Source organism: Salmo salar, chromosome 14, assembly GCF_965601325.2.
Source record: "Salmo salar chromosome 14, fSalSal1, whole genome shotgun sequence".
NCBI lineage: Eukaryota > Metazoa > Chordata > Actinopteri > Salmoniformes > Salmonidae > Salmo > Salmo salar.
In genome coordinates, this window is record NC_138304.1 from 37,441,271 (window position 1) to 37,585,449 (window position 144,179).

General features: G+C 42.5%; 8 protein-coding genes across 10 annotated transcripts; 3 read left to right on the forward strand and 5 right to left on the reverse strand.

Annotated features, from left to right (window-relative positions):
* Nucleotides 1-7,327: 7,327 nt before the first annotated feature.
* LOC123723977 (zona pellucida sperm-binding protein 3) lies at nt 7,328-9,958 on the reverse strand. The gene is made up of 11 exons (XM_045693769.2): nt 9,853-9,958; nt 9,542-9,726; nt 9,362-9,465; nt 8,996-9,087; nt 8,656-8,836; nt 8,307-8,412; nt 8,142-8,230; nt 7,970-8,061; nt 7,739-7,846; nt 7,584-7,625; nt 7,328-7,483 (listed from the first exon to the last, which is right to left on the reverse strand). Exons 1-10 carry the CDS (start codon nt 9,914-9,916, stop codon nt 7,609-7,611), a joined length of 1,038 nt encoding a protein of 345 aa, XP_045549725.1. The 5' UTR covers nt 9,917-9,958; the 3' UTR covers nt 7,328-7,483; nt 7,584-7,608.
* Nucleotides 9,959-19,110: 9,152 nt separating this feature from the next.
* Nucleotides 19,111-21,742, reverse strand: LOC106569433 (zona pellucida sperm-binding protein 3). Its single transcript, XM_014140786.2, has 11 exons — nt 21,637-21,742; nt 21,326-21,510; nt 21,146-21,249; nt 20,780-20,871; nt 20,440-20,620; nt 20,091-20,196; nt 19,926-20,014; nt 19,754-19,845; nt 19,524-19,631; nt 19,369-19,410; nt 19,111-19,270 (listed from the first exon to the last, which is right to left on the reverse strand). The coding sequence occupies exons 1-10, from the start codon at nt 21,698-21,700 to the stop codon at nt 19,394-19,396; spliced, it is 1,038 nt and encodes a 345-aa protein (XP_013996261.1). The 5' UTR covers nt 21,701-21,742; the 3' UTR covers nt 19,111-19,270; nt 19,369-19,393.
* Nucleotides 21,743-21,938: 196 nt separating this feature from the next.
* Nucleotides 21,939-26,995, forward strand: LOC106569431 (ubiquitin-like protein NEDD8). The gene is made up of 4 exons (XM_014140784.3): nt 21,939-22,128; nt 26,272-26,319; nt 26,456-26,538; nt 26,644-26,995. The coding sequence occupies exons 1-4, from the start codon at nt 22,111-22,113 to the stop codon at nt 26,759-26,761; spliced, it is 267 nt and encodes an 88-aa protein (XP_013996259.1). The 5' UTR covers nt 21,939-22,110; the 3' UTR covers nt 26,762-26,995.
* Nucleotides 26,996-27,108: 113 nt separating this feature from the next.
* Nucleotides 27,109-40,830, reverse strand: LOC106569429 (AP-1 complex subunit gamma-1). The gene is made up of 22 exons (XM_014140781.3): nt 40,589-40,830; nt 39,701-39,908; nt 37,905-38,029; nt 37,486-37,627; nt 37,185-37,281; nt 36,868-36,944; nt 36,591-36,686; nt 36,405-36,485; nt 36,213-36,311; nt 36,011-36,066; nt 34,209-34,322; nt 33,939-34,079; nt 33,576-33,630; nt 31,407-31,529; nt 31,189-31,278; nt 30,952-31,079; nt 30,674-30,778; nt 29,842-29,986; nt 29,541-29,685; nt 29,156-29,310; nt 28,852-28,950; nt 27,109-28,764 (listed from the first exon to the last, which is right to left on the reverse strand). The coding sequence occupies exons 2-22, from the start codon at nt 39,899-39,901 to the stop codon at nt 28,666-28,668; spliced, it is 2,373 nt and encodes a 790-aa protein (XP_013996256.1). The 5' UTR covers nt 39,902-39,908; nt 40,589-40,830; the 3' UTR covers nt 27,109-28,665.
* Nucleotides 40,831-42,553: 1,723 nt separating this feature from the next.
* LOC106569428 (large neutral amino acids transporter small subunit 2) lies at nt 42,554-56,405 on the reverse strand. Of its 2 annotated transcripts, none has more exons than XM_014140779.3 (12): nt 56,284-56,405; nt 55,126-55,335; nt 51,543-51,747; nt 50,918-51,069; nt 50,561-50,686; nt 46,649-46,802; nt 46,074-46,197; nt 45,755-45,858; nt 45,228-45,324; nt 44,923-45,072; nt 44,432-44,609; nt 42,554-43,009 (listed from the first exon to the last, which is right to left on the reverse strand). In XM_014140779.3, the coding sequence occupies exons 2-12, from the start codon at nt 55,262-55,264 to the stop codon at nt 42,918-42,920; spliced, it is 1,521 nt and encodes a 506-aa protein (XP_013996254.1). In that variant the 5' UTR covers nt 55,265-55,335; nt 56,284-56,405; the 3' UTR covers nt 42,554-42,917. The 2 variants fall into 2 exon arrangements, with proteins under 2 accessions (XP_013996254.1, XP_013996253.1); XM_014140778.3 differs by having other exon boundaries at nt 55,126-55,340.
* Nucleotides 56,406-58,861: 2,456 nt separating this feature from the next.
* LOC106569427 (protein arginine N-methyltransferase 5) lies at nt 58,862-63,990 on the reverse strand. Of its 2 annotated transcripts, none has more exons than XM_014140776.3 (16): nt 63,779-63,990; nt 63,037-63,155; nt 62,775-62,860; nt 62,376-62,510; nt 62,099-62,211; nt 61,944-61,993; nt 61,678-61,841; nt 61,401-61,562; nt 61,236-61,313; nt 61,052-61,110; nt 60,811-60,933; nt 60,384-60,559; nt 59,983-60,186; nt 59,754-59,864; nt 59,607-59,671; nt 58,862-59,500 (listed from the first exon to the last, which is right to left on the reverse strand). In XM_014140776.3, the coding sequence occupies exons 1-16, from the start codon at nt 63,877-63,879 to the stop codon at nt 59,348-59,350; spliced, it is 1,899 nt and encodes a 632-aa protein (XP_013996251.1). In that variant the 5' UTR covers nt 63,880-63,990; the 3' UTR covers nt 58,862-59,347. The 2 variants fall into 2 exon arrangements, with proteins under 2 accessions (XP_013996251.1, XP_013996252.1); XM_014140777.3 differs by having other exon boundaries at nt 59,195-59,500; nt 59,750-59,864.
* Nucleotides 63,991-73,485: 9,495 nt separating this feature from the next.
* On the forward strand, nt 73,486-77,050 carry LOC106569425 (proteasome subunit beta type-5). The gene has a single exon (XM_045693668.2). It carries the CDS (start codon nt 73,752-73,754, stop codon nt 74,913-74,915), a length of 1,164 nt encoding a protein of 387 aa, XP_045549624.1. The 5' UTR covers nt 73,486-73,751; the 3' UTR covers nt 74,916-77,050.
* Nucleotides 77,051-77,994: 944 nt separating this feature from the next.
* LOC106569426 (proteasome subunit beta type-5-like) lies at nt 77,995-84,588 on the forward strand. The gene is made up of 3 exons (XM_014140774.3): nt 77,995-78,279; nt 78,901-79,207; nt 83,935-84,588. Exons 1-3 carry the CDS (start codon nt 78,055-78,057, stop codon nt 84,219-84,221), a joined length of 819 nt encoding a protein of 272 aa, XP_013996249.1. The 5' UTR covers nt 77,995-78,054; the 3' UTR covers nt 84,222-84,588.
* Nucleotides 84,589-144,179: the final 59,591 nt, after the last annotated feature.

A 144,179-nucleotide genomic window follows, 5' to 3' on the forward strand; every position in this document is an offset into this window, starting at 1 on the left:
GTAGGGAGGCTAGCACTGGAGTAATATGATCAAATTTTTTGGTTCTAGTCAGGATTCTAGCAGCCGTATTTAGCACTAACTGAAGTTTATTTAGTGCTTTATCCGGGTAGCCGGAAAGTAGAGCATTGCAGTAGTCCAACCTAGAAGTAACAAAGGCATGGATACATTTTTCTGCGTCATTTTTGGACAGAAAGTTTCAGATTTTTGCAATGTTACGTAGATGGAAAAAAGCTGTCCTTGAAACAGTCTTGATATGTTCTTCAAAAGAGAGATCAGGGTCCAGAGTAACACCGAGGTCCTTCACAGTTTTATTTGAGACGACTGTACAACCATCCAGATTAATTGTCAGATTCAACAGAAGATCTCTTTGTTTCTTGGGACCTAGAACAAGCATCTCTGTTTTGTCCGAGTTTAAGAGTAGAAAGTTTGCAGTCATCCACTTCCTTATGTCTGAGACACAGGCTTCTAGCGAGGGCAATTTTGGGGCTTCACCATGTTTCATTGAAATGTACAGCTGTGTGTCATCCGCATAGCAGTGAAATTTAACATTATGTTTTCGAATGACATCCCCACGAGGTAAAATATATAGTGAAAACAATAGTGGTCCTAAAACGGAACCTTGAGGAACACCGAAATTTACAGTTGATTTGTCAGAGGACAAACCATTCACAGAGACAAACTGATATCTTTCCGACAGATAAGACCTAAACCAGGCCAGAACTTGTCCTTGTAGACCAATTTGGGTTTCCAATCTCTCCAAAAGAATGTGGTGATCGATGGTATCAAAAGCAGCACTAAGATCTAGGAGCACGAGCACAGACGCAGAACCTCGGTCTGACGTCATTAAAAGGTCATTTACCACCTTCACAAGTGCAGTCTCAGTGCTATGATGGGGTCTAAAACCAGACTGAAGCGTTTCGTGTACATTGTTTGTCTTCAGGAAGGCAGTGAGTTGCTGCGCAACAGCTTTTTCAAATATTTTTGAGAGGAATGGAAGATTCGATATAGGCCGATAGTTTTTTATAATTTCTGGGTCAAGATTTGGCTTTTTCAAGAGAGGCTTTATTACTGCCACTTTTAGTGAGTTTGGTACACATCCGGTGGATAGAGAGCCGTTTATTATGTTCAACATAGGAGGGCCAAGCACAGAAAGCAGCTCTTTCAGTAGTTTAATTAGAATAGGGTCCAGTATGCAGCTTGAAGGTTTAGAGGCCATGATTATTTTCATCATTGTGTCAAGAGATATAGTACTAAAGCACTTTAGTGTCTCCCTTGATCCTAGGTCCTGGCAGGGTTGTGCAGACTCAGGACAACGGAGCTTTGGAGGAATACACTGATTTAAAGAGGAGTCCGTAATTTGCTTTCTAATGATCATGATCTTTTCCTCAAAGAAGTTCATGAATTCATCACTGCTGAAGTGAGAGCCATCCTCTCTTGGGGAATGCTGCTTTTAGGTTAACTTTGCGACAGTATCAAAAAGAAATTTCGGATTGTTCTTATTTTCCTCAATTAAGTTGGAAAATAGGATGATCGAGCAGCAGTGAGGGTTCTTCGATACTGCACGGTACTGTCTTTCCAAGCTAGTCGGAAGACTTCCAGTTTGGTGTGGCGCCATTTCCATTCCAATTTTCTGTAAGCTTGCTTCAGAGCTCGTGTATTTCCTGTATACCAGGGAGCTAGTTTCTTATGACAAATGTTTTTAGTTTTTAGGGGTGCAAATGCATCTAGGGTATTGCGCAAGGTTAAATTGAGTTCCTCGGTTAGGTGGTTAACTGATTTTTGTCCTCTGACGTCCTTGGGTATGCAGAGGTAGTCTGGAAGGGCATCAAGGAATCTTTGGGTTGTCTGAGAATTTATAGCACGACAATTACGTCACTCTAGTTAGGAGACACTGGACAAGATGTCACTTCATCTTCAAGTACAGGCATCTGGACATGTGTGACCACCTGTCTCACAGCAGCAGGGTGCTTTGACCTGGTCAACATTTGGGCTTTCATTTCAGACTAATACTTATCTAGACGTTCTTGTATCTCAGCTGCTGTCCACCTATCAGCTTTTTTTAACTTTAAATCTGCAGAAAGAGAAGGATCTGGGCAGTGTTTCACAAACATCATCATTACCTCTCGGCTGGAGTCCTCGGTGCTCCGACCCTGCCTCCTCAAACACTCGTCGGCCACATCTAATGCCTTATTCAACCGGATCCAGTCCTCCATGGCAATTTCTCCTAGTACTGGCAAAGTGTTATAAAGATCGGCAAGAGGCATGGATGAATATGTCAACTCACTGAAATGTTGTTTCAGTATATCTATTATCACTTTGGGTTCTCGTGAGGTTTCAGAGATGTATTGCTGCGGAGTGTTATCTTTATGACGTCTCTAGCTCTCCCCATAAGCTTGGACATGATCTCCTGCGACTGTTCTATGACCGGCACACCCCTCTTTCTCAGGTAAACGTCCATGAGTTCCTCCCATTCATGTACTGAGTACTTGTCAGACCCATCCCCTCTGAAACATAGAGGCTCTCTCACGTCCGACTGCATGACCAAGTTCATACCGAATAAATTAAGGGAGGGTGTGTCAGCGAAGGTCTGGCCTGCACTGGAGCTCTGAGCATGTGCGCCGCTATCCTCCTTCCTCTCACCTTCCTTCCTAATTTGAGCTGATATAGACTGTCCTATCTGATGGGCGAGTTGTGTGATAAGATTTCCCAAGTCAGGACTGGCCACCTCTGAACTATCTGAGTGAGTGTCACTAGACATAATTACAGGAGCTGAGGGTGTGTCGTTAGGCACCCGAGTAGAGCAAAACTTTGGTGAATCTACATCTATAGTTCTAGCTGGGGTCTGAGGCAACTCCCTGGAAAACCTCCCTCTCCCAAGAACCAGTTCAAGCTCATCACCGAAGACACGTTCTCCTTTTCCAACAATATAAGTCATATTCACTATCAATATACACAAATAAAATGAAATATGTATGAACAATTTCAAATGAATCAGTTAATCTAAGAGATATACCTAACAAAACATTAGCTTTTTTCCCCCTTGCGTGTATAAGAGATTTCACTTCCAACCTATTTATAGCATAGCAACTCCCGGCGACCAAGCTGGTGTTGATCAACGACGATTCACAATGATCCACGCTGATCTGGGTCACGGCACCAATGTAACCGGTTCTGCACCGGTACCTTTCTGCATTGTGTTCTGGTAAGGTGTAGGTGGAAGATAAGGCTTTGGACACAATTCAGCCGGTTGTCTCTCTTTCAATGACTGCATGGAATGGATACAAATACAAGGCAAAAGTTACTGCTGCAGTCTGGACTCCATACAAGTATATTTGCCTCTCCTCCTCACGCTCTGAGCAAACTGAGGAGTAAGAGCATGGCTCCCGTTGATGACATCACAGCATTAACACAATTTAGAAAAGAAATACAATAAAATAATTCACTCTTGAAAGTAATGTAATACATCTTAAAATAACCTTAAAATAATAAATTAAAATAAATATGAGGGATTTTCGGTGAAATACATAAAGTATATTTTACTCCTGTTACACAGGCAATCAATCACTGATCTGGAAATCATTAGTATGAACTCATTCCAATCTTGCAATGAATTATCAGATACTTATGCTGCATTTGTAACCAAGTGGGAGATGTGAATTTACCAGTTGTGAAGTCGTAACTAGTTGGATGCATTCCCGTGCTTTGAACTCGTTGAGAAATGCCGATTGGCTAATGGCGAACAAGCTTCATAAACAATAAACTAAAAGTACAGCTATCATGCTTGTAAACAAACTATAGTGTTCAAAAACCATATTAATAGATTGCTTTTTATAAGTAATGTTTTGTTGTTGCATTTACCTGAAGAAAATGCAATTATCGAGGTAATTTTCATAGTAGATGACATCAGAGGTCAGCATGTGGGAGCTCAGGATGATAGACAAGTTTCCCACTAGTAATTACCAGTTGGAGGCCCGTTCAAGTGGAATCTTCCCAGTCATATATGGTGAATTACCACTTGGTTAGTGAACACAGCATTAGGTTGCGATCCCTTGCTCAGACAGTACATGCATCAACCAATGAGTGTGTCAGGAACCAGATTGCTATAACATATGTGGTTAGCTGATACTTATCCAGGCGTTGTAAGATCTGGCATGCCTCAGCAAAGCCTGGTCAGAGGAACACACCCTTAATCTTGTGCCAATAAAACTGATTGTGGTTTCTATGGCTGCGTTTACACAAGCATCCCAATTCTGATCTTTTGCCCAAAATCTGATCTGATTGAGCAAAAGGCCAATGAGTGGGAAAAGACCAGAATTGGGCTGCCTGTTTACACAAATTCACAAACAATTCTGAAGGTAGAACATCATCCAGCAGGTCTAACTATAAAGTTCCACTGCATTTATTTAGAAATGCCTACTGCTTGCAAAATCATTTTTTTCTGCTATAAAATGTTTTATTTGCAGGACAAGGATTGTCCAGACTTTCAAGAATGCCTGAATTGCTTTGGCTTGCTTTTATGGTTGACTGGATGGATGCAAGTTTCACCGTTCAATTTTTTCAGATCTAGAGGAGTGCAATTATAATATGGCATGAGACAATTATTGCATTCTGTCCATGCTGGCTTTCGAGGGCTACCTGAGACATGAAACAGATAGGTGGCAGTGCATACAGGCTGTCTCAAATGTATTAATTCGCATTTTTAGCAATTTTTTTGAAAACGCACCGTAGCAGGAAATTCAATTGTCGAGACTATTTGTTTATGTCAACTTTCTAAATGTAATTTTTTTAAACAAAAAAAATCACTGGAAAAGTAATGGAATAGCTAGTGATCTCATGGAAGGAAGAAAGCAATACTGCATTTCCAGAGTATTTGAACAGGTACAGAAAGAGACTTAAGCTTGTTTGGAATTGGAACTTTCCCATTTCTTACTCATCGCTTAGAAGTGTTGTAAATTCAACATCAAATCAACTGGGATATAGGGTACTATGGGGCGAGACGCACCCTGGAGTAAGACGTGCCCTCCCCCCTGTAACTCACAACAACAACAAAAATCAACAGTTCCTCTGGCTGCCGCTATTCTTGATCAACTACAAATGTCCTCTGTTTCAACATTTTTGAAGTCATTCCATCAAAACAATTGAGTTTAATTATTTATAATTTAGAAAAACTTGCAGATATATTCCAATGAAGTTAGATACATACATGTAAGGAAGCCTTAAGATAAATCATCCATTTGTTTAAAGAGAAGCATTTTGATTGTTTTTTTAGTAAAGTAGTAATACGTTAGCTTAGTATGTTGAGGGCAGGAATCCGCCTGCCACACCAATGCGGCAAGATATCTCTTTATGGTTGATCATTTGTTTCTAGCTGTAATTTAGGCACTGGCTAGCCAAGTTAGCTAGCTAGCAACCTCACCAGCAGAAAGTCTGAGGTGAAATAAATGCTAGCCAGCTAGTTAGCCATATTATGCTATCATAGCCAGCTAATCCCCCAGTTAGCAGGAATAGGGGTTAGGGTCAGAATAGGGTTTACGGTTAGGCTAGGTTCAGTTCTCCACCGTTCCTAAGATAATTCTGGTTTATTTTTAGATGAGTTAACAAGAAAATATCTGATTGTGAGGCTATGGCGAAGAGGCGCTTCGTTGTGCCCTGAATGCTATTGAACATAGGCAGGGCATTAAGGCAGCTGCCCGGGCTTTTAATGTGCCACCCAAAACCCTGAGGTGCCACTGAGACAAGCAGGTCAAATCCCAGGCCACGGCCATTTGGGTGGGTAACCAGTCTTTCATTGGTTCTTTAGAATGAGACCTGGTGTGTCATACCCCAAAAATGGAAAGAGCCCTGGGATGTCCGAAAACTTACTTTTGACCTGGCGGAGAGGATGGGAATCCAAAACACATTGAATAAGGAAAGGCAGTTGGCAGGCATAGACTGGTTTTAACAGTTTTATGTAGCGGCACCCAGGATTAGCCATCCGTATATCCCACAAGCAACCAGTCTGGCTCAAGCTGAAGGCTTCACACCCACCATGACCTCTACCCCTGCCACAACTTCCACCCCACAGGTCTCCAGTGACCTTCCTCCAAATGTTGGTAAGAAAGGGAAACGTCAGCACACATTTTAGGAAATATAGTAGCAGTGTATTTTATTTAACTAGGCAAGTCAGTAGAGAACAAATTCTTATTTACAATGACCACCTACCCCGGCCAGACCCTAACAACGCTGGGCCAAATTGTGCGCCACCCTACGGGACTCCCAATCACGGCCGGTTGAACCAGGGTCTAGTGACGCCTCTCGCACTGAAATGCAGTGCCTTAGACCGCTGCGCCACTCGGGAGCCCATTATAATTGAACCAATAGTCATGAGTTCCTGTTCAAAAGTACCAGGTCTACAAACAGTGGCCATATTGGAGTCGCCCCCCAGGCCAAGGAAAATGCCAAGTCAGCTACAGTCGACATCGTCACCCCACAAGAGGTTCCTGGAGGACAAGGCAAAAAAAAAAAAAAAAAAAAAAAAAAGGCAGAACGAAACCCGTGACGCTTGTTCTGTTACCGGATACAGTGCAAATACTGGGCTCATGAGCTATGCTGAAATTTAACTGGGGTGGGATTCATTTGTGACCTGTCAGAGGGGAAATGCCAGTGTTATGAAATGTTTAATCAGTTATATTCCAATGAATGTGCCAAAAATATTAAACTGATGGAAACAGTTTAATCTTGAACTGCTGGGATTTTAAATCTTGCCTTAGTCTAGTTAAACTGAACATAAGCGTTAGAAAGGTACGCATTTTTGCAGGTGATGTATGAAAGGCACTGAAACCAAGGCATAATCTTTGGGGTAAATTCCCCTGATGGGCACTTGCTTAAAAAAATAAAATAATTACATTTGAACTAAAATGTAAACTGCTGCCATTTTCCTGGATTGTTACCTAAGCATGGCCATCAGCCACCTACAATCTCTAAACTTGGCTTGTGTCAATTTGATCTTGGGGTGGGCTACTGCTGAAAAAGTATAGCCAACAATAACCAGGTTCACTTATGACAATCTTTCAAATAGCTTTACCATTGCATGAACACCTGCTGTGACTATCATTAGCAAACTAATTATGCCAAGAGAAGAAAGTGTTACAGTTCAAGAGTAAAAAGGACACTGGGTAGTCCAGAACACAAAGTCGCAAAACACTGAGCACTCACATTGTGATCATCTTCTTACAACCAGATGGTCACCTCTTGGCTATTTTGTGTAGATACCGGCTCCGCACTACTGGATTTAGGGTACAGCTCATCAGGATCATAGCATTTTGACAACCATTAGAGACAAAAACCATTGTAAAGTACTCATTTTATTGAAACATGCTAAAGTCAAAGGACTTCAAATCCATACTGGGTTGTAGTTTCCACCACTTCTCTAAATGTACTGTGATGCACACCCTTCAGGCCACCAACAATTAGATGGCTGTGGAGACAGAAAAGACAGCCATCCCTGTAACAGGTTGAAGAATTGTTAGTAACATGCATCTCATTGCCGTTGGGGGATGTTACAGTAAAATTACCGCCAATAACCAGCACACACACACACACACCTGACAAGCAAAGTGTTCCAGACCATTACACCAACCAGTCAACTGAACACAGAACACAATGACAGATGAGTAGGTTACAGGTTCAAGTTCATTTGGCATCAAATCTGATACATTTCTAAATGTAAACTATAGTCTTCAATGCCAAAATCACCAACCTTGTTTTACAGTAGGATATTTTACAAATTCACTGGGGATCCGGGTTTCAGAGTATTCCACTATTGTGAGCGGTCCAAGAACAGAGTTTTGAACCAGGCCCTGGGGTCCTGAGAAAAAAAAAAATGAATTACTTCAAGCTGCATTCCCATCAGAAACTCAAGAGTGATCAGCTCAAATGAATATGGAACTAAACAGTTCATTCAGGCTTGAAATGAAGTGCCTCAAAATACCTGAATCCACACCCCTCTTCAACCGAGGCTTGCAACTCGAGTCACAGCACTTGCAGAGGTCACTTTGAGACGGGTCATCCAGCAGCTCCCATCTATGAATAAAAAAAGTTGGCTGTTGCATTGGCACTAACGTCATTATGGTCCAATGTTAAAGAATGTGACCAATACTTACTCTCCAGTCTCTTTAATGTAGTGGCAGGCCTTCTTTTCTATATCAAAAACCTCAGGGTCCCATGCAACAAGCTTACAATGAATATACACCTGGGGTGAAAGAGAACAGTCAAGAGCTACAGTATGAAAACAACCCAGTCATACCGAGAACTTGTGGTCCACTCACTTCCTCGCCTAGGGCAAACTTGAAGGACTGCAGGTAAAGCAGAATAGCAGACGAGTGGTACCTAGGCAGGAACCTGGAGTTCCCCGTCTTCCCATCAGCAAGGCAACTGAAAATGCATTGTGCAATGAGCAGACAAACAGAACTTCCATCCAGCAAATAATCTAACTTTAAAATGTATTCCATACTTTAATGGGATGAATCCCCCCAGTGCACATTTTGGCTTTCGCCCTAGCACTACACTGCAGATTCAAATAATCAAAGCTTGATGACGAGTTGGTCATTTGAGTAGGCTGTGTAGTGCTAGGCAGTCAAAAACCAAAACATGGCCATAGCCAGGTCTGGTACATACCCCTTGTTGGTGATGATGGGGTACACCAGGCTCGCAGACTGCAGTTCTGGTGTTGTGGCCGCCACACACTCCTCCAAGAGCAGCAGCAAGGGCTGATGGTCCTTCTGATCCACTGCTGCCCAGATGGGGATGAAAGAGCCCAGGGGAAACAGGCTGGTCTTAGCCAGACCAGTAAGGTCTTCTACATGCAACAGAGAGGGGAAGGGGCGCAATGCTCATACGTACTGTACAGCCACAGGTTTCAACTAGCTTTGGGCAGTGTCCTCTGCTAGGAATTTCTTTACCAGGTAAGTTGACTGAACATATTCTTACAATAATTGATGTTGTATGAGTCACTCACCATTGAGGAGTGCCATGTGGAAAACCAATCCTCCATGACCCTCAGCACTACCATAGGCAGGGATAAGGAATGGGGGAATCCACCCCTCAGGTCTACAAACAAGGGGGAATGTTTGGTTTAATAATGAAGGTGGCGAAGGCTTAGGAAGATTTGATTCCAACACCATAGCTACAGTACACTACACCCAATAGAGCCCTAAAACGCAACTCAGTTCCACTGCATTTTGTTAGTCATTCCCCTCTAGTCAGGGACTGATTTAGACCTGGGACACCAGGTGTGTGCAATTAATGATAAAGTAGAACCGAAAGACAGCAGGCGCCAGACCTCTTAGGGTAAGAGTTGAGTACCCCTGGCATAGATGGTTACCTTATGTAAACACACTTAATATGGTGACTAATAGCAGCAGGTTTGGGCTTTCGGTCAGGTCTGTAAGTCAGGTTGGTTGAATAGATGTGTTTTTTGCCAGTCACCTAGGGAACAGAAGGAGAAGCATTAGTCGTCACAGGATTCAAAATGGCATACATTGGGTCAAGAGTCAGACATTACCCGTTTCTTGATGGCACAGCCATTGAGGTTGTAGTGGAATGTCGCCATCCCTTCTCCCGTGGGTAGAACAGAAAATGTGGACGGAACACAGTGTCCAAGGAAAAGACGGGCAGCATTTTCAACCAGCTCTGGACTGACCTTCCATGTCACTTTAATGGAGTGTTTCTCACAATCCACATTAAAATCTAAAAATATTAATTTGATAATGTCATCATTCACATCTCAAGGGTCAGCATGCGATAAGTAGCCTATTCAAGTTAACATGGTCTCAGCGCTGCGTAATCATATTATGCGTTCATTATTAGACGTACCTTCATTGGCAGCGCTTGCTGCTACAACAGCCAAAACAATTGCACATTGCCAAAGGAGAGACATGACTGAATGATCTAGGAGTGCCTACAAACTACAAATATTTATGGACCAATTGATCCTAATCATCTTAATTCTGAACACCTGTGAGAGGTCAAGGAGCGATAATTATAGACCTAAAAACTTACCAACGTCATCAGTTTTGGTATTTCCTGGTCTGAAAACATCCTTGAATTTTTATGGGTTTTAAAAGTAAAAATTGTAATAGTCACATCTTTTCCCCATAAAGTAGTCTGCAAAGCGGAACCTATGTCTCACAAAACACGATGGACGGACGGAATAGTGACTTACACAGGAAATAAAGTTGAATCAAAAAGATTGAACAATCTGGTTTGCTCAATTTGACAGTACCACACTAAGTGTGGATTAGGTATTTTTTTACATCGATTTAAAGCGTATTTTATGCGACAGTCAAAATGCTGATCAAGGTTAAGGTAAGACCAGCTATTTAATTGGTGGCCAAGTCCGCTAGTTTACATAATCAAATCAAATCAAATGTATTTATATAGCCCTTCGTACATCAGCTGATATCTCAAAGTGCTGTACAGAAACCCAGCCTAAAACCCCAAACAGCAAGCAATGCATGTGAAAGAGGCACGGTGGCTAGGAAAAACTCCCTAGGAAAAACTCCCTAGAAAGGCCAAAAAACCTAGGAAGAAACCTAGAGAGGAACCAGGCTATGAGGGGTGGCCAGTCCTCTTCTGGCTGTGCCGGGTGGATATTATAACAGAACATGGTCAAGATGTTAAAATGTTCATAAATGACCAGCATGGTCAAATAATAATAATCATAGTAGTTGTCGAGGGTGCAACAAGCACGTCCGGTGAACAGGTCAGGGTTCCATAGCCGCAGGCAGAACAGTTGAAACTGGAGCAGCAGCACGGCCAGGTGGACTGGGGACAGCAAGGAGTCATCATGCCAGGTAGTCCTGAGGCATGGTCCTAGGGCTCAGGTCCTCCGAGAGAAAGAAAGAAAGAAAGAAAGAAAGAGAGAAAGAGAGAATTAGAGAGAGCATATTTAAATTCACACAGGACACCGGATAAGACAAGAGAAATACTCCAGATGTAACAGACTGACCCTAGCCCCCCGACACATAAACTACTGCAGCATAAATACTGGAGGCTGAGACAGGAGGGATCAGAAGACACTGTGGCCCCATCCGATGATACCCCCGGACAGGGCCAAACAGGCAGGATATAACCCCACCCACTTTGCCAAAGCACAGCCCCCACACCACTAGAGGGATGTCTCCAACCACCAACTTACTGTCCTAAGACAAGGCCGAGTATAGCCCACAAAGATCTCCGCCACGGCACAACCCAAGGGGGGAGGGGGGGGGGGGGGGGGCACCAACCCAGACAGGAAGACCACGTCAGTGACTCAACCCACTCAAGTGACGTACCCCTCCCATGGACGGCATGGAAGAACACCAGTAAGGCAGTGACTCAGCCCCTGTAATAGGGTTAGAGGCAGAGAATTCCAGTGGAGAGAGGGGAACCGGCAAGGCAGAGACAGCAAGGGCGGTTCGTTGCTCCAGCCTTTCCGTTCACCTTCACACCCCTGGGCCAGACTATACTTAATCATAGGACCTACTGAAGAGATGTGTCTTCAGTAAAGACTTAAAGGTTGAGACTGAGTCTACGTCTCTCACATGGGTAGGCAGACCATTCCATAAAAATGGAGCTCTATAGGAGAAAGCCCTACCTCCAGCCGTTTGCTTAGAAATTCTAGGGACAATTAGGAGGCCTGCGTCTTGTGACCGTAGCGTACGTGTGGGTATGTACGGCAGGACCAAATCGGAAAGATAGGTAGGAGCAAGCCCATGTAATGCTTTGTAGGTTAGCAGTAAAACCTTGAAATCAGCCCTTGCCTTAACAGGAAGCCAGTGTAGAGAGGCTAGCACTGGAGTAATATGATAAATTTTTTTGGTTCTAGTCAGGATTCTAGCAGCCGTATTTAGCACTAACTGAAGTTTCTTTAGTGCTTTATCCGGGTAGCCGGAAAGTAGAGCATTGCAGTAGTCCAGCCTAGAAGTAACAAAAGCATGGATACATTTTTCTGCATCATTTTTGGACAGAAAGTTTCTGATTTTTGCAATGTTACGTAGATGGAAAAAAGCTGTCCTTGAAACAGTCTTGATATGTTCTTCAAAAGAGAGATCAGGGTCCAGAGTAACGCCGAGGTCCTTCACAGTTTTATTTGAGACGACTGTACAACCATCCAGATTGATTGTCAGATTCAACAGAAGATCTCTTTGTTTCTTGGGACCTAGAACAAGCATCTCTGTTTTGTCCGAGTTTAAAAGTAGAAAGTCTGCAGCCATCCACTTCTTTATGTCTGAAACACAGGCTTCTAGCGAGGGCAATTTTGGGGCTTCACCATGTTTCATTGAAATGTACAGCTGTGTGTCGTCCGCATAGCAGTGAAATGTAACATTATGTTTTCGAATGACATCCCCAAGAGGTAAAATATATAGTGAAAACAATAGTGGTGCTAAAACGGAACCTTGAGGAACACCGACATTTACAATTGATTTGTCAGAGGACAAACCATTCACAGAGACAAACTGATATCTTTCCGACAGATAAGATCTAAACCAGGCCAGAACTTGTCCATGTAGACCAATTTGGGTTTCCAATCTCTCCAAAAGAATGTGGTGATCGATGGTATCAAAAGCAGCACTAAGATCTAGGAGCACGAGGACAGATGCAGAGCCTCGGTCTGACGTCATTAAAAGGTAATTTACCACCTTCACAAGTGCAGTCTCAGTGCTATGATGGGGTCTAAAACCAGACTGAAGCGTTTCGTATACATTGTTTGTCTTCAGGAAGGCAGTGAGTTGCTGCGCAACAGCTTTCTCAAATTTTTTTGAGAGGAATGGAAGATTCGATATAGGCCGATAGTTTTTTATAATTTCTGGGTCAAGATTCGGCTTTTTCAAGAGAGGCTTTATTACTGCCACTTTTAGTGAGCTTGGTACACATCCGGTGGATAGAGAGCCGTTTATTATGTTCAACATAGGAGGGCCAAGCACAGAAAGCAGCTCTTTCAGTAGTTTAGTTGCAATAGGGTCCAGTATGCAGCTTGAAGGTTTAGAGGCCATGATTATTTCCATCATTGTGTCAAGAGATATAGTACTAAAGCACTTTAGTGTCTCCCTTGATCCTAGGTCCTGGCAGGGTTGTGCAGACTCAGGACAACGGAGCTTTGGAGGAATACTCAGATTTAAGGAGGAGTCTGTAATTTGCTTTCTAATGATCATGATCTTTTCCTCAAAGAAGTTCATGAATTCATCACTGCTGAAGTGAGAGCCATCCTCTCTTGGGGAATGCTGCTTTTTAGTTAACTTTGCGACAGTATCAAAAAGAAATTTCGGATTGTTCTTATTTTCCTCAATTAAGTTGGAAAAATAGGATGATCGAGCAGCAGTGAGGGCTCTTCGATACTGCACGGTACTGTCTTTCCAAGCTAGTCGGAAGACTTCCAGTTTGGTGTGGCGCCATTTCCGTTCCAATTTTCTGTAAGCTTGCTTCAGAGCTCGTGTATTTTCTGTATACCAGGGAGCTAGTTTCTTATGACAAAGTGTTTTTAGGGGTGCAACTGCATCTAGGGTATTGCGCAAGGTTAAATTGAGTTCCTCGGTTAGGTGGTTAACTGTTTTTTGTCCTCTGACGTCCTTGGGTAGGCAGAGGGAGTCTGGAAGGGCATCAAGGAATCTTTGGGTTGTCTGAGAATTTATAGCACGACAATTACCTCACTCTGGTTAGGAGACACTGGACAAGATGTCACTTCATCTTCAAGTACAGGCATCTGGACATGTGTGACCACCTGTCTCACAGCAGCAGGGTGCTTTGACCTGGTCAACATTTGGGCTTTCATTTCAGACTAATACTTATCTAGACGTTCTTGTATCTCAGCTGCTGTCCACCTATCAGCTTTTTTGAACTTTAAATCTGCAGAAAGAGAAGGATCTGGGCAGTGTTTCACAAACATCATCATTACCTCTCGGCTGGAGTCCTCGGTGCTCCGACCCTGCCTCCTCAAACACTCGTCGGCCACATCTAATGCCTTGTTCAACCGGATCCAGTCCTCCATGGCAATTTTCTCCTAGTACTGGCAAAGTGTTATAAAGATCGGCAAGAGGCATGGATGAATATGTCAACTCACTGAAATGTGGTTTCAGTATATCTATTATCACTTTGGGGTTCTCGTGAGGTTTCAGAGATGTATTGCTGCGGAGTGTTATCTTTATGACGTCTCTAGCTCTCCCCATAAGCTTGGACATGATCTCCTGCGACTGTTCTATGACCGGCACACCCCTCTTTCTCAGGTAAACGTCCATGAGTTCCTCCCATTCATGTACTGAGTACTTGTCAGACCCATCCCCTCTGAAACATAGAGGCTCTCTCACGTCTGACTGCATGACCAAGTTCATACCGAATAAATTAAGGGAGGGTGTGTCAGCGAATGTCTGGCCTGCACTGGAGCTCTGAGCATGTGCGCCGCTATCCTCCTTCCTCTCACCTTCCTTCCTAATTTGAGCTGATATAGACTGTCCTATCTGATGGGCGAGTTGTGTGATAAGATTTCCCAAGTCAGGACTGGCCACCTCTGAACTATCTGAGTGAGTGTCACTAGACATAATTACAGGAGCTGAGGGTGTGTCGTTAGGCACCCGAGTAGAGCAAAACTTTGGTGAATCTACATCTATAGTTCTAGCTGGGGTCTGAGGCAACTCCCTGGAAAACCTCCCTCTCCCAAGAACCAGTTCAAGCTCATCACCGAAGACACGTTCTCCTTTTCCAACAATATAAGTCATATTCACTATCAATATACACAAATAAAATGAAATATGTATGAACAATTTCAAATGAATCAGTTAATCTAAGAGATATACCTAACAAAACATTAGCTTTTTTCCCCCTTGCGTGTATAAGAGATTTCACTTCCAACCTATTTATAGCATAGCAACTCCCGGCGACCAAGCTGGTGTTGATCAACGACGATTCACAATGATCCACGCTGATCTGGGTCACGGCACCAATGTAACCGGTTCTGCACCGGTACCTTTCTGCATTGTGTTCTGGTAAGGTGTAGGTGGAAGATAAGGCTTTGGACACAATTCAGCCGGTTGTCTCTCTTTCAATGACTGCATGGAATGGATACAAATACAAGGCAAAAGTTACTGCTGCAGTCTGGACTCCATACAAGTATATTTGCCTCTCCTCCTCACGCTCTGAGCAAACTGAGGAGTAAGAGCATGGCTCCCGTTGATGACATCACAGCATTAACACAATTTAGAAAAGAAATACAATAAAATAATTCACTCTTGAAAGTAATGTAATACATCTTAAAATAACCTTAAAATAATAAATTAAAATAAATATGAGGGATTTTCGGTGAAATACATAAAGTATATTTTACTCCTGTTACACAGGCAATCAATCACTGATCTGGAAATCATTAGTATGAACTCATTCCAATCTTGCAATGAATTATCAGATACTTATGCTGCATTTGTAACCAAGTGGGAGATGTGAATTTACCAGTTGTGAAGTCGTAACTAGTTGGATGCATTCCCGTGCTTTGAACTCGTTGAGAAATGCCGATTGGCTAATGGCGAACAAGCTGCATAAACAATAAACTAAAAGTACAGCTATCATGCTTGTAAACAAACTATAGTGTTCAAAAACCATATTAATAGATTGCTTTTTATAAGTAATGTTTTGTTGTTGCATTTACCTGAAGAAAATGCAATTATCGAGGTAATTTTCATAGTAGATGACATCAGAGGTCAGCATGTGGGAGCTCAGGATGATAGACAAGTTTCCCACTAGTAATTACCAGTTGGAGGCCCGTTCAAGTGGAATCTTCCCAGTCATATATGGTGAATTACCACTTGGTTAGTGAACACAGCATTAGGTTGCGATCCCTTGCTCAGACAGTACATGCATCAACCAATGAGTGTGTCAGGAACCAGATTGCTATAACATATGTGGTTAGCTGATACTTATCCAGGCGTTGTAAGATCTGGCATGCCTCAGCAAAGCCTGGTCAGAGGAACACACCCTTAATCTTGTGCCAATAAAACTGATTGTGGTTTCTATGGCTGCGTTTACACAAGCATCCCAATTCTGATCTTTTGCCCAAAATCTGATCTGATTGAGCAAAAGGCCAATGAGTGGGAAAAGACCAGAATTGGGCTGCCTGTTTACACAAATTCACAAATAATTCTGAAGGTAGAACATCATCCAGCAGGTCTAACTATAAAGTTCCACTGCATTTATTTAGAAATGCCTACTGCTTGCAAAATCATTTTTTTCTGCTATAAAATGTTTTATTTGCAGGACAAGGATTGTCCAGACTTTCAAGAATGCCTGAATTGCTTTGGCTTGCTTTTATGGTTGACTGGATGGATGCAAGTTTCACCGTTCAATTTTTTCAGATCTAGAGGAGTGCAATTATAATATGGCATGAGACAATTATTGCATTCTGTCCATGCTGGCTTTCGAGGGCTACCTGAGACATGAAACAGATAGGTGGCAGTGCATACAGGCTGTCTCAAATGTATTAATTCGCATTTTTAGCAATTTTTTTGGAAAACGCACCGTAGCAGGAAATTCAATTGTCGAGACTATTTGTTTATGTCAACTTTCTAAATGTAATTTTTTTAAACAAAAAAAATCACTGGAAAAGTAATGGAATAGCTAGTGATCTCATGGAAGGAAGAAAGCAATACTGCATTTCCAGAGTATTTGAACAGGTACAGAAAGAGACTTAAGCTTGTTTGGAATTGGAACTTTCCCATTTCTTACTCATCGCTTAGAAGTGTTGTAAATTCAACATCAAATCAACTGGGATATAGGGTACTATGGGGCGAGACGCACCCTGGGGTAAGACGTGCCCTCCCCCCTGTAACTCACAACAACAACAACAAAAATCAACAGTTCCTCTGGCTGCCGCTATTCTTGATCAACTACAAATGTCCTCTGTTTCAACATTTTTGAAGTCATTCCATCAAAACAATTGAGTTTAATTATTTATAATTTAGAAAAAGTTGCAGATATATTCCAATGAAGTTAGATACATACATGTAAGGAAGCCTTAAGATAAATCATCCATTTGTTTAAAGAGAAGCATTTTGATTGTTTTTTTAGTAAAGTAGTAATACGTTAGCTTAGTATGTTGAGGGCAGGAATCCGCCTGCCACACCAATGCGGCAAGATATCTCTTTATGGTTGATCATTTGTTTCTAGCTGTAATTTAGGCACTGGCTAGCCAAGTTAGCTAGCTAGCAACCTCACCAGCAGAAAGTCTGAGGTGAAATAAATGCTAGCCAGCTAGTTAGCATAATATGTCTATCATAGCCAGCTAATCCCCCAGTTAGCAGGAATAGGGGTTAGGGTCAGAAGGGTACGGTTGGCAGGTCGTTCTCCACCGTTCCTAAGATAATTCTGGTTTATTTTTAGATGAGTTAACAAGAAAATATCTGATTGTGAGGCTATGGCGAAGAGGCGCTTCGTTGTGCCCTGAATGCTATTGAACATAGGCAGGGCATTAAGGCAGCTGCCCGGGCTTTTAATGTGCCACCCAAAACCCTGAGGTGCCACTGAGACAAGCAGGTCAAATCCCAGGCCACGGCCATTTGGGTGGGTAACCAGTCTTTCATTGGTTCTTTAGAATGAGACCTGGTGTGTCATACCCCAAAAATGGAAAGAGCCCTGGGATGTCCGAAAACTTACTTTTGACCTGGCGGAGAGGATGGGAATCCAAAACACATTGAATAAGGAAAGGCAGTTGGCAGGCATAGACTGGTTTTAACAGTTTTATGTAGCGGCACCCAGGATTAGCCATCCGTATATCCCACAAGCAACCAGTCTGGCTCAAGCTGAAGGCTTCACACCCACCATGACCTCTACCCCTGCCACAACTTCCACCCCACAGGTCTCCAGTGACCTTCCTCCAAATGTTGGTAAGAAAGGGAAACGTCAGCACACATTTTAGGAAATATAGTAGCAGTGTATTTTATTTAACTAGGCAAGTCAGTAGAGAACAAATTCTTATTTACAATGACCACCTACCCCGGCCAAACCCTAACAACGCTGGGCCAAATTGTGCGCCACCCTACGGGACTCCCAATCACGGCCGGTTGAACCAGGGTCTAGTGACGCCTCTCGCACTGAAATGCAGTGCCTTAGACCGCTGCGCCACTCGGGAGCCCATTATAATTGAACCAATAGTCATGAGTTCCTGTTCAAAAGTACCAGGTCTACAAACAGTGGCCATATTGGAGTCGCCCCCCAGGCCAAGGAAAATGCCAAGTCAGCTACAGTCGACATCGTCACCCCACAAGAGGTTCCTGGAGGACAAGGCAAAAAAAAAAAAAAAAAAAAGCAAAGGCAGAACGAAACCCGTGACGCTTGTTCTGTTACCGGATACAGTGCAAATACTGGGCTCATGAGCTATGCTGAAATTTAACTGGGGTGGGATTCATTTGTGACCTGTCAGAGGGGAAATGCCAGTGTTATGAAATGTTTAATCAGTTATATTCCAATGAATGTGCCAAAAATATTAAACTGATGGAAACAGTTTAATCTTGAACTGCTGGGATTTTAAATCTTGCCTTAGTCTAGTTAAACTGAACATAAGCGTTAGAAAGGTACGCATTTTTGCAGGTGATGTATGAAAGGCACTGAAACCAAGGCATAATCTTTGGGGTAAATTCCCCTGATGGGCACTTGCTTAAAAAAATAAAATAATTACATTTGAACTAAAATGTAAACTGCTGCCATTTTCCTGGATTGTTACCTAAGCATGGCCATCAGCCACCTACAAGCTCTAAACTTGGCTTGTGTCAATTTGATCTTGGGGTGGGCTACTGCTGAAAAAGTATAGCCAACAATAACCAGGTTCACTTATGACAATCTTTCAAATAGCTTTACCATTGCATGAACACCTGCTGTGACTATCATTAGCAAACTAATTATGCCAAGAGAAGAAAGTGTTACAGTTCAAGAGTAAAAAGGACACTGGGTAGTCCAGAACAAAGTCGCAAAACACTGAGCACTCACATTGTGATCATCTTCTTACAACCAGATGGTCACCTCTTGGCTATTTTGTGTAGATACCGGCTCCGCACTACTGGATTTAGGGTACAGCTCATCAGGATCATAGCATTTTGACAACCATTAGAGACAAAAACCATTGTAAAGTACTCATTTTATTGAAACATGCTAAAGTCAAAGGACTTCAAATCCATACTGGGTTGTAGTTTCCACCACTTCTCTAAATGTACTGTGATGCACACCCTTCAGGCCACCAACAATTAGATGGCTGTGGAGACAGAAAAGACAGCCATCCCTGTAACAGGTTGAAGAATTGTTAGTAACATGCATCTCATTGCCGTTGGGGGATGTTACAGTAAAATGACCGCCAATAACCAGCACACACACACACACCTGACAAGCAAAGTGTTCCAGACCATTACACCAACCAGTCAACTGAACACAGAACACAATGACAGATGAGTAGGTTACAGGTTCAAGTTCATTTGGCATCAAATCTGATACATTTCTAAATGTAAACTATAGTCTTCAATGCCAAAATCACCAACCTTGTTTTACAGTAGGATATTTTACAAATTCACTGGGGATCCGGGTTTCAGAGTATTCCACTATTGTGAGCGGTCCAAGAACAGAGTTTTGAACCAGGCCCTGGGGTCCTGAGAAAAAAAAAATGAATTACTTCAAGCTGCATTCCCATCAGAAACTCAAGAGTGATCAGCTCAAATGAATATGGAACTAAACAGTTCATTCAGGCTTGAAATGAAGTGCCTCAAAATACCTGAATCCACACCCCTCTTCAACCGAGGCTTGCAACTCGAGTCACAGCACTTGCAGAGGTCACTTTGAGACGGGTCATCCAGCAGCTCCCATCTATGAATAAAAAAAGTTGGCTGTTGCATTGGCACTAACGTCATTATGGTCCAATGTTAAAGAATGTGACCAATACTTACTCTCCAGTCTCTTTAATGTAGTGGCAGGCCTTCTTTTCTATATCAAAAACCTCAGGGTCCCATGCAACAAGCTTACAATGAATATACACCTGGGGTGAAAGAGAACAGTCAAGAGCTACAGTATGAAAACAACCCAGTCATACCGAGAACTTGTGGTCCACTCACTTCCTCGCCTAGGGCAAACTTGAAGGACTGCAGGTAAAGCAGAATAGCAGACGAGTGGTACCTAGGCAGGAACCTGGAGTTCCCCGTCTTCCCATCAGCAAGGCAACTGAAAATGCATTGTGCAATGAGCAGACAAACAGAACTTCCATCCAGCAAATAATCTAACTTTAAAATGTATTCCATACTTTAATGGGATGAATCCCCCCAGTGCACATTTTGGCTTTCGCCCTAGCACTACACTGCAGATTCAAATAATCAAAGCTTGATGACGAGTTGGTCATTTGAGTAGGCTGTGTAGTGCTAGGCAGTCAAAAACCAAAACATGGCCATAGCCAGGTCTGGTACATACCCCTTGTTGGTGATGATGGGGTACACCAGGCTCGCAGACTGCAGTTCTGGTGTTGTGGCCGCCACACACTCCTCCAAGAGCAGCAGCAAGGGCTGATGGTCCTTCTGATCCACTGCTGCCCAGATGGGGATGAAAGAGCCCAGGGGAAACAGGCTGGTCTTAGCCAGACCAGTAAGGTCTTCTACATGCAACAGAGAGGGGAAGGGGCGCAATGCTCATACGTACTGTACAGCCACAGGTTTCAACTAGCTTTGGGCAGTGTCCTCTGCTAGGAATTTCTTTACCAGGTAAGTTGACTGAACATATTCTTACAATAATTGATGTTGTATGAGTCACTCACCATTGAGGAGTGCCATGTGGAAAACCAATCCTCCATGACCCTCAGCACTACCATAGGCAGGGATAAGGAATGGGGGAATCCACCCCTCAGGTCTACAAACAAGGGGGAATGTTTGGTTTAATAATGAAGGTGGCGAAGGCTTAGGAAGATTTGATTCCAACACCATAGCTACAGTACACTACACCCAATAGAGCCCTAAAACGCAACTCAGTTCCACTGCATTTTGTTAGTCATTCCCCTCTAGTCAGGGACTGATTTAGACCTGGGACACCAGGTGTGTGCAATTAATGATAAAGTAGAACCGAAAGACAGCAGGCGCCAGACCTCTTAGGGTAAGAGTTGAGTACCCCTGGCATAGATGGTTACCTTATGTAAACACACTTAATATGGTGACTAATAGCAGCAGGTTTGGGCTTTCGGTCAGGTCTGTAAGTCAGGTTGGTTGAATAGATGTGTTTTTTGCCAGTCACCTAGGGAACAGAAGGAGAAGCATTAGTCGTCACAGGATTCAAAATGGCATACATTGGGTCAAGAGTCAGACATTACCCGTTTCTTGATGGCACAGCCATTGAGGTTGTAGTGGAATGTCGCCATCCCTTCTCCCGTGGGTAGAACAGAAAATGTGGACGGAACACAGTGTCCAAGGAAAAGACGGGCAGCATTTTCAACCAGCTCTGGACTGACCTTCCATGTCACTTTAATGGAGTGTTTCTCACAATCCACATTAAAATCTAAAAATATCAATTTGATAATGTCATCATTCACATCTCAAGGGTCAGCATGCGATAAGTAGCCTATTCAAGTTAACATGGTCTCAGCGCTGCGTAATCATATTATGCGTTCATTATTAGACGTACCTTCATTGGCAGCGCTTGCTGCTACAACAGCCAAAACAATTGCACATTGCCAAAGGAGAGACATGACTGAATGATCTAGGAGTGCCTACAAACTACAAATATTTATGGACCAATTGATCCTAATCATCTTAATTCTGAACACCTGTGAGAGGTCAAGGAGCGATAATTATAGACCTAAAAACTTACCAACGTCATCAGTTTTGGTATTTCCTGGTCTGAAAACATCCTTGAATTTTTATGGGTTTTAAAAGTAAAAATTGTAATAGTCACATCTTTTCCCCATAAAGTAGTCTGCAAAGCGGAACCTATGTCTCACAAAACACGATGGACGGACGGAATAGTGACTTACACAGGAAATAAAGTTGAATCAAAAAGATTGAACAATCTGGTTTGCTCAATTTGACAGTACCACACTAAGTGTGGATTAGGTATTTTTTTACATCGATTTAAAGCGTATTTTATGCGACAGTCAAAATGCTGATCAAGGTTAAGGTAAGACCAGCCATTTAATTGGTGGCCAAGCCCGCTAGTTTACATACTGAATTATCATCTCATCACCGATCTAGCTATCTGCCGTAGCTAAATATATGAATAGATCTGAAAAGCGCTATATAGTGGGCATCGCAGCAGGCCATTGGCATTGAAACAGTCATCCCTGTATCCAATGCAGAGTTCGCTAACGTTAACTATACTGAACCAAAATATAAACGCCACAAGCAACGGTTAAAGATTTTTCTGAGTTTCATTTCATATAAGGAAATCAGTCAATTTAATTAAATTCATTAGGCTCCAACCTATGGATTTCACAGGACTGGGCAGGGGCGCAGCCATGGGTGGGACTGGGAGGGCAGGGGCGCAGCCACATGGGAGCCAGGCCAAGCCAATCAGAATGAGTTTTTCCCCACAAAAGGGCTTTATTACAGACAGAAATACTCCTCAGTTTCATCAGCTGTCAGGGTCCCTCAGGTGAAGAAGCCAGATGTGGACGTCCTGGGCTGGCGTGGTTACACGTGGTTGTGAGGCCGGTTGGACGTACTGCCAATTTCTCTAAAATGACGTTGTTTGTTTGTTTGTTTGAGTATATTTTATTTTTACAGGGACAGTGCACATTAATCAACGTTTCAGTAAAAGTGCCGGTTTTAGCCAGCCGGCTAATTTTCAACCGCAGTCCCTGGGCAGGTTATTAAAAACAATTACAATATAGACAATCATTGAACAGTGAGCACACACAGAGTAACATAGGACAAGCAAGACATAGCATACAGACAGAGCAACATAGGACAAGGAAGATGTAGCATACAGACAGAGCAACATAGAACAAAAAGCAACAAGACAAAATCCATAAAAACAACAAAGTGTTTCCACACCTCACAAGCTACAGACAACATGGAAAGCGGCAATACACAGCTAGGGATTATGTTCACAAGTCTGATTGACCTTTAGCCATGTCTTCATGCATTTTGTGAAAGTGTGATATGTGGTGCAGTTATGTGTGTCTGATGGCAGTGTATTCCAGACATGGGAAGCTCTCACAGAGAAAGCAGATTTACTAAAGGTGCTTTTCCTTAAGGGAACTATACAGTCACCTCTCATGGCAGACCTTGTGGATCTGCTGCCATATGTTTGGGTTTTCTGTTTTACAAAAATACTGAGTGGAGGGGGAGCTAGGCCATTTAGGATCTTGAATACAAGACATGCGTCGGTGTATTGCACAAGATTTTCCCAACTCAGGAGCTCATGCTTTCTGAGGATGTAACAGTGATGATGGCTATTGGGCTTTCCATCGAGCACTTTGAGAGCCTGGAGGCGGCTTATGGTAGAGAAATTAAGTCAATTCTCTGGCAAAAAAAGTTTTGGTGGACTTTCCTGCAGTCAGCATGGCAATTGCATGCTCCCTCAAAACTTGACACATCTGTGGCATTGTGTTGTGATAAAACGGCACATTTTAGAGCAGCCTTTTATTGTCCCTAGCACAAGGTGTCAAAGTGGATTGTTTGGATTGTTTTGGCAAAGGGTAAATGCTAACTAACAGGGATTTAAACAAATTCGTGCAAAAAAAGAGAGAAAAGCTTTTTGTTTAGAGAGAAACATTTGTTTTTTTAGTAAAGTAGTAAATGCTAGGTTAGTATGTTGAGGGCAGGATGCCCCGCCTATGCGGCAAGATATCTCTCCTCTTTATGGTTGATCATTTGTTTCTAGCTGTAATTTAGGCACCGGCTAGCCCAGTTCGCAACCTCACTAGCAGAAAGTCTGAGGTGAAATAAATGCTAGCCAGCTAGATAGCATAATATGTCTATTAGCATAGCTAGCTAATTCCCAGTTAGCAGGGTCAGAGTTAGAATAGGGTTCAGGTTTGGGGCCAGGGTTAGGATTAGAATAGGGGTTAGGGTTATTGTCAATTGGCGATGCCTATAATAAATGTCAGCAAGCAATCAAGTTAACCACTGCCATCTGTGTGTTTTGCTATGTTAACAACCTCCAGCTGCAAGTGTAACTGGTTCTGCACCGGTCCCTTTCTGCGTTGTGTTCTGGTAAGGTGTAGGTGGAAGATAAGGCTCTGGACACAATTCAGCCGGTTCTCTCTCTTTTAATGACAGCACGGAATGGATACAAATACAAGGCAAAAGTAAGTTACTGCTGCAGTCTGGACTCCATACAAGTATATTTGCCTCTCCTCATCACACTCTGAGCAAACTGAGGAGTAAGAGCATGGCTCCTGCTGATGACATCACAGCATTAACACAATTTAGAAAAGAAATACAATAAAATAGTTCACTCTTGAAAGTAATGTAATACATCTTAAAATAACCTTAAAATAATACATTAAAATAAATATGAGGGATTTTCGGTGAAATGCATAAAGTATATTTTACACCTGTTACATTCACCCCTCCTGAATTTTACCAAAATCCTGAATGCATATCAAACAAGGTATGGAACACAAGGGACACCAAACTCTACTGAGTCACTACTGGCACAAGTGAACACCAAGATCTCATCTTTGGTCTCTGCTATACAAGCTATCTGCAGGCAGATTCAGAGGAATCTAAGGTTGATCAGGCCTGAGAACCTCCTGGACAAATACGATGCCAAGTACATCATACAACACTCGTCCTCACATCACATTATCCCTTGACACCATTCTACACATCACTTAGATGGCTTTACATATCCATGAATATTCCTCAGAACAACAGAAGAAATAAAGAAAACCTTTTTTTAAAACAGAGTTAGAAGAGACTGGGACTTCTTTCCTAGTGTGATGGCTCAGCCCTCCATAGTGAATGGTCTCTGAGCCATTGTCTCAATAAGTCGACTTACAGATTTCACTACCCTGCCAGTGCGTGTTCTGACCACATCTTGCGAATCACGTGAACCCGGTCTTTGTAAGTCTTGGTCACTAGCTAAATCAGCTGGTGCAATTGAGTCAGGAATACCTGAAGGTTCTGTGTCAGGGACTACAGCTACCCTGTCATAGTCAGGAATGCTAATAGCTGTCTCATTATCGAGAGATAGCTGAGCTTGACGGTCTTGAGTTGGATTGTCCCTGCAGCTGTACGCTGACTGTTCTTGCTCCATCTCATCTCTGACTGTCTCCTGTCTCTCGGAAGATTCCTGACTTGCAGGGTCATATACTCCACTGAGTATCCATGAACTGGTCATATCTCCAGAGCTTTCCTCTTCATCAAAGCCTTAAAGGTCCATTGACTGACGCTCATAAATTCATTAGGCCCCAATCTATGGATTTCACAGGACTGGGCAGGGGCGCAGCCATGGGTGGGACTGGGAGGGCAAGTGCTCAGCCACAGGGGAGCCAGGCCAAGCCAATCAGAATGAGTTTTTCCCCACAAAAGGGCTTTATTACAGACATAAATACTCCTCAGTTTCATCAGCTGTCAGGGTCCCTCAGGTGAAGAAGCCAGATGTGGACATCCTGGGCTGGCGTGGTCACACATGGTCTGCGGTTGTGATGCCAGTTGGACGTACTGCCAAATTCTCTAAAATAACATTGGAGGCGGCTTATGGTAGAGAAATTAACATTAAATTATCTGCCAACAGCTTTGGTGGACTTTCCTGCAGTCAGCATGACAATTGCACGCTCCCTAAAAACTTGACACATCTGTGGCATTGTGTTGTGTGACAAAACATTTTAGAGCAGCCTTTTATAGTCCTTAAGTGGATGGATTGTTTTGGCAAAGGAGAAATGCTCACTAGTAGGGATTTAAACAAATTCATGCAAAAGAATGAGAGAAATAAGCTTTTTGTGCTTATGAAAAATGTCTGCCATCTTTTATATCAGCTCATGAAACATTAGACCAACACTTTCCATGTTGCATTTATATTTTTGTTCAGTATAACTAATTTACTTTAGGTAGCTAACTAACTATAGGCTAGCTGGGTGTTACTGCCTAACTAAATTCAATTGTATGGCCTATGTCCTACATTTGAGCTTCTTTGCTCACCCAGTCTACATCTTAATCCAGACAGGATACAAGGCCTCACTTAGTACAATAAACAGGTGCTGTAGAACCATAGCCATTACCCACTAATTTAGGCCAAACCTTATAAGATGTTGCTGTTAAATGCAATATGGTATTTTATGCTCTAAAATGATCAGTTATTTTACTGTTACAGACTCTCACTGGCAAAGAAATAGAGATCGACATTGAGCCCACAGACAAGGTATGAAACATCTACATTAATCTCATGGATTTGCTTTCTATGTGTAATATTTTGATTACTCATGTCAGCATACATTGCTGGGGAGTGACACCCTAGTAAAGACATTTAGCTTATATGCTCTCTTGTATACATGAAGGTGGAGAGAATTAAAGAAAGAGTGGAGGAGAAAGAGGGTATTCCACCTCAACAACAAAGACTCATCTACAGTGGAAAACAGATGTTAGTGATCAACCCTTCCATCACAATCTTGTCATGAAACATCAGCTCCATTTAATCAAGTGGTGGTATTACATGTTGGATGTTTTATCTGCTCCCATCCCTCAGGAACGATGAGAAGACTGCTGCAGACTACAAGATCCAGGGAGGCTCAGTTCTGCATCTGGTCCTGGCGCTAAGAGGAGGGCTAGTCTGCCACTGTAACAGAATACAACTCATCGTCTAGTGGGCAGTGGGGCCGGCCTTGTGCCAACCCACAAGTTTCTGTCATTGTCACTCACACCATGTTGCAGCACAGAGCAGCGAATTGCCACAATGGTGTGGCACTAAAATTCTTAGGCTTCCTGGGCCTCAGCAAACAAAGGACTTTCTGCTATAATTCTTCTGTGTAGATTGTTTTTGTAACCACCTCTTGCTGTAAGTTTAAGTATTTTGCTTGTGATTAAAAAGGTAAAGTTGACTGTTTTTGTTTTGAAGTACGTGGCTGTATGGCTGCTATTGTAGGAGTGTGTGACTTAGCAGTGCATTGTAAAACTACTTTCCATATAAGCAGTGATAGGAATTCTAAACTCATTGAGGTTTGATAACCTTTAATTAGAAATGACACAACATGGGAGTCGAAGGCAATGCACACAACGGAATTCTCTTTCCGTCTCCATTTCTCCCTCTGGTTCCTTTTAGAGTAGTGGTCTAAAGGGTGGATGTTTTGCTTATTTGCACTGAATCCCATTGAAGCGTACCATTAATATCCACAAACCAATTTATCACTGCAAGTTACTTAACAATTGCGTGGGCAGCCGGTAATAAGGCCCAGAACTTTGGAATATTGGAAAGTTACCAAATTAATTTTCTATTACTTTTGTAACCTTGTGGAGGCACTTCTCAAATATGCATCAGCACATGTATATCAATTATTTGGTATTGCAACAAGATTTGCAATCTCATACAAACCAAGACTATCTAGTGTTTTAAGAACATATGTCACCCATTGTGTATTTTTTTGCTGAAAGAGGTTGAGTAGTGTATACAGGGCAGGGGTCAGGGCCAGTCTTTCCCCTACATTTACTTTCCCTGGGCATAAAAAAAATAACTCCGTAAGCTAAAGCTATGGCAGGGGAAACACTGGTTAGGACTGCCTGACTGGCACTGATGCTTCAAAGATACAGCGATATGGGGGAGTTATATTATTCACAGATAAAACAGCAACTCTCACCTCAAAATAAAGTCAATATACACCATAATACCTCAGCTCCAAAAGGAGGTTCTGAGTGACAGGCACAAGGGAAGAGAGAAGCAGCCAAGCAGATGGTAAAGAGAGGTAGGGAGAAGAGCACACCAACGGAAGGCATGTACATCTAGATAAGGCGTAGTGTTAGGGGATGCTGATCATGTGGCTCAGATAGACTACAGAGAATTGTAACACTGAGCCACACCAGTAAGTAGGTCAGTGGTCCTGGAGTGAAAGAAAAGTTGTCAAGCTTTTAACTAGTTTACAAGGTTGCATGAGCCAAAACTTCAAGCTACTCTTAAAATGTATCCCGACGGACCCCTTTCATGTGGACAGTCATGATTACAGTTCTCAGGATTTATTCACCTTCTGATTGGACGAGTCCCACTGGCTCAGGCAGACAGCTGCATATTACTGTTGTTGATTGATGTGACACAGATGACCTGCAACTCCGGAAATACACAGCGAAGCTAGTACCATGTTCAGTAGTGTCATTAATACCGCTAGTTAACCTATGGGAAATGTAATACCAGTAGTCCGAACAGGAGCTGAAAAGGTAGAATGGTGACAATGGCTTTTAGGGTGACGGAGTCTCTTGAGAGTTTATCTACATGAATCCTTGTCAAACTGTAGTGGGACAATTTCCACAGTTCACGAGGGTCAGCCATTTAGAAAAATAACAGAATTAAGAGTAATTTAAAAAAACATCAGCTTGGATTGACAGAGCATCAGGTTGTAGTGTGGAATAGTTGATTGACAGAGAGGATCCCCTCTATATGATTTACAAACTGCTGTTAGGTAGAATGGGTCCCCACTCCTGGGCCTGGTCAGCTGTCGATCCTTCCACGTACATTGTCTGATGTCTGTGTCAGTGTTGATGGACAGGTTGATTGCAGCGGTCATTACCAGGCGGTGCTTGGGAAGGAGTCGATCTGCACCGTGTCCTGGCAGACAGAGCTCTGGCTGGTGTAGCACACACGCACCCTAATCTTCAGACTCACCTGGGGGGGGAAAGGAAGTACATTTTTAGTCCATTGTGGGTGTGCGCATGCGTGTGGTGACCATGAACTGACTGAATGAAGACCCACCTTGTTTGGGTTGTTGAGGAGCACAGTCTGGGTCACCTGACCTAAGCCATGCGCAGGGATGACGTCACCACTCGGAGCCTTCATCTGTAACTGGACGCTCTGAGGTGGATGGGAGTGCGAGACAAAGGTCATGAACAGCCTGTAACTAGGACCCAGAGTTTTAAAAAGGTCACAAACAGCCTATAAGTAGGGCCCAGAGTTCTTCCTGGTCAGTTACATGGTCTAGAGGACCCTACTTATGACGTAAAAGCTTGGAATAACAAATACAAAGGTACTCCGACACAAAAGAGATGGGGAAGCAGACCTTGGGTACTGCTGCTTGCAGGGTGAGGCCAGTGATGTCCCCGTCAGTGGAGTTGGTGGCCGTGAGGGTAACAGTCATTCCTGTGTCTGTCTGTCTGTCAGTCTGTAGTTTCAGAGTCACACCGTTCTTCTCATACACTGTAACACTAGGTGGTGCTATGGAAACAAAGAAAAAAAAAAATTCTGTCATTGGGAATCTTGGAATTCAACACCAGAAACAAATCATCATTAAATACATTATGAAGATGTACTGTATATTTTGTATAAAGCTACAGATGTGTTCATTCCAAAATAGTTGATATTTGACTCCATCTCGCCCTCCATCCATCTCTTTGCGACCCCCTGCTCTGCCCATCACCCTCTCTCAGCTGTTGTGTGCGTCTCACCAGGGGTGACATCCAGGCCTCCCAGTAGGTCCAGTAGGTCTCCCCCAGCCGTGCTGCTAGCTGGGCCGGGTGCTGTGCTGGACAGGGACGGGCTGGGCTGGAAAGGCTCCCCAGAACCACCCAGCAGGTCCAACAGATCACACACCTTGACAAGGGAAAGTGAGGGTAAAGATTCCACATTATGTAACATTCAAGAAGTTTAGCTTGAGAAAGTACACGCACAGTATACAATAGTAGGTCAGTTCTATATATCCAGATAGCTGAAATACCAAAGTTTATTGCAGTCATTTTCATCACTTACCTGATTAGAAGGTTCCTGGGGAAACACTATTTCATGTGTCAGTTTGGTTGGCTCCAACTCTTTGATAGTCCCCCCTGCTGATTCTCCATTGGTATGTCCCGGGGAGCTTTTGTCAATCACCGGCATTCTCTCCAGTACCGCAGCCCTGCGAGCACAGAGAGCTCTCTTAGCAGTGTACTGGGGTGGGATATAGTGGCAACCATGATGCAAAGCCCCACTCACTGGCAATGTACCCATACATAAAATACTACATAAAATATAATACTAGAAATCAAAAACAAATTTTATTAGTCACATGTGCCGAATACAACAGGTGTAGCCCTTAGTGAAATGCTTTCTTATGAGCCCCTAACCAACAATGCAGTTTAAAAAAATACAGATAAGAAATAAACAAGTAAATCAAGAGCAGCAGTAAAATAACAATAGCGAGACTATATACAGGGAGGTACCGGTACAGAGTCAATGTGCAGGGGCACTGGTTAGTTGAGGTAATATGTACATGTAGGTAGAGTTTAAAGTGACTATGCATAGATGACAACAGACAGTAGCAGCGGTGTATTGGGGGGGGGGGGGGGGGGGGGGGGGGGGGGGCAATGCAAATCGTCTGGGTAGCCATTTGATTAGGTGTTCAGGATTCTTATGGCTCAAGTGTAGAAGTTGTTTAAAAGCCTTTTGGACCTAGACTAGGCACTTGCCGTGCGGTAGCAGAGAGAACAGTCTATGACTATGGTGGCTGGAGTCTGACAATTTTTAGGGCCTTCCTCTGACACCACTATATGCATGTATGATTGGCTAACATTGGAAATAGTATTATGTATATTATTGGTTGTACCTCATGTGGTCGTATTTCTTGAAGAGAGCGTTATATTCCACTGCTCTCTGCTGGAGTTCCACGTCGATACAGCTGCCGTAGATGCTGACGATGCTCCTAATGCGACTACCAGAGAGGGACAGGGGAGAGAAAACCAGGCAGAAGCAAGAGCTATTTTAGTTTTCGCTGTATCAGCAATGTAGAGTCCCAGACCCCACGCACTGGGCAAAAAAACTGACACGGCAGTTTTCAGTTATTGCTGTATAGTGGTTCTAGCAGTGTGAGATACTGATGCTTACTCCACGTTATGTGTTATGCGTGTGCTGAGTTTCATGGTTGCTGTGAGAGCGAAGCCCCTGGTTGCTGGCGACGACATATGTGACTGTAGAACCGTTTCCAAGGCGTCCAGGACATCATCCTCCGTCACCTAAGGGCAGGACAGAAAACAAGAACTACTGCCTCGGTTTAATGACAATTACTACTGTATTGTCAATTGGTATTAACCATGACTGTGTTACAACAACCAAAGCATGTACCTGAACAGGTTCTGTCTCCTCACACTCTCCTCTCAGAAGCAGGTCTCCATACTCCCCAATACACCAGCACGCAACCTGTACCAGGGATTGCTGCACACACAAACATTGCACAGTTCCCCAGCTGATAAGTATAACCAGGGCCTTGAGGTTTTCCTGACTGATAACACACACATTCCTGCATAGTGTGGCACACAAACACATTCATACTAAAGCCATACCACTGAGATGTCTGTAATCAGGGCTCTGTACAGCTTGTGGACCGTGTAGCAGTGAAGTTCTGTTGCTGTGGTGATGAGCTGGATCAGGTTGGGCACAGTCTCATCCCGAACGTCACCCCCTGCCTGAAAGAGATAGTTTGACTGAGCTGCAAGTTCCTTGGTGTCCACATCAACAACAAACTAGAATGGTCCAAACACACCAAGGCAGTTGTGAAGAGGGCACGACAAAGCCTATTCCCCCTCAGGAAACTAAAAAGATTTGGCATGGGTCCTGAGATCCTCAAAAGGTTATACAGCTGCAACCTGACAGTTTTGCATCACTGCCTGGTACAGCAATGGCTCGGCCTCCGACCGCAAGGCACTTCAGAGGGTAAGTAGTGCATACCGCCCAGTACATCACTGGGGCAAAGCTGCCTGCCATCCAGGACCTCTACACCAGGCGGTGTCAGAGGAAGGCCCTAAAAATTGTCAAAGACCCCAGCCACCCCAGTCATAGACTGTTCTCTCTACTACCGCATGGCAAGCGGTACCGGAGTGCCAAGTCTAGGGAAAAAAGGCTTCTCAACAGTTTTTACCCCCAAGCCATAAGACTCCTGAACAGGTAACCAAATGGTTACCCGGACTATTTGCATTGTGTGCCCCTCCCAACCCCTCTTTTATACAGCTGCTACTCTGTTTATCATATATGCATAGTCACTTTGACTACACATTCATACTACCTCAATTGGCCCGACCAACCAGTGCTCCCACACATTGCAGATAGCCCGGTTAGCCATTGTGCCCCACCACCTGCCAACCCCTCTTTTTACGCTGCTGCTACTCTCTGTTCATCATATATGCAGTATATCATATAATCACTTTAACCATACCTACATACTACCTCAATAAGCCTGACTAACCGGTGTCTGTATATAGCCTTGCGTCTGTTATTTTGAAATGTATTTTTACAGTTGTTTTATTTCTTCACACACACACACACACACACACACACACACACACACACACACACACACACACACACACCTTTTTTTCGCACTATTGGTTAGAGCCTGTAAGTAAGCATTTCACTGTAAGGTCCTGTTGTATTCGGCACATGTGACAAATAAACTTTGATTTGATTTAGTACTGTCTAGTAGAAAGCTAGACAGCGGGTCCGGATCTAGAACTCTAAATAATGTCACGGGTCTGGGTCGAATCTAATTGTCCCAGGTATGTGTCATTTTAACTGACTTGTCCTGAAGGACCCGTACAGATCTGAATGTGACTGCTGCAGTAGAGAGATAAATTCTATAATTTATGCTGCTGATCTTGCTTTTCACGAGAGTGGAGCCTGCCGCGTGTAGCTTGTTGTTGTTGACGAATCATAAGTCAAAGCGCCAATAGGCTTCAGTCATAGAGCCTCCGTGTGGCAACAGTTCAGAGTTATCTAATCAATGGAAGATGGAATTAAAATGACAGAATTAAAAGTTAAATGACCAAGAGCCAACAGGTAGGCTGCTACTTAATATTATTGTTATTTGTAGCCAACTGTGTAGGGCGAGAAAGCACACAAAGAATCAATTCGTCTAGCTAGCTTGCTTAACTAGCTTCTCCCGGTTTGAGGCAGTCAAGACAGGCATGACGTTGCAGTCTATCCCTCCCTCCACTTGGTTGGTTGCTGTCTCATCTCTCCCCAACTCCTCCTCCCCCCAGTGTCACTGGCTCACACTCAGAGTACACACAACACAGACCCTGCTAGAGCAGCACCTCTCTCTCCCGCCACTCCCTTTATCAGCTCTGGTTAATAAAGTAGCTTAAAAATGGACTGCTGCTTCACTCACTCGGATCGGGTCTGGATCTGACCAAGTCTATATGGAACGGGTCTAGTTGTCCTCAGGTCCGTTTGGAACGGGTTTCTATATTTTAAAATTGTATTTTGGGGGAAAGCCCCATGTACATTTCGGAACGGGTCCTTTCTGGATCCGTGAAGAACTCCACTGTCTAGACTAGAATCAAAGTGGCAATGTGGGGCGGCCTAGTTTCCACCAAGACGGCTTGAGGTATAGGCTAGTGGGGTGAGACCAGTGAGACACATCATGGGGGTATTTTCAATAGCTATTCATAGTTAAAAACAAGTTGTAGATGCTCTGAACCCAGGTGATTGTGGTGCAGTACAGTGTCATTATTTACCGTGGTGAGGACATGCAGGATGGTGTCAATGTGCCAGCGCTGAGAGGGAGCATACCTGAGAGACACAGACTTAGTGGTCAGTGTTGCAGCTCAGACACAAATAGACAGAGACTGACACACAGGGAGGGCAGTCTCCTGGCTAGGCCTGTGTGTGTTTTGTGATAGAACAGTCAGATAGCTGTGAGACATACAGACACTGAGAGCAAGACAGAAACACAGTAACACATCACTCAAAGAGACAGGGAAACATTCATATAGACAAAGACACAAAATGAGATATCCCAGCACACACAGACCACAAAGAAATACTTTGTGGCATAGAGATTATTAAAGCCCATAGCCAGGCGAGGTCCAGCCCAGTACCTCTCTGCAGCGTTGAAGATGCCCGAGGTGGTGTGTGCTCGGAGCTCTGGGGGACAGCTGGAGAGGAAGAGGAGAAGCTCCTTCATCAGAGAGCGGATGTTGACAGCTGACACCAGGGCCAGAGAAAGCTCCAACGCCCGGCTGGGAGATAAACATAAATAATAGAACTATATACTGTTTGCTGTTCTCTACATTACCACACCTCTTCCATCGTAGCTCATGTATAGGCAGCACATGGCCAGCTGGTAAGACAAGTTCAGAAATCATTACCGTTTGACAGAAGCATCCTGGTCCTTCAGGCAGTCCACTATGGTCCCCCTGTGACGCTGCACTGCATTGTGGTCTGTCTGAACAATTTTCTGAAGGGAAGTCATGGAGATATACCTGTGCATACATTCAGACAAGTTATATTTGTGTGAGGGCTGTGAATTGATCAACACAATTGGTGCATGGATACATTTCACGGAAAATATACTCTGCTCAAACAAGCAACATGCTTATGATTCTTGTCTACAAGTATCATTTCCAAGATCTCCCATCTCATATCTTATGCAAAAAAAATGGTGTGCTTTCTTCCCTGGTGTTAAGCATGACTGCTCTCCTCCAAGTTCAAGGTCTTTGAATTTTCTTTTAAATATCTACACTACATGACCAAATGTATGTGAACACCAGCTAATCGAAAATCAAAATCATGGGCATTAATATGCAGTTGGTCCCCCTTTGCTGCTATAACAGCCTCCACTCTTCTGGGAAGGCTTTCCACTAGATGTTGGAACATTGCTGAGGGGATTTGCTTCCATTCAGCCACAAGAGCATAAGTGAGGTCGGGCACTGGTTGTTGTGCGATTAGGCCTGGCTCGCAGTCGGCGTTCCAATTCATCCCAAAGGTGTTCGATGGTTTTGAGGTTAGGGCTTTGTTTAAGCTAGTAAAGTTCTTCCACACCGATCTCAACAAACCATTTCTGTATTTACCTCACTTTGTGCACAGGGGCATTGTCATGGTGAAACAGGAAAGGGCCTTCCCCAAACTGTTGCCACAAAGTTGGAAGCACAGAATTGTCTAGAATGTCATTGTAGTCTGTAGAGTTAAGATTTCCCTTCACTGGAACTAAGGGGCCTAGCTCGAACCATGAACAACAGCCCCAGACCATTATTGTGTGCAGCTGCTCGGCCAAGTAAACCCATTTCATGAAGTTCACATACATACATACATACATACATACATACATACATACATACATACATACATACATACATACATACATACACACATACACACACTCTGTGTGTTGCAACCGAGGATAGACAATTTTTACATGCTAAGCACTTCAGCGGTCCCATTCTATGAGCTTGTGTGGCCTACCATGTCACGGCTGAACCATTGTTGCTCCTAGATGTTTCCACTTCACAATAACAGCATTTACAGTTGACCGGGGCAGCTCTAGCAGGGCAGAAATTTGACAAACTGACTTGTTGGAAAGGTGGCATCCAATGACGGTGCCACGTTGAAAGTCACTGAGCTCTTCAGTAAGGCCAGTCTACTACCAATGTTTGTCTATGGAGATTGCATGGCTGTGTGCTCGATTTTATACACCTGTCAGCAACGGGTGTGGCTGAAATAGCCAAATTTGAATGGGTGTCCACATAGTTTTGTATATATAGTGCATCTGGTGAATCGATATGTCAGAATGATCCCATCTAAGCCAGTCTAGCAGCTCTCCGGCAGCCGTCACACTGTCACAGGGATGGGAGCTTAAGCCTAGAACCAGACAAGAAAAGCCTGCTGGACCAGACAGACCCTACTGGGACAATCCCAACAGGAAGTATGCCTCAGAACAGACAGATAAAAAGGAAACTTTATATGTGAACGTGAGCCCACGACATACAGAGAACCCTGTCTGCCATTCTAAAGGCTCTAGCTAAATAATCTCACGACATTACTGACTGTGTTTAGCATGATCAGAATCCAGATGTTTGTCTGCCTCAGGCAACAATAATCTTCTAGGCAACGGGGTAGAAACTATGGAAAAGGACCAGATGAGATCAAAGGAAGAGAGAGAGCGAAGACTAACCGGATGTTCCTATCATTGTTCAGAAGAAATCTCCCCAGGATGTTCACAGCCAAGACCTGTCACACACAAAACATCTTAGATATGGCTTCTGTTATACAGAAATGTGAGCTACATTAGCCACCATCACTTGTAGCACTTCCAATAGATGTAAATGTACACAAATGAGAAATTACTTGATGACGTTATCACGCGTGACACTTACCCTCAAGCCACTTTCTGATTTGATGTCCATGACAGTCAGAACCGTTTCATACAAAACAGCACTGCCTGCGGTCTTACTGCTGTCTGTGTTCGTAGCCACCTGAAGGTCAATAATACATAAGCTGTGATTAAAATCTAAATAGTTCATACAACAACAACGCTGCATGACTATTTACTGATGAAAATACTGTACCTGGGCCAGCAGGTCATTCATGGCATCACTGGCTGTGTCATTATTGCGCCCCAGGATCCTCAGCAACCTAAGAATGCGCACCTAATGATGGAGGAAGGAGGAGGAAGAGAGAAAGGGAAACATGTAGATTCAGTCACAATATGCTTGTTTTTACCCAAACTCCAATTCACTATTCAAAACACTGACCTGCAAGAATGGATCACTGATCCCAGCCACATTGTGTTCTGGAGAGTAACCAGACATCACCAGGCCTTTCATCATCAGGACCAGCTCCGGCACCACCTGGACCAAACACACACAGAGCAGGAGTCAGGCTCACAGACCATCATCTAGGGCTGTGGGAGAATGTGTTCTGTTTTTGTAATTAGATGTTACAGTGTAAAACCAGATTTCAAGGGACTGAAATGTAATGTCTCATGTTGAGTGGATGTACCGGAATGGAGTAGGATGAGGTGTGTCTTACCTTACGAAACTGCTCTAGAGTGTTTGGGTTGCGCTCACACAGCTCAGTGATCAGAACCACAGCTCCATGTAACACACCTGCAATCGGACCTAACCATTAGGACAGGGGAATATTTGCCACACTGACACCATTTACTATAACATGCATAATAACAGCTCACAGTCAAAATGGAAGACTACGTACTGTCCTCAAATGTAAGACTGAAATAGGTCTGGTACAGAGGAGCAGACAGTGAACAGCTGTTTTGATTATTTTTTTAAAACAGATTTCTGGTAATAAAAATATATTTTTTAAACGGTTAGATGAAAGTGGCTCACCGTGGTTCTTTTCAGAGAGCAGGGATCGAGCTGCAGGGGTGAACAGCTCTCCTAGCTCTGGTACTTTTCTCACCATGTGTACTGCACAAAGAGTTGCCTGAAATGGCAACGTCATCACGATCAGCTACATAACTAAAATAACCTTCAACATCAGTGCACATGATTGTTTACGTCAGTCTGTTGCAACGCAGTGTTTGACAGCAGTGATCAAGATGGATTGGTTTGTGTTTCTGCATTACCAAGCTCAGCCATGATGGAAGGAGTGGCGGTGTGTGTGTGTGTGGCTACAGACGGTGCTCACCTTCTTCTTGATGTAGGAGTTGGAGGCTCTGAGGAGGCGGTCGATCTCTGGGGCCAGGTCTCGACACATCTCAGCCGAGCCCATACAGGCCAGAGTACACAGAGCCAGAGACTGGACATACTGACTGCTGTGGGACAGGTCACTGAAACACACACACACAGAGAGAGAGAGAGAGAAGGGGTTTAATGACCATTTCTCAATTACTTTGTCATCAAGTAGAGGCTACTAGACCACTAGTTCAATGTTTATGTAACTAATGACTACATTGATCGTACACAGCCTAGACATGATTATGGAACTGTAGACAGAACCAGTTCCAGCCTGATTAGCAGAGTTTTGTCTGTCTGTCTGTGTCAGAGTTCCGTCTGTCTGTCGTACATTTCTCCCTTTTAGAGTATTTCAGATAAAATTGTCCTTACTTCTTGATGGAGTTAGTGATGAGCAGGCTGGCATCCTGTTTCTCGTCTAGAAGCATCATGGCACCCAGGTACCCAACACGTTTCTCATTGTACCGAGGGCTTGCAATCAGACGCACACACTCCATCTGAGACCAGATGGGGGGGGGGGGGGGGGTTAGGATACAAAAAGAGCAAAAATACCAACTCTACGGAGTCATCCCCTGACATCTTATGTACACCGAACAAAAATATAAATGCAACATGTAAAGTGTTGGTCCCATGTTTCATGAGCTGAAATAAAAGAGCCAGTCATCCCCTGACATTTCACATATGCAAAAAAAAAGCTTATTTCTCTCAAATTTGGTGCAGAAATTTGGCTACATCCTTGTTAGTGAGCATTTCTCCTTTGCCAAGATTATCCATCCACCTGACAGGTGTGGCATATCAAGAAGCTGACTAAACAGCATGTTCATTACATAGGTGCACCTTGTGCTGAGGGCAATAAAAGGCCACTCAAATGTGCGATTATCACAATATAATGCCACAGATGTCTGAAGTATAGAAGGAGCCTGCAATTGGCATGCTGACTGCAGGAATATCCACCAGAGCTGTTGCCAGAGAATTGAATGTTAATTTCTCTACCATAAGTCACCTCCAACATCGTTTTAGAGAATTTGGCAGTACGTCCAACCGGCCTCACAACCGCAGACCACGTGTAACCATGCCAGCCCAGGACCTACACATCCGGCGTCTTCACCTGCAGGATCGTCTGAGACCAGCCACCTGGACTGCTGATGAAACAGACTGTGGGTTTGCATAACCAAAGAATTTCTGCACAAACTGTCAGAAACCGTCTCAGGGAAGCTCATCTGCGTGCTCATAGTCCTCACCAGGGTCTTGACCTGACTGCAGCTCGGTATCGTAACCAACTTCAGTGGGAAAATGCTCACCTTCGATGGCCACTGGCATGCTGGAGAAGTGTGCTCTTCACGGATCAATCCCGGTTTCAACTGTACTGGGCAGATGGCAGTATGGCGTTGTGTGGGTGAGCAGTTTGCTGATGTCAACGTTGTGAACAGAGTGCCCCATGGAGGTGGTGGGTTATGGTATGGGCAGGCATAAGCTAGAGACAACGAACAAAATTGCATTTTATCTATGGCATCCGGAGGCCCATTGGCTTGCCATTCATCAACTCATGTTTCAGCATTATAATGCACATCCCCATGTCGCAAGGATCTGTACACAATTCCTGGAAGCTGAAAATGTCCCAGTTCTTCCATGGCCTGCATACTCACCAGACATGTCATCCATTGAGCACGTTTGGAATGCTCTGTATCGACTTGTACGACAGCGTGTTCCAGTTCCCGCCAATATCCATCAACTTCACACAGCCATTGAAGAGCAGTGGTACAACATTCCACAGGCCACAATCAACAGCCTGATCAACTCTATGTGAAGGAGATGTGTCGTGCTGCATGAGGCAAATGGTGATCACATCGGATACTGACTGGTTTTGTAATCCACGCCCTTACCTTTTTTTAAAGGTATCTGTGACCAACAGTTGCATACCAGTCATGTGAAATTCATAGATTAGGGCCAAATGAAATTATTTAAATTGACTGATTTCCTTAAATTTTTTGTAACTCAGTAAAATCTTTGAAATTGTAGCATTTATATTTTTGTTCAGTGTAGCTACATACTGTATATATATTTTATATGTTGCTTGTTTATTTCTCTTATCAACACTGAGATTCTGTAATGAAAAGCGCTATAGAAACTCAATAAATAATGATTATCTTAAGAGCACTGTTCACTACCTGACCAAAGTGGGCGGGGTAGCCCAGCATGTGCACATACAGCAGCTTTGCCAGGTTGTGAGAGCGGGTCCCATTGTCAGCCTGTCTGAACTGTGCCCGGATGGCAGCACACTCCCTCTGGATCACACCACGCTCCTCACCCTGTGTACGGGCTCCTCTGATCACCCTGATCATCTCCTGCAGACGCACGGAAGGAGACATGGCTCTGCTGTTGGAGTGAGTGAGAGAGAGTTGAGGATGAGCAATATTCAACAGCTCCAACAACGTCAACAAAGGTCCTTATTACCTGCCTGGTTCACCGACACGTAAGGCAAATGACAGACAAGAAGACATAATAATCTGAACGGGAAAATGCATTGAGTATCGGTCCAAGCAGGACTAATAACATGTTCATGAGCGCCTGTAAAAGCACTAGCATTTCCTGTACAGTCATGAAGAACAACAATATTACTTCCGAGGTACAAGTGGGGTTAATGATACACCTGAGAAGGTCTCTAATTCGTTTAAATAGAGCAGCCGTTCAGTCATTATTTACAGTGAAAAGTAAAATACGAAACGACCATGATGTACAACTAAACAACAAGCTTTACGCGATACAGGCAGCGGTGAAATATAAGACAGTGACGTCAATTTTATCTTGATACAGTCAATGTAGTTAGCTATCAAATTCACTCGCCTAACTAGCACTCCTAGCCACACACGATGTTTTTATGCTGTGATGGCAAGCGAGGAACCACAGCTCTTGCATAGAAATTCAGTTCGTTAGGCGATCTACTTTTAGAACATGTTTAATAGAGATGTCAACCATGCATTTATTTAGCCAGCTAGCTAACGTTAATGCTCGAGGATAACCTCCGATTACATGGGAGCTTGATGCTCGTCTCTTACCTTCAGAAAGTGAAAACGCCCCTATAAAAATACCAAGCCGTTTTTTTTCTCAATAAACGGAGATGTGTCAACATTCATTAAACTCTTGCCTCACAAATGAATGGGCAACTAAAACTACTCGGCGGCTTATATTGGCTCGACGCCTAATGTACGAAGGTACCTAAACCCATAAACTTCATCTGAAAAACATAATGGCAGCATCACTTCCCAAATCGGATCTCTGACAAGCCTTGAACTCCGCCCCTTAGGAAAACTGAAGGCTAGAAACTAATTATTTATATACACACTAGATGATTTGTAGGGGGCGCTGTGTTGAAGCCTCTTGCCTCTGGCACTCCCTCGCTGGTGTAAAGAAATAGCTATAGAAGTTAATGCCTACATTCGTTTTTGCCACATTTGTTCTATTACAGATACCTTAATGCATAATGTTACAGTCCCCACTATAACAGAAACATACTTAAATACATGTCATTTTGTCCTTGAAACATTGAATTTAAATGCAGGACAATTCCATTCATTCCTATGGAGGACTGCGCCTGCTGGGGGTTGCCAATATGGCCGTCCAGTGGTTTCAAAGCCTCTCAATGGCCAAAACATAGCATTGCAATTCAGGGTTTATATACAACTTTGCTAGGAACACTGTCTGTTCCTAGGCCTAGACTGTAGGCTACGTGGAGGTCGGTGTCCTTGACAACAGGGGTGTATTAGTCAGATTCCGTTGCAAAACATTTAGCAACAGTTTTATTCTATGAATCAAACGGAAGCAAACATAACTGAATTTGTCCTTTTGAAACTAGTTGTTGCAAAACAATCCAACTAATGAATACACCCCAGGTGGATGAAAGCTTGAGGTGGGGGTGCAGAGTAAACTGATGGTGCATGGCCAGATAGAGAAGCGATCAACTGAACAATTACATTGGTCATGGTCAGTCATCTTTTTCCATATTATAGCAACAGTCCTCTCATCAGTCATCCCTAGAAATGTAATTTTCATACGTAACATTGTGTGTGTTAGTGTCTAAGCATGCACTTTTCCCTTTCTGCCGCTGCAGACACACAACTCAAACACATTTACGTGATGAGAGCTGTATTACATATTACTAAACAGTGGTGGCACATTTATTGCACACATCTTTAAGGCAGTGTTGAATATCAAATGGAAAGGGAAGTAATATCCTCGGAAGCATAGATTGGACCACATAAATGGAGCAGAGAGGTGTTTGTGGGAGGATTTTAATGGAAGAAACTAAACCACCAGCATTGGGCTTCCCAGCACCACAAGGAGACAGTGGGAGCATGCCTGTTCATTTTCATTGCCCGTTGTTGAGTTCCAAACAGGGTAACAAAGCATGTAAGAAAGATGGTGGCAGTTCAGTGAGGAATTTCTTATCAAGTGACTAGTAGTGTGTTTCATTGCATGTCTGTATTGAGAAGATGTTAATGAAACTTGAAAGTGTAAGGAATTAGTGATTCCATGCTGAGCAGCACAGTAATATCAAACATTTCAATCAATGCAAGATGTGCATCGCCAAATAAAAAGACCTGTGACTGGCATTACAGGAGTGCATTGCATTATTATTGACAACCATACACAGACGAGGTGTGCCCCTTTGAGCAAAACTTAATGTAAATTATATATTTTCTATGCAGCATTTCTACGATTATTAATCATTTGTTTACATAATTACATTCAGTCATGCTAGTTCTTTTGCAAGAATATAAAATCTAATCTTGAACATCAACACGTTATGTGAGGGTGAGATAACGTGACTTTGTCACGTAAAAAGATCTGATCGTTCAGGAGTACACCATACATCTGCCATTTATAGTACATTGAAGAGCAGTCTACAGAAAACATCACACTCATGTGTAACAATAACATTAAACAATGAAAAGAGTGATAAATTAAATGCAGTAAACAAATACATTTAGGGAATGACAGTTTGTTTAGTGTTATGTGGAAGACTATACATTAAGATCACTATTAAACTTTGCCACAACCAAAACCGAAATACAACAGATACCAAAATCTAAATAAAGACAATACAGTACAACATTTCCCAAAACAGATCCTACAGAAAATGATCTGTCCAATATATTGATATTGCAGCTCAGACTCATGGGAATGGGCAGTAGTATTGCATTGAGGCAGATGTGTAAAGTCTTAAGGCCAGTCAACATTTAAGAGAGAAAACCAAGCATATCTCCTTGAGTGCATCTGTCCATCTTTTGAAGTCTCCCAGTCTCTCGACGCCCTTTTAAGAGTGTGACTGTCTGTGCCAATGTTCATTCAGATGGGTTGAACATTCCCCAGTTCTTCTTTCTGTCCCTATTCCATTCCCTGGTTTCCTACATTTCTGCTTTCGCCCATGTCTGGGTACACCACCACACAGAACTTTTGGCACATGTGGGTCAGCTTACCTGGGTGGGAGAAGGAAGTGAGGAGTAACCAAGTGTAAAAGAGGAAAAAATAGAATTCACATCAATACAGTCGTGGCCAAAAGTTGAGAATGACATATTAATTTTCAAAGTCTGCTGCCTCAGTTTGTATGATGGCAATTTGCATATACTCCAGAATGTTATGAAGAGTGATCAGATGAATTGCAATTAATTGCAAAGTCCCTCTTTGCCATGCAAATTAACGTTCAATTGTTGTGAAGAAGGCTTCAGGGCGCCCAAGGAAGTCCAGCAAGCGCCAGGACCATCTCTTAAAGTTGATTCAGCTGCGGGATCGGGGCACAACCAGTACAGAGCTTGCTCAGGAATGGCAGCAGGCAGGTGTGATTGCATCTGCACGCACAGTGAGTTGAAGCCTTTTGGAGGATGGCCTGGTGTCAAGAAGGGCAGCAAAGAAGCTACTTCTCTCCAGGAAAAACATCAGGGACAGACTAATATTCTGCAAAAGGGACAGAGATTGGACTGCTGAGGACTGGGCTAAAGTCATTTTCTCTGATGAATCCCCTTTCCTATTGTTTGGGGCATCTGGAAAAAAGCTTGTCCGGAGAAGACAAGGTGAGCGCTACCATCAGTCCTGTGTCATGCCAACAGTAAAGCATCCTGAGACCATGTGTGGGGTTGCTTCTCAGCCAAGGGAGTGGGTTCACTCACAATTTTGCCTACGAACACAGCCATGAATAAAGAATGGTACCAACACATCCTCCGAGAGCAACTTCTCCCAACCATCCAGGAACAGTTTGGTGACGAACAATGCCTTTTCCAGCATGATGGCGCACCTTGCCACAAGGCAAAAGTGATAACTAAGTGGCTTGGGGAAGAAAACATAAATATTTTGGGTCTATGGCCAGGAAACTCCCCAGACCTTAATCCCATTGAGAACTTGTGGTCAATCCTCAAGAAGCAGGTGGTCAAACAAAAACCCACAAATTCTGACAAACTCCAAGCATTGATTATGCAAGAATGGGCTGCCATCAGTCAGGATGTGGCCCAGAAGTTAATTGACAGCATGCCAGGGTGGATTGCAGAGGTCTTGAAAAGGGTCAACACTGCAAATATTGACTTTTTGCATCAACTTTATGTAATTGTCAATAAAAGCCTTTGACACTTATGAAATGCTTGTAATTATACTTCAGTATTCCATAGTAACATCTGACAAAAATATATAAAGACACTGAAGCAGCAGACTTTGAAAATTAATTTGTCATTCTCAAAACTTTTGGCCACAACTATAATCCCGAAGGCTAAGCATTTTGCACTACAATAAAATGGTACAAGCACTGTCATTTACCACTTTACTAGAACCCCGTGTTTCCTGACCACATGAACTGACCAGGAAGAACTAGGGGTCGTAGTAATGAGCATCACTAGTGAACATGGTTTCCATACCAATGAAGGTGTTGAAGCATTGGGGCTTGTTGTCCCAGTAGACCCCCAGAAAGTAGACAGGGACTCCAGTCAGCATGATAGCCATGCCGAGGCCACACACCACAGGCTCAGAGTACAGCGAGAAGATGAGCAGGAAGGCCCAGAACAACAGGTAGATCACTGGCCACACCAGGCTCACCTGAAGACAGGACAGCCAACAATCTATACAATCTCATACATAATCAAATTTACACAAACAATGTAATACATACAAAGTACAGAGTAAACAATTGAACAATCCACAGGGGGAACAACACATGCTTTGACAATTATGGCATTGCGCATGTGTCAGCTTGTAACTTGTCATAAACAAGAGTAGACCCATGACTGCAATCAGGACAGTATTGAGTAAAGAATTCTTATCAAAACCATGCTCCTCCCAAAATGTGCAAGCAAGCAATAACCTTGTCCAATCGGATTGAGTGATGGAAGCACAGACATGAAGGGTTTACCTTGATAGGCCGATTTAGGTCTGGCTGTTTGATGCGCAGCACAATCTGCCCAGCGACGGTGACCCCATAGAAGAGGTAGTTTATGAAGCCCACATAGTTGATGAGGGTATACATGTCACTGGTGCACAGCATCAGTAGAGTGGATATACACTGTAAAGAAGCAGGGTGGTGGGGCAAAAGTCATCCATTCATTTTAAAGACTCAAGAGAGATCAGACTACTATACATAGAAAGAGAGCGAACTGGGATGACACGTTTGTAGATGTGAGAGGAAGAGAGATTATGTCGGGTAAAGTTAGGACTCACGGTGAATAGTAGGGCTGGGATTGGGGTACAGCGTTTCACATGAATCATTGCCAGTAGCCGGGGGAGATGGCCTTCCCTTGCTCCAGCAAAAAACAGCCTGAATGAAAGAGACCGTGAAGAACATGAACATAAGGTCAGCACAGATACTGGAAAAACAGTCCTCTCTTGTTGCTTTTGGACTCACAAAGAATGAGGGAAAAAAATAAAAATAAACCTGTCCATTGAGGTATAGAACAACAAACAGGTGATAACAAATGGGACACAAAGAAATGAAGACAAAGCAAGGCAGTGATGGTAGAGGCACACAGAGGTGCAACATATGGAATAAGAAAGGGGAAGAGATGGTGCAGAAAGAACAGGAATCAGAGTGACTAGATGTGATCATTCTGTGGTCTGATATTTCCACACGTATGAAGGACGCACTACAGACAGGAGGCAAGAATGGGGAATGTAAATTACAGACAGCGTGAGAGCAAAAAGACAGACCGAGAGAGAGCAAGAGAGAAGGATGGGGTGCATAAACTGACCTCGACGAGGTGAAGAGGGAGCCATTGACCCCCCCAAAGGTAGACAGAGCGACAGAGATGGGCATGATCCATGACATCACTCCAAGTAACTTCTCACCAAATGTCTGGGAGAGAATTTGTGGACATAGGAGAGAGGAGAGTTTCAACACAAACAAATTCTACTAACTGATGTTTCTGGATGACTTTGAAACCCAAGACTGGTGACTAAAAGCATTTTCTACTGATAACCAGACTTTAGACCAAGCTGCATACGTCCCAAAAGCAGCCATTCCCAAAAGCAGCTACACAAGGGCAGTGGAATGGGAGGGCCGCATCTCACCACAGCGACGGCATTCGAGGCCAGCAGCTCCTGAGGACTCATGGCGGTGACATAGGCGATGTTGGCGAACACATAAACAAAAGTCACCAGAGGGATGGAGATGAAGATGGCCCGAGGAAGGTTCCTGTTATACAGAGAGAACAGGGTTGAAGAGCTGGGGTTCTGGTGGGGGTGTATTTATGGTGTGAATTACCATCCGATTTGATAACACAGGCCTAACAGGACACCATCTCATCTGTAATACAGAGTTATAGGTATAGATCATGGTTGACTAGGATAACCAGTGCTTGACTTGGACTGAAATAGGTACCGATACTCATTTTGGGTGCCGGTACCGTATATATTTAGGTGCAGCATTTCCACAATACTTTTGAGCTACTATTCTATAAGAGGTGCAGGAGCTCAAGCAGTAGAACATTTTAGGTGCCGGTACTCCACTCCGGTGAGCTCCTGCCCAAGTCGGGCACTAATGATAACCAGACATGAAACTGGCTAGATTGGGTGTGTATGTAATGCTACCCTGTTGAGACCATGTGCAACTTGTGATTTCGGTCAAGTTGGGGGACCTAGCTCACTTGTAGGGGTCGACAAGCTCCTCTGTGACATAGTTGAGGAAGTTCCATCCCCCGTAGGCAAAGGAGCCTTGCAGGAAGGACAGGGCTATCTGGCCAATGTCATAGGGCTGGAACGTCTCAAATGCATGCGCTGGCTCCAGCCAGTAATACTCCCCTGGGCACAGACAACACAGACAACACAGACAACAGAGTGGGTGGTGGAATTGTGTGTTGGGTCCATGGACATTAAAACCAGTAGATCGTGACAGCGCTGACGTCATCCACGTATTAATATGGAAAACAATCCAACAGCACATGAAGCCAGAAGTATTTTAATTTGAAGTGCGCAATATTGCTGAATTGAGCTGAATGGCACCAACAACAAAAAAATCAATAAGGATCATGGTGAAAGTGGCTGTAACTGCAGGAAAGGATTGTGGTCGATGTAGTCGTTTTCATCCTGCCTGAGAGTTAACCTTAATGTCTATGGCATGAGGGCGTGGCCCTCCTCGGAGCCTACTGGCCCATGATTTGTCTGTCAGCACATGGTCCTGCGTCACAACAAATGTAGTCAGAATGGATAACTACACTGAACAAAAATATAAATCAACATGTAAAGTGTTGGTCTCATGTTTCATGAGCTGAAAAAAAAAAAATCCCTGAAATTTTCCATAAGCACAAAAAGCTAATTTCTCTCAAATCTTGTGCACAAATTTGTTTACATCCCTGATAGTGAGCATTTTTCCTTTTCCAAGACAATCCATCCACCTGACAGTTGTGGCATATCAAGAAGCTGATTAAACAGCATGATCATTACACAGCATGATCATTACACAGGTGCAGCTTGTGATTGGAACAATGAAAGGACACTTTAAAATGTCCAGTTTTGTCACAACACAATGCCACAGATGTCTCAAGTTTTGAAGGAGCGTGCAATTGGCATGCTGACTGCAGGAATGTCCACTAGAGTCGTTGTCAGAGAATTTTATGTTAATTTCTCTACCAAAAACTGACTCCAATATTGTTTTAGATAATTTGGCAGTACGTCCAACCGGCCTCACAACTGCAGACCCTGTGCCCAGGACCTCCGCATCCGGCTTCTTCACCTGCGGGATCGTCTAAGACCAGCCACACAGACAGCTGATGAAACTGTGGGTTTGCACAACCGAAGAATCTCTGCAAACAGCCAGAAAACATCTCGGAAAGCTCATCTGCATGCTCACCGTCCTCATCAGTGTCTTGACCTGACTGCAGTTCGGCGTCATAACCGACTTCAGTGGGCAAATGCTCACCTTGCCCAGTCACGTGAAATCAACAGGTTAGGGTCTAATGAGTTTATTTCAATTGAGTGATTTTCTTATATGAACTTTAACTCAGTAAAAATGTTGAAATTGATGCATGTTGCGTTTATATTTGACAAGTACAGTTGAAGTCGGAAGTTTACATACACCTTAGCCAAATACATTCAAACTCAGTTTCACAATTCCTGACATTTAATCCTAGTAAAACTCCCCATCTTAGGTCAGTTAGGATCACCACATTTTAAGAATGTTAAATATCAGAATAATAGTTGAGAGAATGATTTATTTCAGCTTTTATTTCTTTCATCACATTCCCAGTGGGTCAGAAGTTTACATACACTCAATTAGTATTCGGTAGCATTGCCTTTCAAATGTTTAACTTGGGTCAAACGTTTCGGGTAGCCTTCCACAAGCTTCCCACAATAAGTTGGGTGAATTTTGGCCCATTCCTCCTGACAGAGCTGGTGTAAGTGAGTCAGGTTTGTAGGCCTCCTTGCTCACACACGCTTTTTCAGTTGTGCCCACAAATTTTCTATAGGATTGAGGTCAGGGCTTTGTGGTGGCCACTCCAATACCTTGACTTTGTTGTCCTTAAGCCATTTTGCCACAACTTTGGAAGTATGCTTGGAGTCATTGTCCATTTGGAAGACCAATTTGCAACCAAGCTTTAACTTCCTGACTGATGTCTTGAGATGTTGCTTCAATATATCCACATCATTTTCCTACTTCCTGATGCCATCTATTTTGTGAAGCGCACCAGTCCCTCCTTCAGCAAAGCAACCAAACAACATGATGCTGCCACCCCTGTAATTCACGGTTGGGATGGTGTTCTTCGGCTTGCAAGCCTCCCCCTTTTTCCTCCAAACATAACGATGGTCATTATGGCCAAACAGTTCTATTTTTGTTTTATCAGACCAGAGGACATTTCTCCAAAAAGTATGATCTTTATCCCCATATGCAGTTGCAAACCGTAGTCTGGCTTTTTTATGGCGGTTTTGGAGTATTGGCTTCTTCCTTGCTGAGTGGCCTTTCAGGTTATGTCGATATAGGACTCGTTTTACTGTGGAAATATATACTTTTGTACCCGTTTCCTCCAGCATCTTCACAAGGTCCTTTGCTGTTGTTCTGGGATTGATTGGCACTTTTCGCACCAAAGTACGTTCATCTCTAGGAGACAGAAGGCATCACCTTCCTGAGTGATATGACGGCTGCGTGGTCCCATGGTGTTTATACTCGCATACTATTACTTGTACAGATGTGGTACCTTCAGGCATTTGTAAATTGCTCCCAAGGATGAACCAGACTTGGAGGTCTTGGCTGATTTCTTTGGCTTTTCCCATGATGTCATGCAAAGAGGCACTGAGTTTGAAGGTAGGCCTTGAAATACATCCACAGGTACACCCCCAATTGACTCAAATTATGTCAATTAGCCTATCAGAAGCTTCTAAAGCCATGACATCATTCTCTGGAATTTTCCAAGCTGTTTAAAGGCACAGTCAACTTAGTGTATGTAAACTTCTGACCCACTGGAATTGTCATACAGTGAATTGTACGTGAAATAATCTGTCTGTAAACAATTGTTGGAAAAATGACTTGTGTCATGCACAAAGTAGATGTCCTAACCGACTTGCCAAAACTATAGTTTATTAACAAGTAATGTGTAAAGTGGTTGAAAAAACAAGTTAATGACTCCAACCTAAGTGTATGTAAACTTCCGACTTCAACTGTATATTTAATTAAATATCCCGATTTGTAGCGAACTTTAAAATGATTACCAGTGGGGATCGAACTTCATAATAAACATATTTTAGAGGCCAAAACAGCAGCCTAAAAAAAGTTTCGTTTGGCCATTCTGCCGATTGTAATTTACATAGGCTTTCGGCACCGCTAGGTTGCTACGCAGGAGCCGACCAGCAGAGCTCGTGACTTCACGCTCTAGACTGGACACTGGGGTCCTGGTTTGGTAAGAGATTATGTGTGGGATGAAGAGGTAAGGGGACTTTAATCCCCTCTCACATAGGGACAATGCAAATCCTGTGGGAAACACGAGTTAACAGTTATGGTGTTCTGGCACTATGTTTATTCAGCCATACTTCCCCCTCTCACATCTTGTGATTATTCTTGTGTATCAAAGGTTCTGGATGAATAACAGATTAGACTAGTTTCTCAAACTTCTAGTGGCCTCAGACACTTTGTCCAGCAGGTGGAGACAGATTAAGACCGTAAAGTATGTGTCAGTGGGGAATGATCGCACAGAGTTTGTGAACCCGAGGCGCAACTTTGCGAGACTTCCGGGAACGACACAGTCAAAAACAACTTGAAGGAGTGCCTTTGATTTGACAGCCTGCACATGGGCAGTTCAGCACGAGACTACCGTTAGACCCAATGACGTGTTTCTATGCATGAGTTTGGCTAGCCAACGTCACCATGATTTCTCCTACAAGTGTGATCTGGGATTTCTATTAGAAAAGCAGTTTTTTTCTATCGGAGAAGCATCTCCGTAGTGTACCCTCTTTGCCAATACTCTACGTACAGTAGGCCTATCCTGTAGTCATCCCAATGACTTTGTAATGAATGATTAAACAAATCAACAGTTACAGATCAGAATCTAAATCCAAGAGACCGAGTCTACCTTTGCAGATCTGCACAAAGCCCATGATGATGATAAGACCCAGGGCTAGTAGCTTCCCAGTAGTGAAGACATCCTGAACACGAGTGGCCCAGCGCACACTGGAGCAGTTCACCCACGTCAGCAACACTGGGACGAAAGGAGGAAGAGTCACATCACGCATCATAGCACACAGCAACTTATCACACATGGAATACAGTAACACTATACTAGACTGGGTAATACGGTATATTTGACCTACAAATATACCTCAAGTCGCAAATTCAGCGAAGAGGGCCAGGAGGGCCAGTAATCAGGCTGACGTAAACAAAGTAGTCCAAAAAAAACTAAGGCGGCATGCATGTTCTCTGGGGCGCTCACATAGACAGACAGCAGCCAGCAGGCGGAGGCCATTCTCTGGGGGGAAGCAGGAGGGAAATAGGGGCTGCAGGATATAGTTGGAGAAGGTGAGGGCGATGACCGCCTGGTTGGTGGGGTAGATCACCAATACCGCGATCCACAGACGCAGGAACCTGGGAGAGGTTGGTAGGGAGGGATGTAGGGAGGGATGTAGGGAGGGAAGGGGGTCGGAGAGTCACACGTCAAAACACCTCAATCACGCATATCAACATCTACATTTCTGATGTAGAGCAAAAACCTGTCAGAATACTTGAGATACTGTATGTGAGAAAAATAAATACCAGTGCTCATTAGAGGACAGTGGGAACACAAAGAACCAACTAGCAGACTATTCAATAATATGGGCTGATGTATGTGTACAATAAAGGGCAGACATTAACAAAACAAGGTTAATGACATACAGGAAATGGTGGGGGACAAAAGGATGGTACTGTACTGCTTTGTGGGGGGGCACATTTGTACAGTATACTGTCAATTTGTCTGTCTGAGAAAAGGGTGGCTCAAAAAATGACAGATGGTAACCAGCACTTCTTTTGCAGTACTCTTACAGTATAAGTATTCTCTCATCACCATGCATTTCCCTTACCCGGCAAGTCCTCCAAATATGTCCTTGACGTACGAGTAGTCTCCTCCAGACTTGGGGATGGTAACGCCCAGCTCGGCATAGCAGAGTGCGCCAATGGCTGTGATCACTCCGGTGACAATCCACACGATGAGAGCCAGCCCCACAGAGCTCGCATTCTCCAGAACGCCCTTTGGGCTCACAAAGATCCCTGAACCGATGATGTTACCTGAGACCCAGACAAAGAGACAGGGAGGGTAAGGAGGAGTGGAAAACGCTGCATCAATCTTTCAAAAGTGGAGGGTAATATTTCACAACATTGACTAGGGCCAACATGTTCCCTTTGGCTGACAAACAAGTGGAGTGTGGACTGGAACGGAAAGTGAGAGTTTCCGGTCACTTAGTCCACAGCTTCCTGCTTAGTGGCCAAGTAAGCGCAACATCATGGGGTTCCTCTGCCAACTTCTCATCCTGTTTAACTCACTTTCCACTACTTCTCATTTACATCAGTCTCAACACAGCAACTACATCTTCAGACTACTTGTTGTGACTCAAACATAAGATCAGGATTATCAGAATGTTTTTGGGAGTCTGGGATAATACAGTAGCACAAACAGGACAGCAGGGCAAAACCACCAACTGCTGACTAATCACACTCAGGAACAGACTGCTGACTGTCACGTTTCCCCCAGGCTTATATGACTGACCCGTTTACCACAAAGACCACCCAGGAAGGAAGCTCCCAGTCAGACTCCGACTGCAAAAGAAATTCTAAAAGATTAGATCTACATGCAGAGAAATTGTTATGAAGTGTGATTCTACAGCACCGGTCTGGCTCTCTAACCCAGTTCCTGGAGAGCTATACTGTCCTGTAGGTTTTCACTTCAACCCTGGAGCCCAGTTAGATAAAACATCTTAAGTATTACCCTTAAAGGATAGGAAGCATGAGTTTTTACTTGCCAAAGTAACAGTGTGGTCAAAGACTTAGTAACTTAGTTGTAGTCACGATCTGGTTACCTGAAACTACAAACAAAAGTAAAAATGCTTAAACATAACTAACTTATTTACGGATATCTTAGGAACTACCCACAATGCATTTCTCAACATCATATGGAGAACTGGTGCTACCTAGCTAATTTCAGCTGGCTAACACTACCTACTACCTGCTAGCATGTAATAACATTCCAAACCAAGTGTTGTCACTGGTGAGCTACTATGTACATCCACAAAGAAGAAACCATATAAAGTAATGCGAGTTTGTTAGTGGTAGTCGGGTGAGTGTCGTAGTAGTTATGTCGTTTGTCACTAGTGCAGTAATACCCACAAGGATGGGGTAAGGACTCATTTGTGGCCCAAAAAGGAGACGCAAGCTTTGAAGTCGGAATGGTTTGTCCGGTTGAAGTGAGCGGATTGGAATAGGGGAACCCTGAGCACGTCACTGTATGCAGTACTCATTTCGCCATTGATAACTGAAGTTACATTTACATTTTAGTCATTTAGCAGACACTCTAATCCAGAGCGATTTACAGTATTGAATACATACATTTCATGGATTTTTTTTGTAATGGCCCCCCGTGGGAATCGAACCCACCACCCTGGCGTTGCACACACCACGCTGGCGTTGCACACACCACGCTCTACCAACTGAGCCACAGGGAAGACATGTCTTCGTATAACCAGTGGAAGGCAAGATTTGGAATGAGTGACAAACCAGGTGCTGTGCCTAGCGTGAAAGAAAGCCTGCAACCTATTTCCTACCGGTACATGGCGAGTGTCAACAGTGGAGATAAACCGGGTAAATGTAATGTGGATTTACCTCACTATATCGCTATTGGATTAGCTAGCTGACGCTCCCTCTGAAGGTCTCTCCTTAGCTCTTCTTTGACTTTGGTAACCAACTCAGCTGTCTATGCTAGACTAATTGTTTTTCTGGCTTACTACTTAGCTATGTAGACCATGGTGGTTGACTAGCTGGCTGGCTAAGTTAGCTAGCAGGCTAAAATAACTTTAGCTGGCTAGATAAGAACTGCATATACCGGTAACATTATTGGATAGCTGGTTAGACGGCGTTATGCATTTTCAAAACTTTGGTTTACTTTAATGTTGCTGGAAGGTAGGTGCTGATAGCATCTGGCTGACTCACGCAATACTAATGTAACGTTAGCAGATTGTAGGGCTAACATTAGCAGGCTAGTAACCTTGCAAGCTGATTTGTAACAAATTCATATTTGCTTGTAAATTGGCTGAATTTAATTTAAACCAGTAATCATGAGTGCAATTGATTTGAAGTTATACATTTGAAGTTATTTCTTTTGGCGTTTACATATAGGGAATAGGCTGACTTGTCCCATCCTCCATATTAAGTCACACCCCACAAATTATTTTTGTTTCCCGGCATGACTTCGGCATTCTTCGGAATGCTGATCAGTTTTATGTAACAACTCAAAATGTAAAAGTGAAGGGTAACGTTGCACGGGACTTCTGCTGCGTATTCTAATGCAAATTCATATGTTACATGTGGTTATGTTTATGCTACATACCCTTTATTAAGGGTTTACCTTAAAGCTGCAATATGCAACTTTTTGGGTGACCTGACCAAATTCACATTGAATGAGATCTCACATTTCTTTGAAAGCAAGTTTAAGAAGTGGTAGGTCTGTTCTGTGCGCTATTTCTGTGTGCCATTTCTGCAGTGCACCTTTAAAAGATGCACTACTATACAGAAATAGCGCCGCCATTTCCTGGTTGCAAAAATTCTAGTAGTCCAATTTCAGTTTGACAAAACAAGCGAGTCCAGTACATTCTGAAAGTATTCAGACACCTTAACTGTTTCAAAATGTTGTTACTTTACAGCCTTATTATAAAATGGATTAAATATTTATTTTCGTTAATCTACACACAATACCCCACAATGACAGTGAAAACAGGTTTCCCATTGAGCATCCTTGATGTTTCTACAACTTAATTGGAGTCCACCTGTGTTAAATTCAATTGATTGGACATGATTTGGAAAGACACCTTTCTATATAAGGTCGCACAGTTCAGTACATACCAGAGCAAAAACCAAGCCATGAGGTCGAAGGAATTGTCCGAAGAGCTCAGAGACAGGACTGTATCAAGGCACATATCTGGGGAAGGGTACCAAAAAATGTATGTAGCATTGAAGGTCCCCAAGAACACTTTGCTGATGATTTAAAGTGCAGCTGGTACACAGGCCAAGCGTGATTGAGATGACTTTTTATTGACTTCCTCTGCATGTGGGTGGGATGGACGCTGCTCTGTGACAGACATTTCAGAACAAATCCACATACCAGATAAAGACAACCTCACACAGGCACATCATGTATTATTTTGAGCCCTGTGGATCTTCTTGCAATCACAAAACTTTCAGGAGGTAGTCTGGCCATTAAAGAAAGTACAGATTGAAAACAGGTTTTTCAAGACCAGTTCAGATCAGCTGCAAAATTAGCACTTTTTGTGCAATCCATGTGGACCATACATTTCATCTCAATCTTTTAGGTTGGATTTTAGGTGGACACACCCATACCTACATTGAGGAAGACATAATAGATAGCAAGAACAACGGATGAGCATAATAATGACTTGCCCACAATAATTCCACATGCGCTGACAAGGCCAATCTCCTTCTTCAGGGCCACTCTTCCTGAGTCGTCTTCAGTGGATTCGGAGGAAAGCGTTTCCCCATCTCCCGACGCATTGCCCCGCAGCCTAGGACCATCGGTCATCTCGTTTCCAAGATTACTTTTGTTCGATGAAAAGCGCAGGTGCAGTGCAACCTAGCTCAGTTTGGTGTTACCTGCACTAATGGAGAACAAAAATGGTTATCTACAGCAAAACTATTTCAGTGTCAAAGTTATCTTTGATGCCTTAAAAAAACATAGCCCGTGGCACAAATTATGTGATTTACAAATCGCAATTGTGAGAATTTTCTCTAGTCAACTAATACAAAAATGTAAGCGCTCAGACTGATGAAGCATGCAATATAACGCCCTATTACGTTTCCCTGCCATTCGAATAGTGTCTGGGCTACTAGGAGATTACTGCTATTATTAGAAACTACATCGCTTCATAAATAATTCAGTCGTTCGACGCAACGCGGTGCGACCAGCCAGCCCAGCCCCACCTGCGTAAAGTAGGCGCAAGATCACCCAGCAGTAATAGGCTTTGTAGAGAAAATAGGTCACTAAAGATAATCTTGCAGGCCTACTATACACAGCGGCTGGTCGACCACATTGAAAATAACAATGGCAAACTAGCAATGGCAAGCAATTTACAGCAGGCTATATCAGTAAACTAAATTTTCCCAAGAACCCATACTGTGTGCCAGACTAATACATTCCTGTTGCCAATAAAAATACGTATTTTTTTTCATTAACCCCGAAAGTTATTATATTTGTTTTAAAAAAAGAATGCATGATATAGCCTAGCAGGGGCGCAACTTTGGTTTTAGACGTGTGGGGGGGGGGGACATATTTATTTGTTTTCCAGTCGGATAAACACTCCAAACAGCCTACCCATGGTCCTACGGCACAATTGTCTCGTTTTGTATCGTGGACAAAAAATGCAATTTCAGAATGTGGGGGACGTCCGTCTCCGTCGCTCCCCCCCAGTGAAAGTTGCGCCCCTGTAGTTTAGTGATGAGGGCGATTCAGTTTGGATGGATACAATATAGCCTATGCCATTGTAATCCTTGACACTGTTTGACAGCCTCAAATTCAAGCAATTGATAAAAGCAACGACCCACCTCTTCTCCGTGTAGCCGTGACTTTTAAAATGACGAATCACCAGCATCCTGTTATGAGCACACCCGACAGCTGTTCGACATTAGCAAGTGAACAAGATCTCTGCCTTACTGGAAAATTTAACACCATTTGCTTGAAATGCTCATCCAATCAGCGTGGCCGAAATAGTCAACACAGGGTAAGCCCCTCCCCTCCACGTTTCAGCAGGGTTGTTCATTTATTATTTTACTGTTATAATGCTTTAGTAAACTCAAATACAATTTAAGAATGTTAGTTTAAATTAGTTTGTGAAAGGTCAAGAGGAAGTAGAATGATAGAAAGAATTCAAATGCATTAATTAGGAAGGGTGTGAGTAGCTGTCATATTACATAGTATTAACACTGATTTCAGTGTTTTCTGTGAGTTGTCTGGAAACTAGACTGATCTGAGAAGCAAAACAGGTTCCTCTAAAACAACCATGATTTTGGGGTGGAGGCTACAACCTACACTCCTTCACATGTGTTTACAGCTAGATATTTGTTTTCTCTTAACATGAGCAACTCTGTCATCACAAGAAATCTGTCAAAACACATTATTAGGGTCACGCAGACGGACAGATGGAGAGAAACACTGACTTTGAGTTGGTCAAATTCCAAACTATGCCTCAGTGAATTATTGTGTTTCATTGGGGAAAAAACATCTTATACTTGTGTCACTTACTGCCATAATGACAATTATCATGTGTGCACACATTACGTACACGGCTTGTTGGTAAGACAGCAGCCAGAGTGAGTGTGTGGGTGAGCTAGCGTTGCTGCTGGTCTTCTCATGGTAAAACAGCATGGGACAGAGACAGCAACACAGTCAGCGTTTTGAGAAAATGAAAACATCAATGGTAGTTAGTGAGCAGTTTGGTTTGTGATGTGGATTAAGGCCAACATTTGAGAATATTTATGAGCTTGTTTTGCATTAGTGTTTGTCCCACCCTAAAATAGCAGGGTACCTATATATCTAGAGCAGACACTATTTACAGGAATATGAGAGGGCCGAAGTGTTCTGGCCAAGAAAGGTCACTTGGCGCCAGAGCTGTGTTGAAATGCATGTATTAAATTATTTGTTATTTCAATTCAAATGTTTCTGTGTACAGTATTTGAGTATTTTCAAATAATGTGGCCGAAATCAGCTAATTCTATTGGAAGTATTTTCAAACAATTTCCCCCAAAAATTCCAATAATTTCCTATTTGAAAAATATTTGAAAATACTTCTTTCCAATTACATTATTACAAATACTCCTAGGACATGGGTTCAAATGCATCAGAGTATTTATTTGAAAATACTCAGCATTTTAATACTTTGAAATACACATCAATACTTTCCAAGTACATATAATTTCCCCCCAAAAATATTTGAATATTGCTTTGAAATGTGAAAGTAATTGAAATAGTAGTTGAACCCAGGTTTGCTTGGTGCCATATTGATCTGGGAGTAGGTGAAAGTATTCCCTAGAAGTCTGCACTGCACCAATAACACTCCCGCCTTGTTTTTATGGAGACGAGTTTAAAAGTCTTCTTTTCCAGAAGGAAACTTGGTGTTTACCAGCAATTCCAAGAATCTGTGATAAACTTTCCTCTCAGTTGGTATACCTGTGTTCCTTCTCCATTTCTATTGGACCTGATCCCTAAATGACAGCATGTGTGGTTTAGCTACCTACTTATTTGGTGTTATTTTGATAGGTTTGCCTCTAATGGTGTAGGCCATCATTGTAAATAAGAATGTGTTCTTAACTGACTTGCCTGGTTAAATAAAAAATAAAATGCTAATTACATTCAATGCCAATATTTGATCCTGACCTCTCCTATGGTGACACCTACTGGACACAATACATCACCACAGTACATGCCATGGTGCAGTCAAGACATTAAAACCAGGGTGCAGTCTGTTGATCAGACACAAAAAGGAATACGGTACATATTTTATATACAATTTCTTTGTGTACATGCATGCATTTAAGTTTTCCACTCCAAATATCCTTTTGATATATGCATAGCCTATATTCAAAATAATTCAGTGGAATAACAACCTTATCACAGCCTGCCATTTAACCCACGAGGGAATATGCTAAATAAGTAGATGCAAGAGGTACATATACAAACAGGGCAAAGAGCAGCAAGTTGCTAGTAGTCGTCTTTATTGACAATATGGATCAGACAAAAACCGTAACAAAACAAAGAAATGAACACCTGAAAAACATATGACCTGAATAGCCCATCTCCTACACACTGCTGTATCGGAGTTAACCAGTCTTTTGACCAATCACATCAGATATTTTTCATAGATGATCTGATTGGTCAAAAGAACAATTAGTGAAAAAAATATCAGAATTCAACTGCCTGTCTGAACGCTGCCATTGAGGTATCTTGACTGCCGGCTAAATAAGTAACTTAAACTCAATAGGTATGTGAATGTGTGGATGATAGGAGTCAGTTTCAGGCATGGACTAACTATACTGTAAAGTAACAGTTTCAAATCGGTCCAATCTAAACCATTGATTGGGTTCATATTCCCAGCTCTAAAGCCTCACTGTGACCCTGGTCTGTAGGTTTCTAAAGCCTCACTGTGACCCTGGTCTGTAGGTTTCTAAAGCCTCACTGTGACCCTGGTCTGTAGGTTTCTAAAGCCTCACTGTGACCCTGGTCTGTAGGTTTCTAAAGCCTCACTGTGACCCTGGTCTGTAGGTTTCTAAAGCCTCACTGTGACCCTGGTCTGTAGGTTTCTAAAGCCTCACTGTGACCCTGGTCTGTAGGTTTCTAAAGCCTCACTGTGACCCTGGTCTGTAGGTTTCTAAAGCCTCACTGTGACCCTGGTCTGTAGGTTCTAAACCTTCAATTTGGCCCTGGTCTGTAGGTTTCTAAACCCTCACTGTGACCCTGGTCAGTAGGTTTCATGGTATGAGCAGGCTCATGATTACAGGTGAATAGGTAAAATGCTAAACCTTTTGTGAGCAAGACTACCTCAACATTTGCAACTAAGTGCCTGTCTAATTGTGTCTGTATGCATGTGTGTGTTTGTATGCGAGTGTGAGATCTTCACAGGCCGATGGTGTAGGATCGTCCTGCTGGGTTGTGGATAGCGGAGCATGAGGGCTCTGTCACGGCCCATTCGTACCACACCTTCTTCCCATTGTTACACCTCCAGAACCTCACCACGACATCATCATCCTTCGTCACAGGGATCGGTTGCTGCAGGTGGGAGAGGGGAGGAAAAGTAAATATACTACATTCTTTTGGGTAATAAAATGTGCTAAATGTAAAGACATTTTACATGACCGTATGACAGTCAACTTACTTTGAGAGGAAAGAGGATGGGGAACCAGGAGAACATTCCAGGAGAGTGGGTCTCTGGCTTGATACCTTGACCAAACAGATGCACACATTGATGTTAATGATATCCAAACACCTTAAAACCTCATCATCATCCACTCTTACTACTTACTGAGTGTGACATCTCCATAGAGTGTGGTCTCGAAGTATCCAGCAAAGCCATGCAGCACTGTGTTACACCCCACAGAGAATCTGAGGCACTGATACCGGTTGTTGTTCATATCTGAAGGAAATGAGAGAAGCGCATTTAGTACATAGCTTATGTGTGATCATTACCTGTGTTAGCTAGGGTGCGTAAGCGTTAGCCATGTAAGGGTTTTTGACGTGTGTGTGTGTGTTACCTGTGGTAGGGTGAATGAAGGTGAAGCAGGCCTTGGGCTCAGCCAGCTGGTGGAAGTTGTGGAGTCGGACTACGTAGGGGGTCTCAAAGTGGCACTCAGGGTCCTTGTCCCGCTCCCTGCACCCCCGGACCTCGTTATACAGCTTGGAGGAAGAGAGGGGGGCCAGGAAGGAGGTGTAGGAACAGGGGATGCTCACCCCACCATCTGAGAGGAATAAGAGAACGGGAACACGTTTAAGATGAGAAAGGGTAGAGGTGGTTGAGGCAAAATAAATGGGCATTGAAAGAAAATTACCATATGTATAGCTCGATCACATAAAGATTTCAATCAATCAGTGATAAGCAAAATTTCAATATCAACGAGTTGCAAATGACTGCAATTAGAGTGACTTCCCCCCCCACCTTTGAGAAAGTTCTGTGCTCCATCTAAACACTCTGGGGACAGCTCATTGTCCCCGAAGGACCCGAGCAGCTCGCTGACGATGATGTCCGCCTTCTCAGGTGCCGCCCACTCCCTCATGTCACATGACACTACGGTCACCTGATCGCCCCACTCCTCAAACTTCCAGTTCTCAAGCCTGGGAGAGTGTGACAGGATCAGTACAGGAGGGTGGAGGGAATTTTTAGGAGCTCAGTGGAGATTAATGTTGCCAACCTCCCATTTTCATCTGGATTTATTTATCTGCCAGTATTAAAGCTATCCAGGGAAATAACTCCTAATGCCTGAATAAAAAAATGGAGGACTTTAATTATCTTCTGGAATGAGTTTAGTCAGTGCTGGCAAATCTTTTGGAGGTCAGGGTTCAAAATGAGAAAAGGTTCCACTCACGTGACAACAGCGTTGGGGTTCTTCTCCACGGCGTAGATACGGAGCTTTCTGTCAGCCTGCTTGGCGGCCCGCAGAGAGGCGTTGACCAAAGGACCTCTCCCAGCACCCAGCACCATCAACACCCTGGGGTTACAGAGAATACATACTGTTACCCACCAGATACAGAGGGGGAAGGTGATTGTCAGGAGAATAGATACTCATTAACAGAGAGGACAGACAGTGAGGTGTTGGAGCTACTCACTGTGTATTGGTCTCCTTCTGCTCCTCCGGGACTCTGTCCATCAAACACTTATACACAGCCTGCAGAAAGATCAGGAGAACTCAATCGGTACTTAATGATATTACTGTGTTAAACCCTACCAGCCACATCACTAATAATGTTAGTGTATTATACTGTGAGAACATGCATGTTAAAGGTTCCTTACCTGCTGGTACTGGGAGTATTTGATGGGATCCTTCTCAAACACTTCATATGTCTGAGACTCCAGATTGTCCATGAGGGGCTAATGGGAAGAGAACAGTTAGAGACATAACAAAGAATCCAATGCATACAGACAATAGGTATGCCTATTTACAAACTTAACACACACCTGAAGAGGAGACTGTAGGTAATCCTCGTAACCCTTGGCGAACAGTTCATAGGCATTGGGGGCAGGGCGGTTCTGGTTGAGGTATTCAAGGTACTGCAAGTAAGAGCGGAAGTCCTTCTCACTGTGACGACTGGTGCCAGTGAAGATGAACTGGGCCTCAAGCTGGGAGAACATGGAAATGTTTTGTCAAATTCATTTTCAAGAACAGAAGACAGACTGAAGATAAAACGGTTGTAGTTGCTATAACAATTGCCATATAGCCTAGCATTTACAGTACCTTGAATAGACGGAAGATGATTTGCTGGTGGGCTTTTGAAAGGACTGGGAACCCTTTTTTATTGGTCAGAAAGATCCTGGTGGGAAGAATAGCTGCTTTAATTGGCTCTCCAAGCCACTTGTCGATCACAGCGTTGGTGGGCATGTCTGCTCCAACCTCAATGGCTTCAGGGAAAGGAAGGGAAGACAGCTCAGTATCAATTGTGACCAAAATTCCTTATCAGTTTGTCAACACTCCAACCATGTTTCCCTGTCCTGCTTCCTTACCTAAACAGATTCTCTTGTTGTAGTCACAAAGAGTTCTGAATGAATGCCACCTGAAAAATGAAAAACAGAAGGTACATTTTTACAAAAAGCAAAAATACAAGGCTGAAAACCTTGATGCCTTAGCCATGTGGCTCTAGCTGTGACGGCAGACCCACCAGGCCCAGGTCTTCTCGTCATTACTGCCATCATCTGTGTGTTTCGTTGGCTCATTCTCGATGATGTCATCACGCATATCATCAGAGGAAATCAGGGGGACCCGGATCCAGAACTGATATGACACAATCCACAGTTTCTTAGTTGTAGGTTTTATAACTTCAATTTTAAGTTCACTGAAATACCATGAAATTGCCAGTCACAACACAAGCCAAGGATTAAGAATGAGTTATTGTTCTTAAATGGTACAGATAGATAATGCTTGACTGCTGTAGCTACCATGCAGGAGTGGTGTCCAGTCTGGATGTGGTTGAGCAGCACGCGGGCCAGGTTGGCACAGTGAGGGCCCTTCAGAGGGATCATAAAGGCTGGCAGACCCAGATACGCTGAGAAGTTCAGCTCCTGGACCAGGGCCTGAGACATGACAGAGGGATGAAAGGAGAGCAACAATTCAACCTGTGGCAAAGATGTTTCAAATGGTCTGCTTGAGCAGACAAAGGAGGCCATGGTTTATTCACAAAAATTCAAACGGAACCCAAACAGAACAAAATGGGGAGGGACCTACCTGAATTTGTACAATAGAAACTGTCATTTTCATAGCAAAACGTCCTCCATTGCAAAGCGTTTTGCTACTTTTTGTTACAGTGTGAATACATCTTTTCATGATGTCCAACTCACCGCTTCTGAATTCCTGCGCTCCGTCTCCACCTCTGAGTCTGTCTCAATCCATGGAGAAAGCTTTCCAACAACCAGAGTGTTCCAGTCTGGGTAAGGAAGAATTGTAATTCAATATCCTGATACTTAATTTTTAAAAATACATACTGTAGAGCCATTAGATTGTTATGTAAGTAGATGCTCCTGTGTTCAGTGGAACTTGGGAATGAACTGTCTAGTTTCTACCATTGAGGCCAGTATAAATACAGGTTGCCTCTGACCTCACCTCTCCCACAGAGTAGCAGGTCCGAGCGTGTATGTGCTCCAGATCGGACTTTGGCGGGATCCAACTCAAACTCTCTCCTGAACCTCGGGTGGAAGAGGGGCATGCACAAGAAGTCAAACCTGAAAGAGAAGGGACAGATGGGACACTTTAGTTGAGTTGTCGATGATCTACAGTCCCTGGTTCTAATCCAAGCTGAATCACATCCGGCCGTGATTGGGAGTCACATAGGGCGGCTCACAACTGGCCCAGCGTCGTCCGGGTTTGGTCGGGGCAGGCCGTCATTGTAAATAAGAATTTGTTCTGACTTGCCTAGTTAAATAAAGTTGACCTTTAAAAAAAAAAAATGTCGACTTGTCTGATGCTCTTGCAAAGTTTATTGTACGAAACTTACTTTACAAACGTAGCTAACATTTAATTGGATAATACTTTCAAGTAACGTAATGGATCTACAGTAGCCAACGTTATTTAATTGGATAATACATTTAAGTAACGTCATGGATCTACAGTCAAATGTATTCTCAACAGATCATATTGAGGTAGTGGTCAGGATGAACATTTCTTAGCCATTGTGATAGTGCACGTGCTAATATTTCACCGGCAAGTGAACCTAGCTAGTTTGCTGTTACTGCCGCGCTAAAATAGCTAGCTGGCTACATCACGTGTAGAAATGAAGCCGACGGGTAGATAGGGATAGCATACTCGTCTCCAGTATTTGACTGCTTGAGCGAAGCAGTTTACTTACCCAAGTTTAGCGACCGCTGCAAGCGTGTCAGCAACCTCGGGCACACAATTCAAATCTCTCCCGCAAGACACCCTGCCCCCTGTACTGTGGGACGCCATCATTAACCGAGTGAATGGGAAAGAAGGGAGTTGCAATTAGAATCTGGAAACTGACGCCATTTTGGCTCTAGTCAAGCGTATGCTGTCATAGCGTGGCTGTTGATTGCAGAATCAAAATGACTTCCAGTTTCACGCGTTTCAACAACTGTCGCGACACTTGCATTTCCAGCGAGATTATGGTAGTTTGGGTCCACGTCATAGAGACATTTGTCAGAGATGTTTGAAAAACCATTGGGATCATATTTCGTCAAACCCAGACAACGTAAGTAAGTATCTAAGTGCAGATTGTTTTGGGGTGGTTGTTAATTAGATTCGTCCCGCCGTTCTTGATTTCTTGTTTCTTTTATTTATATATAAAAAATATATTGGCTATATAAATCACATTTTCAGTGATGTTAACTACTTAAGTAAAATTACTTTAAAGTACTACTTAAGTAGTTATTTTGGGTATCTGTACTTTACTATTTATATTTTTGACTACTTTTATTTCACTGCTTTACTTAAGAAAATATTGTATTTTTTACTCCATACATTTTCCTTGACACCCAAAAGTACTCTTACATTTTGAATGCTAAGCAGGACAGGAAAATAGTAAAATTCACGCACTTATCAACCGAATATCCCTTGTCATCCGTACTGCCTCTGATCTGGCAGACTCACTAAACTAACTTACTAAGAAATGCTAATATAGGTACCATTTGACTTTCCATTAGACACAACTGCTGAAAAGTTTGCATTTGAAACAGTGGCCAAGTAAATGAAACCAAAGCGTTGCTGTGATACCAGGGGCGTATTCAATACACTGATTCTGTTTCAAAACGGAAGCAAACAAGATGGGGTGGCACCTACCTGAATTTGTCCAATAGTAACTCTCATTTTTCTTTGTTCGCTTCAGTTTGGTTCTTAAACGGTGAATGATTTCCGTAATGAATATGCCCGTGGGCCATAGACTGCTTACAGAGTAAGAAAACCAATATGTAATTTGAGTGAACTATCCCTTTAAAAAGATCACATAACAGCAGGAACAGCACCATCTAGTGGTCAGAACCTGGTAATATCAGGATGTGGGATGGTACATAAACCCAACAACTTCAGTGCCAAATTAAAAAAACAATAATAATAAACTACAAAGAATACACTACATATGATGAAGAAACCATACTCTGAGCCACAGCTCCATACTATTTGTCAAACATAGAGAACTGATAGTATATACTCGTTGGTGGGGTCCGTAGGTGTCTTTTGACAATTCCTCATGTCTAACTCATTAGCTAGGTTTCCATCCAATTGGCCACAGATTTCCGTGCGAATATTCAAAAATCTGCATAAAACCAATGTATGCATTTTACCACCAGAGATGAGTTTCCATCAAATGTACTTTTTGCGGATAAAAGGCTGTGTGTGATGATGTAGTGCACATAAAAAAAACTTTTGAAGGTTAATTCCCATGAACTGAATAAAAAATACAGGTTAAATGGGTTTCCATTGCATTTTCAACTCCACTGATGGTTTTGTCACAAAAATGTTTTGCATTATTGCGAATGTGCCCACTCTGGTATTGGCACATGTGCTCTAGCCAACAGATCGCAGCTACAGTGCGGGAATAGCGAACATTATGAGATTATTGTGAACAGAGTGAGATCATTTTTATTTGTGAAACGGCAGCCAAGCATCAACCATCATGTCACAAGAATAAAACAATCGATACTGTGCAGTATTCACACCCCTTGACTTTTTCACATTTTGTTGTGCTACAGTCTGAATGGAAAATGAAATTCAATTGAGATTTTTTTTCACTGGCCTACACACAATACCCCATAATGTCAAAGTGGAATAATTGTTTTACAAATAAATTAAAAATGAAATGCTGAGATGTCTTGAGTCAATAAGTATTCAACGCCTTTGTTATGTCAAGTTCATGAGTAAAAATGATCTTAATAAGTTGCATAAACTCACTCTTTGTGCAATAATAGTGTTCAACGTGATTTTTGAATGACTACCTAATCTCGGTACCCCACACATACAATTATTTGTTATGTCCCTCAGTCGAGCAGTGAATTTCAAACACAAATTCAACCACAAAGATCAGGGAGGTTTTCCAATGCCTCACGAAGAATGGCCCCTATTGGTAGCTGGGTAAAAAAAAAAAAAACAGGATATTGAATATACAAAGTCGTTCTGCCCCTGAGCAAGGCAGTTAGTGGATGTCGATTAAGGCAGCACCTCGCACCTCTCTGATTCAGAGGGGTTGGGTTAAATGCGGAAGACACATTTCAGTTGAAGGCATTCAGTTGTACAACTGACTAGGTATCAAATAAAATTGTATTTGTCAAATGCGCCGAATACAACAGGTGTAGACCTTACAGTGAAATGCTTACTTACAAGCATTTAACTTCTATGGGCTAGGTGGGACGCTAGCCATACGACTCAAACATATGACTATTTTACACCATTTTAAAGATACACTTCTCATTAATCTAACCACATTGTCCGATTTCAAAAAGGATTTACAGAGAAAGCAAAACATTAGATTATGTTAGGAGAGTACATAGACAAAAATAATCACACAGCCATTTTCCATGCAAGAACATGTGTCAATAAAACCCAAAACACAGCGAAATGAAGCACTAACCTTTGACGATCTTCATCAGATGACACTCCTAGGACATTATGTTACACAATACATGTATGTTTTGTTCGATAAAGTTCATTTTTATATCCAAAAACAGCATTTTACATTGGCGCATGATATTCAGAAAATGTATTCCCACCAAAATGTCCGGTGAATGTGCACATCAATTTACAAAAATACTCATCATAAACGTTGACAAAATACATACAAAATACAAAATACAAACTATTATTTTAAGAATTATAGATAGACTACTCCTTTATGCAACCGCTGTGTCAGATTTTAAAATAGCTTTATGGAGAAAGCATATTTTTCAATATTCTGAGTACATAGCTCAGCCATCACGGCTAGCTATTCAGACACCCGCCAAATTAGGGGCAACCTAAACTCAGAATTAGTATTAGAAATATTGTATTACCTTTGCTGATCTTCGTCAGAATGCACTCCCAGGACTGCTACTTCCACAAGAAATGTTGTTTTTGTTCCAAATAATGCATATTTATGTCCAAATACCTCTGTTTTGTTCGTGCGTACAGATAACTTATCCAAAGGCATAACGCGCGAGTGCGGAACGAGAGACGAAAAGTCAAAATGTTCCATTACCATTTTTAGAAGCATGTCAAACACTGTTTAAAATCAATCTTTATGGTATTTTTAACGTAAAATTGCGATAATATTCCAACTGGACAATAGCATATTCATTCAAGAAGAAGAAGGAGGGGCGCGCTCGCGGAACCGAGCATATCCAATCCCTTTGTTGCCAGGCAGACCACTCAGTAACTGAGTTCCTATACTCTGCCCAGTGACAGGAAAATCCTTAAACCACTTTCTGAATGCTTTAGACAGCCAATGGAAGCCTTAGGAAGTGCAACGTCACCCTACAGACACTGGAGCTTCGATAGAGAATCAAAAGAAGAACTACAATTCTCAGACTTTTCACTTCCTGCTTGGATTTTTCTCAGGTTTTTGCCCGCCATATGAGTTCTGTTATACTCACAGACACCATTCAAACAGTTTTAGAAACTTCAGAGTGTTTTCCATCCAAATCTACTAATAATATGCATATTCTCGTTTCTCGGCCAGAGTAGTAACCTGTTTAAATTGGGTACGTTTTTCATCCGGCCGTGAAAATACTGCCCCCTAGCCCAGACAGGTTTAACCAACAATGCAGTTTTAAGAAAAGACCTAAACAAAAGTAAGAGATAAGAATAACAAATAATTAAAAAGCAGCAGTAAATAACAATAGCGAGGCTATAAACAGGGGGTACCGGTAGAGAGTCAATGTGTCAATGTGCAGGGGCACCGGTGTCGAGGTAATTGACTGCACGACCCCAACACCATCATTAAGTTTGCTGATAACACAACAGTGGTAGGCCTGATCACTGACAATGACGAGACATTGTACATGTAGGTAGAATTATTAAAGCCTCTTGGACCTAGACTTGGAGCTCCGGTACCGCTTGCAGTGCGGTAGAATAGAGAACAGTCTATGACTAGGGTGGCTGGAGTCTTTGACAATTTTTAGGGCCTTCCTCTGACATCACCTGGTATAGAGGTCCTGGATGGAAGGAAGCTTGGCTCCAGTGATTGACTGGGCCGTACGCACTACCCTCTGTAGTGATCTTGCGGTCGGAGGCCGAGCAGTTGCCATACCAGGCAGTGATGCAACCCGTCAGGATGCTCTCGATGGTGCAGCTGTAAAACCTTTTGAGGATCTGAGGACCCATGCCAAATCTTTTCAGTCTCCTGAGGGGGAATAGGTTTTGTTGTGCTCTCTTCATGACTGTCTTGGTGTGCTTGAACCATGTTAGTTTGTTGGTGATGTGGACGCCAAGGAACTTGAAGCTCTCAACCTGCTCCACTACAGCCCCGACAATGAGAATGGAGGCATGCTCAGTCCTTTTCCTGTAGTCCACAATCATCTCCTTTGTCTTGATCACGATAAGGGACAGGTTGTTGTCCTTGCACCACACGGTCATGTCTCTGACCTCCTCCCTATAGGCTGTCTCATTGTAGTCGGTGATCAGGCCTTCCACTGTTGTGTCATCAGAAAACTTAATGATGGTGTTGGAGTCGTGCCTGGCCGTGCAGTCATGAGTGAACAGGGAGTACAGGAGGGGACTGGGCATGCACCCCTGAGACGCCACCGTGTTGAGGATCAGCGTGGCGGATGTGTTGTTCAAAATCAAATTTATTTATATAGCCCTTCTTACATCAGCTGATATCTCAAAGTGCTGTACAGAAACCCGGCCTAAAACCACAAACAGCAAGCAATGCAGGTGTGGAAGAACTCCCTAGAAAGGCCAAAACCTAGGAAGAAACCTAGAGAGGAATCAGGCGGGGCCAGTCGTCTTCAGGCTGTGCCGGGTGGAGATTATAACAGAACATGGCCAAGATGTTCAAATGTTCATAAATGACCAGCATGGTCAGATAATAGTAATCACAGTGAACAGGTCAGGGTTCCATAGCCGCAGGCAGAACAGTTGAAACTGGAGCAGCAGTACAGCCAGGTGGACTGGGGACAACAAGGAGTCATCATGCCAGGTAGTCCTGAGGCATGGTCCTAGGGCTCAGGTCCTCCGAGAGAGAGAAAGATAATTAGAGAGAGCATACTTAAATTCACACAGGACACCGGATAAGACAGGAGAAATACTCCAGATATAACAGACTGACCCTAGCCCCCCGACACATAAACTACTGCAGCATAAATACTGGAGGCTGAGACAGGAGAGGTCAGGAGACACTGTGGCCCCATCTGATGATACCTCCGGACAGGGCCAAATAGGCAGGATATAACTCCACCCACTTTGCCAAAGCACAGCCCCCACACCACTAGAGGGATATCTTCGAACCACCAACTTACCATCCTGAGACAAGGCAGAGTATAGCCCACAAAGATCTCCGCCACGGCACAACCCAAGGGGGGTGCCAACCCAGACAGGAAGACCATGTCAGTGACTCAACCCACTCAAGTGACGCACCCCTCTTTGGGACGGCATGAAAGAGCACCAGTAAGCCAGTGACTCAGCCCCTGTAATAGGGTTAGAGGCAGAGAATCCCAGTGGAGAGAGGGGAACCGGCCAGGCAGAGACAGCAAGGGCGGTTCATTGCTCCAGTGCCTTTCCGTTCACCTTCACACTCCTGGGCCAGACTACACTCAATCATAGGACCTACTGAAGAGATGAGTCTTCAATAAAGACTTAAAGGTTGAGACCGAGTCTACGTCTCTCACATGGGTAGGCAGACAATTTCATAAAAATGGAGCTCTATAAGAGAAAGCCCTCCCTCCAGCTGTTTGCTTAGAAATTCTAGGGACAATTAGGAGGCCTGCGTCTTGTGACCGTAGCTTACGTGTAGGTATGTACGGCAGGAGCAAATCGGAAAGATAGGTAGGAGCAAGCCCATGTAATGCTTTGTAGGTTAGCAGTAAAACCTTGAAATCAGTCCTTGCCTTATCAGGAAGCCAGTGTAGGGAGGCTAGAACTGGAGTAATACGATCACATTTTTTGGTTCTAGTCAGGATTCTAGCAGCCGTATTTAGCCCTAACTGAAGTTTACCTACCCCTACCACCTGGGGGCGGCCCATCAGGAAGTCCAGGATCCAGTTGCATAGGGAGGTGTTTATTTCCATGGTCCTTAGCTTAGTGATGAGCTTTGGGGGCACTATGGTGTTGAACGCTGAGCTGTAGTCAATTAATAGCATTCTCACATAGGAGTTCCTTTTGTCCACGTGGGAAAGGGCAGTGTGGATGTAACAGTGTAGGTTCCGTCCTTCTCTTCGCCCCAACCCGGGCTCGAACCAGGGACCCTTGCACACATCAACAACTGACACCCACCGAAGCATCGTTACCCATCGCGCCACAAAAGCCGCGGCCCTTGCAACGCAAGGGGAAACCCTACTTCAAGTCTCAGAGCGAGCGACGTCACTGATTGAAACGCTATTAGCGCGCACCACCGCTAACTAACTAGCCATTTCACATCGGTTACATGGAGTGCAATAGAGATTGCATCATCTGTGGATCTGTTGGTGCGGTATGCAAATTGGAGTGGGTCTAGGGTTTCTGGGATAATGGTGTTGATGTAAGCCATGACCAGCCTTTCAAAGCATTTCATGGCTACAGACGTGAATGCTACGGGTCGGTAGTCATTAAGGCAGGTTACCTTAGTGTTCTTGGGCACAGGGACTATGGTGGTCTGCTTGAAACATGTTGGTATTACAGACTCAGACAGGGAGAGATTGAAAATGTCAGTGAAGACACTTGCCAGTTGGTCAGCGCATGCTCGGAGTATACGTCCTGGTAATATGTCTGGCCCAGCGGCCTTGTGAATGTTGACCTGTTTAAAGGTCTTACTCACATCGGCTGCAGAGTGTGTGATCTTACAGTCGTCCGGAACAGCTGATGCTCTCATGCATGTTTCAATGTTACTTGCCTCGATGCTGGCATAGAAGTTATTTAGCTCGTTTGGTATACTCGTGTCACTGGGCAGCTCTCAGTTCAGTTTCCCTTTGTAGTCTGTAATATTTTGCAAGCCCCGCACATCCAACGAGCGTCGGAGTCGATGTAGTACAATTTGATTTTAGTCCTGTATTAACGCTTTGCCTGTTTGATGGTTTGTCGGACGGTATAGCGGGATTTCTTATAAGCTTCCAGGTTCGAGTCCCGCTCCTTGAAAGTGGCAGCTCTACCCTTTAGCTCAGTGTGAATGTTACCTGTAATCCATGGCTTCTGGTTGGGGTATGTACATACAGTCACTGTGGGGACGACGTCCTCGATGCACTTATTGATAAAGCCAGTGAATGATGTGCTGTACTCGTCAATGCCATCGGAAGAATCTCAGAACATATTCCAGTCTGTGCTAGCAAAACAGTCCTTTAGTTTAGCATCTGCTTCATCTGACCACTTTTTTATAGACTGAGTCACTGGTGCTTCCTGCTTTAATTTTTGCTTGTAAGCAGGAATCAGAAGGTTAGAGTTATGGTCAGATTTGGTCTCAAAAGTGGTCTCAAATAGTTTTTCCTCTGGTTGCACATTTAACATGCTGATAGAAATTAGGTAAAACTGATTTAAGTTTCCCCGCATTAAAGTCCCTGGCCACTAGGAGCGCCACCTCTGGATGAGCATTTCCCTGTTTGCTTATGGCGGAATACAGCTCATTGAGTGTGGTTTTAGTGCCAGCCTAAGTCTGTGGTGGTATGTAGCTACGAAAAATACAGACGAAAACTCTCTAGGTAGATAGTGTGGTCTACAGCTTATCATGAGATACTCTACCTCAGGCGAGCAAAACCTTGAGACTTCCTTAGATATCGTGCACCAGCTATTATTTGCAAATATGCATAGGCTCCTGCCCCGTGTCTTACCAGAGGCTGCTGTTCTGTCCTGCCGATAGAGTGTATAACCCAACAGCTGTATGTTCTTAATGTCGATGTTCAGCCACGACTCGGTGAAACATAAGATATTACAGTTTTTCATGTCCCATTGATAGGATATACGTGCTTTCAGTTCATTTCATTCATTTTCCAGCGATTGAACGTTAGCTATAAGAACGGAAGGCAAGGGCAGATTAGCCATTCATCTCCTGATCCTCACAAGGCATCCTGATCTCTTTCCGCAAAACCTACGTTTCCTTTTCCAGCGAATCACGGGGATCTGGGCCTGGTCCGGTGTCTGTAGTATATCCCCCGCGTCCGACTCATTGAAGAAGAACTCCTCGTCCAATTTGAGGTGAGTAATCCCAGTTCTGATGTCCAGAAGCTCTTTTCGGTCATAAGAGACGGTAGCAGCAACATTATGTACAAAAAAAGTTACGAACAACACAACATTTTTAAAAAAAATAGCATGGTTGGTTAAGAACCGATAAGATGGCAGCCCTCCCCTCCGACGCCATCTTGTATATATCCCCCTTTTCCTATGGGTTATTGTGTGTAGATAGGTAAGAAAAAAAACATTTAAACCATTTTGAATTCATGCTGCAACGCAACAAAATGTGGAATAAGTAAAGGGGCTTGAATACTTTCTGAAGGCACTGTATTTATTGGAAAGGAGCATCAAGTTCATCACCGTGCACTTTCACCACCCTGTGAAGTTCATCATAATTTATTTAATCTGTAGCCTAATAACCTGCATGCTTTCCTGAGCTGTAGTGGGAGGACCACACCACTAGTCATCGCCTGACTCCAAGTTGACTTCGATATGATGGTTAATATATCAATATTTGAGCATAAGAGCATTTGCACCGGTATTTCTCACATAATTAATTGTCTAGCGTATTTTGTTTTATCGACATTTGGAACGTTTACCGACAAGGCCTGTCGTGACATTTTTTTATGCAACATGTATTTACTCGCATAAAAAGGTTGGATGGTAAACTGGTTAGAGTTAGAAAAAAGTTTAGTCCAAATCGAATGTTAGGTACAACATTTATTTAATATTATGAGTCCTATAAATTAAAATGGCCAATTTTGGTGCAATTAATTAGCTTAATTTCTCAGAGATCAAAATATATTTCAACAATAATGTTGCATGAATGCTAATCTTATCTGTTTCTAACAACAGAAATGATTTCAGAACAATCTGAGATGGTGGGTGTCGAAATCTTCTTTTTGAAGGGTAACGACCCTTTTGTGAAGAATAATAATAATTGGATTTACCTTCAAATATAACTCACAGATATAAAATGACATTAAATGTGAAACAAAAAATGTAACAAGAGGACATGTTTATGCAAGTACAAGTGTCGCTTCACTAATGTGGCCTATTGACAAGCTGCCTCAGAATTGACCCTGTAGTGTTTGTAGAGTCGCTTCTCTATATCGTATCACCATCACAACAGAAGCACTATCATATATCGCTAAGTCAAGCTAAATGCTTGTGAGAAATATTAGTGTGTGTGTTTGTGTGCGGTTGCGCATGTGTGTGTCAGACTGCTATATAAAAACACTTAAAGTTCAGTGTCATTGTATTTGGGGAGAGAGTTGATACCAAGCAGGACTGTCATATACAAGGCTGTAAAAATGGATTTCACTGGGAGAAATTGGACAAGCCTAAGGACAGTTTCTCTGAATTATGGATTGCTCTGAGCTGTTAAATGTTATTGCCTCTCCTTATTGAGAGATTACACTGAGCATCAACCTTTTACTCAAATTCAAGGGACAGTAAATCTGTTTTTGTAGGGAGATTGAGTCTGTTTTGTGATCTTTATTGCATTGATATCTACCACAATCCGTCAGCCATAGACAATCACAATGGCTTTACAAGACGTAAGTGGCTTTCAGGACACCCCTATGTCTCACAGGTGGAACACTCCTGCCTCACTATCTGGGCCTATGGGAGATACCACTCCTCTCCTGGACATGGCTGATGAGAGGATCCTTGGTTGGGGAAGGTTTAAATCACCTGAGAGAGATGGAGGGGTCCCTCTGCGCTTTTTCATACCTACTCAGAGCTCTGTTCCTTTCCGCTGTGACAACAGACACACGTCCCTTTCTTCCCTGTCCACCTCATCACCGCCCACCCGCCGCCCATTCCCTTTGTCTCATGGAACCACTACCCTGGCCTTTGTGTTCCAAGGAGGTGTTATAGCAGCGGCAGACACACGTGCCAGCTGCTCAGGGCTTGTCGCCTGTCCCTCTGCCCAGAAGATCCTGCCCATCCACTCCCATTTACTGGTCACCACTTCAGGCAGTGGTGCAGACTGCATGCTATGGGAGAGAATCCTGGCCAGAGAGATCCGCCTTTACCAGCTACGCCACGGCCGCCGCTTGTCAATCACTGGCTCTGCCAAGCTCCTCTCTCATATGCTGCACCCCTTTAAGGGGACTGATGTGTGTGTGGCAGCCACTCTTTGTGGCTGGGATGTAGAGGAGGTTAGGATGGAGGAATTCAAGGGACAAAGAGTTGATAGGATGGGATCGGGCAGAGACGACAGCATCTCTCCAGTAAAACGGCCCCTTGAAGAGACAGGAATGTCAACTAGTGATGCTTGTAGTCAAGATGACTTGACTGACAGTGCCTGTGAGAGAACAAGACATGCAGTAACTGACGTGGACCTGACAAGATCCCCTGTCAGGGATCGTTGTGGCCCAAAGCTGTTCTATGTGTGCAGTGATGGCACCCGGCTGCAGGGAGAGCTCTTCTCGGTTGGCTCAGGTTCGCCTTATGCTTACGGAGTGCTGGATGGAGAGATGCGGTGGAGCCTGAATGAGGAGGAGGCTATCTCATTGGCCAGAGAAGCTGTGTACAGGGCCACACACAGGGATGCATATTCAGGGAACTGTGTGGACGTTTTCCACATCACTGCCCAAGGATATTGCCGAAGAGACAGGGAGGATCTGAGAGAGGAGTACCACAGAGAGAGGGAGAGGGTGCTGAACAGGGGAAAAGAAGAGAGTGCGGAAGATAAGAAATAGGGATTGATAAATAGGGAAGGGGGATGATTAGGGTTGGGGTTAGAGGGTAGGGGTAGATTTAGCCCATTCATAGCTGCTAATTACCTTTAGCGTCTATTCATGAACGTATATCTTTTGGCTGGGGGAGTTTTGTTAAGAGCACCGACGCTCGTGCTGAACATTAACATTCATCGCTTGCAGTACGGTTTTGGAAACATAAGGAACGTATCTTTTATATCAGCCATATTTCCATGTTGCAGCTCTTGTTTACAGAAAACAGATGGAAGACAGAGGCGACTACCTCTGCTAATTAGCTATCTGCGTCTCCGAACACCTGTGTGTAAACGGAAGACGGACGCCGTAATCATGTTGTCACTAAAAAATACTGTCGGCGGCAACTCTGTTAAAACCGGTTAAATAGTGTACAGTAAATGTAGCCTATATTTAGCATTTGTGAAATTATTTTGATGTGATAGGAAGGCAGAGGGCTTTATGTTTCTAGAACTGTACCGCAATTGAGAATTAATTCACGTTTAGATGGAGTATTTGGATGTTTGGACTGCCAGAGCCAATTCACCTAGAAACAGAACATGTCAGTTCCTTGTACTATAGGGAGTAATTTTATGCTCCTTTAGTTCATTCTTGGGCTAGGGTAGATTTAAGGAAAATATAAAGTAAATAGAATCATTGGCCGCTTTTTACAGAAAGTAAGGGAAATGTATGCAGAGATGGTGGGGCAGATACAGGGTGTCGGTGGAGAGGAAGAGAATGAAGAGGAAAGGTTGGCAACAAGCAAGGTATAAATTAGATGAGGGCTGCCACAGTCTGCCAGTGAGATACTACTTCTTCTTGGATTAAGTTTAACAGCGGTTGGCATCCTGCCAGTGCAATAGTGGCCGCTCTTAGCATTTGGCGTCTTCGATTCAAAGAAGACAGAAAAGAAAGATGCCGGGAGTCATGCAACATCTTTGGTCTTGACTCTAGGTGTGGGGAAGTGGAGATCAGTAGAGCGAGAGAAAATACAGAGAGGTGGAGTAAAATGGTGTGGAGTGGAGCGAAAGCTGAGTTTGATTCGCGCAGAGCGTCAAGCAAAGTTGGTGAAGATGAAAGTCCTGAATGTCAAACTGGAACAAAAAGGAAATTGTCTAAAATTGGAGTGAAGGATACGTCTATGAATGATAGTGATTTGCTTCTTTTTTGGGGGGGGTCTTATTTTGATTTGTTGTATTTCTTAAGAACAGAGGAAGATTGCAGTGGGCCTCAAAAGAATCCGGACAACAGAAGTTTCGTGCTTTGAACTTCAGAGTAGAGCACCCGCCAAAGGAGTCACCTCAAGGGTGACGATGGATGTTCATGTTGAATACCTAAGGAGAATTCCTGGTGTGGTTGGTGCCCGGCTTCTGACTTGCTGGGTGAATGGAGAAAAGAAGAAAGTCTGTTGGTCCTATTGTTTTTTCTTTTTTACAAAGAGCATCTACCTACGCATGTGAAGCTTGATTATGTAAGATAGTGTTAGAGCTTTCGTTCCCAAACCACTGCAGTGTAAGAACTGGATTGTTGTTTCAAGTGTGTGCAGACGGACAGAGTATACTGAAGAACGATGTGTAGAAGGACGACGGTGTTGCAATTGTGGTGGGGTTCATGATCCCGAGTTCCTGGAGTGAAGGAGATTGAGTTGGCAAAAGTTAGAGTAATCAATCGAATCTCCAATGCGGAGGCGATTTAAAATAATTTAGAAAACAAGTGATGCTAGTGAACTTAGGGTAGTGGATGCACCACAGCCTGTAGTAAAAGTTTGCTGCCAGACAAACAATACCCTGTGTGTTAAAAAGGTAGAGTTCATGGCCACAGTTATAAACTGTACGACTCAAGTCTCAAAGAAGTCTATAAAACTGGACATTGTGGCTGCGGCAGGAAAGTTTTTGGGACATAAGGATTTTACATCTGAAGACATGCAAGGGGTACTGGTGCCAGAAGAAGGCCGGCCCTCCGAGGCTCCCCTTGAGCCTGTGTAGGGATCAGATCTATACATTTTTTTTAACAGTAAAGTTGTTTGATTTAATACAATTTTAGGTACACACTACCATTCAAAAGTTTGGGGTCACTTAGAAATGTCCTTGTTTTTGAAAGAAAAGCACATTTTTTTTGTCCATTAAAATAACATAAAATTCATCCAAAATGCAGTGTAGATATTGCTAATGTTGTAAATGACTATTGTAGCTGGAAACGGATGGTTTTTAATGGAATATCTACATAGGTGTACAGAGGCCCATTATCAGCAACTATCACTCATGTGTTCCAATGGCACACTGTGTTAGCTAATCCAAGTTGATCATTTTAAAGGCTAATTGATCATTAGAAAACACTTTTGAAATTATGTTAGCACAGCTGAAAACTGTTGTTCTGATTAAATAAGCAATAAAACTGGCCTTCTTTAGACTAGTTCAGTATCTGGAGTATCAGCATTTGTGGGTTCGATTACAGGCTCAAAATGACCAGAAACAGAGACCTTTCTTCTGAAACTCGTCAGTCTATTCTTGTTCTGAGAAATGAAGGCTTTTCCATGAGAGAAATTGCCAAGAAACTGAAGATCTCGTACAATGCTGTGTACTACTCTCTTTACAGAACAGTGCAAACTGGCTCTAACCCGAATAGAAAGAGGAGTTTGAGAAACAGACGCCTCACAAGTCCTCAACTGGCAGCTTAATTAAATAGTACACTCACAACACCAGTCTCAACATCAACAGTGAAGAAGCGACTCCGGGATTTCTCGCATGGAATAGCCTTCATTTCTTAGAACAAGATAATGGGGCTCTGTACGCCTATGTAGATATTCCATAAAAAGTCAGCCGTTTCCAGCTACAATAGTCATTTACAATATTAGCAATGTCTACACTGTATTTCTGATCAATTTGATGTTATTTTAATGGACAAAAAATTAGCTTTTCTTTCAAAAACAAGGACATTTCTAATTGACCCCAAACTTTTGAATGGTATATATAAATCCCAGACTCGGTAGTACCGTTCAAAAGTTAGAAAGTGTTATCCTCTTTTCATCCCGTACAGTAGATGGCGGGATGCACATTCAATTGTGCAATCGCAAAAATACCATAGAAGAAGAAGACGTGCGTGTCGGTTGAGCTCCAAAACACTTTCAAAGATGGCGTTGTCTAGTGTTTTGCAGGGTGAGTCTGCGGATTTTTCATTTAGTAATGACCGGGCTTTTTCATTTGGTTGTGGGTTCGGTCAGACCGACTTGGGATTTGGGGCTGCACCGGGCGACAGACTTAATTTTGCCATAAAAGCTTCACTCGGCCCTGACGACAAGGACGGCCCGGAGAGGAAAATAGAATTTCTCCATGGGACTACCACCTTGGCTTTCAAAGTAAATTGAGATTGCTAGTTAAAGCCTATTTTTTTAAAATGTAAAATAACTCACACATTAACTAAAATGATATCCGTGATATTGTATTTGATATCACCTATATCTAGATATATTGGTGAAGTGTTGAGTTTCTTGCTGTGTCTGTTTTCAGTTTTCTTGATGGTTAGCTAGCTTATGTTAGCCAGCCAGTTAGCGTGCTAATTGTGCTTTATCATTGCCAACGCTAGCCAAGCTTGCAAGCTAGCTATTTAAATAACTGCTTACAGTAGCTTGACAACACTGACAGTTCTTCAGCTAGATTACAAGTTTGCTTTATCCAAATGTGTCACATACTAGCTAGTAGCCACAGTAGTGTATTTGCTTGGCATTTGTCAGTACTTTTAATTGCACTTAGTTAGTTACGTAGTCCTATCCAGGGCAAAAGTTACTTGCTAAGTATACATTACATACTGGCCTAAACTTTGTTCATGAGAATTTGTATCCTTCTAAAAGTGATGGATCAACCTCTCTGTAGCAGAAATAAACTATCAACGGACAGCCAGTAAGGCCACCAATCTCTCAAGTCAAGTGCAGCTGGCCCTCCCTAACTAACCTGAAATCCCATTTGTCATTATTCCACAGTTCCAACATGGTGTCATCGTGGCGGTGGACTCTCGGGCCACAGCTGGCGCCTACATCGCCTCTCAGACTGTAAAGAAGGTTATAGAGATTAACCCGTACCTGCTGGGCACCATGGCTGGAGGTGCAGCTGACTGCAGCTTCTGGGAGCGCCTGCTGGCCCGCCAGTGTCGCGTCTATGAGCTTCGCAACAAGGAGCGCATCTCTGTGGCAGCTGCCTCCAAGCTTCTGGCCAATATGGTGTACCAGTATAAAGGCATGGGCCTCAGCATGGGCACCATGGTGTGTGGTTGGGACAAGAGGGGGCCAGGTAATTAAAACTCCTACACTCTGAGCACACGTGTTACCACAATTGACGTAGCTATGTTACAGTGGAACCCCAGTCATACCTGTACATGTATTTATTTACACTATGATCCGGTGAACTAGCCAACTATGTAAACACTGTTTTCCCATACTCATACCAAAGGTAGGCAACATACAGCATGAGTTAGTAGCTGCTCAGAGTATGAGGTGTGTGTGTGTGTGTGTGTGTGTGTGTGTGTGTGTGTGTGTGTGTGTGTGTGTGTGTGTGTGTGTGTGTGTGTGTGTGTGTGTGTGTGTGTGTGTGTGTGTGTGTGTGTGTGTGTGTGTGTGTGTGTGTGTATATATATATCACACACACACCTTTTTTTGTTGTTGTGGTTCATAATAGTTAGTAGGGATTGAGCGAACTTCTCCTGTCTCTGCTGCTTGTGAAAATGTTTACAACACATCAGCTGTCAACAGTTACCAACACAGTTCAGAAAGTAGGCTAAGTACTGGATTGAGTGCATTTTGGTTGTCTCCCACTAGATGGCATTGGTGTCACACTTGCTTACTTTTGTGGATTTGACTTGTGTTTTTAGATGCTGTGAGGTAAGAGTCAGTAGTCAACATTACAGTACATGAGGTGTGCTTAAAGAAGGCTGCACCGTGACGCTGTGATGGGAGATTGATAGGGCTGGGACTGTGGGCCAGGGAGAGCCGGCGTGGTGATTGACGCAAGGTCTTGGCCCGGACAATTGGTTCGCATGCATAAAGTGGTTCTGCTTGATCGATGAGCTTTGTTCAGAGTGGGGAGTATGTGTGGACTTCCAGACTGCCTGGGACCTAGGTGACTCGTATTAAATCCTGCAATCAATTGCGTGAATAATGATCCCACTATAAGTGCAATAGGAATGGCGGCAGCTACAATGCCAGTGATTGAATGGAGAGGTAAATGTCATCTAAATTAAATCAATCTCGATTAAGAGAAAGCTCATTAGCGGCTACAATGATGTCAAGCACTGTTATTCTGGTGATTAAGTGTCTTAAGTGGCACAAGAAATATATCTAATAAAGTATGTTAAGATCTTGACTAATATGACTGTAATAACATTCAATGCCATGACTCTCATATGGTCAACAGGCTTAGTGCCTGGCTGCTAGATGGTGTGAGTTAACGCACTCCTCTCGTGGTCGTGTTCTGTCACCTCTGTCTCTGGCTTCTAGGACACAAATCGTCTCATGTTTTGTGATCAGTGGACTTAAAGTAACTGTCCAGTGAAAAGCTCACTTTTAAAAGTTCATATTCTGTTAACTCGTATCCAAATGATGTTGTTGACTCGTACTATACTCCTATTTGTGGCTAAAGCATAACTTGGTGAAAGAGAACCACTTCAAAAGCAAGAATATTTTTAATGACACACATTCTGTACGCCCACACCATTCCAACACAATTAACATACTTAATTACAATTTTTGGGGGGAAGGAAAACTTTCACTCGTAATTATATTTCAAAGAAATCTGGGAACATTGAACAGTTACTATTAAAAGGGTAAGCGTCATAAAATGGAGAGAGACTAGATGATACATTGACGGCCAAGTTAATGCACTGTAATACCAAACCACGTAGGCTCCTGAAGTGAGTGAGTCAGTGGATTTGCACAGGTAGCAGGAGCTGCACAGTATAGGTAAGCTGCTGTTCCCTAGTGAGTGTGAGGCTGAGCATCTGTTTTTGAAGCCCCTGGCCTCCTTTCCCTTAGAGCGGAGCCAGTGATGTGTTTAAGTGAGACAGACACATTCAGACAGACACTCTGCTCGTCCATCTGATGCCAGCCCCTGCTCTTCTGAATGCTGTCACTCTGATGTTCCTCATCGCTGACATGAAAAAGAGCTAGAGCTTAACCGCCTGTCACCTAACTGGTGGAGGCGCTATGCCGGAACGTTCCGCCGCTCGCAGCCCGCCGCCTTCCTGCAGGTTTATGTGGGCTCATGAATTTAAGCCCTTTTGTTCTGCCATGATGAGCGTCCCCCTCTTCCCTCATCTTCTGTGCCGCTTCTCAGTGACGCATTCTCCCTCCCCCTCCGTCATCCCAATCTTCATTCCTGCGTTCTCTACATAGATCCCAGGTGTGTTATGGATGTGGAGGTGTTGGTGCTTTTATCCCTGCCTGGCCCTGAAGAGCCACCCTCCTCCTTGCCTCTTTGCATGAGTGGCTGCCTTTAGAAAAGTCTCTTCTATTACATTTTTAACCAGTCCTCCTCAGTCTTCAGTCGCAGCTCCAAAATGGCAAATTATCCTGGCGCATAGGCAGGAGCTTAGTGATTATCAGAGGGAGCTAACGACGCGTATAGAAGGTGCAATTTGCCAGTTGAAAGCAATTGTGACTTCTTAGAGCAATGTCTTAAAGACGTGTGCTTTAATAGGCTGTCCTTAACTGGCCTGGGAGCTGTACTCTGTAGCCTATCACTGGGAGGGTGTGTGTGTGTGATTCACAATTATCATAGGTTCACATTTTGCCGGTGTTGAGAGAACAGGCCTTTTCCCTCCCTGATTCATCATCTGTAGGTTGGCTCTCTAGTGGAACAACACAGGCTGGTGGGGCTAGTCACTGCTGCTGCGTCACTGTGATCAAGCCCTCTGCGTGTGTCACATTGGGGAACAAACTGTCTCACAAGTCATCCTTGCAAATACACCAGCCTGAATGTTGTGTGTGTATGTGTGCTTGCATTATCAAGTGTAGCATGTGCGAGTGTGTAAATATGGTTGTGATTTTGTTCTTTCGTTTTTCCATATTTCCTCTGAGTTCGGGTCACCTGCTTGGCCCGGTATGGGTCGATAGTTAATTTGGGTGTGTTGGGAGGGATCAATAAGGCCTAGAGCAGCGCCCCGGGGTAGACAGGCAGGCAGTGTGTCGGGATGTGCCTCGTCAGCAGGTTCTGCTGGGCTTGGTTTACTCTGAGAGGATGCAGCTGTTCACATTCCCTCTGGAGGGCACCGCATGGTGTGTGCACTTGGATCTATTACGTGTTTGTGTGTGTGAGAGAAGTGTGTGTGTGGATGGTAGGGCTGTCCCTAACAATTTTTTTTTTTATCTTGGTCGACCGAGAGTTGTCTGTTCTTTCAACCAAGCGATTGGTAAACATTTTAAAAAGTGTATTTTTAAATATATATTTGACACATCCTATGTTTTTATAAAAATCATCTATATGTGGGCTACTGAGCTTGCCTGATGCTTTAAGCACTGTTATTTAAAAATGAAGTAAAACAAATGACTAAGAGTCCGAGATCAACATCGCCTAACCAGATGAAAAAAAACCTGTTCCCGACCCTCCTCTTCCGCTGCTGCTGGCCTTCGCAGATTCTGCCATTATGCTCATGAAGTTGCCGTTAACAGCCTACACCAGCGGTTTGGAGTGCCAAGTTATCGTACAATTTCTACTGATCTGCATGCAAGTTATGATTTATGTGCACATTTTCGTGGAACAGTTTCATTTAATTTATAGTAGTCTATATATCTCAAAATAAATCTGGTTCAAGTTTGTCATTGAGTGGCCCATTCAGAGACTTGTCCCAAAGCCGCTCCTGCGTTGTCTTGGCTGTGTGCTTAGGGTCGTTGTCCTGTTGGAAGTGAACCTTCGCCCCAGTCTGAAGTTTTGAGCGCTCTGGAGCAGGTTTTCATCAAGGATCTCTCTGCGCTTTGCGCCGTTCATTTTTCCCTCGAACCTGACTAGTCTCCTAGCCCCTGCCGCTGAAAAACATCCCCACAGCATGATGCTGCTACCACCATGCTTCACCATAGGGATGGTGCCAGTTTTCCTCCAGATGTGACGCTTGGCCTCTTGGTTTCATCAGACAAGATAAACTTGTTTCTTATGATCTGAGAGTCCTTTAGGTGCCTTTTGGAAAACTCCAAGCAGGCTGTTATGTGCTTTTTTACTGAGGAGTGGCTTCCATCTGGCCACTACCATAAATAACTGATTGGTGAAGTGCTGCAGAGATGATTGTCCTTCTGGAAGGTTCTCCCATCGCCCCAGAGGAACTCTGGAAATCTGTCAGTGACCATTGGGTTCTTGGACACCTCCCTGACCAAGGCCCTTCTCCTCCGATTGCTCAGTTTGACAGGCCGGCCAGCTCTAGGAAGAGTCTTGGTGGTTCCAAACTTCTTCCATTTTAAGAATGATGGAGGCCACTGTGTTCTTGGGGACCTTCAATGCAGCAGAAATGTTTTGGTACCCTTCCCCAGATCTGTGCCTCGACACAATCCTGTCTCTGAGTTCTACGAACAATTCCTTGGACCTCATGGCTTGGTTTTTGCTCTGACATGCACTGTCAACTGTGGGACCTTATGAGGTGTAGGCTACACACTAGGGCTGACCCCATTTAGTGGACAGGCTGTTGGTCAGCCGAGAATTCTTTTAGACTAGCAGTGGGAAAATAAATAAATAAATAACCCCCCCCCCAATTCGGAAAGTATTCAGGCTCCTTGACTTTCCTTATTCTAAAATGTATTAAATACATTTTTACCATCAAATCAATATAACTACACACAATACCCCATAATAACAAAGTGAAAACAGGTTAAGAATTTGCAGACTTATAAAAAATAAATGCCTTATTTACAATTTCCCTGACACAGTTCAACACCTGATTCCGAAAGTCTGTTAAATTAACCTGCTTTACCTTGCTCTCCTCCTACCCCTCCCTGAATGTCAGATGGTACAGACTGACTCCTGTCTCTCTGCCTCCTCAGGGTTGTACTACGTGGACTCGGAGGGGAACCGTGTGTGCGGGGACCTGTTTGCAGTGGGCTCTGGGTCCATGTATGCGTACGGTGTGGTGGACAGTGGGCTGAGACAGGATCTATCTGTGGAAGAGGCGTGTGAGCTGGGCCGCAGGGCTATCTACCAGGCCACGTACCGAGATGCCTACAGCGGAGGACAGGTCAACCTTTACCACGTCCACAGTGAGGGCTGGACCAGAGTGTCCCAGGAAGACGTATTGAAGCTGCACCACCAGTACCAAGAACCAAAGAAATAGAGAAGGGAGGGAGGAATGGTTGAAGGAGATGGAGGGAGGGCGTTGTAGTTTCTCTGTCAAGAGTTTGAGAATTATAAAAATTAGGGATGGTTGATAAGGATATAGCAATCATTTTCTTCTGTTTTGGATTACTTTCACTTACACGTCCGTTATGGTTTACTTTCAGATATGTTCCTAGCTAATTTAAATGTTTGAACATTTTTCCCAAACAATGGGCTGCAGTTCCCCCACATGGTGTTTGATATGGGGTCTCAATATACGGCTCACTCAGTCTTGGAGTAGTCTCTCTTACCTTGTTATAGCTCTACTTTGTAACCACAATTGGGAAAGCAAATCTTTTCTCAATAAATCCTGAGATGTTTTTTCAGCTTGGAATGTGTTTCTTTTAATTTGTCTCCTCTTGTTTTTCCTCCTGTGTTTACTGTAGCTGTGCATGTTATTCATGTACACAACACATTCTCACCTCTGTCATTTCATATTTTTCCTTGACATTGCTCCTTTCTCCAAAATGTTCATTTTCTGTTGACATTTTGGCATCTGAGATCCTGATGTATTCTGTTCCTCTACGACAGCGACCCTTCTAACCCTGCTCTGTGATGCATTGGAGAGTAGCTGCAGTGTTTACCATTTAAACCATAGGAGTTACTAATTACATATCTATCAGTAATTGTGTTTCCTGTGTGGAATACAGTGTAACTTCCCCTCCACTGGTTTAGCAACAATTTATTTCTTTAATTGGAAGGGAAATGTATTGTTTAATTTCTCTGACACGCTTAGCTTCTCAATACTAATGTTATGTGCCGCTCTGTCACTGTGCTTTACAATGTAACGATCTGCGTTGGGCTGTGAGGCCCTTCAGCGGTTTTATGGGCAGGAAACAATGGCAATGGGTAGACGTTTAAGCCCCTGCACCTTTCAGCCAGGGTAAGAATCTAGTTTCACAGGTGGATAGTTGGCAGATGGAAAAATAAATAAATGGGATTTCAATAAATGTAAACGAGCCTTTCTTTCCAGCGCTCTGCTCTGAGTAAAATGAAGAGATGCAAATTGCAACCTCACAATGGCACTGTGTGTCGAGCTGGATTCATACAGAGCATTTAACTTACTGGTTAGTGGACCACCGATGAGATGACATGGGAAGTTCATATGAGTGAGCAAAGACTATTTTAAGGATAAGCACAAGATTCATAATTCAAATATTAAACTTATCTTGGTCTTCTCTTTCCAACATGATGAACTTGAGTGTGTAGAAGAACTGGAATGGAACAAAAGCTTGTACAACATGAGGGGCCTGTGGCCAGTCATGACTGAAGGTTTCCACCAGTGGAGGAGGAACGGTTGGAACGTCCTCAGTGAATTTCCTAATTTAAATAATGAAACAAAGTTAACCTTTTAATATAAAACTATACTAAATATATTCACGTCACCAAATAATTCATTCAAATACTGTTTTGCAAGGTAGGTCTATAGTCTCAACAGCACTCTGTAGGGTAGCACGGAGGACAGCTTGTTTCCGTCCTCTAGGTACACTGACTTCAATACAAAACCTAGGAGTCTCATGGTTCTCACCCCTTTCCATGAACTTACACAGTAATTATGACAACGTCCAGAGGACGTCCTCCAACCTATCAGAGCTCTTGGAACATGAAATGACATGTCCACCCAATCAAAGGATCAGAGAATGAATCTGGTACTGAAAGCATAAGCTACAGCTAGCTAACACTGCAGTGCTTAAAATGTGGTGAGTAGTTGACTCATAGAAAGAGAAAGATAATAGTTATTTCTTTAGAACTGAAGAACCAATAGAGAGAGCTAGTTATATTTTGTAATTTTTCACATTCACGTAGTCAGTGAATGCAGCTAGCTAGTCTAGCCTCTCGAAAAAATTGATCAAACAGAGGCACCCTATGATGTAACTGCTAAACTGCTTGCTGACTGTACACTGTACTGCATGATTGTAGCGGGTTTATTAACGCGTTAGTTCTAGTTACTATGTTGACTGTGACGTTAGCTATTAGGTTGACAGCGATGTAGGCTGTGCTTAGCGGTTAGCAGTTATGATATGAAGGTTTGGCTTGGAAAGTTTTTTTTGCCTGGTCACAGACAGATGTGTTGTGCACTGAAGTTCACAAGTGAGAGGAAAAGATGAGAAGAGGAGAGCTCTTCGATGCGAGAAGGAATTATACAACGAACAAATGATCATGCTTTTTGTATTTGGCTGCTATGAAAGTGAAATGTTTGTGTGTGATCAAGGATGTATTCATTCCGCCGATTCTGTTGAAAAACTTTTCTTAAATGGAACGAAATGTTGATAAACATACTACCTGAATTTGAAACTCTTGTTTGCAACTGTTGGACTAATGATTATATCCTAGATCTGCTAGATGCAGGGAAGAGTGTGCAAGGCGGTAGTCAATGTCACTGTCACCTTGATTAATAAAATTTGTCTCAAACTACGTTGTGAACTTTCATTCATAGGCTAGGTTGTTACAACCTCATGATGGGTATAGGGAAAATGTGAGTTATGTAGTAGCCGAAACCTATTGATGTTACATTGAGCTGGGTGAATGGAATATGAATGACAGTCATCCAATATGCTGTAATAGAAATGAGCCATTCTCATAAAAAATGTATCGTCTTCCCTCATCTTAAACGGCACGGACTGCCACTGGTCTCCACCCGTGGTATAGGGCCATTTAGCTGTCAAAATGAGGGACATTTTTCAGTTTCACCATCTCATGATTTGCTCTCTCCACTCTCATAATGCTTTAAAATCGACTATTGGATGGTGACACGGGGACGGTGTGACAAATGGTAAAAATAACATTGTGTTTGAACCTAAATAACAGTGCATTTTGAAAAAGACCAGCTGGTGAATGGCAATATAGGAAGGTGCCAGCACAATGATTTTTACAGTGTCAGAAAATAACCTCTATGCCCACGTTATGCCATCTGTCAGGTGGTCCTATGTGATTATGGTCTCAGCTACCAGATCTGATTAGGGGCGAGGCTCCTGGGGGAGGCCAGTCTGTTAGATGAACACAGATCCACTTCAAACTGGATAGCTCCTGTGGATGGTCCTGTGTAGCTCAGTCGGTAGAGCATGGCGCTTGCAACGCCAAGGGTCGTGGGTTCGATTTCTGCTGGGGCCACCCATATGTAAAATGTATGCACGCAGGACTGTAAGCCGTTTTGGAGAAAGTACTAAAATGGCATATACATTGCCTTCAGAAAGTATTCACACCCCTTGACTTTTTCCAAATTTTGTTGTGTTACAGCTTGCTTGAATGTATAGATTAAATTGAGATTTAGTGTCACACAATACCCCATAATATCAAAGTGGAATTATATTTTTTTGAAGTATTTACAAATTAATTACAAATGAAAATCTGACATTTCTTGAGTCAATCAGTATTCAACCCCTTTGTTATGGCAAGCCTAAATAAGTTCAGGAGTAAAAAATTACCTTAAGTCATATAATAGGTTGCATGGACTCTGTGTGCAATAATAGTGTTTAACATGATTTTTTAATCACTACCTCATCTCTGTACCACACACATACAATTATCTGTAAGGTCCCTCAGTCGAGCAGTGAATTTCAAACACAGATTCCATCACAAAGACCAGGGAGGTTTTCCAATGCCTCGCAAAGAAGGACACCTATTAGTAGTTACATTTGTATTTTATTGTTTATCAGACATTGAATATCCCTTTGAGCATGGTGAAGTTATGAATTACACTTTGGATGGTATATCAGTACACCCAGTCACTAATAAGATACAGGTGTCAGTTGCAGGAGAGGAAAGAAACCTCACAGGCGTTTCACCATGAGGCAATGGTCACTTTAAAACAGTTACATAGTTTAATGGCTGTGATAGGAGAAAACTGAGGATGGATCAACAACATTGTAGTTACTCCATAATTCTAACCTAAATGACAGTGAAAAGAAGGACGCTTGTACAGATCAAATATATTCCAAACCATGCGTCTTGTTCGTAATAAGGCACTGAAGTAAAACTGCAAGAAATGTGGCAAAGAAATTTACTTTATGTCCTGAATACAAAGCGTTATGTTTGGGCCAAATACAACACAACACATAACTGAGTACCACTCTTCATATTGTCAAGCATGTTGGTGACTGCATAATGTTATGGGAATGCTTTTCATCAACAAGGACTAGGGAGTTTTTTGGGATAAGAAAAAACGGAACAGAGCTAAGCACATGCAAAATCCTAGAGGGAAACCTGGTTCAGTCTGGTTCAGTCTGCTTTTCAACAGACACTCGGAGACAAATTCACCTTTCAGCAGGACAATAACCGAAAGCACAAGGCCAAATATACACTGGAGTTGCTTACCAAGACGACATTGAATGTCCTTGAGTGGCCTAGTTACAGTTTTGACTTAAATCGGCTTGGAAAGCTATGGCAAGACATGAAAATGGCTGTATAGCATTGATCAACAACCAACTTGACAGAGCTTGAAGAATAACATTTTTTTTACTATGTGCAAATATTGTACAATCCAGGTGTGCAAAGCTCTGAGACTTACCCAGAAAGACTCAAAGCTGTATTTACTGCCAAACATGTATTGACTCAGGGGTGTGAATACTTATGTAAGTAAATTAGATATTTCTGTATTTCATTTTCAGTAGATTAGCAAAAATGTCTAAAAACATTGATTCACTTTGTCATTATTCGGTATTGAAATGAAAAAAGCAATGTAATCAATTTTGAATTCAGGCTATAACAACAAAATGTGGAATAAGTCAAGGGGTATGAATACTTTCTGAAGGCACTGTATTATTATTATTAAATAACTGCAGGTCGATCTAAAACACTTATTCCATGTGAAGGTAGGAGCTCAGAGATCAAAGAGAAAAACAATGATAAACATGTGTGCCTTTGGTGATGATTTAGTGTACCAGAGAAAAACATGTTATTATTTATTTTTCTCTCATCCTTGATGCTGTACCAGGATCGGCAAAACAAATGAGAAGTCTATTTGGCTGAGGTAATGACTCTGGGCGCGCTGTCTTGTGTCCACCCTGAAGGCTCTCCGGGCATCTGGTAAGCCTAATCAGCATGCTCGAGCCCTTAAACGCGCGCCAGTTTCTGACAAACAGCAGAGCTGGCGCGAGGGATAATTGCGTTTGTGCTTCTTGCGCATCCCTATCCTCGGTCGTGCAAGAGGCTGCTTCTCCCTCGCCTCATTTGAGAGGTGCCGTTTTTCATTTCTCTGCGGCTCTGAGGCAGCGCTCTTGTCATTCCTGTCACGTGCTGCTGGTCTCCTCGAGCCTGTTTTTCCTCTCCACAACATTGTTTTTGACAATGGCTTTTCCGTGAAATAATTCAGCGGCAAGAATGAATAACTCCTCACTGAGAAAACATTGCCAGCCTTTAAGTGTGGTCTAACAGGTCTGGTCCATTCCGAGTCAGTCCTTGTCATTTTCAGAGGCAGGTTTGTAGGCACTTTTAGTGTGCTGCTCCCCCACTGCTGTGCGTGTTGTTCTGATGATGGTGATGTGACAATGATAGCCCCACTAATAGCACATTGTGTCCCAGAGGAACCCTGGTGCTCAGGGCAGTTTAAACCTCGTCATGACACCTGACTGTATAAATGTGGCATGTCTGTTTGTTTCATCGTCAGCAGCAGAGGTTCCTGGCCTCTCAGGCAAACAGACACGGGGTCAAGAGCAGCGCTAAAGACATGGCAGTAAAAGCGATGGTCTACTGCCGCGTTCTTTATGGGTGGTCACTAGTTACCACAGCTACAAAGTCATAATTATGGCTTAAACCCCGCCTTTTTCTACTATTTATCTTTTAATAATCCGATTTTTAACCTAACCTTAACCACACTCCTAACCTTATGCCTAACCCTAACGTTAAATTAAGACCAAAAATAAAATGTTTGTTTTCATAATTTTTTTTACAATATAGCCTATTATACTTTGTGGCTGTGGTAACTAGTGACAACCTTGATTATATGGTGTAGGACTGGGAGTGGATTGCTCCTCCTTGATTCTTGTTTTTTCAGGGTATCAAAAGGATTTTGAGTGCCTGCTGGTTTTAGTGTTTGGTATTGTTTGTATGAACTAATATTAGCAAAACTAACAAATGCAAAACTCTTTTTGTAATTTTGTACATGGCAGTGTGGTGGAGGGAGCAAACGCTGATAATATTCATGTATCCAACATCAAACGACCAGTTTATGACATACACAATTAAATGGAGTTCAATTTAGATTAATCACATTATCGGCAGTACTTATGGAAATAGGCTATCTCTCTGCCTTCCTGTCTGCCTGTCTGCCTGTGGGAACGGAAGGGGGAAGTAAAGTACAGTGTTTTTGGAGGTTTGAAGTGTCTCAGAGCACAGCAGGGTTTTTGACATTCATCGGCAGGCCTCTGCAGGCCCAACTCAGCCAGGGCCAGACTCTGCACCGAGGCGTGATGTCGTCTTTCTTCTCCTAGATTTCCACTGAATCTCCCCCGGGACGACCTCGGCCCATCGTCCACCTTCCCCTTTACCTCCCCAGGCCCATCCAGGCCCAGTCCGATCAATGCCATCTTCCCCCTGGCCTGAATGCCCACCTGGTACGTCGTGGGAAGGGGAGGTATTAATTAAACATCCCAGAGCTCGTTACTCAGGTCCAGCCCCTCGGCTTCCTGCCTTTTTACTGAGTCTGCAATTGTAATTCAGGCTGGAAGTGGATGTGAGGGTAATGAGAGAGGATACGGAGATGAGGGGAGGGGAGGACACCATTGACAGATGATCCGAAGGGATGGCTGTAGTTGCTCAGACATCCTGATTGACAGAGGTTCTAGTGCAGGGGTCAGCAACAGGTGGCCCATCAGCCAAAACCGGCCTGTAAATGACCCCCCCCTCCCAAAGTAAAAAAAAATCACCAGGAATTCAGCAAAACATTTGTTTCATAAAGGAAATCTGTTCAAGTATTCCCATGACTAAAGAGACGATCGCATATGTCTCAATGTAATCAAGATATGAAATTATTGTTATTTTCAAGTATAATCTATTTTTGGGCTTAGTTGTAGTCAATTTTCAGTGTGCAAATTATTATAATTATGTTCCGCCCCCCCCGACCATCAGCTCCGACAAAAATCGTCCCGCAGCTGTATCTAGTTACCTTCCCCTGTTCTAATGGTTTCTGTTTAAGTCCCCACTCACACAGAAACACATGCATGGTAATGTATGGCACCCTATTCCTTATATAGTGCACTACTGGTCAAAAGTAGTGCACTATATAGGAATATGGTTCCATTTGCGAAGGTCTATGACTGTTCTCCGTCATGGACAGGAGGAAACTTATAGAAGAACCAGGTCAGCAGATCATGGGAGCTTAGATTGCAGTATGAGTCACATCGACTCTGTGTCTGGACACTGTAATGATAGGAATAATGACAGTTACTACGAAGACTATTATGGAAATTATTGTATAGGGTGATATAGATTATGAGACTGAGTGGGTATTGAATGGATTGTATAATGAATATGCTCATTTATGGTAATTTACAATGTGTGATTGTAGTAACCTGAGAATAAAGTTTCAATTACAATGTAATAAGTTAAGAAGGTTATGGAAATCAGAGTTTCAATGGTATGAGTGAACAGTGTTATGGAGAGGTGTTTATGTTGTTTATAACAGACAAAATAAAAGTGTGGTGGTGTATACATTCTTTCAGAATCCTTTTCTGATCTAACTCTGTCTTTGCCTTCCACAGCTCTCTGCCCTTCTTGCTTTTTCACTCTATCTATCTATCTATCTATCTATCTATCTATCTCTCTCTCTCTCTCTCTCTCTCTCTCTCTCTCTCTCTCTCTCTCTCTCTCTCTCTCTCTCTCTCTCTCTCTCTCTCTCTCTCTCTCTCTCTCTCTCTCTCTCTCTCTCTCTCTCTCTCTCTCTCTCTCTCTGTCCTCAAATTCTCAGTCTTTATCTCTCTCTCTCTCTCTCTCTCTCTCTCTCTCTCTCTCTCTTGCCCTTTTCTGGCCCCTTTCTCTCTGTCCTCTAATTCTCAGTCTTTATCTCACCTCTCTCTCTCTCTCTCTTCTTGCCCTTTCCTAGGCCTTTGCTCTCTCTTCTTGTCTCGTCTCTTCCTTTTGACAGCTGGAGTGCCACAACCTCAAACAACCAGCAGTCTGGCCCTTCGATGGTATTCAGTCTCTGATGTTAAGCTCCCTCGTCAGCACTGCAGCAGAAAGCCGAACAAATATTTATCCGCTGTGTCTCCCCCCTCTCTCACTTTCCATTTCTGTCACAGTCCCCATATCCCTCTTATTCTCTATCCCCTCTCTCAGCTCTTTCTCTCTCTTTTTTCTCTCTCCCATGCCCTCTCTGAATCCCAATCTCCCTTTCCGTCCCTCTCTATTTCCCTTGCCCATGCCTCTCTCAATCCCTCTCCCCTCCTGTTCTCTCTGCCCCTGTGTCCCTTCCTCCCCCTCTCTCTCCCCTTCCCTTTCCCCTGTCTCTCCCCCTCCCTTTCTCAACCTTTTCCCCCTCTCCTCTCTCTCACCCCCCCATCTCCTCTCTCAGGACAGATCTCCTCTCATTACATTGATGGTGGTGATGATTCAGTTCACTGGCTCTCTGTTCTCTTCTCTCCCCAGCGCCTCTCCAAGGCCTTTTTCAGCAGTCTGCTCATGTAGCCCTTTTCTCTTCAAGGGCACAGTGGCAGCATGGCGCCTGGTCCTCTGCCCCTCTGCCCTGTGGATCAAACGTTGGCACCACATACCACTTGACCATTAACCCTAGTAAGCATTGCTACCTATCCGCCTTCAACCATATTCAATACTTTTAACTATGTGAACTATAACACATGCAATACATTAGCATGGGATCCTTCTTGTTCCTCTATGATAATGTTGTTTGTGTCTGTTTAATCTCTACGTCTGTTTCCCTTTTATTGTCATGCCATACATTTCTCTGTGTGAGGGGTTTATGTTGCCAATATCTGCAGTGTCTTACCTGTGATCCTCATGGCTGCTCATTACTGATGTTACCTTGATCTAACGGCTCGTATGGCTGGCCTTATGTGAGCCTTATTATGGTCCCTTGTTTCTGATCTTTACTGAGTAGAGTACTGCCTCTGCCTCTCTGCCTGGCTAGCTGCTGTCCCTCTCGCTCTATTGTTCTAAAGCACTGCCTTGTAAAGCTGCTCTGCTCGGGTATTTTTACTGCGGCTCCATGTTGTCAGTCCTTCACCAGCGTCGTTCCCTAACATGAAACATTTAAAGCTTTTTCTCACTGTTCTCGTTTGCTGCTTTCATCTGTTTATCGGTTTACTGCAATCAGTTCCAGGACCTCTCGTATTACTCCCACAAAGACTCTTAGACACAGACACAATACACACACACACAATACACACACACACACACACACACACACACACACACACACACACACACACACACACACACACACACACACACACACACACACACACACACTTCATCTGTTCTCGATCTCTCTCCCTTCTCACACACATACACAGTCTGGTTGATTGGTAGGATTAATTAATTAATGAATTGGTTTGTTTGTTTCACCTGAGTCTTGTAATGCCTAGCTCTGATCCGGCTGATGTAGCCTTGGCTTTCATCTCACTAATTGGCATATCTGAGCTCAGCTGGGATCCCACCAGAGGGCTGTGTGATTTTGCGAGGCAGGCAGGGCTCAGCCAGCGAGGAGTTAAATGCTGAGTGTGTTTAATGAAGGGTTAAAGCAGCAGATGAGAGGACAGGGCAGGAGGTCCTCGTCCGTCTGCTCCGAGACAGCTAGGTAGAGTTGGGCCGCCCAGGGCGATGGGGGCAAGGTGGTGAGTGGGGTGGGAGGGGGGTTGTGTGGGAGGAGGAGGGTTGTGTGGTGGGAGGTGATGTGGTGTGTGTGTAATGGCAAGACTGCTCTTGGGTGCAAGGATGTTATCCTTGTATCGCTTTTGTAATGTTTTATTTGGTTAGGTCACAGTTACACAGGGTTTTAAATGGTTTTGTTCATTCCACACAAATACAGCCGACCCTGTACCCACGTTGACCTCTGACCCCTCCATCTCTCTCCATACCTCTATCCCTTCATCTCTCCGTACTTCCTCCGGGAATAGGTCTGCTGAAGCCACACCTGAGGTCTCAGGTCCCACGCTGTTCTGTCCAGGTGTGTCTCTGGTAGCAGCTGTGACACACACACACGCTTACACACACATGCTTACACACACATGCTTACACACACACACACACACACACACACACACACACACACACACACACACACACACATACGCTTACACACACACACATACGCTTACACACACGCACCAGAGTATGTTATTTTTCTAAACATACAGTACACCCACTTTCTGTTCTTTGTTCAATGTTTCAACAACAACTACAGAATCAGAAAAGCATTTCTGTCCGATTTTTTTTCAATTTCTCTATCTCCTTGTTACTGTCTGGTTAAGAGTAGGCTGCACTTTAGTAAAACTTTAAAATCTCTCTCTCAAGATGGCGCCGATAGACATGGCAGCTCTGTTTCAGCGCCTAAGGAAGATTGCAGTATTTTAGCCCATAATGTTTTTTGTGTTATTTTATACAGCCAGAAATAACTTTTGGATATCAGAGTGGCGGTAACTCACCAGACATACTACTTTCCCGAATTGGATCCTTTGTCCGTACCCCCCAAGGCAATTGAACTTATCCCAGAGGCTGCTCCAAGACGCCGCCAGTGGAGAAGAGATATTCGGAGTGGACTTCTAGTCCGACTCAGGAGGTGTACACGCCATCCACCGCTTCCGAGTATATTACTCGCTAATGTTCAGTCCCTGGACAATAAAGTAGACGAGCTCAGGGCAAGGATCTTCTTCCAGAGAGACATCATGGACTGTAACATGGAATCATGGCTCTCTCCAGATATACTGTCCCCGTCCATACAGCCATCTGGGTTCTCAGTACATCGCGCAGACAGGAATAAAGAACTCCAGGAAGAAGAAAGGCGGAGGTGTTTGTTTCATGATTAACTACTCATGGTGTGACTGTGATAACGTACAGAAACTCAAGTCCTTTTGTTCACCCAATCTAGAATACCTCACAATCAAATGCAGACCGTATTACCTCCCAAGTAAATTCTCTTTGGCTATAGTCACAGCCGTGTATATTCCCCCTCAAGCTGATACCACGACAGCCCTCAAGGAACACTGGACTTTGTACAAACTGGAAACCACATATCCTGAGGCTGCATTTATTGTAGCTGGGGACTTTAACAAAGCAAATATGAGGAAAAGCTACCGAAGTTCTATCAACACATGGCCTGTAGTACTCACGCTTCAAAAACTCTTGAAGTTTGTTACTCTCCCTCCCGGGATGGCTACAAGGCCCTCCCTCGCCCTCCCTTTGTCAAATCAGATCATGACTCCATTATGCTCCTCCGATCCTATAGGGAGAAACTCAAACAAGAAGTACACGGGCTAAGGTCTATTCAATGCTGGTTTGACCAATCAGAATCCATGCTTCAAGATTGTTTTAATCACGCGGACTAGGATATGTTCTTTGTTGGCTCTGAGAATAACATTGACGTATACACTGACACGGTGACTGAGTTCATCAGGAAGTGTATAGGGGATGTTGTTCCCACTGTGACTATTAACCTCTTACATCTAGACGTTCCGCTAGCGGAACACCTGCTCCAATATCAAATGATAGGCGTGGCGCGAATTACAAATTCCTCAAAAATACAAAAACGTCCATTTTTCAAACATATGACTATTTTACAGCATTTTAAAGACAAGACTCTCCTTTATCTAATCACACTGTCCGATTTCAAAAAGGCTTTACAGCGAAAGCAAAACATTAGATCATGTCAGCAGAGTACCCAGCCAGAAATAATCAGACACCCATTTTTTAAGCTAGCATATAATGTCACAAAAAACAAAACCACAGCTAAATGCAGCACTAACCTTTGATGATCTTCATCAGATGACACACCTAGGACATTATGTTATACAATACATGCATGTTTTGTTCAATCAAGTTCATATTTATATCAAAAAACAGCTTTTTACATTAGCATGTGACGTTCAGAACGAGCATACCCCCTGCAAACCTCCGGTGAATTTACTAAATTACTCACGATAAACGTTCACAAAAAGCATAACAATTATTTTAGGAATTATAGATACAGAACTCCTTTGTGCAATCGAGGTGTCCGATTTTAAAATAGCTTTTCGGAGAAAGCACATTTTGCAATATTCTGAGTAGATAGCCCAGCCATCACGGCTAGCTATTTAGACACCCACCAAGTTTAGCCCTGACCAAACTCCGATTTACTATTAGAAAAGTTTGATTACCTTTGGTGTTCTTCGTCAGAATGCACTCCCAGGACTGCTACTTCAATAACAAATGTTGGTTTGGTTCAAAATAATCCATTGTTATATCCAAATAGCGGCGTTTTGTTCGTGCGTTCAAGACACTATCCGAAGTGTAAATAAGGGTCACGAGCACGGCGCATTTCGTGACAAAAGATTTCTAAATATTCCTTTACCGTACTTCGAAGCATGTCAACCGCTGTTTAAAATCAATTTTTATGCCATTTTTCTCGCAAAAAAAAGCGATAATATTCCGACCGGGAAAGCATGTATACGTACAAAGAGAGAGAAAATAAAAGCATGGGATCCCCTCGTGCACGAGCCTGAGTCTCACAGTACTGTGACCAGCCCCTATCCAAACGCGCTACTTTTTTTCAGCCAGAGCCTGCAAAGCCACGATTCAGCTTTTTGCTGCCTTCTGAGAGCCCATGGGAGCCGTAGGAAGTGTCACGTAACAGCAGAGATCCCCTGTATTGGATAGAGATAATCAAGAAGGGCAAGAAATTGTCAGACAGGGCACTTCCTGCATGGAATCTTCTCAGGTTTTGGCCTGCCAAATGAGTTCTGTTATACTCACAGACACCATTCAAACAGTTTTAGAAACTTTGGAGTGTTTTCTATCCAAAGCTAATAATTATATGCATATTCTAGTTTCTGGGCAGGAGTAATAATCAGATTAAATTGGGTACGTTTTTTATCCGGCCGTGAAAATACTGCCCCCTAGCCATAACAGGTTAAAATCAATTTTTATGCAATTTTTCTCGTAAAAAAGCGATAATATTCCGACCGGGAAAGCGTGTTTACGTACAAAAGAGAGAGAAAATAAAAGCATGGGATCCCCTCGTGCACGAGCCTGAGTCTCATAGTACTGTGACTGGCCACTATCCAAACGCGCTAATGTTTTTCAACCAGGGGCTGCCTCGATATCATTCAGCTTTTTGCCGCCTTCTGAGAGCCCATGGGAGCCGTAGGAAGTGTCACGTAACAGCAGAGATCCCCTGTATTGGATAGAGATAATCAAGAAGGCAAAGAAATGGTCAGACAGGGTACTTCCTGTATGGAATCTTCTCAGGTTTTGGCCTGCCAAATCAGTTCTGTTATACTCACAGACACCATTCAAAGAGTTTTAGAAACTTTGGAGTGTTTTCTATCCAAAGCTAATAATTATATGCATATTCTAGTTTCTGGGCAGGAGTAATAATCAGATTAAATTGGGTACGTTTTTTATCCGGCCGTGAAAATACTGCCCCCTAGCCATAACAGGTTAAAACCTACCAAAACCTAAAACCATGGATAGATGGCAGTATTCGTGCAAAACTGAAAGTGCGAACCACCGCATTTAACCACAGCATGGTTACTAGGAATATGGTTGAATTCAAACCATAAGGCAATCAAACAGGCAAAATGTCAGTACAGAGACAAAGTGGAGTTGCAATTCAACAACTCAGGCATGAGACGTATGTGGCAGGGTCTACAGACAATCAGGGATTACAAAGGGATAACCAGCCACGTCGCAGACACTGACGTCTTGCTCCCAGACAAGCTAAACACTTTCTTCGCACACTTTGAGGATAACACAGTGCCACTCTTGGTTCTTCATTGCTGACGTGAGTAAGACATTTAAGCACGTTAACCCTCGCAAGGCTGCAGGCCCAGACAGCAGCCCTAGCCGCGTCCTCAGAGCATGCACAGACCAGCTGGCTGGAGTGTTACGGACATATTCAATCTCTCCCTATCCCAGTCTGCTGTCCCCACTTGCTTCAAGATGTCCACCATTGTTCCGGTACCCAAGCAAGCAAAGGTAACTGATCTAAATGACTATCGCCCGATAGCACTCACTTCTGTCATCATTACGTTTTTTGATAGGCTAGTTAAGAATCATATCACCACCTTACCTGACACCTTAGACCTTTCAATTTGCATTCCACCCCAATAGATGCACAGACAATGCAATCGCCATCGCACTGCAAACTGCCCTGTCCCATCTGGACAAGAGGAATACCTATGTTAGAATGCTGTTCATTGACTACAGCTCAGCCTTCAGCTCATCATTAATATTGGGCCCCTGGGTCTGTATCCCGCCCTCCACTACGCAGATCCTCAACACAGGGGCCCCACAAAGGTGGGTGCTCAGCCCCCTCCTGCACTCCCTGTTAACCCATGACTGCATGGCCACGCACACCTCCAACTCAATCATCAAGTTTGCAGACGACACAACAGTAGTAGACCTGATTACCATCAATAATGAGACAGCCTTCAGTGAGGAGGTGAGGGCCCTGGCGGAGTGGTGCCAGGAAAATAACTTCTCCCTCAATGTCAACAAAATGAAGGAGCTGATTGTAGACTTCAGGAGACAGCAGAGGGAGCACACCCCCATCCACATCAACGGGGCCACAGTGGAGAAGGTGAAAAGCTTCAAGTTCCTCGGCGTACACATCGATGACAATCTGAAATGGTCCACCCACACAGACAGTGTGGCGAAGATGGCACAACAGCGCCTTTTTCAAACTCAGGAGGCTGAAGAAATTTGGCTTGGCCACTAAGATCCTCACAAACTTCTACAAATGCACCGTCCACCACTGCAGGGCTCTCCAGAGGGTGGAGTGGTCTGCCAAACGCATCACCGGGGGCACACTGCCTGCCATTCAGGACACCTACAGCACCTGATGTCACAGGGAGGCCAAAAAGATCAAGTACATCAACCACCTGAGCCACGGCCTGTTCACCCCGCTATCATCCAGAAGGCGAGGTCAGTACAGATGCATCAAAGCTGGGTCCGAGAGACTGAAAACAGCTTCTATCTAAAGGCCATAAGACTGTTAAATACTCACCACTAGCCGGCCTCCACCCAGTACTCTGCCCTGAACTTAGTCACTGTCACTAGCCGGCTACCACCTGGTTACTCAACCCTGCACCTTTGAGGCTGCTGCCATATGAACATAGGCATGGAATTATTCGTCACTTTAATAATGGAACACTGGCCACTTTAATAATGTTTACATACTGTTTTACTCATTTCATATGTATATACTGTATTCTAGTCTATACCATCCTATTCAACTATCAAATCAAATAATCAAATCAAGTCAAATGTTATTGGTTACATACACGTGTTTAGCAGATGTTATTGCGTTTGTAGTGAAATGCTTGTGTTTCTAGCTCCGACAGTGCAGTAAAATCTAACATGTAATATCTAACAGTTTCACAACATATACCCAAAATACACGTAAGTCTAAGTAAGGAATGGATTAAGAATGTACATACATATACACTACCGTTCAAAAGTTTGGGGTCACTTAGAAATGTCCTTGTTTTTGAAAGAAAAGCACATTTTTTGTCCATTAAAATAACATCAAATTGATCAGAAATACAGTGTAGACATTGTTAATGTTGTAAATGACTATAGTAGCTGGAAATGGATGATTTTTTATGGAATATATACATAGGCGTACCGAAGCCCATTATCAACAACTATCACTCCTGTGTTCCAATGGCATGTTGTGTTAGCTAATCCAAGTTCATCATTTTAAAAGGCTAATTGATAATTAGAAAACCCTTTTGCAATTATGTTAGCACAGCTGAAAACTGTTGATGTGCTGATCAAAGAAGCAACTGGCTTTCTTTAGACTAGTTGAGTATCTGGAGCATCAGCATTTGTGGGTTTGATTACAGGCTCAAAATGGCCAGAAACAAAGACCTTTCTTCTGAAACTCATCAGTATATTCTTGTTCTGAGTAATGAAGGCTATTCCATGCGAGAAATTGCCAAGAACTGAAGATCTTGTACAATGCTATGTACTACTCCCTTCACAGAACAGCGCAAACGGGCTCTAACCAGAATAGAAAGAGGAGTGGGAGGCCCCAGTGCAGAACTGAGCAAGAGGACAAGTACATTAGAGTGTCTAGTTTGAGAAAAAGACACCTCACAATTCCTCAACTGGCAGCTTCATTAATAGTACCCGCAAAACACCAGTCTCAACGTCAACAGTAAAGAGGCAACTCCGGGATGCTGGCCTTCTAGGCGAAGTTGCAAAGAAAAAGCCATATCTCAGACTGGCCAATAAAAAGAAAAGATTAAGATGGGCAAAAGAACACAGACACTGGACAGAGGAACTCTGCCTACAAGGCCAGCATCCAAATACATTCCATAATGGCTATACATTCCATCACATATATTTATATACACAGTACCAGTCAAAGGTTTGGACACAACTGGAATGCATTTCAATTAACAGGTGTGCCTTGTTAGAAGTTTATTTGTTTGAGCCTATCAGTTGTGTTGTGACAAGGTAGGGGGGTATACAGAAGATAGCCCTATTTGGTTCATATTATGGCAAGAACAGCTCAAATAAGCAAAGATAAATGACAGTCCATCATTACTTTAATACATGAAGGTCAGTCAAAATGGAACATTTCAAGAACTTTGAAAGTTTCTTCAAGTTGCAAAAACCATCAAGCGCTGTGATGAAGCTGGATCTCATGCGGACCGCCACAGGAAAGGATGACCCAGAGTTACCTTTGCTGCGGAGGATAAGTTCATTACCAGCCTCAGAAATTGCAGCCCGAATTAATGTTTCATAGAGTTCAAGTAACAGACACATCTCAACATCAACTGTTCAGAGGAGCCTTACACAGACAAAATGTTTGTGCCACGGGCCGGGGAAAGGGGACACCGGAGCTCAACCCCCTTGATGAGCGACTTGCTGGTATTATAGGGGAATCCCTCCTGAGTGGAGTAGTGACGGAGGTGGAGGGGTACACGGACATGCAAGACGCACCGGATGATAGTATTGATTAGTATTCCCTCGCTTGAAAAGAGCAAACCAAATGCATTCAAGTTGTGTTTAAACATTTATTTACACAAACAATTGACTTTTATTGTTTTTAGACGCTGCGTGTTCCAGCAGGGTCGGTGGTGCTGCAGCTGAGCAGGAGCTGAGTGCGCCCAGCCATGGTGTCTTCGCTGCACCTTGTGTCACAACCCTCCAGCGGCCGTGCTCTCACAGATGCAGTCCTGCAAATGCAAAGAGACACCATCAACGCTACTAACGGGGTTGCCAAGATGTTGAAGTGGGACAGGCATTTCTTGGTTTCTGCGGGTGCTTCTCTGTAGAGCTGGGCCCACTACAGCACAGAGATCCAAGAGAACAGCTCTTGGTATTCGGAACCGGCTCATAAGCCACTCATCATCGTTGGCCAGTAAATCTTGCTGGTCTCTGAAAATTCGCTCTGAAAATCCGCTCTCTCCGAATTCTTCCATTCGCCAAATCTTCCAACAGTGCCAAAGCAGCCATTGTGTGTCATTACACATTGTAATTGCATGCCTTTTTATACCCACCCATTTGATTGTCAAAGCTACCCAATTGCGTAACACCTTCAGGTGTGGTAATTATCCTGATTGTAACTGACAATGACAGGGCCATTGTCACATTGACAGTTCTGCGCAACGAACATGTGATGATATGAAACTGTGCACTTGTATCTGCCCGACTGAGGCATCGAAAACGGCATCAGTTTAAACTGAATTTGTCCTGGTGTTCACCTTATTATTTATGAGAACACATTTCATAACATGTAAGTATTGTTTAATAATTACAGATCCAATTAAATGTGATTCCCGATTAAACTTTACAACATATTTGAGGGGTTATTTTGCAAAAACAGTCATCTCCGTTTGTATTTATTATCCTAAATCATGTTTTTTGGTTGCTACAAGATTCCATATGTGTTATTTCATAGTTTTGATGTCTTCACTATTATTCTACAATGTAGAAAATAGTAAAAAATTAAGAAAAACCCTTGAATGAGTAGGTGAGACTTTTGGCTGGTACTGTATATTATTTGTAAAAAGGATCAGAAAACTTTGGGGGGGCAAATAAAACCACCCGCTGGCCAAATTTGGCCAGTTGGGGAACCCTGCCTTTGGCCTATGTTAGTGACCAGATCGCATAAGCAAAGTTATACAGTAAATATATATTTCTCCCATTGAGTTTTACACTTGCAACCCCCCAAAATGTTCTCACTGCTCTAGCTTATCCGACCTGTGGCGATTGATAGTTTTCTGGTCATATCAGAGGGCCGAGTGTGTGTGTGTGTGTCTATCCGTGTGTGTGTGTATGGCTGTATCCGAATGTGTGTGTGTCTGTATCCGTGTGTGTATCCGTGTGAGTGTCTGTTTGTTTGTGTGTGTGGGTCAAATCAAATCACAAAAAATTGTGTCTGTACTTGCTCGTCTATGAGTGTATCTGGCGCCTTCTGCTCACCTGTCAGTCAGAAGCCTCTCAGTAGGCCTTTAGCTATCTATATAAGGAAAGTGACAGAGCCTCAAAGACAGAGATGAGCTAGGAGTCCACTGCTTTTTGATTACAGCACAATAGCCCTGAGGTGTACCAGGGTATGGCCAAATACAGGCACATGCACAGTACACACACCCACCCACATACACCAAGATAAGCCAAGTTGGAAAAAGTAAATAACTCCAGACAGTGACGGAGGATCCTGTGTACAGGAGATCATGGACTTCTATCATATGAAACACAGAGTTATGGGAAAAAGAGATGGAGGTAGAGAGAGAGGGAAAGAGAGAGGGAGCAGATGGGTCAGCCATCTGGTGGATGGTGGAAAAGAGAGGGAGATGAAAAGAAGAGGGAGGGAGCGCTGGAGACAGGGGAGATAAGGGAGAGATGCATAGGAATTCTCTTTTTGTGGAAGTGTGAGTGTGTCAGTGTTTGCATAGTCAGAGGAGACTAAGGTATGAGTATGCAGCCAAGTTCATAACACACACTGTTGAGTGCACTAACTTAACACACACTGTTGAGTGCACTAACATAACACACACTGTTGAGTGCACTAACATAACACACACTGTTGAGTGCACTAACATAACACATTGTTGAGTGCACTAACATCCACACATTGTTGAGTGCACTAACATCAACACATTGTTGAGTGCACTAACATAACACATTGTTGAGTGCACTAACATAACACATTGTTGAGTGCACTAACATAACACACACTGTTGAGTGCACTAACATCAACACACTGTTGAGTGCACTAACATAACACACACTGTTGAGTGCACTAACATAACACACTGTTGAGTGCACTAACATAACACACACTGTTGAGTGCACTAACATAACACACTGTTGAGTGCACTAACATAACACACACTGTTGAGTGCACTAACATAACACACACTGTTGAGTGCACTAACATAACACACTGTTGAGTGCACTAACATAACACTGTTGAGTGCACTAACATAACACACACTGTTGAGTGCACTAACATAACACACACTGTTGAGTGCACTAACATAACACACTGTTGAGTGCACTAACATAACACACACTGTTGAGTGCACTAACATAACACACTGTTGAGTACACTAACATAACACACACTGTTGAGTGCACTAACATCAACACACTGTTGAGTGCACTAACATAACACACACTGTTGAGTGCACTAACATAACACACACTGTTGAGTGCACTAACATCAACACACTGTTGAGTGCAATAACATAACACACACTGTTGAGTGCACTAACATAACACACACTGTTGAGTGCACTAACATAACACACACTGTTGAGTGCACTAACATCAACACACTGTTGAGTGCACTAACATCAACACACTGTTGAGTGCACTAACATCAACACACTGTTGAGTGCACTAACATAACACACTGTTGAGTGCACTAACATAACACACTATTGAGTGCACTAACATAACACACACTGTTGAGTGCACTAACATAACACACACTGTTGAGTGCACTAACATAACACACTGTTGAGTGCACTAACATAACACACACTGTTGAGTGCACTAACATAACACACATTGTTGAGTGCACTAACAACACACACTGTTGAGTGCACTAACATAACACACACTGTTGAGTGCACTAACATAACACACTGTTGAGTGCACTAACATAACACACACTGTTGAGTGCACTAACATAACACACTGTTGAGTGCACTAACATAACACACTGTTGAGTGCACTAACATAACACATTGTTGAGTGCACTAACATAACACACACTGTTGAGTGCACTAACATCAACACACTGTTGAGTGCACTAACATAACACACACTGTTGAGTGCACTAACATAACACACACTGTTGAGTGCACTAACATAACACACACTGTTGAGTGCACTAACATAACACACTGTTGAGTGCACTAACATAACACACTGTTGAGTGCACTAACATAACACACTGTTGAGTGCACTACCATAACACACTGTTGAGTGCACTAACATAACACACTGTTGAGTGCACTAACTTAACACACTGTTGAGTGCACTAACCTAACACACTGTTGAGTGCACTAACATAACACACACTGTTGAGTGCACTAATATAACACACACTGTTGAGTGCACTAACATAACACACACTGTTGAATGCACTAACTTAACACACACTGTTGAGTGCACTAACATAACACACACTGTTGAGTGCACTAACATAACACACTGTTGAGTGCACTAACATAACACACACTGTTGAGTGCACTAACATAACACACACTGTTGAATGCACTAACTTAACACACTGTTGAGTGCACTAACATAACACACACTGTTGAGTGCACTAACATAACACACTGTTGAGTGCACTAACATAACACACACTGTTGAGTGCACTAACATAACACACTGTTGAGTGCACTAACTTAACACACTGTTGAGTGCACTAACATAACACACACTGTTGAGTGCACTAACTTAACACACATTGTTGAGTGCACTAACATCAACACACTGTTGAGTGGACTAACATAACACACACTGTTGAGTGCACTAACTTAACACACACTGTTGAGTGCACTAACATAACACACTGTTGAGTGCACTAACATAACACACACTGTTGAATGCACTAACTTAACACACTGTTGAGTGCACTAACATAACACACACTGTTGAGTGCACTAACATAACACACACTGTTGAGTGCACTAACATCAACACACTGTTGAGTGCACTAACATAACACACACTGTTGAGTGCACTAACATAACACACTGTTGAGTGCACTAACATAACACACACTGTTGAGTGCACTAACATAACACACTGTTGAGTGCACTAACATAACACACACTGTTGAGTGCACTAACATAACACACACTGTTGAGTGCACTAACATAACACACTGTTGAGTGCACTAACATAACACTGTTGAGTGCACTAACATAACACACACTGTTGAGTGCACTAACATAACACACACTGTTGAGTGCACTAACATAACACACTGTTGAGTGCACTAACATAACACACACTGTTGAGTGCACTAACATAACACACTGTTGAGTACACTAACATAACACACACTGTTGAGTGCACTAACATCAACACACTGTTGAGTGCACTAACATAACACACACTGTTGAGTGCACTAACATAACACACTGTTGAGTGCACTAACATCAACACACTGTTGAGTGCACTAACATAACACACACTGTTGAGTGCACTAACATCAACACACTGTTGAGTGCACTAACATAACACACACTGTTGAGTGCACTAACATAACACACACTGTTGAGTGCACTAACATCAACACACTGTTGAGTGCACTAACATCAACACACTGTTGAGTGCACTAACATCAACACACTGTTGAGTGCACTAACATAACACACAATTGAGTGCACTAACATAACACACACTGTTGAGTGCACTAACATAACACACACTGTTGAGTGCACTAACATCAACACACTGTTGAGTGCACTAACATAACACACACTGTTGAGTGCACTAACATAACACACATTGTTGAGTGCACTAACAACACACACTGTTGAGTGCACTAACATCAACACACTTTTGAGTGCACTAACATAACACACACTGTTGAGTGCACTAACATAACACACACTGTTGAGTGCACTAACATAACACACACTGTTGAGTGCACTAACATAACACACTGTTGAGTGCACTAACATAACACACTGTTGAGTGCACTAACATAACACACTGTTGAGTGCACTAACATAACACATTGTTGAGTGCACTAACATAACACACACTGTTGAGTGCACTAACATCAACACACTGTTGAGTGCACTAACATAACACACACTGTTGAGTGCACTAACATAACACACACTGTTGAGTGCACTAACATAACACACACTGTTGAGTGCACTAACATAACACACTGTTGAGTGCACTAACATAACACACACTGTTGAGTGCACTAACATAACACACACTGTTGAGTGCACTAACATAACACACTGTTGAGTGCACTAACATAACACACACTGTTGAGTGCACTAACATAACACACTGTTGAGTGCACTAACATAACACACTGTTGAGTGCACTAACATAACACACTGTTGAGTGCACTAACTTAACACACTGTTGAGTGCACTAACCTAACACACTGTTGAGTGCACTAACATAACACACACTGTTGAGTGCACTAATATAACACACACTGTTGAGTGCACTAACATAACACACACTGTTGAATGCACTAACTTAACACACACTGTTGAGTGCACTAACATAACACACACTGTTGAGTGCACTAACATAACACACTGTTGAGTGCACTAACATAACACACACTGTTGAGTGCACTAACATAACACACACTGTTGAATGCACTAACTTAACACACTGTTGAGTGCACTAACATAACACACACTGTTGAGTGCACTAACATAACACACTGTTGAGTGCACTAACATAACACACACTGTTGAGTGCACTAACATAACACACTGTTGAGTGCACTAACTTAACACACTGTTGAGTGCACTAACATAACACACACTGTTGAGTGCACTAACTTAACACACATTGTTGAGTGCACTAACATCAACACACTGTTGAGTGGACTAACATAACACACACTGTTGAGTGCACTAACTTAACACACACTGTTGAGTGCACTAACATAACACACTGTTGAGTGCACTAACATAACACACACTGTTGAATGCACTAACTTAACACACTGTTGAGTGCACTAACATAACACACACTGTTGAGTGCACTAACATAACACACACTGTTGAGTGCACTAACATCAACACACTGTTGAGTGCACTAACATAACACACACTGTTGAGTGCACTATCATAACACACTGTTGAGTGCACTAACATAACACACACTGTTGAGTGCACTAACATAACACACTGTTGAGTGCACTAACATAACACACACTGTTGAGTGCACTAACATAACACACACTGTTGAGTGCACTAACATAACACACTGTTGAGTGCACTAACATAACACTGTTGAGTGCACTAACATAACACACACTGTTGAGTGCACTAACATAACACACACTGTTGAGTGCACTAACATAACACACTGTTGAGTGCACTAACATAACACACACTGTTGAGTGCACTAACATAACACACTGTTGAGTACACTAACATAACACACACTGTTGAGTGCACTAACATCAACACACTGTTGAGTGCACTAACATAACACACACTGTTGAGTGCACTAACATAACACACTGTTGAGTGCACTAACATCAACACACTGTTGAGTGCACTAACATAACACACACTGTTGAGTGCACTAACATCAACACACTGTTGAGTGCACTAACATAACACACACTGTTGAGTGCACTAACATAACACACACTGTTGAGTGCACTAACATCAACACACTGTTGAGTGCACTAACATCAACACACTGTTGAGTGCACTAACATAACACACACTGTTGAGTGCACTAACATAACACACTGTTGAGTGCACTAACATAACACACACTGTTGAATGCACTAACTTAACACACTGTTGAGTGCACTAACATAACACACACTGTTGAGTGCACTAACATAACACACACTGTTGAGTGCACTAACATCAACACACTGTTGAGTGCACTAACATAACACACACTGTTGAGTGCACTATCATAACACACTGTTGAGTGCACTAACATAACACACACTGTTGAGTGCACTAACATAACACACTGTTGAGTGCACTAACATAACACACACTGTTGAGTGCACTAACATAACACACACTGTTGAGTGCACTAACATAACACACTGTTGAGTGCACTAACATAACACTGTTGAGTGCACTAACATAACACACACTGTTGAGTGCACTAACATAACACACACTGTTGAGTGCACTAACATAACACACTGTTGAGTGCACTAACATAACACACACTGTTGAGTGCACTAACATAACACACTGTTGAGTACACTAACATAACACACACTGTTGAGTGCACTAACATCAACACACTGTTGAGTGCACTAACATAACACACACTGTTGAGTGCACTAACATAACACACTGTTGAGTGCACTAACATCAACACACTGTTGAGTGCACTAACATAACACACACTGTTGAGTGCACTAACATCAACACACTGTTGAGTGCACTAACATAACACACACTGTTGAGTGCACTAACATAACACACACTGTTGAGTGCACTAACATCAACACACTGTTGAGTGCACTAACATCAACACACTGTTGAGTGCACTAACATCAACACACTGTTGAGTGCACTAACATAACACACTGTTGAGTGCACTAACATAACACACTATTGAGTGCACTAACATAACACACACTGTTGAGTGCACTAACATAACACACACTGTTGAGTGCACTAACATCAACACACTGTTGAGTGCACTAACATAACACACACTGTTGAGTGCACTAACATAACACACATTGTTGAGTGCACTAACAACACACACTGTTGAGTGCACTAACATAACACACACTGTTGAGTGCACTAACATAACACACTGTTGAGTGCACTAACATAACACACACTGTTGAGTGCACTAACATAACACACTGTTGAGTGCACTAACATAACACACTGTTGAGTGCACTAACATAACACATTGTTGAGTGCACTAACATAACACACACTGTTGAGTGCACTAACATCAACACACTGTTGAGTGCACTAACATAACACACACTGTTGAGTGCACTAACATAACACACACTGTTGAGTGCACTAACATAACACACACTGTTGAGTGCACTAACATAACACACTGTTGAGTGCACTAACATAACACACTGTTGAGTGCACTAACATAACACACTGTTGAGTGCACTAACATAACACACTGTTGAGTGCACTAACATAACACACACTGTTGAGTGCACTAACATCAACACACTGTTGAGTGCACTAACATAACACACACTGTTGAGTGCACTAACATAACACACACTGTTGAGTGCACTAACATAACACACACTGTTGAGTGCACAACATAACACACTGTTGAGTGCACTAACATAACACACTGTTGAGTGCACTAACATAACACACTGTTGAGTGCACTAACATAAACACACTGTTGAGTGCACTAACATAACACACTGTTGAGTGCACTAACATAACACACTGTTGAGTGCACTAACATAACACACTGTTGAGTGCACTAACATAACACACACTGTTGAGTGCACTAACATAACACACACTGTTGAGTGCACTAACATAACACACACTGTTGAGTGCACTAACATAACACACACTGTTGAGTGCACTAACATAACACACTGTTGAGTGCACTAACATACACACTGTTGAGTGCACTAACATAACACACTGTTGAGTGCACTAACATAACACACTGTTGAGTGCACTAACATAACACACTGTTGAGTGCACTAACATAACACACACTGTTGAGTGCACTAACATCAACACACTGTTGAGTGCACTAACATAACACACACTGTTGAGTGCACTAACATAACACACACTGTTGAGTGCACTAACATAACACACACTGTTGAGTGCACTAACATAACACACTGTTGAGTGCACTAACATAACACACTGTTGAGTGCACTAACATAACACACTGTTGAGTGCACTAACATAACACACTGTTGAGTGCACTAACATAACACACTGTTGAGTGCACTAACTTAACACACTGTTGAGTGCACTAACCTAACACACTGTTGAGTGCACTAACATAACACACACTGTTGAGTGCACTAATATAACACACACTGTTGAGTGCACTAACATAACACACACTGTTGAATGCACTAACTTAACACACACTGTTGAGTGCACTAACATAACACACACTGTTGAGTGCACTAACATAACACACTGTTGAGTGCACTAACATAACACACACTGTTGAGTGCACTAACATAACACACACTGTTGAATGCACTAACTTAACACACTGTTGAGTGCACTAACATAACACACACTGTTGAGTGCACTAACATAACACACTGTTGAGTGCACTAACATAACACACACTGTTGAGTGCACTAACATAACACACTGTTGAGTGCACTAACTTAACACACTGTTGAGTGCACTAACATAACACACACTGTTGAGTGCACTAACTTAACACACATTGTTGAGTGCACTAACATCAACACACTGTTGAGTGGACTAACATAACACACACTGTTGAGTGCACTAACTTAACACACACTGTTGAGTGCACTAACATAACACACTGTTGAGTGCACTAACATAACACACACTGTTGAATGCACTAACTTAACACACTGTTGAGTGCACTAACATAACACACACTGTTGAGTGCACTAACATAACACACACTGTTGAGTGCACTAACATCAACACACTGTTGAGTGCACTAACATAACACACACTGTTGAGTGCACTATCATAACACACTGTTGAGTGCACTAACATAACACACACTGTTGAGTGCACTAACATAACACACTGTTGAGTGCACTAACATAACACACACTGTTGAGTGCACTAACATAACACACACTGTTGAGTGCACTAACATAACACACTGTTGAGTGCACTAACATAACACTGTTGAGTGCATTAACATAACACACACTGTTGAGTGCACTAACATAACACACACTGTTGAGTGCACTAACATAACACACTGTTGAGTGCACTAACATAACACACACTGTTGAGTGCACTAACATAACACACTGTTGAGTAGTTGAGTGCACTAACTTAACACACACTGTTGAGTGCACTAACATAACACACTGTTGAGTGCACTAACATAACACACACTGTTGAATGCACTAACTTAACACACTGTTGAGTGCACTAACATAACACACACTGTTGAGTGCACTAACATAACACACACTGTTGAGTGCACTAACATCAACACACTGTTGAGTGCACTAACATAACACACACTGTTGAGTGCACTATCATAACACACTGTTGAGTGCACTAACATAACACACACTGTTGAGTGCACTAACATAACACACTGTTGAGTGCACTAACATAACACACACTGTTGAGTGCACTAACATAACACACACTGTTGAGTGCACTAACATAACACACTGTTGAGTGCACTAACATAACACTGTTGAGTGCACTAACATAACACACACTGTTGAGTGCACTAACATAACACACACTGTTGAGTGCACTAACATAACACACTGTTGAGTGCACTAACATAACACACACTGTTGAGTGCACTAACATAACACACTGTTGAGTACACTAACATAACACACACTGTTGAGTGCACTAACATCAACACACTGTTGAGTGCACTAACATAACACACACTGTTGAGTGCACTAACATAACACACTGTTGAGTGCACTAACATCAACACACTGTTGAGTGCACTAACATAACACACACTGTTGAGTGCACTAACATCAACACACTGTTGAGTGCACTAACATAACACACACTGTTGAGTGCACTAACATAACACACACTGTTGAGTGCACTAACATCAACACACTGTTGAGTGCACTAACATCAACACACTGTTGAGTGCACTAACATCAACACACTGTTGAGTGCACTAACATAACACACTGTTGAGTGCACTAACATAACACACTATTGAGTGCACTAACATAACACACACTGTTGAGTGCACTAACATAACACACACTGTTGAGTGCACTAACATCAACACACTGTTGAGTGCACTAACATAACACACACTGTTGAGTGCACTAACATAACACACATTGTTGAGTGCACTAACAACACACACTGTTGAGTGCACTAACATAACACACACTGTTGAGTGCACTAACATAACACACTGTTGAGTGCACTAACATAACACACACTGTTGAGTGCACTAACATAACACACTGTTGAGTGCACTAACATAACACACTGTTGAGTGCACTAACATAACACATTGTTGAGTGCACTAACATAACACACACTGTTGAGTGCACTAACATCAACACACTGTTGAGTGCACTAACATAACACACACTGTTGAGTGCACTAACATAACACACACTGTTGAGTGCACTAACATAACACACACTGTTGAGTGCACTAACATAACACACTGTTGAGTGCACTAACATAACACACTGTTGAGTGCACTAACATAACACACTGTTGAGTGCACTAACATAACACACTGTTGAGTGCACTAACATAACACACACTGTTGAGTGCACTAACATCAACACACTGTTGAGTGCACTAACATAACACACACTGTTGAGTGCACTAACATAACACACACTGTTGAGTGCACTAACATAACACACACTGTTGAGTGCACTAACATAACACACTGTTGAGTGCACTAACATAACACACTGTTGAGTGCACTAACATAACACACTGTTGAGTGCACTAACATAACACACTGTTGAGTGCACTAACTTAACACACTGTTGAGTGCACTAACCTAACACACTGTTGAGTGCACTAACATAACACACACTGTTGAGTGCACTAATATAACACACACTGTTGAGTGCACTAACATAACACACACTGTTGAATGCACTAACTTAACACACACTGTTGAGTGCACTAACATAACACACACTGTTGAGTGCACTAACATAACACACTGTTGAGTGCACTAACATAACACACACTGTTGAGTGCACTAACATAACACACACTGTTGAATGCACTAACTTAACACACTGTTGAGTGCACTAACATAACACACACTGTTGAGTGCACTAACATAACACACTGTTGAGTGCACTAACATAACACACACTGTTGAGTGCACTAACATAACACACTGTTGAGTGCACTAACTTAACACACTGTTGAGTGCACTAACATAACACACACTGTTGAGTGCACTAACTTAACACACATTGTTGAGTGCACTAACATCAACACACTGTTGAGTGGACTAACATAACACACACTGTTGAGTGCACTAACTTAACACACACTGTTGAGTGCACTAACATAACACACTGTTGAGTGCACTAACATAACACACACTGTTGAATGCACTAACTTAACACACTGTTGAGTGCACTAACATAACACACACTGTTGAGTGCACTAACATAACACACACTGTTGAGTGCACTAACATCAACACACTGTTGAGTGCACTAACATAACACACACTGTTGAGTGCACTATCATAACACACTGTTGAGTGCACTAACATAACACACACTGTTGAGTGCACTAACATAACACACTGTTGAGTGCACTAACATAACACACACTGTTGAGTGCACTAACATAACACACACTGTTGAGTGCACTAACATAACACACTGTTGAGTGCACTAACATAACACTGTTGAGTGCACTAACATAACACACACTGTTGAGTGCACTAACATAACACACACTGTTGAGTGCACTAACATAACACACTGTTGAGTGCACTAACATAACACACACTGTTGAGTGCACTAACATAACACACTGTTGAGTACACTAACATAACACACACTGTTGAGTGCACTAACATCAACACACTGTTGAGTGCACTAACATAACACACACTGTTGAGTGCACTAACATAACACACACTGTTGAGTGCACTAACATCAACACACTGTTGAGTGCACTAACATCAACACACTGTTGAGTGCACTAACATCAACACACTGTTGAGTGCACTAACATAACACACTGTTGAGTGCACTAACATAACACACACTGTTGAGTGCACTAACATAACACACTGTTGAGTGCACTAACATAACACACACTGTTGAGTGCACTAACATCAACACACTGTTGAGTGCACTAACATAACACACACTGTTGAGTGCACTAACATAACACACATGTTGAGTGCACTAACATACACACACTGTTGAGTGCACTAACATAACACACACTGTTGAGTGCACTAACATAACACACTGTTGAGTGCACTAACATAACACACACTGTTGAGTGCACTAACATAACACACTGTTGAGTGCACTAACATAACACACTGTTGAGTGCACTAACATAACACACTGTTGAGTGCACTAACATAACACACACTGTTGAGTGCACTAACATAACACACTGTTGAGTGCACTAACATAACACCACTGTTGAGTGCACTAACATAACACACTGTTGAGTGCACTAACATAACACACACTGTTGAGTGCACTAACATCAACACACTGTTGAGTGCACTAACATAACACACACTGTTGAGTGCACTAACATAACACACACTGTTGAGTGCACTAACATAACACACACTGTTGAGTGCACTAACATAACACACTGTTGAGTGCACTAACATAACACACTGTTGAGTGCACTAACATAACACACTGTTGAGTGCACTAACATAACACACTGTTGAGTGCACTAACATAACACACTGTTGAGTGCACTAACATAACACACTGTTGAGTGCACTAACATAACACACTGTTGAGTGCACTAACATAACACACACTGTTGAGTGCACTAATATAACACACACTGTTGAGTGCACTAACATAACACACACTGTTGAATGCACTAACTTAACACACACTGTTGAGTGCACTAACATAACACACACTGTTGAGTACACTAACATAACACACTGTTGAGTGCACTAACATAACACACACTGTTGAGTGCACTAACATAACACACACTGTTGAATGCACTAACTTAACACACTGTTGAGTGCACTAACATAACACACACTGTTGAGTGCACTAACATAACACACTGTTGAGTGCACTAACATAACACACACTGTTGAGTGCACTAACATAACAACACTGTTGAGTGCACTAACTTAACACACTGTTGAGTGCACTAACATAACACACACTGTTGAGTGCACTAACATAACACACTGTTGAGTGCACTAACATAACACACACTGTTGAGTGCACTAACATAACACACTGTTGAGTGCACTAACTTAACACACTGTTGAGTGCACTAACATAACACACACTGTTGAGTGCACTAACTTAACACACATTGTTGAGTGCACTAACATCAACACACTGTTGAGTGGACTAACATAACACACACTGTTGAGTGCACTAACATCAACACACTGTTGAGTGCACTAACATAACACACACTGTTGAGTGCACTATCATAACACACTGTTGAGTGCACTAACATAACACACACTGTTGAGTGCACTAACATAACACACTGTTGAGTGCACTAACATAACACACACTGTTGAGTGCACTAACATAACACACACTGTTGAGTGCACTAACATAACACACTGTTGAGTGCACTAACATAACACTGTTGAGTGCACTAACATAACACACACTGTTGAGTGCACTAACATAACACACACTGTTGAGTGCACTAACATAACACACTGTTGAGTGCACTAACATAACACACACTGTTGAGTGCACTAACATAACACACTGTTGAGTACACTAACATAACACACACTGTTGAGTGCACTAACATCAACACACTGTTGAGTGCACTAACATAACACACACTGTTGAGTGCACTAACATAACACACTGTTGAGTGCACTAACATCAACACACTGTTGAGTGCACTAACATAACACACACTGTTGAGTGCACTAACATCAACACACTGTTGAGTGCACTAACATAACACACACTGTTGAGTGCACTAACATAACACACACTGTTGAGTGCACTAACATCAACACACTGTTGAGTGCACTAACATCAACACACTGTTGAGTGCACTAACATCAACACACTGTTGAGTGCACTAACATAACACACTGTTGAGTGCACTAACATAACACACTATTGAGTGCACTAACATAACACACACTGTTGAGTGCACTAACATAACACACACTGTTGAGTGCACTAACATCAACACACTGTTGAGTGCACTAACATAACACACACTGTTGAGTGCACTAACATAACACACATTGTTGAGTGCACTAACAACACACACTGTTGAGTGCACTAACATATCACACACTGTTGAGTGCACTAACATAACACACTGTTGAGTGCACTAACATAACACACACTGTTGAGTGCACTAACATAACACACTGTTGAGTGCACTAACATAACACACTGTTGAGTGCACTAACATAACACATTGTTGAGTGCACTAACATAACACACACTGTTGAGTGCACTAACATCAACACACTGTTGAGTGCACTAACATAACACACACTGTTGAGTGCACTAACATAACACACACTGTTGAGTGCACTAACATAACACACACTGTTGAGTGCACTAACATAACACACTGTTGAGTGCACTAACATAACACACTGTTGAGTGCACTAACATAACACACTGTTGAGTGCACTAACATAACACACTGTTGAGTGCACTAACATAACACACACTGTTGAGTGCACTAACATCAACACACTGTTGAGTGCACTAACATAACACACACTGTTGAGTGCACTAACATAACACACACTGTTGAGTGCACTAATATAACACACACTGTTGAGTGCACTAACATAACACACACTGTTGAGTGCACTAACATAACACACACTGTTGAGTGCACTAACATAACACACACTGTTGAGTGCACTAACATAACACACACTGTTGAGTGCACTAACATAACACACACTGTTGAGTGCACTAACATAAACACACTGTTGAGTGCACTAACATAACACACTGTTGAGTGCACTAACATAACACACTGTTGAGTGCACTAACATAACACACACTGTTGAGTGCACTAACATCAACACACTGTTGAGTGCACTAACATAACACACACTGTTGAGTGCACTAACATAACACACACTGTTGAGTGCACTAACATAACACACACTGTTGAGTGCACTAACATAACACACTGTTGAGTGCACTAACATAACACACTGTTGAGTGCACTAACATAACACACTGTTGAGTGCACTAACATAACACACACTGTTGAGTGCACTAACATCAACACACTGTTGAGTGCACTAACATAACACACACTGTTGAGTGCACTAACATAACACACACTGTTGAGTGCACTAACATAACACACACTGTTGAGTGCACTAACATAACACACTGTTGAGTGCACTAACATAACACACTGTTGAGTGCACTAACATAACACACTGTTGAGTGCACTAACATAACACACTGTTGAGTGCACTAACATAACACACTGTTGAGTGCACTAACTTAACACACTGTTGAGTGCACTAACCTAACACACTGTTGAGTGCACTAACATAACACACACTGTTGAGTGCACTAATATAACACACACTGTTGAGTGCACTAACATAACACACACTGTTGAGTGCACTAACATCAACACACTGTTGAGTGCACTAACATAACACACACTGTTGAGTGCACTAACATAACACACACTGTTGAGTGCACTAACATAACACACTGTTGAGTGCACTAACATAACACACTGTTGAGTGCACTAACATAACACACTGTTGAGTGCACTAACATAACACACACTGTTGAGTGCACTAACATCAACACACTGTTGAGTGCACTAACATAACACACACTGTTGAGTGCACTAACATAACACACACTGTTGAGTGCACTAACATAACACACACTTTTGAGTGCACTAACATAACACACTGTTGAGTGCACTAACATAACACACTGTTGAGTGCACTAACATAACACACTGTTGAGTGCACTAACATAACACACTGTTGAGTGCACTAACATAACACACTGTTGAGTGCACTAACTTAACACACTGTTGAGTGCACTAACCTAACACACTGTTGAGTGCACTAACATAACACACACTGTTGAGTGCACTAATATAACACACACTGTTGAGTGCACTAACATAACACACACTGTTGAATGCACTAACTTAACACACACTGTTGAGTGCACTAACATAACACACACTGTTGAGTACACTAACATAACACACTGTTGAGTGCACTAACATAACACACACTGTTGAGTGCACTAACATAACACACACTGTTGAATGCACTAACTTAACACACTGTTGAGTGCACTAACATAACACACACTGTTGAGTGCACTAACATAACACACTGTTGAGTGCACTAACATAACACACACTGTTGAGTGCACTAACATAACACACTGTTGAGTGCACTAACTTAACACACTGTTGAGTGCACTAACATAACACACACTGTTGAGTGCACTAACTTAACACACATTGTTGAGTGCACTAACATCAACACACTGTTGAGTGGACTAACATAACACACACTGTTGAGTGCACTAACATCAACACACTGTTGAGTGCACTAACATAACACACACTGTTGAGTGCACTAACATAACACACACTGTTGAGTGCACTAACATAACACACTGTTGAGTGCACTAACATAACACACACTGTTGAGTGCACTAACATAACACACACTGTTGAGTGCACTAACATCAACACACTGTTGAGTGCACTAACATAACACACACTGTTGAGTGCACTAACATAACACACTGTTGAGTGCACTAACATAACACACACTGTTGAGTGCACTAACATAACACACTGTTGAGTGCACTAACATAACACACACTGTTGAGTGCACTAACATAACACACACTGTTGAGTGCACTAACATAACACACTGTTGAGTGCACTAACATAACACTGTTGAGTGCACTAACATAACACACACTGTTGAGTGCACTAACATAACACACACTGTTGAGTGCACTAACATAACACACTGTTGAGTGCACTAACATAACACACACTGTTGAGTGCACTAACATAACACACTGTTGAGTACACTAACATAACACACACTGTTGAGTGCACTAACATCAACACACTGTTGAGTGCACTAACATAACACACACTGTTGAGTGCACTAACATAACACACTGTTGAGTGCACTAACATCAACACACTGTTGAGTGCACTAACATAACACACACTGTTGAGTGCACTAACATCAACACACTGTTGAGTGCACTAACATAACACACACTGTTGAGTGCACTAACATAACACACACTGTTGAGTGCACTAACATCAACACACTGTTGAGTGCACTAACATCAACACACTGTTGAGTGCACTAACATCAACACACTGTTGAGTGCACTAACATAACACACTGTTGAGTGCACTAACATAACACACTGTTGAGTGCACTAACATAACACACACTGTTGAGTGCACTAACATAACACACACTGTTGAGTGCACTAACATCAACACACTGTTGAGTGCACTAACATAACACACACTGTTGAGTGCACTAACATAACACACATTGTTGAGTGCACTAACAACACACACTGTTGAGTGCACTAACATAACACACACTGTTGAGTGCACTAACATAACACACTGTTGAGTGCACTAACATAACACACACTGTTGAGTGCACTAACATAACACACTGTTGAGTGCACTAACATAACACACTGTTGAGTGCACTAACATAACACATTGTTGAGTGCACTAACATAACACACACTGTTGAGTGCACTAACATCAACACACTGTTGAGTGCACTAACATAACACACACTGTTGAGTGCACTAACATAACACACACTGTTGAGTGCACTAACATAACACACACTGTTGAGTGCACTAACATAACACACTGTTGAGTGCACTAACATAACACACTGTTGAGTGCACTAACATAACACACACTGTTGAGTGCACTAACATAACACACACTGTTGAGTGCACTAACATAACACACTGTTGAGTGCACTAACATAACACACTGTTGAGTGCACTAACATAACACACTGTTGAGTGCACTAACATAACACACACTGTTGAGTGCACTAACATCAACACACTGTTGAGTGCACTAACATAACACACACTGTTGAGTGCACTAACATAACACACACTGTTGAGTGCACTAACATAACACACACTGTTGAGTGCACTAACATAACACACTGTTGAGTGCACTAACATAACACACTGTTGAGTGCACTAACATAACACACTGTTGAGTGCACTAACATAACACACTGTTGAGTGCACTAACATAACACACTGTTGAGTGCACTAACTTAACACACTGTTGAGTGCACTAACCTAACACACTGTTGAGTGCACTAACATAACACACACTGTTGAGTGCACTAACATAACACACACTGTTGAGTGCACTAACATAACACACACTGTTGAGTGCACTAACATAACACACACTGTTGAGTGCACTAACATAACACACACTGTTGAGTGCACTAACATAACACACTGTTGAGTGCACTAACATAACACACACTGTTGAGTGCACTAACATAACACACACTGTTGAGTGCACTAACTTAACACACTGTTGAGTGCACTAACATAACACACACTGTTGAGTGCACTAACATAACACACTGTTGAGTGCACTAACATAACACACACTGTTGAGTGCACTAACATAACACACTGTTGAGTGCACTAACTTAACACACTGTTGAGTGCACTAACATAACACACACTGTTGAGTGCACTAACTTAACACACATTGTTGAGTGCACTAACATCAACACACTGTTGAGTGCACTAACATAACACACACTGTTGAGTGCACTAACTTAACACACACTGTTGAGTGCACTAACATAACACACTGTTGAGTGCACTAACATAACACACACTGTTGAGTGCACTAACTTAACACACTGTTGAGTGCACTAACATAACACACACTGTTGAGTGCACTAACATAACACACACTGTTGAGTGCACTAACATCAACACACTGTTGAGTGCACTAACATAACACACACTGTTGAGTGCACTAACATAACACACTGTTGAGTGCACTAACATAACACACACTGTTGAGTGCACTAACATAACACACTGTTGAGTGCACTAACATAACACACACTGTTGAGTGCACTAACATAACACACACTGTTGAGTGCACTAACATAACACACTGTTGAGTGCACTAACATAACACTGTTGAGTGCACTAACATAACACACACTGTTGAGTGCACTAACATAACACACACTGTTGAGTGCACTAACATAACACACTGTTGAGTGCACTAACATAACACACACTGTTGAGTGCACTAACATAACACACTGTTGAGTGCACTAACATAACACACACTGTTGAGTGCACTAACATCAACACACTGTTGAGTGCACTAACATAACACACACTGTTGAGTGCACTAACATAACACACTGTTGAGTGCACTAACATAGTTGAGTGCACTAACATCAACACACTGTTGAGTGCACTAACATAACACACACTGTTGAGTGCACTAACATCAACACACTGTTGAGTGCACTAACATAACACACACTGTTGAGTGCACTAACATAACACACACTGTTGAGTGCACTAACATCAACACACTGTTGAGTGCACTAACATCAACACACTGTTGAGTGCACTAACATCAACACACTGTTGAGTGCACTAACATAACACACTGTTGAGTGCACTAACATAACACACTATTGAGTGCACTAACATAACACACACTGTTGAGTGCACTAACATAACACACACTGTTGAGTGCACTAACATCAACACACTGTTGAGTGCACTAACATAACACACACTGTTGAGTGCACTAACATAACACACATTGTTGAGTGCACTAACAACACACACTGTTGAGTGCACTAACATAACACACACTGTTGAGTGCACTAACATAACACACTGTTGAGTGCACTAACATAACACACACTGTTGAGTGCACTAACATAACACACTGTTGAGTGCACTAACATAACACACTGTTGAGTGCACTAACATAACACACTGTTGAGTGCACTAACATAACACACACTGTTGAGTGCACTAACATCAACACACTGTTGAGTGCACTAACATAACACACACTGTTGAGTGCACTAACATAACACACACTGTTGAGTGCACTAACATAACACACACTGTTGAGTGCACTAACATACACACACTGTTGAGTGCACTAACATAACACACTGTTGAGTGCACTAACATAACACACTGTTGAGTGCACTAACATAACACACTGTTGAGTGCACTAACATAACACACACTGTTGAGTGCACTAACATCAACACACTGTTGAGTGCACTAACATAACACACACTGTTGAGTGCACTAACATAACACACACTGTTGAGTGCACTAACATAACACACACTGTTGAGTGCACTAACATACACACACTGTTGAGTGCACTAACATAACACACACTGTTGAGTGCACTAACATAACACACTGTTGAGTGCACTAACATAACACACACTGTTGAGTGCACTAACATAACACACTGTTGAGTGCACTAACATAACACACTGTTGAGTGCACTAACATAACACACTGTTGAGTGCACTAACATAACACACTGTTGAGTGCACTAACATAACACACACTGTTGAGTGCACTAACATAACACACACTGTTGAGTGCACTAACATAAACACACTGTTGAGTGCACTAACATAACACACACTGTTGAGTGCACTAACATAACACACACTGTTGAGTGCACTAACATAACACACACTGTTGAGTGCACTAACATAACACACACTGTTGAGTGCACTAACATAACACACACTGTTGAGTGCACTAACATAACACACACTGTTGAGTGCACTAACATAACACACTGTTGAGTGCACTAACATAACACACACTGTTGAGTGCACTAACATAAACACACTGTTGAGTGCACTAACATAACACACACTGTTGAGTGCACTAACATAACACACTGTTGAGTGCACTAACATAACACACACTGTTGAGTGCACTAACATAACACACTGTTGAGTGCACTAACATAACACACTGTTGAGTGCACTAACATAACACACTGTTGAGTGCACTAACATAACACACACTGTTGAGTGCACTAACATAACACACACTGTTGAGTGCACTAACATAACACACACTGTTGAGTGCACTAACATAACACACTGTTGAGTGCACTAACATAACACACACTGTTGAGTGCACTAACATAACACACACTGTTGAGTGCACTAACATAACACACTGTTGAGTGCACTAACATAACACACACTGTTGAGTGCACTAACATAACACACACTGTTGAGTGCACTAACATAACACACACTGTTGAGTGCACTAACATAACACACTGTTGAGTGCACTAACATAACACACACTGTTGAGTGCACTAACATAACACACTGTTGAGTGCACTAACATAACACACTGTTGAGTGCACTAACATAACACACTGTTGAGTGCACTAACATAACACACACTGTTGAGTGCACTAACATAACACACTGTTGAGTGCACTAACATAACACACACTGTTGAGTGCACTAACATAACACACACTGTTGAGTGCACTAACATAACACACTGTTGAGTGCACTAACATAACACACACTGTTGAGTGCACTAACATAACACACTGTTGAGTGCACTAACATACACACACTGTTGAGTGCACTAACATAACACACTGTTGAGTGCACTAACATAACACACACTGTTGAGTGCACTAACATAACACACACTGTTGAGTGCACTAACATAACACACTGTTGAGTGCACTAACATACACACACTGTTGAGTGCACTAACATAACACACACTGTTGAGTGCACTAACATCAACACACTGTTGAGTGCACTAACATAACACACACTGTTGAGTGCACTAACATAACACACACTGTTGAGTGCACTAACATAACACACACTGTTGAGTGCACTAACATAACACACTGTTGAGTGCACTAACATAACACACTGTTGAGTGCACTAACATAACACACACTGTTGAGTGCACTAACATAACACACACTGTTGAGTGCACTAACATCAACACACTGTTGAGTGCACTAACATAACACACACTGTTGAGTGCACTAACATAACACACACTGTTGAGTGCACTAACATAACACACACTGTTGAGTGCACTAACATAACACACACTGTTGAGTGCACTAACATAACACACACTGTTGAGTGCACTAACATAACACACTGTTGAGTGCACTAACATAACACACTGTTGAGTGCACTAACATAACACACACTGTTGAGTGCACTAACATAAACACACTGTTGAGTGCACTAACATAACACACACTGTTGAGTGCACTAACATAACACACACTGTTGAGTGCACTAACATAACACACACTGTTGAGTGCACTAACATAACACACACTGTTGAGTGCACTAACATAACACACACTGTTGAGTGCACTAACATAACACACTGTTGAGTGCACTAACATAACACACACTGTTGAGTGCACTAACATAACACACACTGTTGAGTGCACTAACATAACACACTGTTGAGTGCACTAACATAACACACTGTTGAGTGCACTAACATAACACACACTGTTGAGTGCACTAACATAACACACACTGTTGAGTGCACTAACATAACACACTGTTGAGTGCACTAACATAACACACACTGTTGAGTGCACTAACATAACACACTGTTGAGTGCACTAACATAACACACTGTTGAGTGCACTAACATAACACACACTGTTGAGTGCACTAACATAACACACTGTTGAGTGCACTAACATAACACACTGTTGAGTGCACTAACATAACACACTGTTGAGTGCACTAACATAACACACACTGTTGAGTGCACTAACATAACACACTGTTGAGTGCACTAACATAACACACACTGTTGAGTGCACTAACATAACACACTGTTGAGTGCACTAACATAACACACACTGTTGAGTGCACTAACATAACACACACTGTTGAGTGCACTAACATAACACACACTGTTGAGTGCACTAACATAACACACACTGTTGAGTGCACTAACATCAACACACTGTTGAGTGCACTAACATAACACACACTGTTGAGTGCACTAACATAACACACACTGTTGAGTGCACTAACATCACACACACTGTTGAGTGCACTAACATAACACACTGTTGAGTGCACTAACATAACACACACTGTTGAGTGCACTAACATAACACACACTGTTGAGTGCACTAACATAACACACACTGTTGAGTGCACTAACATAACACACTGTTGAGTGCACTAACATAACACACACTGTTGAGTGCACTAACATCAACACACTGTTGAGTGCACTAACATAACACACACTGTTGAGTGCACTAACATCAACACACTGTTGAGTGCACTAACATAACACACACTGTTGAGTGCACTAACATAACACACACTGTTGAGTGCACTAACATAACACACTGTTGAGTGCACTAACATAACACACTGTTGAGTGCACTAACATAACACACTGTTGAGTGCACTAACATAACACACACTGTTGAGTGCACTAACATCACACACACTGTTGAGTGCACTAACATAACACACACTGTTGAGTGCACTAACATAACACACACTGTTGAGTGCACTAACATAACACACACTGTTGAGTGCACTAACATAACACACACTGTTGAGTGCACTAACATAACACACACTGTTGAGTGCACTAACATAACACACACTGTTGAGTGCACTAACATAACACACACTGTTGAGTGCACTAACATCAACACACTGTTGAGTGCACTAACATAACACACACTGTTGAGTGCACTAACATAACACACACTGTTGAGTGCACTAACATAACACACACTGTTGAGTGCACTAACATAACACACTGTTGAGTGCACTAACATCAACACACACTGTTGAGTGCACTAACATAACACACTGTTGAGTGCACTAACATAACACACACTGTTGAGTGCACTAACATAACACACTTGTTGAGTGCACTAACATAACACACACTGTTGAGTGCACTAACATAACACACACTGTTGAGTGCACTAACTTAACACACTGTTGAGTGCACTAACATAACACACACTGTTGAGTGCACTAACATAACACACTGTTGAGTGCACTAACATAACACACACTGTTGAGTGCACTAACATAACACACACTGTTGAGTGCACTAACATAACACACTGTTGAGTGCACTAACATAACACACACTGTTGAGTGCACTAACATAACACACTGTTGAGTGCACTAACATAACACACACTGTTGAGTGCACTAACATAAACACACTGTTGAGTGCACTAACATAACACACACTGTTGAGTGCACTAACATAACACACTGTTGAGTGCACTAACATCAACACACTGTTGAGTGCACTAACATCAACACACTGTTGAGTGCACTAACATAACACACTGTTGAGTGCACTAACATCAACACACTGTTGAGTGCACTAACATAACACACTGTTGAGTGCACTAACATAACACACACTGTTGAGTGCACTAACATAACACACACTGTTGAGTGCACTAACATAACACACACTGTTGAGTGCACTAACATAACACACTGTTGAGTGCACTAACATAACACACTGTTGAGTGCACTAACATAACACACACTGTTGAGTGCACTAACATAACACACACTGTTGAGTGCACTAACATAACACACTGTTGAGTGCACTAACATAACACACTGTTGAGTGCACTAACATAACACACTGTTGAGTGCACTAACATAACACACACTGTTGAGTGCACTAACATAACACACACTGTTGAGTGCACTAACATACACACACTGTTGAGTGCACTAACATAACACACTGTTGAGTGCACTAACATAACACACACTGTTGAGTGCACTAACATAACACACACTGTTGAGTGCACTAACATAACACACACTGTTGAGTGCACTAACATACACACACTGTTGAGTGCACTAACATAACACACTGTTGAGTGCACTAACATAACACACACTGTTGAGTGCACTAACATAACACACTGTTGAGTGCACTAACATAACACACACTGTTGAGTGCACTAACATAACACACTGTTGAGTGCACTAACATAACACACTGTTGAGTGCACTAACATAACACACACTGTTGAGTGCACTAACATAACACACTGTTGAGTGCACTAACATAACACCACTGTTGAGTGCACTAACATAACACACTGTTGAGTGCACTAACATAACACACACTGTTGAGTGCACTAACATAACACACTGTTGAGTGCACTAACATAACACACTGTTGAGTGCACTAACATAACACACACTGTTGAGTGCACTAACATAACACACACTGTTGAGTGCACTAACATAACACACTGTTGAGTGCACTAACATAACACACTGTTGAGTGCACTAACATAACACACTGTTGAGTGCACTAACATCACACACACTGTTGAGTGCACTAACATAACACACACTGTTGAGTGCACTAACATAACACACTGTTGAGTGCACTAACATAACACACTGTTGAGTGCACTAACATAACACACTGTTGAGTGCACTAACATAACACACACTGTTGAGTGCACTAACATAACACACACTGTTGAGTGCACTAACATAACACACTGTTGAGTGCACTAACATAACACACTGTTGAGTGCACTAACATAACACACACTGTTGAGTGCACTAACATAACACACTGTTGAGTGCACTAACATAACACACACTGTTGAGTGCACTAACATAACACACACTGTTGAGTGCACTAACATAACACACTGTTGAGTGCACTAACATAACACACACTGTTGAGTGCACTAACATAACACACTGTTGAGTGCACTAACATAACACACACTGTTGAGTGCACTAACATAAACACACTGTTGAGTGCACTAACATAACACACTGTTGAGTGCACTAACATAACACACTGTTGAGTGCACTAACATAACACACACTGTTGAGTGCACTAACATCAACACACTGTTGAGTGCACTAACATAACACACACTGTTGAGTGCACTAACATAACACACACTGTTGAGTGCACTAACATAACACACACTGTTGAGTGCACTAACATAACACACTGTTGAGTGCACTAACATAACACACTGTTGAGTGCACTAACATAACACACTGTTGAGTGCACTAACATAACACACACTGTTGAGTGCACTAACATAACACACACTGTTGAGTGCACTAACATAACACACACTGTTGAGTGCACTAACATAACACACTGTTGAGTGCACTAACATAACACACTGTTGAGTGCACTAACATAACACACTGTTGAGTGCACTAACATAACACACTGTTGAGTGCACTAACATAACACACACTGTTGAGTGCACTAACATAACACACACTGTTGAGTGCACTAACATCAACACACTGTTGAGTGCACTAACATAACACACACTGTTGAGTGCACTAACATAACACACACTGTTGAGTGCACTAACATAACACACTGTTGAGTGCACTAACATAACACACACTGTTGAGTGCACTAACATAACACACACTGTTGAGTGCACTAACATAACACACACTGTTGAGTGCACTAACATAACACACTGTTGAGTGCACTAACATAACACACACTGTTGAGTGCACTAACATAACACACTGTTGAGTGCACTAACATAACACACTGTTGAGTGCACTAACATAACACACACTGTTGAGTGCACTAACATAACACACACTGTTGAGTGCACTAACATAACACACACTGTTGAGTGCACTAACATAACACACACTGTTGAGTGCACTAACATAACACACACTGTTGAGTGCACTAACATAACACACTGTTGAGTGCACTAACATAACACACTGTTGAGTGCACTAACATAACACACTGTTGAGTGCACTAACATAACACACACTGTTGAGTGCACTAACATAACACACACTGTTGAGTGCACTAACATAACACACTGTTGAGTGCACTAACATAACACACTGTTGAGTGCACTAACATAACACACACTGTTGAGTGCACTAACATAACACACTGTTGAGTGCACTAACATAACACACTGTTGAGTGCACTAACATAACACACACTGTTGAGTGCACTAACATAACACACTGTTGAGTGCACTAACATAACACACACTGTTGAGTGCACTAACATAACACACTGTTGAGTGCACTAACATAACACACTGTTGAGTGCACTAACATAACACACTGTTGAGTGCACTAACATAACACACTGTTGAGTGCACTAACATAACACACTGTTGAGTGCACTAACATAACACACACTGTTGAGTGCACTAACATAACACACACTGTTGAGTGCACTAACATAACACACTGTTGAGTGCACTAACATAACACACACTGTTGAGTGCACTAACATAACACACTGTTGAGTGCACTAACATAACACACTGTTGAGTGCACTAACATAACACACATGTTGAGTGCACTAACATAACACACACTGTTGAGTGCACTAACATACACACACTGTTGAGTGCACTAACATAACACACTGTTGAGTGCACTAACATAACACACACTGTTGAGTGCACTAACATAACACACACTGTTGAGTGCACTAACATAACACACTGTTGAGTGCACTAACATAACACACTGTTGAGTGCACTAACATAACACACACTGTTGAGTGCACTAACATAACACACTGTTGAGTGCACTAACATAACACACTGTTGAGTGCACTAACATAACACACACTGTTGAGTGCACTAACATAACACACTGTTGAGTGCACTAACATAACACACACTGTTGAGTGCACTAACATAACACACACTGTTGAGTGCACTAACATAACACACTGTTGAGTGCACTAACATAACACACACTGTTGAGTGCACTAACATAACACACACTGTTGAGTGCACTAACATAACACACTGTTGAGTGCACTAACATAACACACACTGTTGAGTGCACTAACATAACACACACTGTTGAGTGCACTAACATACACACACTGTTGAGTGCACTAACATAACACACTGTTGAGTGCACTAACATAACACACACTGTTGAGTGCACTAACATAACACACTGTTGAGTGCACTAACATAACACACACTGTTGAGTGCACTAACATAACACACTGTTGAGTGCACTAACATAACACACACTGTTGAGTGCACTAACATAACACACACTGTTGAGTGCACTAACATAACACACACTGTTGAGTGCACTAACATAACACACTGTTGAGTGCACTAACATAACACACTGTTGAGTGCACTAACATAACACACTGTTGAGTGCACTAACATAACACACACTGTTGAGTGCACTAACATAACACACACTGTTGAGTGCACTAACATAACACACACTGTTGAGTGCACTAACATAACACACTGTTGAGTGCACTAACATAACACACTGTTGAGTGCACTAACATAACACACTGTTGAGTGCACTAACATAACACACACTGTTGAGTGCACTAACATAACACACACTGTTGAGTGCACTAACATAACACACACTGTTGAGTGCACTAACATAACACACACTGTTGAGTGCACTAACATAACACACTGTTGAGTGCACTAACATAACACACACTGTTGAGTGCACTAACATAACACACTGTTGAGTGCACTAACATAACACACTGTTGAGTGCACTAACATAACACACATGTTGAGTGCACTAACATAACACACACTGTTGAGTGCACTAACATAACACACACTGTTGAGTGCACTAACATAACACACACTGTTGAGTGCACTAACATAACACACACTGTTGAGTGCACTAACATAACACACACTGTTGAGTGCACTAACATAACACACTGTTGAGTGCACTAACATAACACACTGTTGAGTGCACTAACATAACACACACTGTTGAGTGCACTAACATAACACACACTGTTGAGTGCACTAACATAACACACACTGTTGAGTGCACTAACATAACACACTGTTGAGTGCACTAACATAACACACTGTTGAGTGCACTAACATACACACACTGTTGAGTGCACTAACATAACACACACTGTTGAGTGCACTAACATAACACACTGTTGAGTGCACTAACATAACACACACTGTTGAGTGCACTAACATAACACACACTGTTGAGTGCACTAACATAACACACTGTTGAGTGCACTAACATAACACACACTGTTGAGTGCACTAACATAACACACACTGTTGAGTGCACTAACATAACACACTGTTGAGTGCACTAACATAACACACACTGTTGAGTGCACTAACATAACACACACTGTTGAGTGCACTAACATAACACACACTGTTGAGTGCACTAACATCAACACACTGTTGAGTGCACTAACATAACACACACTGTTGAGTGCACTAACATAACACACTGTTGAGTGCACTAACATAACACACTGTTGAGTGCACTAACATAACACACACTGTTGAGTGCACTAACATAACACACTGTTGAGTGCACTAACATAACACACACTGTTGAGTGCACTAACATAACACACTGTTGAGTGCACTAACATAACACACACTGTTGAGTGCACTAACATCAACACACTGTTGAGTGCACTAACATAACACACTGTTGAGTGCACTAACATAACACACTGTTGAGTGCACTAACATAACACACACTGTTGAGTGCACTAACATAACACACTGTTGAGTGCACTAACATAACACACACTGTTGAGTGCACTAACATAACACACTGTTGAGTGCACTAACATAACACACACTGTTGAGTGCACTAACATAAACACACTGTTGAGTGCACTAACATAACACACACTGTTGAGTGCACTAACATAACACACACTGTTGAGTGCACTAACATAACACACACTGTTGAGTGCACTAACATAACACACACTGTTGAGTGCACTAACATAACACACTGTTGAGTGCACTAACATAACACACACTGTTGAGTGCACTAACATAACACACACTGTTGAGTGCACTAACATAACACACACTGTTGAGTGCACTAACATAACACACTGTTGAGTGCACTAACATAACACACTGTTGAGTGCACTAACATACACACACTGTTGAGTGCACTAACATAACACACACTGTTGAGTGCACTAACATAACACACACTGTTGAGTGCACTAACATAACACACACTGTTGAGTGCACTAACATAACACACTGTTGAGTGCACTAACATAACACACACTGTTGAGTGCACTAACATAACACACACTGTTGAGTGCACTAACATAACACACACTGTTGAGTGCACTAACATAACACACTGTTGAGTGCACTAACATAACACACACTGTTGAGTGCACTAACATAACACACTGTTGAGTGCACTAACATAACACACTGTTGAGTGCACTAACATAACACACACTGTTGAGTGCACTAACATAACACACACTGTTGAGTGCACTAACATAACACACTGTTGAGTGCACTAACATAACACACTGTTGAGTGCACTAACATAACACACACTGTTGAGTGCACTAACATAACACACACTGTTGAGTGCACTAACATAACACACACTGTTGAGTGCACTAACATAACACACTGTTGAGTGCACTAACATAACACACTGTTGAGTGCACTAACATAACACACTGTTGAGTGCACTAACATAACACACACTGTTGAGTGCACTAACATAACACACACTGTTGAGTGCACTAACATTAACACACACTGTTGAGTGCACTAACATAACACACTGTTGAGTGCACTAACATCAACACACTGTTGAGTGCACTAACATAACACACTGTTGAGTGCACTAACATAACACACACTGTTGAGTGCACTAACATAACACACTGTTGAGTGCACTAACATAACACACACTGTTGAGTGCACTAACATAACACACTGTTGAGTGCACTAACATAACACACACTGTTGAGTGCACTAACATAACACACACTGTTGAGTGCACTAACATAACACACACTGTTGAGTGCACTAACATAACACACACTGTTGAGTGCACTAACATAACACACACTGTTGAGTGCACTAACATAACACACACTGTTGAGTGCACTAACATAACACACACTGTTGAGTGCACTAACATAAACACACTGTTGAGTGCACTAACATAACACACTGTTGAGTGCACTAACATAACACACTGTTGAGTGCACTAACATAACACACACTGTTGAGTGCACTAACATAACACACTGTTGAGTGCACTAACATAACACACACTGTTGAGTGCACTAACATAACACACACTGTTGAGTGCACTAACATAACACACTGTTGAGTGCACTAACATAACACACTGTTGAGTGCACTAACATAACACACACTGTTGAGTGCACTAACATAACACACTGTTGAGTGCACTAACATAACACACACTGTTGAGTGCACTAACATAACACACCTGTTGAGTGCACTAACATAACACACTGTTGAGTGCACTAACATAACACACTGTTGAGTGCACTAACATAACACACACTGTTGAGTGCACTAACATAACACACACTGTTGAGTGCACTAACATAACACACTGTTGAGTGCACTAACATAACACACACTGTTGAGTGCACTAACATAACACACTGTTGAGTGCACTAACATAACACACTGTTGAGTGCACTAACATAACACACACTGTTGAGTGCACTAACATAAACACACTGTTGAGTGCACTAACATAACACACACTGTTGAGTGCACTAACATAAACACACTGTTGAGTGCACTAACATAACACACACTGTTGAGTGCACTAACATAACACACTGTTGAGTGCACTAACATAACACACTGTTGAGTGCACTAACATAACACACACTGTTGAGTGCACTAACATAACACACTGTTGAGTGCACTAACATCAACACACTGTTGAGTGCACTAACATAACACACACTGTTGAGTGCACTAACATAACACACACTGTTGAGTGCACTAACATAACACACACTGTTGAGTGCACTAACATAACACACACTGTTGAGTGCACTAACATAACACACTGTTGAGTGCACTAACATAACACACTGTTGAGTGCACTAACATAACACACACTGTTGAGTGCACTAACATAACACACACTGTTGAGTGCACTAACATAACACACTGTTGAGTGCACTAACATAACACACACTGTTGAGTGCACTAACATAACACACTGTTGAGTGCACTAACATAACACACTGTTGAGTGCACTAACATAACACACTGTTGAGTGCACTAACATAACACACTGTTGAGTGCACTAACATAACACACACTGTTGAGTGCACTAACATCAACACACTGTTGAGTGCACTAACATAACACACACTGTTGAGTGCACTAACATAACACACACTGTTGAGTGCACTAACATAACACACTGTTGAGTGCACTAACATAACACACTGTTGAGTGCACTAACATAAACACACTGTTGAGTGCACTAACATCAACACACTGTTGAGTGCACTAACATAACACACACTGTTGAGTGCACTAACATAACACACTGTTGAGTGCACTAACATACAACACACTGTTGAGTGCACTAACATAACACACACTGTTGAGTGCACTAACATAACACACACTGTTGAGTGCACTAACATAAACACACTGTTGAGTGCACTAACATAACACACTGTTGAGTGCACTAACATAACACACACTGTTGAGTGCACTAACATAACACACTGTTGAGTGCACTAACATAACACACTGTTGAGTGCACTAACATAACACACTGTTGAGTGCACTAACATACCACACACTGTTGAGTGCACTAACATAACACACACTGTTGAGTGCACTAACATAACACACTGTTGAGTGCACTAACATAACACACACTGTTGAGTGCACTAACATAACACACTGTTGAGTGCACTAACATAACACACACTGTTGAGTGCACTAACATAACACACACTGTTGAGTGCACTAACATCAACACACTGTTGAGTGCACTAACATAACACACTGTTGAGTGCACTAACATAACACACTGTTGAGTGCACTAACATAACACACACTGTTGAGTGCACTAACATAACACACTGTTGAGTGCACTAACATAACACACACTGTTGAGTGCACTAACATAACACACACTGTTGAGTGCACTAACATAAACACACTGTTGAGTGCACTAACATAACACACACTGTTGAGTGCACTAACATAACACACACTGTTGAGTGCACTAACATAACACACACTGTTGAGTGCACTAACATAACACACACTGTTGAGTGCACTAACATAACACACTTGTTGAGTGCACTAACATAACACACACTGTTGAGTGCACTAACATAACACACACTGTTGAGTGCACTAACATAACACACTGTTGAGTGCACTAACATAACACACTGTTGAGTGCACTAACATAACACACACTGTTGAGTGCACTAACATCCACACACTGTTGAGTGCACTAACATAACACACACTGTTGAGTGCACTAACATAACACACTGTTGAGTGCACTAACATCACACACACTGTTGAGTGCACTAACATAACACACACTGTTGAGTGCACTAACATAACACACACTGTTGAGTGCACTAACATAACACACACTGTTGAGTGCACTAACATAACACACTGTTGAGTGCACTAACATAACACCACTGTTGAGTGCACTAACATAACACACACTGTTGAGTGCACTAACATCACACACACTGGTGAGTGCACTAACATAACACACACTGTTGAGTGCACTAACATAACACACACTGTTGAGTGCACTAACATCACACACACTGTTGAGTGCACTAACATACACACACTGTTGAGTGCACTAACATAACACACACTGTTGAGTGCACTAACATCAACACACACTGTTGAGTGCACTAACATAACACATACTGTTGAGTGCACTAACATAACACACTGTTGAGTGCACTAACATAACACACTGTTGAGTGCACTAACATAACACACACTGTTGAGTGCACTAACATCACACACACTGTTGAGTGCACTAACATAACACACACTGTTGAGTGCACTAACATAACACACACTGTTGAGTGCACTAACATCAACACACACTGTTGAGTGCACTAACATAACACACTGTTGAGTGCACTAACATAACACACTGTTGAGTGCACTAACATCACACACACTGTTGAGTGCACTAACATAACACACACTGTTGAGTGCACTAACATAACACACACTGTGTGAGTGCACTAACATAACACACACTGTTGAGTGCACTAACATAACACACTGTTGAGTGCACTAACATAACACACACTGTTGAGTGCACTAACATAACACACTGTTGAGTGCACTAACATAAACACACTGTTGAGTGCACTAACATAACACACACTGTTGAGTGCACTAACATAACACACACTGTTGAGTGCACTAACATAACACACACTGTTGAGTGCACTAACATAACACACACTGTTGAGTGCACTAACATAACACACACTGTTGAGTGCACTAACATAACACACTGTTGAGTGCACTAACATAACACACTGTTGAGTGCACTAACATAACACACACTGTTGAGTGCACTAACATAACACACTGTTGAGTGCACTAACATAACACACTGTTGAGTGCACTAACATAACACACTGTTGAGTGCACTAACATAACACACACTGTTGAGTGCACTAACATAACACACTGTTGAGTGCACTAACATAACACACTGTTGAGTGCACTAACATAACACACACTGTTGAGTGCACTAACATCAACACACTGTTGAGTGCACTAACATAACACACACTGTTGAGTGCACTAACATAACACACACTGTTGAGTGCACTAACATAACACACTGTTGAGTGCACTAACATAACACACACTGTTGAGTGCACTAACATAACACACTGTTGAGTGCACTAACATAACACACACTGTTGAGTGCACTAACATAACACACACTGTTGAGTGCACTAACATAACACACTGTTGAGTGCACTAACATAACACACACTGTTGAGTGCACTAACATAACACAACTGTTGAGTGCACTAACATAACACACTGTTGAGTGCACTAACATAACACACATGTTGAGTGCACTAACATAACACACACTGTTGAGTGCACTAACATAACACACTGTTGAGTGCACTAACATAACACACACTGTTGAGTGCACTAACATAACACACACTGTTGAGTGCACTAACATAACACACACTGTTGAGTGCACTAACATAACACACTGTTGAGTGCACTAACATAACACACTGTTGAGTGCACTAACATAACACACTGTTGAGTGCACTAACATAACACACATGTTGAGTGCACTAACATAACACACACTGTTGAGTGCACTAACATAACACACTGTTGAGTGCACTAACATAACACACACTGTTGAGTGCACTAACATAACACACACTGTTGAGTGCACTAACATAACACACACTGTTGAGTGCACTAACATAACACACATCTGTTGAGTGCACTAACATAACACACACTGTTGAGTGCACTAACATAACACACTGTTGAGTGCACTAACATAACACACTGTTGAGTGCACTAACATAACACACACTGTTGAGTGCACTAACATAACACACTGTTGAGTGCACTAACATAACACACTGTTGAGTGCACTAACATAACACACTGTTGAGTGCACTAACATAACACACACTGTTGAGTGCACTAACATAACACACTGTTGAGTGCACTAACATAACACACACTGTTGAGTGCACTAACATAACACACACTGTTGAGTGCACTAACATAACACACACTGTTGAGTGCACTAACATAACACACTGTTGAGTGCACTAACATAACACACTGTTGAGTGCACTAACATAACACACACTGTTGAGTGCACTAACATCAACACACTGTTGAGTGCACTAACATAACACACACTGTTGAGTGCACTAACATAACACACACTGTTGAGTGCACTAACATAACACACACTGTTGAGTGCACTAACATAACACACTGTTGAGTGCACTAACATAACACACTGTTGAGTGCACTAACATAACACACACTGTTGAGTGCACTAACATAACACACTGTTGAGTGCACTAACATAACACACACTGTTGAGTGCACTAACATAACACACTGTTGAGTGCACTAACATAACACACACTGTTGAGTGCACTAACATAACACACACTGTTGAGTGCACTAACATAACACACACTGTTGAGTGCACTAACATAACACACTGTTGAGTGCACTAACATAACACACTGTTGAGTGCACTAACATAACACACACTGTTGAGTGCACTAACATAACACACTGTTGAGTGCACTAACATAACACACACTGTTGAGTGCACTAACATAAACACACTGTTGAGTGCACTAACATAACACACTGTTGAGTGCACTAACATAACACACTGTTGAGTGCACTAACATAACACACACTGTTGAGTGCACTAACATAACACACTGTTGAGTGCACTAACATAACACACTGTTGAGTGCACTAACATAACACACACTGTTGAGTGCACTAACATAACACACTGTTGAGTGCACTAACATAACACACACTGTTGAGTGCACTAACATAACACACACTGTTGAGTGCACTAACATAACACACACTGTTGAGTGCACTAACATAACACACTGTTGAGTGCACTAACATAACACACTGTTGAGTGCACTAACATAACACACACTGTTGAGTGCACTAACATAACACACACTGTTGAGTGCACTAACATAACACACACTGTTGAGTGCACTAACATAACACACACTGTTGAGTGCACTAACATAACACACTGTTGAGTGCACTAACATACACACACTGTTGAGTGCACTAACATAACACACACTGTTGAGTGCACTAACATAACACACACTGTTGAGTGCACTAACATAACACACTGTTGAGTGCACTAACATAACACACACTGTTGAGTGCACTAACATAACACACACTGTTGAGTGCACTAACATAACACACTGTTGAGTGCACTAACATAACACACACTGTTGAGTGCACTAACATAACACACACTGTTGAGTGCACTAACATAACACACACTGTTGAGTGCACTAACATAACACACACTGTTGAGTGCACTAACATAACACACTGTTGAGTGCACTAACATAACACACACTGTTGAGTGCACTAACATAACACACTGTTGAGTGCACTAACATAACACACTGTTGAGTGCACTAACATAACACACACTGTTGAGTGCACTAACATAAACACACTGTTGAGTGCACTAACATAACACACACTGTTGAGTGCACTAACATAACACACACTGTTGAGTGCACTAACATAACACACACTGTTGAGTGCACTAACATAACACACACTGTTGAGTGCACTAACATAACACACTGTTGAGTGCACTAACATAACACACTGTTGAGTGCACTAACATAACACACTGTTGAGTGCACTAACATAACACACTGTTGAGTGCACTAACATAACACACACTGTTGAGTGCACTAACATAACACACACTGTTGAGTGCACTAACATAAACACACTGTTGAGTGCACTAACATAACACACACTGTTGAGTGCACTAACATAACACACACTGTTGAGTGCACTAACATAACACACACTGTTGAGTGCACTAACATAACACACACTGTTGAGTGCACTAACATAACACACTGTTGAGTGCACTAACATACACACACTGTTGAGTGCACTAACATAACACACACTGTTGAGTGCACTAACATAACACACACTGTTGAGTGCACTAACATAACACACACTGTTGAGTGCACTAACATACACACACTGTTGAGTGCACTAACATAACACACACTGTTGAGTGCACTAACATAACACACTGTTGAGTGCACTAACATAACACACACTGTTGAGTGCACTAACATAACACACACTGTTGAGTGCACTAACATAACACACACTGTTGAGTGCACTAACATAAACACACTGTTGAGTGCACTAACATAACACACACTGTTGAGTGCACTAACATAACACACACTGTTGAGTGCACTAACATAACACACACTGTTGAGTGCACTAACATCAACACACTGTTGAGTGCACTAACATAACACACACTGTTGAGTGCACTAACATAACACACTGTTGAGTGCACTAACATAACACACACTGTTGAGTGCACTAACATAACACACACTGTTGAGTGCACTAACATCAACACACTGTTGAGTGCACTAACATAACACACACTGTTGAGTGCACTAACATAACACACACTGTTGAGTGCACTAACATAACACACTGTTGAGTGCACTAACATAACACACTGTTGAGTGCACTAACATAACACACACTGTTGAGTGCACTAACATAACACACTGTTGAGTGCACTAACATAACACACTGTTGAGTGCACTAACATAACACACTGTTGAGTGCACTAACATAACACACACTGTTGAGTGCACTAACATCAACACACTGTTGAGTGCACTAACATAACACACACTGTTGAGTGCACTAACATAACACACTGTTGAGTGCACTAACATAACACACACTGTTGAGTGCACTAACATAACACACTGTTGAGTGCACTAACATAACACACTGTTGAGTGCACTAACATAACACACACTGTTGAGTGCACTAACATAACACACTGTTGAGTGCACTAACATAACACACTGTTGAGTGCACTAACATACACACACTGTTGAGTGCACTAACATAACACACTGTTGAGTGCACTAACATAACACACTGTTGAGTGCACTAACATAACACACTGTTGAGTGCACTAACATAACACACACTGTTGAGTGCACTAACATAACACACCTGTTGAGTGCACTAACATAACACACACTGTTGAGTGCACTAACATAACACACTGTTGAGTGCACTAACATAACACACACTGTTGAGTGCACTAACATAACACACACTGTTGAGTGCACTAACATACACACACTGTTGAGTGCACTAACATAACACACACTGTTGAGTGCACTAACATAACACACACTGTTGAGTGCACTAACATAACACACACTGTTGAGTGCACTAACATAACACACTGTTGAGTGCACTAACATAACACACACTGTTGAGTGCACTAACATAACACACACTGTTGAGTGCACTAACATAACACACACTGTTGAGTGCACTAACATAACACACACTGTTGAGTGCACTAACATAACACACTGTTGAGTGCACTAACATAACACACACTGTTGAGTGCACTAACATAACACACTGTTGAGTGCACTAACATAACACACTGTTGAGTGCACTAACATAACACACTGTTGAGTGCACTAACATAACACACTGTTGAGTGCACTAACATAACACACTGTTGAGTGCACTAACATACACACACTGTTGAGTGCACTAACATAACACACACTGTTGAGTGCACTAACATAACACACACTGTTGAGTGCACTAACATAACACACTGTTGAGTGCACTAACATAACACACACTGTTGAGTGCACTAACATAACACACTGTTGAGTGCACTAACATAACACACTGTTGAGTGCACTAACATAACACACACTGTTGAGTGCACTAACATAACACACACTGTTGAGTGCACTAACATAACACACTGTTGAGTGCACTAACATAACACACTGTTGAGTGCACTAACATAACACACACTGTTGAGTGCACTAACATAACACACTGTTGAGTGCACTAACATAACACACTGTTGAGTGCACTAACATAACACACACTGTTGAGTGCACTAACATACACACACTGTTGAGTGCACTAACATAAACACACTGTTGAGTGCACTAACATAACACACACTGTTGAGTGCACTAACATAACACACTGTTGAGTGCACTAACATAACACACACTGTTGAGTGCACTAACATAACACACTGTTGAGTGCACTAACATAACACACACTGTTGAGTGCACTAACATAAACACACTGTTGAGTGCACTAACATAACACACACTGTTGAGTGCACTAACATAACACACTGTTGAGTGCACTAACATACACACACTGTTGAGTGCACTAACATAACACACACTGTTGAGTGCACTAACATAACACACTGTTGAGTGCACTAACATACACACACTGTTGAGTGCACTAACATAACACACACTGTTGAGTGCACTAACATAACACACTGTTGAGTGCACTAACATAACACACACTGTTGAGTGCACTAACATAACACACACTGTTGAGTGCACTAACATAACACACTGTTGAGTGCACTAACATAACACACACTGTTGAGTGCACTAACATAACACACTGTTGAGTGCACTAACATAACACACTGTTGAGTGCACTAACATAACACACTGTTGAGTGCACTAACATAACACACACTGTTGAGTGCACTAACATAACACACTGTTGAGTGCACTAACATAACACACTGTTGAGTGCACTAACATAACACACACTGTTGAGTGCACTAACATAACACACACTGTTGAGTGCACTAACATAACACACTGTTGAGTGCACTAACATAACACACTGTTGAGTGCACTAACATAACACACTGTTGAGTGCACTAACATAACACACACTGTTGAGTGCACTAACATAACACACACTGTTGAGTGCACTAACATAACACACACTGTTGAGTGCACTAACATAACACACTGTTGAGTGCACTAACATAACACACTGTTGAGTGCACTAACATAACACACACTGTTGAGTGCACTAACATAACACACACTGTTGAGTGCACTAACATAACACACTGTTGAGTGCACTAACATAACACACACTGTTGAGTGCACTAACATAACACACTGTTGAGTGCACTAACATAACACACACTGTTGAGTGCACTAACATAACACACTGTTGAGTGCACTAACATAACACACACTGTTGAGTGCACTAACATAACACACACTGTTGAGTGCACTAACATAACACACTGTTGAGTGCACTAACATAACACACACTGTTGAGTGCACTAACATAACACACTGTTGAGTGCACTAACATAACACACTGTTGAGTGCACTAACATAACACACACTGTTGAGTGCACTAACATAACACACACTGTTGAGTGCACTAACATAACACACACTGTTGAGTGCACTAACATAACACACACTGTTGAGTGCACTAACATAAACACACTGTTGAGTGCACTAACATAAACACACTGTTGAGTGCACTAACATAACACACTGTTGAGTGCACTAACATAAACACACTGTTGAGTGCACTAACATAACACACACTGTTGAGTGCACTAACATAACACACACTGTTGAGTGCACTAACATAACACACTGTTGAGTGCACTAACATAACACACACTGTTGAGTGCACTAACATAACACACACTGTTGAGTGCACTAACATAACACACACTGTTGAGTGCACTAACATAACACACTGTTGAGTGCACTAACATAACACACTGTTGAGTGCACTAACATAACACACTGTTGAGTGCACTAACATAACACACTGTTGAGTGCACTAACATAACACACACTGTTGAGTGCACTAACATAACACACACTGTTGAGTGCACTAACATAACACACACTGTTGAGTGCACTAACATAACACACACTGTTGAGTGCACTAACATAACACACTGTTGAGTGCACTAACATAACACACACTGTTGAGTGCACTAACATAAACACACTGTTGAGTGCACTAACATAACA

Coding starts and splice junctions, on each gene's coding strand:
- LOC106569431 (XM_014140784.3), top strand. Junction 26,320..26,455: donor ACATTGAGCCCACAGACAAG/GTATGAAACATC, acceptor GTATACATGAAG/GTGGAGAGAATTAAAGAAAG. Junction 26,539..26,643: donor ATCTACAGTGGAAAACAGAT/GTTAGTGATCAA, acceptor CCCATCCCTCAG/GAACGATGAGAAGACTGCTG.
- LOC106569429 (XM_014140781.3), bottom strand. CDS start 39,901: ATGTCTCCTTCCGTGCGTCTGCAGGAGATGATCAGGGTGATCAGAGGA. Junction 31,279..31,406: donor TGATTACAGACATCTCAGTG/GTATGGCTTTAG, acceptor TTGTGTGTGCAG/CAATCCCTGGTACAGGTTGC. Junction 31,080..31,188: donor AGGAGACAGAACCTGTTCAG/GTACATGCTTTG, acceptor TCCTGCCCTTAG/GTGACGGAGGATGATGTCCT.
- LOC106569433 (XM_014140786.2), bottom strand. CDS start 21,700: ATGTCTCTCCTTTGGCAATGTGCAATTGTTTTGGCTGTTGTAGCAGCA. Junction 21,250..21,325: donor GCTGTGCCATCAAGAAACGG/GTAATGTCTGAC, acceptor TCTGTTCCCTAG/GTGACTGGCAAAAAACACAT. Junction 20,015..20,090: donor AGTTTGCCCTAGGCGAGGAA/GTGAGTGGACCA, acceptor CTTTCACCCCAG/GTGTATATTCATTGTAAGCT.
- LOC106569425 (XM_045693668.2), top strand. CDS start 73,752: ATGGCTTTACAAGACGTAAGTGGCTTTCAGGACACCCCTATGTCTCAC.
- LOC123723977 (XM_045693769.2), bottom strand. CDS start 9,916: ATGTCTCTCCTTTGGCAATGTGCAATTGTTTTGGCTGTTGTAGCAGCA. Junction 9,466..9,541: donor GCTGTGCCATCAAGAAACGG/GTAATGTCTGAC, acceptor TCTGTTCCCTAG/GTGACTGGCAAAAAACACAT. Junction 8,062..8,141: donor TACATTAAAGAGACTGGAGA/GTAAGTATTGGT, acceptor TTTTATTCATAG/ATGGGAGCTGCTGGATGACC.
- LOC106569426 (XM_014140774.3), top strand. CDS start 78,055: ATGGCGTTGTCTAGTGTTTTGCAGGGTGAGTCTGCGGATTTTTCATTT. Junction 78,280..78,900: donor CTACCACCTTGGCTTTCAAA/GTAAATTGAGAT, acceptor ATTATTCCACAG/TTCCAACATGGTGTCATCGT. Junction 79,208..83,934: donor TTGGGACAAGAGGGGGCCAG/GTAATTAAAACT, acceptor CTGCCTCCTCAG/GGTTGTACTACGTGGACTCG.
- LOC106569428 (XM_014140779.3), bottom strand. CDS start 55,264: ATGACCGATGGTCCTAGGCTGCGGGGCAATGCGTCGGGAGATGGGGAA. Junction 46,803..50,560: donor CTTTGTGCAGATCTGCAAAG/GTAGACTCGGTC, acceptor GTCTGTGCCCAG/GGGAGTATTACTGGCTGGAG. Junction 44,610..44,922: donor ACCTAAATCGGCCTATCAAG/GTAAACCCTTCA, acceptor TCCTGTCTTCAG/GTGAGCCTGGTGTGGCCAGT.
- LOC106569427 (XM_014140776.3), bottom strand. CDS start 63,879: ATGATGGCGTCCCACAGTACAGGGGGCAGGGTGTCTTGCGGGAGAGAT. Junction 62,511..62,774: donor AGCGCAGGAATTCAGAAGCG/GTGAGTTGGACA, acceptor GTCATGTCTCAG/GCCCTGGTCCAGGAGCTGAA. Junction 61,111..61,235: donor AATACTCCCAGTACCAGCAG/GTAAGGAACCTT, acceptor ATCTTTCTGCAG/GCTGTGTATAAGTGTTTGAT.